Source organism: Notamacropus eugenii, chromosome 4 (assembly GCF_028372415.1).
Source record: "Notamacropus eugenii isolate mMacEug1 chromosome 4, mMacEug1.pri_v2, whole genome shotgun sequence".
NCBI lineage: Eukaryota > Metazoa > Chordata > Mammalia > Diprotodontia > Macropodidae > Notamacropus > Notamacropus eugenii.
Genome location: NC_092875.1, coordinates 963,056 through 1,105,639, shown reverse-complemented (window position 1 = coordinate 1,105,639; position 142,584 = coordinate 963,056). Strand labels below are relative to the sequence as shown.

At 44.4% G+C, this 142,584-nt stretch overlaps 6 protein-coding genes across 13 annotated transcripts in view; 4 read left to right on the top strand and 2 right to left on the bottom strand.

Moving 5' to 3' along the window:
• LOC140502742 (uncharacterized) overlaps positions 1 to 7,100 on the top strand; it is a 12,039-nt gene extending 4,939 nt beyond the window's left edge. For both annotated transcript variants that reach the window (XM_072606709.1, XM_072606710.1), the window contains one exon: positions 1,254 to 7,100. In XM_072606709.1, coding sequence (XP_072462810.1) covers positions 1,254 to 2,776 — 1,523 coding nt within the window. In that variant the 3' untranslated portion in view covers positions 2,777 to 7,100. The remainder of the gene's footprint in view (positions 1 to 1,253) is intronic.
• The window catches only part of LOC140498792 (uncharacterized), a 63,205-nt gene extending 31,028 nt beyond the window's left edge, over positions 1 to 32,177 (bottom strand). Inside the window, exons 1-6 of the mRNA XM_072599579.1 lie at positions 31,991 to 32,177; positions 31,100 to 31,246; positions 25,715 to 25,841; positions 25,039 to 25,134; positions 21,584 to 21,764; positions 19,036 to 21,228 (exon numbers count right to left, since the gene is read on the bottom strand). Of these exons, the coding sequence (XP_072455680.1) occupies positions 19,036 to 21,228; positions 21,584 to 21,764; positions 25,039 to 25,134; positions 25,715 to 25,841; positions 31,100 to 31,132 (2,630 nt within the window). The 5' untranslated portion in view covers positions 31,133 to 31,246; positions 31,991 to 32,177. The remainder of the gene's footprint in view (positions 1 to 19,035; positions 21,229 to 21,583; positions 21,765 to 25,038; positions 25,135 to 25,714; positions 25,842 to 31,099; positions 31,247 to 31,990) is intronic.
• Positions 32,178 to 33,808: 1,631 nt separating this feature from the next.
• On the top strand, positions 33,809 to 47,868 carry LOC140502743 (uncharacterized). Its single transcript, XM_072606711.1, is given in 10 exon segments — positions 33,809 to 33,946; positions 34,087 to 34,385; positions 40,937 to 41,063; positions 41,551 to 41,646; positions 41,876 to 41,932; positions 45,955 to 46,069; positions 46,372 to 47,227; positions 47,229 to 47,309; positions 47,311 to 47,355; positions 47,357 to 47,868. Coding segments are annotated over 9 exon segments (1,782 nt in total). The 5' UTR covers positions 33,809 to 33,946; positions 34,087 to 34,133; the 3' UTR covers positions 47,510 to 47,868.
• A 4,171-nt stretch (positions 47,869 to 52,039) lies between these two features.
• Positions 52,040 to 100,858, top strand: LOC140502730 (uncharacterized). Of its 2 annotated transcripts, XM_072606670.1 has the most exons (5): positions 52,040 to 52,238; positions 63,135 to 63,261; positions 63,686 to 63,781; positions 70,176 to 71,450; positions 97,277 to 100,858. In XM_072606670.1, the coding sequence occupies exons 1-5, from the start codon at positions 52,158 to 52,160 to the stop codon at positions 99,400 to 99,402; spliced, it is 3,705 nt and encodes a 1,234-aa protein (XP_072462771.1). In that variant the 5' UTR covers positions 52,040 to 52,157; the 3' UTR covers positions 99,403 to 100,858. The 2 variants fall into 2 exon arrangements, with proteins under 2 accessions (XP_072462771.1, XP_072462770.1); XM_072606669.1 differs by lacking the exons at positions 52,040 to 52,238; positions 63,135 to 63,261; positions 63,686 to 63,781; positions 70,176 to 71,450 and adding exons at positions 86,122 to 86,931; positions 88,996 to 89,122; positions 89,308 to 89,403 and having other exon boundaries at positions 96,686 to 100,858.
• Positions 100,859 to 106,623: 5,765 nt separating this feature from the next.
• Positions 106,624 to 136,453, top strand: LOC140502758 (zinc finger protein 570-like). Of its 6 annotated transcripts, none has more exons than XM_072606747.1 (4): positions 106,624 to 106,747; positions 107,152 to 107,379; positions 107,510 to 107,717; positions 129,279 to 136,453. In XM_072606747.1, exons 2-4 carry the CDS (start codon positions 107,155 to 107,157, stop codon positions 129,584 to 129,586), a joined length of 741 nt encoding a protein of 246 aa, XP_072462848.1. In that variant the 5' UTR covers positions 106,624 to 106,747; positions 107,152 to 107,154; the 3' UTR covers positions 129,587 to 136,453. The 6 variants fall into 6 exon arrangements, 4 of the variants coding, with proteins under 4 accessions (XP_072462848.1, XP_072462847.1, XP_072462850.1 ...); XR_011966558.1 differs by lacking the exon at positions 106,624 to 106,747 and having other exon boundaries at positions 106,754 to 107,379; positions 129,279 to 131,902; positions 133,507 to 136,453; XR_011966559.1 differs by lacking the exon at positions 106,624 to 106,747 and having other exon boundaries at positions 106,754 to 107,379; positions 129,279 to 133,616; positions 135,779 to 136,453.
• Positions 136,454 to 141,590: 5,137 nt separating this feature from the next.
• Positions 141,591 to 142,584, bottom strand: part of LOC140502775 (uncharacterized) — a 61,069-nt gene continuing 60,075 nt past the window's right edge. Inside the window, exon 8 of the mRNA XM_072606772.1 lies at positions 141,591 to 142,584. This exon is cut by the window's right edge and continues 2,815 nt beyond it. The gene's annotated coding sequence lies outside the window, so the exon portion shown is untranslated.

Below are 142,584 nucleotides of genomic sequence, written 5' to 3'. Positions count from 1 at the left end.
TGACTGAAAGAATCAGGTGCAGGCCAGAGATGTGATGGTGGAGCTCCAGCCTTGCCCCTACGAGGGAACTCAGGTGGGGAGGAATTTTGGTCCCTTTCTCCCTCTCCTCCTCTCTCTCCTCCTTACCTGTCACTTCCCTCAGCAACCAGGTGAATTCAGGGGATCTGAAGGCCTACCAAGGTCTGTAGCAGAGGGCTAGCAGTGGCTAATGAGACAATAAGCATTTGCAAACAGATGTGCAAAGACAGTCACCAGAGGATGGTGGCAGCTTCCAGGATCTGACTTCTTGTGATGGACCCTCCCAAGTCTCAGATTCTCCAGGTCCAGCAAAGAGCAACACTTAAGAGAAACTGATGGATATTTGAAAGAAGGAGAAAGTGACTGCAGTGACCAGGAGCTGTGAGGTGGCAGTCACAGGGCACCACCATGCACAGGGTACCAGGCCTGGAGTCAGAAAGACCTGAGTTCAAACCTGGCCTCAGATACTAACTAGCTGTGTAACCTTGGGCAAGTCACCTCTATTTACCTCAGTTATCTGCAAAATAAGGATAACAGCACTCACCTCCCAAGGTCGCTAAGGACCCAGTGAGATCATATTAAAGCTCTGTAGAAATTCAAATGCTGGTGCTGATGCTGTGTTCTCTACACGCGCATTTTACTTTAGGTCTGCACCTGCTGTCCCCAGGGACCTTTATGTGCAAAAGGAAAGTGGGTCACCAGTTTGTGGGGAACATCTTGTCCCAACTTTTCTACTCCAGCTGTTTAATAAGTGGCCTTTGTTAAAAAGCTAATTGAGCCCACTGGCTACTTATTAGAGGGAAACACTCTGGGGGTGGGGTGAAGGCTTGTGAAAGACAGTGCTACAAATAGCTCAGGGTAACCCTTAGAACCTGGAGGGGTGGCATGGTCAGCTGCCTTCTGGGCCTGCTCTGCCAATGTGAGTGGGAGGTGGAATGGTTCCAGATGCCATGTTATACTGTGATTAGAAAGGAAGGAAGGGAGGGAGGGAGGAAGGAAGGGAGAATGATTGGTCAAAGAATCTTGATAAACATTTAGAGGAAGTACCTGGAGAAAAAAGTTCTAAAATTTATGTATTGAAACTCATTAACTTCAAGTTACTGAGCAAATTTTAGTTGTTTATATTGATGTTCAACATTAAGTTTCTCGTGGTAATTTAATTTTTAAAGAATGTGGACTGACTTGTGGCAAAGGGAATAAGGAGAAGGTATTTACATTTTTCCCCTTCTTTTCAGCTGCAGAGATAAGGCCTGAAGCCAGGGTATCACCTCCCCAGAGGAGCCTCTCTGTGGCAGCATCCAATCAGAGATTACCCAAGCATAGACCTCATATCTCCAATTCAGGACCAGTCTGGGAATATGATCCTAGGGCAGAAAGACAGAACAGTAAGCAGAATAATCTGCTTATTGATAAATGTGATAAACAGAGGAAGAGCTTTAGACTGAATACAAACAGAAAAAAAAGTCACCAAATCCGCACAAAGGTCATTTACAAGTATCTTGAGCAGAGAAAGTACTCCGATTACAATTCAGACCTCCTTCGGTGTCAGAGACTTGCAAAGTCTTATGAATGTGATGAATGTGGAAAAGCCTTCCGGGGAAACACAGGGCTTACTGGACACCAGAGAATTCATAGAGGAGAGAAACCTTATGAGTGCATTGAATGTGGGAAGGCCTTCCGATGGAGCACCCAACTTACTGTGCACCAGAGAATTCACACTGGAGAAAAACCCTATGAATGTAATGAATGTGGGAAGTCCTTCTGTCGAAGTTCACAGCTTGCTGAACATCGTCGAATTCATACTGGAGAAAAACCTTATGGATGTAATGAATGTGGGAAGGCCTTCCGCCGGAGCACACAGCTTACTGTACATAAGAGAATTCATAGCGGAAAGAAACCTTATGAATGTAATGGATGTGGGAAGTCCTTCCATCAGAGAAAGGGACTTACTCAGCATGCGATAATTCATACTCGAGATAAAGCTCATAAATGTAATGAATGTGGGAAGGGTTTTCGAAGGAGTTCACAGCTTTCTGAACATCAGAAAGTTCACACTGGAGAGAAACCTTATGGATGTGATGAATGTGGGAAAGCTTTTAGTCGAAGCACACAACTTGCTATACATCAGAGAATTCATACTGGAGAGAAGCCTTATGAATGTAATGAATGTGGAAAGACCTTCTGCTGGAGCACACAGCTTACTGTGCATCAGAGAATTCATACTAGAGAGAAGCTTTTTGAATGTAATGAATGTGGGAAGACTTTCCACCAGAGTGCATTGCTTATGCGACATCAGATCATTCATACTGAAGAGAAATCTTATGAATGTTCTGCATGTGGGAAGTGCTTCCGCCGAAACATAGAACTGACCAGACATCAGTCAGTTCATACTGGGGAGAAGCCTTATGAATGCAATGAATGTGGGAAGGCTTTCCGTCTGAGCACAGGACTACATCTACACCAAAGAATTCATACTGGAGAAAAACCTTATGAATGTAGTGAATGTGGGAAAGCCTTCCGTCGGAACACAGAACTTACTCGTCACCAGAGAGTACATACTGGAGAGAAACATTACGAATGCAATGAATGTGGAAAGGCCTTCAGCCGAAGCACAGGACTTACTGAACACCTGACAATTCACACAGGAGAGAAACCTTATGAATGTAAGGAATGTGGGAGGGCTTTCCGTCTGAGCAAGCACCTCACTCAGCATTACAGAATTCACAATGGAGGAAAACCTTATGAAGTGAAAATCTAATAACTATAATAACAAGAAGACATTCAGCTAAAGGGCACTTTCCTGGACATTAGAGAGTCCATGCCACCTGTGAATTCTTTGGAAATGACTGGCGTGTGCAGTGGAGAACTGTTGTGAACTAAGAAATGATGTATGTGAGGAATTCAGAGAAACTTGAGAAGACTGGTATGAACTGATTTAGAGTGAAGCAGGCAGAACTGGAAGACCAGTGTGGCCCGTGAATGCCATGATGTAAAGGGAAACACTCCAAGGAAGTTGAATTTTGAGTAATTACAGTGGCCAAGCCTGGTCTCTGAGAACAGATAGTGAAACGACCCTTCCTCCTCTTGGCAGAAAGGTGAAGGATTATAGGGGCAGAATGTGGCATTTGTTGTATTTGATGACTGTATCTGTTGCTTTTGTACAAAAGAGAGTTCCATTCTTAGGTAGGGGTAGGGGTATATATCTAGACATGACTGATGTAAAAACACAATTCATATTTTTTTTTCAAAAAAATCAGAAAATTCAAACATAAGGGAAATCCCAAAATAGATGGAGCAAATCCCTGTTAAATTTCTCACAGTGGAAGTTCCAACTCTTTTAAGTCCCCTGCTTCCTTCATCCAACTCTCACACAGCTCATGATTTAAACTCTTGATTTACTAAGGATGGCCATAGATGGGCATTTTCTTTTTCCACTGATTACAACTTTGAATCCTCACTTTGTATCTCTGGTCCTTTTTCTGTGTCCCTAATTTTACCTCTTCTACTCATTCCAAGATCTTTCTCTTGTGATCATCCTTTGCCTCTCCAGAATCTTAAGTATCCTTTGCTGGATCTTTTCTAGCTGCCTGCTCAGATCTCCTCAATTAATAAACTCACACATAGGCACACAAAACAACAACCTCCCAAACCTATCCTCAACTCACTACCTCATCTAACTATTCACCCATCTCTCTTTCCCTTCACTGTCAAACTTTCAAAAAAAGTTGCCTACAGCCAATAATAATAAGAGCTTAAAATTACATACTTCTAAAAGTTTTCAGAAGACTTTCCTTATCTGATTTCATCCTCACAAAGACTTTGGCATAACTTCTACAAGCATTATTGGGAATCCCCAATTTATAGATGAGGAACCAAACTTAGAGAGGTTGAGAGTTGCCCATCATCACATGAGTGTCCTGCTTCTGATGTATTACCACTGACCAGATCTTCCACAACTCATGACTTGTGTCACAACTCCTTTACTGAAATTGTTCTCTCAGAACTCAGCACTAGTCTTCTAAAAGCCAAGCACAATGGCCTCCTCACAAAGTCTTCCTTCTCTATGAAGAATATAACACCACTGACCACACCTTCCTTTCTCATTGTCTTTACTACACCCTGTGCTTTCTTCCCACCAGCCCCAGAGATAGAACAAGGATCATGATCACCATTTTATAGGCAAGGGAACAAGGACCTGAGACACTTGAGTAACATGCCCATGGTCTCATAGCTAGTTATCATGCGATGTAGAATTCGAGCTTGTTCTCTTGCCTACAAGTTCAGCCCTCTTTCCACTCTACTCTGTTGCTCCCCTTCATCTTTGCTGCCCCTTGTCCTTTTCTCAAGGTCATAAGTTGTGCCTTTGATCCTATTATCTTCTCTCCACAATCTTAGGAATCTCATTTATCTCCATGGTTACAAGTGCCACCTCTAGTGAAGTGGACTAGCCTTTATTGCCAGACATCATTTTACTAGAGTGCACCAGATGAGTGCCACCATTTCTCTCAGTGGTATTACCTATTTACCCAATCTCTCATCTATTCATGATAACTGCCTTCAAAGTTTATAAGGGGAGAGGGGCTAAGACTTGTTCTGCTTGGCCTCAAAGACCTGAAACAGGACTGCACTGGGTTGTAGAAGTGGATCTAGGATTTATGTCCAGAAAACATGTCCCAGGAATTACATAGAGCTACGCAAAAATGGAATGGGTTGATTCCAGGGCTTCCCTCTATTGAAGATCTTCATGCCAAGGCTAGTTGACTACCTCAGGGACATTAAAGGGGGGTTATTATTCTGGTACAGGTTGGACAAAATGTTCCCAAGGTCCCTTCCAATTCACTATCAGTGAGAGAGAAATAATTTTTCACTTTGTTCTGTTAAAACCTCTAGCAGCCTGGACCACAGGGTCAGACGGACAATTTGTTGGATGTCTGGACCCCAAATCATTCCATTTGACCTTTTTGGTTTAAGCTTGTCATCTTTGAGAGGGGAAAGGAAAAAGGAAACTTCATAGATGCTTGGGCATCTGCTTGAAATATTACTCTGGATTTGAGGCTTCAGGAGTAGAGCAGGGCCTGGAGTGGATAGAGGAAGATTGATGAAGTTAGGGAATTTAGGAAAAATTGAGGGAATTTAGGAAAAGTCTGGGTTATATGGGATCTCAGGAGGAATATCACCCTTCCTCATGGGTAGAGGACTTTTTCAGAGATCCCTCACTTCCTGCCTGAACCTGAGAGTCAAGCTACCTCATTCTATGACCCCAGTGCCTTCAACCCCTCCCTTCACCATGTAGATCAGCTGGGGAACCATGTCAGAGAAGTAGTTGCTCAGCCACTGCTTGAGTTATGGATGGGGAGGGGCAGATCCTTCAGAACATCTTCATTTCAGTTCTGTTGAAAATGTACCGTATAACAAAGAGAGGGAATTAGCACAGATTTCTGACAGTTCCCTCCTCTATGGATATGTAGGCAAAAGATAGAAGCAGCTAAGTACAAATTAGCAAGAAATCACCTGAAAAATTGTTCAATCCTCTCACAATTGGAGAAATAGAGATCAACACAATGGTTGTCCCATTTCCTCCAGTAACTTACCCCCATTCTTTATCTGCTTTTCATCTGTTGACTTCTTTCTCACTCTATACAGAGGTAAGCAGGTCTCATGTAGCTTTCACTCATCCTCTCTACACCCATGAGCATCCATCCTGCACATCCACTCCCCTGAGCCAAACTTACACCATCCACACTTGGTGCCTCCCATCTTCCTCTTATTTAAGAGGCTTCATGGCCCCCTCACTTAACTTGCACCTGCTGTCCCCAAGGTTACCAATGCTTTATTCATTGTTATAATGTAATGATCTCATCCCTGGGGCCTCCTCTTTCTAGTCCTTTCTGCAGCTTTTGATACCTCCTTCTCCTGGATGTTTCTGTCCTGTATCACTACACTTGCCTGATGTTCCTTCTCCCTGTCTTTCTCGATCTCCTTTGCTCTATCATCTTTGTCTCATCTCTTAACTGAATGTTCCTGACCCTCTTCGCTCTACCCACTCTCATTTTATGTCACCATCGATGGTTTAAATTCTGTCCTTATTCTTTTGTGTGCCTAGCCCAATTCTCTTTCCTGCATCACACATTCTATAGGAATCTCAAACTTACCATCTTCCCCCGCAAAAAAACCGCCTCTTTCTCTTGCCCTTTAAACCCACCCCTCTTCCAAATTTCCCTATTACTGTCATCCTTGTAGTTCCCCTTGAGTTATATTCATGGCCTCAACTTGCTCCCTTGGGCCTCTCCCACCATATCCATTTAGTAACCATGTTTCCTATTCTGCCTCCTGTTGCATCCCCTTCTCAGCTACAGCAGATGCTCATCAGATCTTGCTTGTATCAGTGCTGCAGTTTTCTACTTGGCGGCTGCTTCCAGAGTTCTCTCTAATCCCTGTAGCTTTCATAGCAGCCTTTGGAAGCTGAGGTCTGGCTATGTGCCTCTCCTGTTTAGAAAGCTTCATGCACTCCCTATTGCTGCTAGGAATAACATACATACTGCTCAGCCTAGGGTTCAAAGTGCTTCTGTCTGTCTTCTGCCTAATTTTCCAGGTTGATTTTACCTTAATCCTCTTCACATACTGGGTTGTTTCAGCCAAACTGGCCTTCTTGCTGTTGCCTGAGCTCCCACCTTTGTGCCTTTGATTAGATTGTCCCCCCTGCCTGGAATGCAGTCCATGCTCACCTCTGCCTCTAAAAACACCTGTCTCCCTTTGAGGCTAAGTGTAAGTGTTGACTTCTATGCAAGGCTTCCTCAGTGTCACTGATTCCAAGGACTCTTTCCTCAAATTATTAGGTATTTATTGATCTGCGCACATGTAGCTATTGAGTGAAATGTAAGCTCTCTGAGAGTATTTGGCCTTTGTCTCCTCCATGCTCAGTACAGTGCCTGGCATGCAGTAGATGTTTAATTTTGTTGAGTTGAAAACTGTTCATGTACTTTGGCCCAGAGAGTCGCATTCTAAGACCTGACAACTCTGAAAATGTTCTTGTTTGGGGTTGAAAATTTTATTATTTGTGAATAAAAATATTCCTGTTGAGACTTCTGGGTAATATGGGCCACAAAATGGTGGACTAGACATTTTTTTTCCTGATCACCATGACCTCTCTATTCCACCCTACCTCCAACAATTTATATACGAAAGATAAAGGAACTTCAGTTGTTTCCAGGGTCTAGGACACCAACAATATAAAATAATTAAAAAAAATACGCAAGCCCAGGAACTGATGCTCACTGCCCTGATCTCACTCAGGACCCCTCCCCCTCTTTCTGTTCGAATGTCAGCAAGGCGGCAGTAGTCGACCCAAGGGACATGACAAAAGCTTACATCAAAACTCATCCCTCACCCTGGTCTTCTCTTCCTCTTTCTGGTACCATAGAGACCCTGGCTTGGGCTGTGGAAGTTTTCCCAGGCATTCACAACTGGATTGACAGCCACCCTTCAGGACCAAAATCCTGTGGGGGTGCTGCAGCCCAGAAATACCAATGCTTTAAAGCTCTGAACTGCTTGTGCCCACAGACACAGAGTGAAGACATTGGTAGAGCTGTGAAATTGTATGAACATGTTGGAATCACTATGTAAAATGTCTGTATTCTTTGAACTAGAGACTATTATTGGACTTTGACTCTAAGGAAATTACTGATAAGAAAAAAGTCCTCATATACTCCAAAATATTTATAGCAGTATTTTGAAAACCTCAAAGTGCTATATCAATGTTCTAGCTATCATAAAGAGCTTTTGTAGTGATAGAATGCCCAAGACACAAGCTCAGAAGAGACAAATGATCCCAAAATATTTCCAAGTAAAATCTCAAAGAAAAATAGTTTGGGTACAAGTCCAATGAGAATTTCTAGAAAAAACAAAGCAAGAGGTTTTTTAAAAAATGACTTTGTAAATCAAATAGGCCTGCTAGAGTAAGTAATTGGAAAATAAAGTTATGTAGAAAAAATTTGGAAAGAGAATTACCAGCTTAGCATAAGAGATATAAAGCATTACCCAAATACCAGGCCCCTTAAAAATGAGAATGGAGAAAAGAAGTGCTAGGGAAGGTGGCCTAGCTCTACAAGATCTCAAATTGTATTATGAAGCAGCAATTATCAAAACCACTTGGTACTGGCTAAGAAACAGAAGGGTAGACAAGTGAAATAGGCTAGGTACTCAAGACACAGTAGACAATGAATATAGCAATCTACTGTTTGATAAACCCAAGGACTCCAGCTTCTGGGATAAGAACTCACTGTTCTACAAAAATTGCTGGGAAAACTGGATAACAGTGGGGCAGAAAGTAGGCATAGACCAATACCTCACACCATACACAAGAATAAAGTCCAAATGGGTACATGATCTAGGTATAAAGATGGACAAATTGGTGGAGCAAGGAATAGTGCATTTATCATATTTATGGAGAAGGGAAGAATTTTTGACTAAAGAAGAGATAGAAAGCATTATGAAGTGCAAGATGGATAATTTTGATTACATTAAATTGTAAAGTTTTTGCACAAACAAACCCAAAGCAACCAAGATTTGGAGGGATGCAGAAAACTGGGAAAGAATTTTTGCAGCTAGTGTCTGTGATAAAGGCCTCATTTCTAAAATATATAGAGAAGTGAGTCAAACATACAAGAATACAAGTCATTCCCCAATTGATAAGTGGTCAAAGGATATGAATAGGGAGTTTTCAGAGGAAGAAATTAAAGATATCTGTAGTCACATGAAAAAATGTCCTAAATCACTATTGATTAGAGAGATGCAAATCAAAACAACTCTGAGGTACCACATCACACCTATCATATTGGCTAACATGACAGAACAGGAAGATCATAAATGTTGGAGAGAATGTGGGAGGATTGGAACACTAATTCATTGTTGGTGGAACTGTGAGCTGATCCAATCATTCTGGAGAGCAATTTGGAACTATGCCCAAAGGGCTACAAAAATATACATACCCTTTGACCCAGTAATATCTCTTCTAGGACTGTATACCAAAGAGATCATAAAAATGGGAAAGGGTTGCTCTGGTCTGGAAAGTTACGTGGTGATGAGGGGGGGGGACAGAGAGGAGCAGATGAACACACCTTGCCCAAGAGTGAGGGCAGAGTTGAGTTCCTAGTGGTTCATGGTTCCAGGATTGGAGAGCAGTTTGGGATGGAAAGGGTTAGGGTTAGGGTTAGAGCAGGCTTTTAGGGTTAGGGTCTTAGATGTGAGTGGCAAAGACATGCTGGTGAGGGGGTTGGGGAAGAGGGGGTGGCTAGAATGCAATGAATTAAACAAGTACCCACTGTGTCAGGCACCATGCCAGGCACTAGGAATACAGATAAAAATAAGGGAATGATCCCCACTTAGGAGAAACCGGGTGGCACAGTGGATAGAGTGCTGGACCTGGAATCGGGAAGACCTGAATTCAAATCCTGACACAGATGGCTACTAGCTTTGAGACCCAGGGTAAGTCACTTAACCTCTGTTGTCTCAGTTTTTCATCTGTAAACAGGATAGTAATAGTACTTCCCTCTCAGGAGTGTCACAAGGATAAAATAATCTATGTGTAAAGTGCTTAGCGCCATGCCTGGCACAGTGTAAGTACCGAAAATGCACTTGTTTTCTGCCTCTCTTCTCCTCTTCTTGCTGTAGCATTAAGTAAAGATTTCTTAGTAAATGCTAATCCAACGTTGAGGTTAAATGGAAGGGAACACAGCAGTGGGGTTTGAGCAGAGGGCAGAGAAAAGGGGCTCCCCAAGGCCTTGCAGGTACCTGCCAACCCAAGAAAGGAAAACAGAACAGGCCTGGCATGCTGAGTGGTACCAATCCTAGTCTCTACCACTTAATCCACATGGTCTTTTCTTAGCCATCATCCTTCCTGGATGAACAGTGTTCACGTTCACAGTGTTGATCACCCCCTTCCTCCACCCACATTGATTAGCTCTCTGCCTGGCTCTTGGGTGAGTCCTTCCCAGTGTCCTTTGCAGGCTGACCATCAATGACCTGCCACTTCTCTGTGACTAGAGCTTAGGCCCTGTCTTGGGCCCTCTCATCTTCTGCCTCTACACTCTCTTCTGGCCATCTCCTTGGCTTCCATGGATTCGGCCGCTAATCCAATTAGATACTTGATAGAAAAGGCTTTGCAAACCTTAAATACTAATAGAAATGACTGCTATTTTTTTAATGGTTATTTTAGTCATTATTTTTGTAACATCCCTCCAGCAAGACTTGGACTGGCCACAAAGACACTGGGAATTGTATTTCTTCCAGTTCTGGAAGAGAGGAGGCTAATTGGACATCAGGACTGAAGGGAGCACATACGACTGGATGGTGGCTGACCATGCAGAGGGCCAGTCCCACCATCATGAGCCTGGACAATGGTAGATCTCCATGCCACACCCAGGCCAGGCCAGATATTGTAGAGAAACAGAACCAAGAAGGTGCAATGCCAGTGACAGCCCATGGTCACAGCCAGGCACGTTACATTTTCCATCTTTTCTGTCTCTTGTTGCCACTTCACCACAGTTACTTGCCAACAAATGAAAGAAACAGAAGACTAAAGAAATAGAGGGGGCTACACCTGTGATTTCATTGATTAGGAATGTCCCACATCCCAATGCAGGTGGAGCCTTCTCTGTAGCCTGGAGGGCTGCCCTTGAGAGCAGAGCACTGAGGCAAGATAACTTATCCAGGGTCACCCAGCTAGCTCAAGTGTGTAAGATTTGGGCCCTAGCTCCATTTCTGTCAAGTGCTGAGGACTGCCTCTTCCAAAAATCTGCACAAGCCAAATGAAAGGGCCAGGCCCTAGATAACCACAGTCAGGAATACTGTGCCATATAATCTAGCAGAGACCAGAAGACTCACAATCAAATTTCAGAAACCTTCCTAGGATGAAGATCCCTTATGATATAAAAACATTTTTCATAAACAGAAGGTGGCCACTGGTCTGATTCTCCTTGTGAGAAAGAGAATGTTTGAGGCCCTTTTCTTTTTGAGGATAGTGGAGACATGGACATGTTTGTAGGCAGTAGCAGCCAGTAAACCAGGAGACTGAAGATAAGTGAGAGAGCAGGATGACAGAGGGGATCATCTGCTAGAGGAGGGAAAATGGGGTCATTTGTGCATTATAGGAGTTTGCCTTGGTAAGGAGAAGAGCTACTTCTTCATGTGAGACAAAGGTAATGGAGGAGAAGGTGGTGGAAGGAATCTTAATGATGTGAGATGAAGAAGAGGGGGAAAGTGGGAGCTTTCTTCAAATGGCCATGTTTTTGTCAGTGAAATATGAACCAAAGTTTTCAGCCGAGAGTTGGGAGATGAGGTTGACATGGGGAACTTGAGGCTGGATTAGAAAAACTACTGAGGTGAGAATAGTGAATCAACTGGGCAAGTATAAAGGGATTGCCTTGTTGAAATGAGGGCTCACTTGAGATGACACACCACAGATATGTAGAGAACCCAGTCATTCGGATTTCTTCCATCTTCATTCAGCAGCAGGAGAGTAGGAGTAAAGGGAGTAGATGGTGGGAGTAATCTAAGAATGAGACAGGGCAAGATCTTTGAAAGGATAATGGGGCAAAGGAAGCAAGAGGACAGTGCAAAGTTGACTTGGTTCACCAAAGGGTCAAGATATGGAAGGGAGGAAAGTGTAGCCAGTGAAGGACTCAGAAAGTGGAAGTCATAGTGAGGATGAAGAACAGATTTTGTGGCTGCAGTCAAAAGGAGAGATGAAATGACAACCCATTGTGATCAGATAAAGGAATCTCAGAGTTTATAAATGAAGAAGCAGTGTATTTATGGGTGATGGTGGCATTAAGGGTAGGACCATCTCTGTGTAGAGCTGCAGTAGGAAGTAATAATAAGTCATGGAAATTCATAACTGGTAGATTAGAGTGTTTGAAAGAGTGTTAATTTATTTGATGAATTCCTCTAGTATTAGGGCAGAAGTTGGGAAAGACTGTGAGAAAGGCATTGAACTCATTGAGAAAGGAAGTAGAGTTTCCTGAAACTTGATAGTCAAGTCACCAGAATCTTGGCTGGATGGTTAAAATGGACTGAATGGATCTCAACGTAAGAAAGGTTACTGGTTGATAGTAGCAGAGGTAGAGAATTGGAGTGGAAGAGGGAAAGAAGGTGTATTTTAACTCCTCTGCCTTGATCAATGAGTTGAGGATTATGAAAATGCAACCAACCTTAGTACAGGTTCTAGTCAGGGAAGCCGTGTTACCAGAAGGAAACCAGGTCTCAGTGAATCTAAGGTCATGGAAGGAAAAAAGAAAAGGTTTAAAATGAATGCCAGTTTGTTGCCTATAGAGCAGTCATTGCAGAGAGCACATTAGAAAGGGTAAGTACTACTAGGACTGTACCCCAAAGAGATCCTAAAAAAATGGAAAAGGACTGCAAGTACAAAAATACATATAGCAGCTCTTTATGTGGTGGCAAAGAATTGGAAATTGAGGGGATGCCCATTAATTGGGAAATGGCTGAACAAGTTGTTGTGAATGAGTGGAATGAAATACTATTGTGCTATAAGAAATGACTAGCACGTTACTTTCAGAAAAACCTGGAAAGATACATAAACTGATGCTAAGTGAAGTGAGCAGAACCAGAACATTGTACGCAGTGACAGCAACATTGTGATGATCAACTATTATAGACTTAGATCTTCTCAGCAATATAATGATTTAAGATAGTTCCAAAAGACTCATAATGGAAAATGCTATCTATATTTGGAGAAAGAATTATGGAGTCTGAATGCACACTGAAGCATACATATTCACTGTTTTTCTTGTGGTTTATTCCTTTTGTTCCATTTCTTCTTTGACAATATAACTAATATGGAAATATGTTTTACATAATCGCATATGCGTAATCTATATTAGATTGCTTGCCATCTTTGGGAAGGGGAAAGGGGGGAAGGAGGGAGAAAAATTTGGAACTTGAAATCTTTCAAAAAATGAACGTTGAAGGAAAATGATAAATGTTAGAGAAAATGTGGAAAAATTGGAACACTAATATATTGTTGGTGGACTTGTGAACTTCTCCAACCATTCTGGAAAACAATTTGGAACCATGTCCAAAGGGCTATAAAAATGTGCATGCCCTTTGGCCCAGCAGCACCACTTCTAGGTTTGTATCCCAAGGAGATCATAAAAATGGGAAAAGGACCCACATGTACAAAAATATTTATAGCAGCTCTTTTTGTGGTGGTCAAGAATTGAAAATTGAGGAAATGCCCACCAGTTGAGGAATGGCTGAACAAGTTATGGTGTATGAATGTAATGGAATACTATTGTTCCATGTGAAATGATGAGCAAGTAGATTTCAGAAAAACCTGGAAAGACTTATATGAATTGATGCTGAGTGAAGTGAGCAGAACCAGGAGAACATTGTACACAGTAACAGCAACTTTCTGTGATGACCAGCTGTGAGTGCAAGCAAGGTGGGATTCTTGTTGCTTTTCTTTTGGAGTTCAGTTTCCCAGGCTCATGCTAAATTGTAAACATCTGAAGGATTAATCTCCTTTGAACCCTGTTAATTCATGACTGTAGCTCATTAGGTGTTGAGTCATGAGGGTTTTTGCACCTTCTGACTCTGAGTCAATCAGGTGCCAAGTTTTAGCACTATGGTTTCTCATGCCTTTCCGTGCTGAGCCAATCAGGTGCCAAACTATATACAGAGAGAACATTGAGGGGGGGAAATGAGCATGAGGAAAAAAATGAGCATGAAGAAGAAAATGAGCATTGAGAAAGCTAGAAGAAGCAACAGTAACAGGAATTTGCTAAGCAATGGGAACTAGAACTAGATGAAGAGAAACTTGCTGGAGGGGGACCCACCCATGGGAAGAATACTTAGAGTCTTTTAAGGAACTGTTATCATGGAGTCTTCTGGAGATTAAAGTAAACTTAGATGGCCTGCTCCCTAAATGCTCTCGGGGCTGGTAATGGGTGCAAATATTTTTGTTGCCCTGTTAAGCTTTGTTTTCTCAGAGACAGAAGCTGGGGATAAGAGTGCCTGCAGCCTGCTGTGCCTGGACCCAGGCAGGCGCAGGGAGAGCTTGCAGTAGAGCAGTCCCCTTCCCCATGAGCTGAGACATGGAGTAGGAGTGGAGAACTGCCTACATGTGAGCCCAGGCAGGAGCTTCTGCAGGAGGAGGCGGAGCCACAGAGCTCAGAACTCAGACCCAAGTGGAGATGCAGGCTTTGCAGTAAGGCAGGAGCAGTGAGAGTGCTTTCCTGCCATGCCTCCCTTGGGATGGTTTGGGATCCAGGGATTGGGGGGAAGTGTTACAATCCATGGGGACCCACCCTGTTGGCTTTGTCACCTGGCTGCCCCTCAGGATTTGGAAGCAGGGGCTGGAGCAGTGTTAAGACTTGAACTCTTTGGCTCATCGGAGCATGTGTGCACCTGAGACTGGCAGGTAGGAGCCTGCAACAGCAGCGTGGAAAGGACACACACCCTAGGAGACTTTTAGGATTTGGATATTCTATTTTGATGGAGGGGATTGTAATGTACTGTGACCCAGGAGTGGAGTGTGTTGTGTTCTCTGCTACTCCTGGGGATGTGTTGTGCTAGGGAAGATCTTGGCCTGGGGTCCCTGATTGTATAAACAAGTATTTTGGTATGTTATATACTTTGCGTTTGTTTAAGGTCATGTGGCCACCTTGGTAATAAGTTGTTCTATTATGGATTGTGAATGGCATGCTTTAGTTTCTTGACCAAGGTTTAGTTCTGAATAGAGTGCTCATTATAACTTGTGATTAGAACCTTAAAATTATTCACAGCAGCAGCCCTCAAGTGTGCTAAGTTGATAAACTTAGCTCTTGATCTAAGACAATTCCAAAAGACCAAGGATGGAAAATGCTGTCTACAGTCAGAGAAATAGCTATGGAGTCGGAATGCAGGTCGAAGTATACTATTCTTTTTTTTTCTTTCTTGTTGGTTCTGATTCTTCTTTACAACACGACTAATGTGGAAATATGTTTGATGTGACTGTACATGTACAGCGTATATCAGTTTACATGCTGTCTTGGGGAGGAGGGAAGGAAGGAAGGGGGAAAATTTACAACTCAAAATTCTATAAAAGTGAATGTCAACTAAAATACATTTTTTAAATGAACACTGAAAATCTTTACATGTAATTGGAAAAAATAAACTACTATCAACTTCCAAAAAGGTGAGCAACTTTAAAGTAGTACTTTGTTGGGGTTGGGTTCAAAGCGATTGACCAGTAGAGTACAGAGAATGGAATTTGAATCACAGCAGCGGGGGCATGGTAATCATTGAGGAATAAGTTCTGGTAGGTCATCATAATCCATAAGCATTCAGCTTGGGGTATGGGGTATTTGGGAGGACTAGCACCTCTGGAACGAGAGCTTGCTGAGACCTTTCACTTGTGGCTCCAAGGAGTTGTAGCATGCACAGCAGCCACATGCCAGTAAAACCATCTCAGCAGATGGGCTAAACCAGGGCGAGGGTAAGGAACAGGCCACAAACTTGTCAGTGAACTGGGGATGACTCTCCCAAGCATGTGGAGACTTCCCTCAGCAGAATGGATGGATAAGAACACTTTGTTCCACAGCCACGAAGGCAGCTGAAGGAGGTGCAGTGGAGCACTTAGAGACTGGTCAGAGATGGAAGATGCCAAGGTCATCCAGTGCATCCTGGGCCATCACCAGTCAGCTTGACTTTTGTCTGGCCACTGGACTTCAATGACTGGAGGAGTGAGGTGACTGTGTTCATCTCTGCCTCACTTCAATCCAATTCATGCCCAAGTTAGGACAGCAGCTTCATGATGTGAATCGTCCTCTTCAAAAACAAAGGACAAATACCAGTAGTCTCACAGTTTTAGGCAGCAGTGTATTGCTGGAAAGTGTGTGGGGAGGGAGATCTGAAGGATGCCCTAGCTCTTTCTACGTTCATTTTTGTTTTATTTCTCCAGTGCTGCCTAGGACAAGCTTCTTAAGTCTCTGAGGTTAGGGTTAACCAGTCATGGACCATAGAGATATAAGTGGTAAAATTTAGACCTTCAGGACCTTGCCAAGGTGGGGCCACATGGTAGGAACAATATCTATTGGGGGTAGGGTTCTCTTCACATGTTGGTCAGGCTCCATCTTTCCCTAAAAGGAAAAGAATGTCCCTTGATGGCTAAGGTTCAAACCATGTTAGCACTGATGTGGCTCCCTGGTCACATGAGAGTACAAAAGAGAATAGGCCATGTGGGATGTGCCCTTCAGAACTGCTGGGTGGGTTCAACTATCATCTCTATAAAGAGGGTTATCAGAATAATCTGAGCCTAACCTATGAAATTCCAGTTTGCAACACCAGCTACCATTTTGCTCCAAAACAAAAACTGCTTTCTTTTCCCTCCAAACTTGCCGTGATTATTGAGGGCACCACCAACCTCTGGGTCACTCAGGCTCCCACCCTCAGCATTACCTTTGACATCTCCCTTGCACTCACTTCCTCCAATCCATCTGTTGCTGTCTTGCCATTTTCATCTCCATGAAATATCTTGTACATGCAACCTCCTCCCACTTCAGTCATCACCGTGGTGTGGAACCTCATCACCTTGCAGTGGACTATCACAGTGCCCTTGCCTAACTTTACCCCACTCATCCTCCACACAGCTGCCACGACTGTGCCTAAAGCACAGATCTGATCATACCACTCTCTTACTCAGCACACCCTAATGGCTCCCTATTATGGGTTGGAACAAATATAATATACTCTAAAACCCTTCACAATCTGGTCCTCTCCTCTCTCCAGTCTCACGAAGGTTCACTCCCCTCCATGCTCTGTGATCCAGCAACACTTGGAAGCTTGGTGCTTCTTGAACATGATGCACTACCTCCAACTCTGCCTTTCCCTGGCTTCTCCTCTGTGCCAGGGATGCCCTCGCCTCATCTCCACCTCCAGGATTCCCTGGCTTTTTGCAAGACAGGTCAAAGTGCACCTTCTTTTGCTCTTGGGTCTCTCCCAACCCTTCCTCTCCAACTCAGCCTTCAGTGCCTTCTCTGAGATAACCTTTTATGTGTGTATATCTATTTGTACGTGTGCAGGCAAGATGTTGAAAGAGAAGGTACATGGCTGATTGTATTTTGTCTCCCTCACTAAAATACTAGCTTTGGAAGACAGGGGCAGTGTTTTTGCCTTTCTTTGTACTCCCAGGACTCAGCATTGTGCCTGGCACATAGTACTTTAGAAATGTTTCACAGACTGAATGCCCAGAGGGATGAGTCACCACACTCTGCCCCAGTGACAACATGCTTCTACACAGAGATGAGGCAGCCAACATCCCTGAACTACCATCACATGTGTCAGGAACCTTTCCCGTGTTATTGCTGAGTAACTTTCCATTTGTTAATTGTCAAATGATGTACAAAGATTTTCTTTCCTCCCAATTTTGATCAGCCCAATCTGAATCACACTTGGCCAATACATTGCTGATGCCTCAAATGTCAGGGCCCTTCATTGCTCAACCACCTTTTGTTCTGAGCTAAGTCTGAGCATTCCCACGTAGTTGAGGAAGCTCCTAGTCACTTTCTCAATTAGTGCTCTTCCATGATCACCTACACATTTGGGGACTTGGGGAGAGAGACCTAAGGATGACGAGGGAAAGGAAAAGATATAAAACCACTACCGTGGGAACCTGGACAGGGATGTGCTTCATCAGTGCCATGGAGGGGCAGTGCCATCTACTTGGAAAAGTTCTGAACGTGGAGTTGAGACATGGACTGAAGATTCTAGCACCAACAGATCCGTGACTGTAGGTAAGTCACTTACTACTCTGCACCCCAGTGTCCTCATCTCTCAAATGAAGATAACAGCATCTGTACACTTTGGCAAGGCTAAAATGCATATATATAAGAGTGGGGGCTCACCCTGATTTACCACAGAACGCCTAAACATCCCAACTGAATCAAAAGTAAACCAGGTATGAATAAATCCTTAATTAATCTGAAAAAAATCATAGGGGCTTTAGGTCATGAGATAAAGACATGACACCTCATAGGAAATATCTTGGTTGAAAATCAAGTTTTTGTGTTAAGCAACACATAAAATCAGCAAGCTATTTCAGAGCCAATTATTAAGTGCCAGATTCAAGAGCTAATGATGCCAGACCCCTGAAACACTCTCTTGGGGAGAGGGGAAATTCCTTCCTCTCCATTAATAATGTTACTGGAGAGAATTTACTAGTAGGAAACAACACATCCACTTTGGAGCAAAAAGCAACATGCTGAGGGCAAACGGGTCTCCCAAGGAAAAGTATCCAGAGATGGAATCGGTTAGGTTATAACCTTGTGAATTATGAAGTTCAGAAGGGCAGTGTAGACCAGAGGCAGAATAGTGGCTGACACACTGAGGACAAGCAGATACACACCAAGGAAAGGCAGAGAAGCCACCAACCCTCAGGGCCCAGCAAAGCTGCACCTAAAGGGACATTCATAAGGGCTGCACAAAGGGAGAGAAGAACTTCTAGGAACCAGGAGCTATGAGCTTACCATTGGTATATGGGATCCCTACATAGACATCTCACTTTCATTTTACTCCATGTGGGAGCTCATTTTCCTTGGGGAATTTGAGACCAAGGGCAGAGAATGTCCTTAGTTTGGAGGGCTTACTTCTGCAACAACTGCTTTTGCCATGCCTGCTTACTAAACACCCCTTCTTAAAGGTCTGATAATCCCATCAAGGATCAACAGTACCAGAAACTGCAGCCCTCTGAGATTGCCCCTACAATCCTGAATGGAGTTGGCCAACTTCTGGGGGACCCAGCTGGACAATACTCATGGGAGATGGGGAAATAGCCTCAGAGAGACTGTTATATATGGAAAAGCCTTTGCAAAATTTAAAACTTTACATAAATGTCAAATATTCTTATAACTACCATGATCTGTAAGGTTCTGCTTTAGCTTAATTTTTTAAATATTAGGCTGAATTGCTGAAATTGGCAGAAATTCTTCCCACATTCTGAAGGATTTACCATCCAAAAGATTTCAGATATGAATTTTCTGATGTCGAGTAAGTTGTGTGCTCTGGCAGAATGCCTTCCCACATTCATTGCACTTATAAGGTTTCTCTCCAGTATGAATTCTCTGATGTACAGTAAGATATGAGCTACAGCGGAAGGCCTTCCCACATTCCTTACATTCATAAGGCTTCTCTCCAGTATGAATCTTCTGATGCAGAGTAAGATGTGAGCTACTTCGAAAAGACTTCCCACATTCAGGACAACCATAAGGTTTCTCTCCGCTATGAATTCTCTGATGTAGAGTAAGGTGTGCACTATGACGGAAGGCTTTCCCACATTCATTACATTTATAAGGTTTTTCTCCACTATGAATTCTCTGATGTACAGATAGTTGTGAGCTTTGACAGAAGGACTTTCCACATTCATTACATTCATAGGGTTTCTCTCCAGTATGAATTCTCAAATGCTGAGTAAGTTGAATACTATTTCGAAAGGCCTTCTTGCACTCATTACACTCAAAAGGTTTTTCTCCAGTGTGAATCTTCTTATGTTCAGTAAGTCCAGTTCTTTGGCAGAAGGTCTTCCCACATTCATTGCATTCATAAGGTTTCTCTCCAGTATGAATTTTTTGATGTCGAGTAAGTTGTATACTCTGGCAGAAGGCCTTCCCACACTCATTACATTCATAAGGTTTCTCCCCGGTATGCGTTCTTTGATGTACAGTAAGTTCTATGCTCTGTCTAAAGGCCTTCCCACAGTCCTTACATTCATAAGGCTTTTCTCCAGTATGAATTTTCTGATGGACAGTAAACTGTGTATGTGTGCGGAAGGCTTTTCCGCATTCATTACATTCATAAGGTTTCTCACCAGTATGAATCTTCTGATGTACAGTAAGGTCTGTGCTACAATGGAAGGCCTTCCCACACTCCTTGCATTCATATGGTTTCTCTCCAGTATGAATTCTCTGATGTACTGTAAGGTAGGAGCTGTAACGGAAGGCCTTGCCACATTCAATACACTCATATGGTTTCTCACCACTATGAATTCTGTGATGTAGAGTAAGTTGTTCCCTTTGACGAAAGGCCTTTCCACATTCATTACATTTATAAGGTTTCTCCCCAGTGTGAATTCTCTGATGTACCGTAAGGTATGAGCTGCAGCGGAAGGCCTTCCGACATTCCTTACATTCATAAGGCTTCTCTCCTGTATGAACCTTCTGATGTACAGTAAGTTGTGAACTACTTCGGAAGGTCTTTCCACATTCATTACATTCATAAGGTTTCTCTCCACTATGAATTCTGCGATGTAGTGTAAGCTGTTCACTTTGACGAAAGGCCTTCCCACATTCACTGCATTTGTAAGGTTTCTCTCCAGTATGAATTCTCTGATGTACAGAAAGTTGTGAGCTCTGGCAGAAAGCCTTCCCACATTCACTACATTCATAAGGCTTCTCTCCACTATGAATTCTGTGATGTAGATTGAGTTGTGAGCTCTGGCTAAAAGCTTTTCCACATTCATTACATTTATAAGGTTTCTCTCCAGTGTGAATTCTCTGATGTACAGTATATTGTGTTCGCTTATGGAAGGTCTTCCCACATTGACTACATTCATAAAATTTCTTTCCATTGTGAATTTCCTGATGAAGAGTAAGGTCTGTGCTATGCTGGAAGACCTTTCCACATTTCCTACTTTTATAAGATTTCACTCCAGTATGAATGCTCTGACGTTCTGTATGGCAGGAGCTATAACGGAAGGCTTTGCCACATTCAGTACACTCATATGGTTTCTTGCCACTATGGATTCTGTGACGTAGATTGAGTTGTGAGCTCTGGCCAAAAGTTTCTCCACATTCATTGCATTTATAGGATTTCTCTGTGGTATGAATTCTCTGGTATACAGTGAATTGTGTTTGCTTGTGGAAGGCCTTCCCAAGGTCATTATATTCATAAAATTGCTCTCTAGTGTGAAGTTTCTGATGTTGGGGAAGTCTTGTATTCTGGGGGAAGGCTTGGCCACATTTATTACATTCACAAAGCTTCTCTCCAGGATGAATCGTGTGATGTTCACTAAATCCTGCTATCTGACTGAAGACCTTTCCACTTTCCTTATATTCACAAGATTTTGTTCCAGTAGGAAGTGTTTGAGGCTGAGTAAATTGTTTCCTCTCAAAGATGACCTTCCCACATTTATTACAATTTGGAGGTGTCTCTTTGGCTTGAATTCTGTGACAGAAAGAAATAGATAAGCCATGGTTAAAGACTTTCCCATATTCACTACATTCATTAGGTTTCTTGTCAGTATTTAATCTATGACATTCAATAAGGTCTAAACTATAATTTAAGAATTTCCCACATTCATTCTACTTAGAAAAACACACACTTAAAGCAGATGATAATGGCCTTTCTATAGGTCTGAACAGACTTTAAAGCTTTATCAGGATATGCCATCTATGGACCGTTTCTGACAGTTACTCTCTACTATGGAAAAAGGATGTGTCCTAGCTGGAAGCTTCTGCTGTATTTATTACTTTCACTGCTCACTGCACTGGAAGTTTTGATTGGGTGCTTTTTCACTTGCCTAGAATGTCTTTCTTTACTGCTCTCTATCTGCTGCCTCTCCAACCTGCCTCCACCTTCTGAGGCCTTTTCCAACCTGGAAATCCAGGGCCAATCCCTGGAGAGATTTTCCTTAGATGACCCTTCTATAGGAATGTCAAGCTGCAGAGTTGATTCTTTAGTTTCAGGCAGTATCTCAAATTCTGAAATTAAAACAAAACAAAACAAGTAAGAACTCTCTTCTCCCTGCCAAGAGAAAGGCAAATACAGTTAGATTGCTCAGTTCAAGAAAGAGCGAGGAGGCTGGATCACAGACTGCAAGGAAAGGAGCAAGGCGTAAAAAGAGGGGAAAGGGCAAGGGACAGGTTAGGAAAGGCTTTAAAAGTCAGACAATCTCATGTTCAGCACTGACATAACAGGAGTGCTTTCTCCTCAAGTGATTTTCTTAAAGCATAAGTCTGATAATGACTCTCTCTGCTCAATCAATTTCAGTTGGCTCCTGCATTAGCACCAGGATTAAATAAATTCCTTTGTTTGACATCTGAAGTCTTTCCTACCTTTCCAGGCTTATGACGCATGATTCCCCTTTATGGAGAACAGTCCAGCCAAATGGATCTTGTCCAACTTCCTCATTCATGACAATTCATTTCCCACCTCTGTGCTTTTGCACTGGCTGTCCCCCACAAGCCTGGGATGCATTCACCTCCACCTACCCATATGAAGCTTTTCTTAATTCCACCTCCCCCCACTTCTGGTTATTTCTGGCCTTTCTCCAAAAATGACCTTGCATCTACTTACATGTCACTTCTAACTAGAGTGTAAGAGCTCTCTGAAGGGAGGGGTTGTTCACTGTTGTCTTCCCAGGACCAAACATGGGCTGGCACCTAACAAATGCTTTCTGATGGAATGGAATAAAGCAGAAAAGGTGTGTTGGAGACACATTCTGAAGGGCTTTAAATAGCACAGTTGTGATCACAAGGGAATTTGAAGAGAAGAGTGACATAATGTGACCTGGGCTTTGACAAGGATGACTGTGCAGCTATGTGGATGACAGTCTGCAGAAAGGAGAGAGATGTGGCAGAAAGACCACTGGGAGATTTCAAATACAGGGGAGCTAAGCAGGTAGGTGACTACGAACAAGTGTAAAGAGAAGAGGACGCGGGTAACAATCAGACAGGCAGGAGAACCAAATGGGAGCACAGTTGTGAACATGGAGAGAGGATGCTGTACCCAGGTGGAAAGGGCGGCCAGTGTATCCTGCTGAGAGGTCAAAAAGGGCTGGGCCCATGCAATTGTGCCTCTGCCTGGAAAACTCTCCCCTTACCCCTCACCTCTTGTCTAAGAATCCTCCAGTCTTTGCAAGGATCAGCTCAGGGCTTTTTCTAAATCTCCCAGCTGTTAATGCCCTCTCCCCCACAATCGGGCTGTAATTACTTATCTGTTCATGTTTCTCTCCCAGTAGGGTGAAAGCATCTTGAGAGTGGGGAATTTTTCATTGTTGTCTCTGTATCCCCAGTACCTCGTATAGTACCTGGCCCATAGAAAGAGGAATGAAGAAGTCTCTTAAGAAGGGTAGAAGAGGAGAATGTAACAGCTGGCTTGAAATTTAACATTAAAACCAAACCCTAAGATGCTGGCAACTGGCCCCATCACTTCCTGGCAAGCAGAGGGAGAAGAAATGGAAGCAGCATCCAATTTTTGTTTCTTGGGCTCAAAGATCACTGCAGATGGTGACTGCAGCCATGAAATTAAAAGACATTTGCTCCCTGGAAGGAAAACTATGGCAAATGTGAATGCTTAAAGGCAGAGATCTCACTACCTTGCTGACAAAAGTCCACAGAGTCAAAACTATGGTTTTTCCCATAGCAATGTACGGCTGTGAGAGCTGAACTATAAGGAAAGCTGAGCGCCACAGAATTGACAATTTTGAATTATGGTGCTGGAAAAGTCCCTTGGACAGTAAGGAGATCAAATCAGTCAGTACTTAAAGAAATTGATTCAGGGTGTTCACTAGAAAGTCAAATACCAAAGCTGAAGTTTAAATACTTTAGCCGCATAATGAGAAAATGGGACTTATTAGAAAAGACCCTGATGTTGGGAAAGATTGAAGGTAAAAGAAAAATGGGATGGGCAAGGATGAGATGGATGGATAGTGTCATGGAAGTCATGGATATGAGCTTGGACAGACTTTGGGAGATAGTGGAGGACAGAAAGGCCTGGTATGCTGTGGTCCATGGGGGGTCACAAAAAGTCAGACACCACTGAAGGACTGAACTTGTTTCATAAATTCTTTCTGAATGTAATTGGACATCAGTCTGATGGAGAAGACAGGTGGCACAGCAGAGAGTGTTGGAATTGGAATCAGACAGACCCAAGCTCCAATCTGACCTTGGATACTCATTAACTCTGTGACCCTCACTGAGCCATGCAGCCTCTCTCTGTTTCAGTTTCCTCATCTGTAAAATGGGATGATGACAGCACCAGCTCAGAGGGTTGTGGCTCAAGCAAGGCACCATGCATAAAGGGACCTTTGGAATTGGTGTAAGGCTCTTGCTTTATCCTGATTTAATTTCAACATAGGATTCAGCCCAATGTTCTAGCATGTCAAGACTTTTAGGTCCTTGCTCTGTAATTCTATGTCTTAGCTCCCTTTCTCTACTTTCTGTCACCTGGAAATCTGATCACTCTTGTTTCACCATCCCAGCCCAAGGCTGCCAAGCACAGATCCCAGATGTCCACACTGACATCAGGCCTTCAGTGGCTCTCAGTGGAGTCTGGCACTTCCACCAGTCCCACATCCATCCAGCTCAACTGACATGTCTATGGTTCATCTCTATCTCTGCCACAAGGGCATTCAGTGCATTGCTAAGTGTTTTGTTAGGAAGGAGGAAAACCGTATCTAGAACCTTCTCCTGACTGACCCATGGAAGGACCATGTCCAAAGAGCAAACAAGACTTGCTTGGCATGACGCATCCTTCACGAAGCCTTCTGGCTCTGGCGTTGCCATTTCCTTTTTGTGACTCTTTCTGGCCTTTCTGTTTGGAGCTCTGCCCAAGAGACTATGAAACTGTGCATTCTGTGGTTGGAAATGCTAGTGAACAATCTTTGGGTCCATGGCAGCTAACGAGATCACCCATGAAATCACAGGTCCAGACTCCCTCCCCTCCCCAACATATGTACGTACAGGTTTCTAGAGAGATATAACAAACTTATTGATAGTTATTTGGTAAATGAATAAAGCAGTCCTCATCAATGGACCTCTCTCTCGGTGATTCTGACAGCTCCTATGGGTCCAAGGATCATTTGCTTGACATCCCTTTGGATAATCTGTCAGCACGTCTCAAACAGAATTCATTGTATTTCCTCCCAAATCCATAACTGTTCCAGTCTTCCCTAGCTTTGCACTACTCATCTAGGTTTGGAACATCAGATATCCTTTACCCTGTATATCCTTCAGCTGCCTGATGCTCACTCACCTGCATGGCCACGCCTTGAGATATCTCCTCCGGCCATCCAAGGCGCATCTCCTTGCTCTAGCTGGCCAATCACATCTGGTTTGGAAACTGCAAGTCCTGTTCAGAGGAAGTGGGAAAAGCTGAAACAAAGAGCCTAGAGCTCAGTATTAGCCTCTTCTCTCTTTGGAACAAAGACAACATGAGAAGCAGGCCCAGCAGACAGTACCTAGGCCCACCCAATGTTGTTCCATGTTGTGTTCTCAGGCAGAATGGGGAGGGGGTCACTGAGAGAACAGAAGGTCCTGATCCACCCACTCCCTAAGAGGATGGGAAGCGTCTACGGACATAGTTAAATGCACTGGGATGTTAAGAGAGAGCCTTGGGCCACAGGGAATAGAGGCTGGGGCAGATATGATCCATGGGGCATCACCACACTGCCTGTCCACAATCACACAGAGCAAAAACCAAGGTAACCGAACCTGAGAGTGAGGAACAGCCACATAAGCACCTTGTTTCCTGGCCTCAACAAGACTCTCAATCCCTGGTTAATTCACTAAACACTCGAGACACTGACAGCACTCACAGCTCAGTCCAGTGCCCAACACAGAGGAAATATTTTTAAAACGTTTGTTGACTGACCAACTGACTGCCAAAGCCCCTCCCCTGGGCAGTCTGGGTCCCAGGGGAGTCTCCTCACCCAGGCAGACCAGGTTGCTGTAGTTCTCCAGCATCACCTCCCGGTACAGCTCCTTCTGAGAAGGGACGAGCTGCCCCCACTCCTCCAGGGTGAAGTCCACGGCCACATCCTGGAAGGTCATGGAGCCCTGAAACACCAAAGATACCCATGCTTGCCCAAGGCCCTCCTTCCTACAGCCCTGGGACAAGTGAAATGTGCAGGAACTGTAGGAAGTGGATCTCACACAGCTGTAAGGCAGCTCAGAGGTGCAGAGTCAAGAAGACCTGAGTTTTAATCCTGTTTCAGATAAATACTTGTGATCCTGGGTAAATTACTAATCTATTTCAGCCTTAGCTCCTCATCTGTAAACTGGGCACAATAATAGCACCTACCTTCCCCGCTTGTTGTGAGGATCAAGTGAGATCATGTTTGTAAAGCACTTACTTAGCACGATGCTTGGCACAGAGTAGGTGCTTTTCTTTCTCTCCTCCTTCCCAGTAATGGTACAGATAAAGAAGCTGAAACTAAGAAAAGAGCACAGACTCCCCTAGTGTGAAGGCCCCTCAGAGGCCTCTTTGAGCACTCCCTTTTGAGGGGGCCCACCTGGGCAGGAGGCTTTTTCCTGACAAGACTAGATGAGTTCCTCGATGCCTTTGGCCCCTTGGTGTGCCCAGGTTGACCAACATTGTCTCAAATCCAACACTTCTCAAACAGAAGGGAGCCCCGCTGTCACCCCTTCCTGCCAGCCACTTCACAGTGTGAGGCATCCTTCGCTCTGGTCACTTGTCAAGTTCATGGCATCTGTCACGGCCATTCCCTCCTCTCTCCTCACACAGTTCCTTGGCCCCTCTCACCTGCATTGCCGGATCTCACTTATCCTTCCAAAGGTCTCGTCTGGTCCTGCTTCCACTCAGCTCTCATCCTCAATCCTGCTTTCTGAAACCAAACTCAAAGACAAAGCAATCTCTCAGCCTCTCCGCCTCCCTTGCTCACCCCTTCTTGGCCTCTGTGGTCAGCCTTACCACCATCCTTCCTGATCTTGGGAATCTCTCTGCTGACCACCCTCCTCTCCTGCTTCCTCTCAGTCTCTTTTGCTGGTCCCTTCTCCAGTGAGTCTCACCTACTCACTGTGGGCTGCCCCTTGCCTTCTTCTCCCCACTGTACTGTCCTCCTAGTGACGTCCTGGTTCCCATGGGCTCACCTTTCCCTCTGCAGATGACTCACCATTCATCTCCTGTCTCTCCTAAGCTGCAGGCCTCTTCTCCACTAACTGCCCACTGGCCCCTTCCCCTGGGTGTCAGAGGTGGGATGAAGGGCTGGGTCACAGACACTGAGGGGGTCTGGGGGTCTGTAAGGACCTCGCTGTGTGCAAGGACATGAGGTAGGGAGGAGAGGCTGTGAGTCAGGTACCAAATTCCCGGAGAATAATCTGGGAGTTGGTAGATGACTGAAACCAGGGTCTGGAGAGGACAGAGATGGACAGAGCCTGCAGCATGATGGGGGCTCAGGGAGGCATGGAAGTGACTGTGCCCATCCAGAATAATGTCCCCTGCTCCCTTTGCTCTGCTGTACACAAGGAGGAGAGAAGGCAACCAGCCCTGGAACGGCCTTTGGGGGCAAGTCCATGCCAGGGGGAAGGTGGGTTTCTGCAGATCAGTCTCAGAGCTGGGAGAGGGTCCAGGTGATCCTGCCACCTGCAGAAGGCACAATCCACTTTGGAACAGCTCTAAGCACGGGGGCATTTTCCAGCCAAAGGTGGCTTTTCTGTCACATACTCCCATTCTCTGCTTTAGGGGAAACATAGAGGCCACTCACTGAGAACTGCCCTTTCTCACTGCATCACTCAAACGCTTTCTGCCCCATCTCCTCCTCCACTTCCATCCCCTAGACCCTCGCTGATGCGATCACTAGAGGTCACCCTCCATATATCAGGTCTAGATACCAAGAGAAAGCCGTCTCCAACAGGCCCCAATGATCCTCACCCTGCTGCAATCAGGGTCACCTGCTTTGCACAGAGTACCCTCAGCCCTTTGCAGTGGTTTCTAGCCCTTGCCCTGGAGACTGTCCATGCTCTGCCCTTCACTTTTCCTCATGGCTATGGCTTACGTGAGCTCCTCTCCTCCAGTTCTGCTTCCAATGAATGACAAAAGTCTTTGTTTTCCTAATCTAGGCACTGTGCTAAGCTCTAGAACAGCTCTAGAACATGAGACTGTTGGCGGAGTTGGAGGAGATAGGCTAGCTCTTTCCCATAATTACCCCAACTTCCCAATCTAGGAAGAGAGCCAGTCTGAGGAATGATTAGGAAGTCTCAGGAAAAACTCCAGTGGGTTACTTCTCCAGCCCAATATTGGGAATCTGACTGCCAGGCAAAAGCTGAGGGAAATGGGTGGCCCAAAACTGAGGTCAAGGCTTAGGCCCCTGTCCCTCTGGATCTGCACAGCCTTCCAGTCAGCTGACGGAGGCTTGGGTCAACACCAGAGTATCAGAGATCTAACCAGGGGCAAGCCTGCAGTTGTATGGCCCAGAATCAAACTGGTGGCAGGAGCTCGCAAAGCTTAGACCAGGAAGGCAGTGATCAGTCTTTGCCTTGGATCGGACAAATCTGGGTGCACCAACAGTCTGTCAGTCCCCCTGATCCAGTCCTGTGATCCTTGCAGGATACAGCCCTCAGTGCCTGGAGAAGAGGAAAGGACCCCAGAGAAAACAGAGCAGGGCAACCAAGGCTCCAACATTTCTTCTGGATGTACCAGAGTCTGGCACCAACACCAAATATTGAGGCAGGAAGGGAGGCTACCATGATACACAGTTATGGTCCAAAGGATCCCCATGTTGAAGAGCCAGAAGTCCACAATGCCCACAAGCAGGAGGTGAGCTGCTTGAGAACTTTTGCCTCCCTGGTGCCCAGCATAGTATGGCTGTCTGCCCTGCCTTAGGTCAGACAAACAGAAGTTAGATCTGATGAGAGGGTGACAGTGACTTGTGTAGAGGGAGAAGGATGCTGTGCTGGGACTAGCCACAGCCATGCCATCCTCTATAGCCAAGGCCAGCTAGCCTTGGTGGAGACCAAGGACAATCGTGAGGGCTGAACAGCCATGCACGACCTCATACTTCTGAAAAGGAAATCCTACTGTGCTCATAGAATCAGCCACCTGGAGTACGATGAATGTCTGCCCTAATGGAAAATGTCAGGAAACTTGGCAATGGTCACTAAGCAGAAGCAGAAGGTAGAAACAGAAGGGAGCAGTGCCCCTCCAGGTCATCGCTAGGGCAAGGGGAAGCAGGGCTGATCTGAGCCTACTATGTGCCAGGCTTTGGACAAGGGATACCTCTCTTAAGAGCTGAGTGCCAGAGCAGCCAGTGCCAGCATCAAGCAGGTTTTCTTCCTGTTGGGATGAAAGGACACTCTGCTGTTCCCCAAAATGTTTGCTTGTAAAGCACTCACATCTTTCCAAAGGTTGAGAATTAAAGTCTGGAGCCATCCAGTATTTCTACACTTTGTCGTCAGGATAACTAAAGCAGGCACATTTGGGGCAATGGTTCTTCCTCTAATGGTCAATCTAGGATTGTGCCTGTGTCTGAAATGAAGCACGTGGAAAGTAAACATTTACTAATGCACGCTAGATATGAAGGATCTCTAGCAGTTACTGGACAGGAAAAGCAAAGAGCATGTATGTTTCTTGGCATGGTAAGGAAAATGGACAAAAAGGCACCAACATTTAAGACATGAAAACCTCAAAACACTTCCTGGCTTCTTTCAAACCCGGCCTAAATCTCACCTTTCCCCATTCCTTACTCCTAACGCCTTCCTCTGTTAACAGCTTCCTGTTCATTCTGTCAGCTCCTGGAGAGCAGGGTTTGTCTGTGCCTGGCACATAGTAGGTGCTTAATACTTAATACGTTTAAAGACTATTGACTGGGAGAAAAGATAACAAACACTTCTCCAATGGACCACGAGGTCATCACAATGACACTCAAATGAAGAAAGGCCTACAATAAAGCGTATGGTAAATAACTAATCTGAAAAAGTTGGTGGGTCCAAGAACAAATCATACAAATAATAGATAGCGACCCACCAAAATGACAACAATGAGACAACAGCTGGACTGTACTTGGAGGAAAACTGAGATCTCGAACCACTTACATCAACAAAAGAGAGAAAGAAGAAATGATCTGGTCAGGAAATTCTGAAAACCTAGAAAACAAGTCAACCTACAAGTTCCAAATAAAAACCAAAATAAGAGTTCTGAAAATCAAAGCAGAGGTTGACAAAACTGGAAGCAGTTTAATAAATGAAACTGCAGAAAAATCTTTGCAACAAGTGTCCTTGATTAAAATCTCATTTCCAAAATACAAGGAACTGATTCCAAATGATTAGACGAAGAGTAATTCCCCAATTGATAAATGGGCAGGGAGTTTGCAAGGAAGAAAATCAAGGAATCAACTGTCACAGAAAAACCCACTCGAAATCACTAAGAATTAGAGAAACGGAAATGAAAGAACTCAGAGGTTTCACCTCTCACCTATCAGGTTGACAAAAATGACAAGAAAGAAAAATGACCATTGTTGGAGACTGTAGAAAAATAGGCCCATTGATGTGGGATTGGGGAAGTGGTGAACTGATAGGGCCATCCCAGAAATCAATCTGGAAAACTATCCCCAGACTCAGCTTCCCTCACCCAGTGACGCCCCTAGACCTAGACTCCAAAGGGACCAAAGAAAGAAGGAAATGTCCAAAAATGTTTAGAACAGCTCTGTTTGTGATGGCAGAGAACAGGAAATGAGGGGGTGGCCCTCAATGTGGCCTGAACAAATCAGTGTTTGAAGGGGATGGAATACTATGGCACTGTAAGAAATGATGAAGGGGATGGTTTCAGAGAAACCTGGGAAGACTTGTATGAACAGATGCAGAAGTGGAGGAGAAACAGGAAAACAAAGAGAAGCAACGCGGGAGGCCTCCGTTCACTGTGTGGACCGACCCCAGGTCAGGAAGAGCGGCGATGCTGCACGCTGCCCCTGGCCGGGCATGAGGCAATGGCCTGAGACTGAGAGGCAGATTTCCTGGTAAAGGCCACTGAGGGGAACTGGTTTGCTTAACTGTACATTTGTTGGGATGTTTTACAAAGGAGGCGTGAAACTCCAAGCCAGCCAGGCACAAGAGTCCTCAGTGCTGTCAAGCCTGATTACAACACATCTGAGAAATGTTCATTAAAATCAGTAAAAAAATGTTCATTTGTGGTTTTCAAAGTCAACAGGATTCTCTCCCATTTGAACCGGACACCCCCAGATTCCAGGAAAAGCCTGTTTGTTGGAAAAATCATGAAATCGATGATTCTCTGATGGGGAGAAGAAAGAAGTGTCTATGCCTGAGGCCACAGAGCTCATCTAGGAAGGGGAGATTCTGCTCACCTGGCGGGGCCCTGTTGGGAGCAGCACAGCCATTCCTCCCCCTCCTCCAGGGTCGGGGGAGGGCAGAGTTCTCTGGAGACGAACGGATGGAGGTCAGGGACGGGAGGCGGTTCTGGCCTGGCCTGACCACGGGCCCTGCCCAGCATCCTGGAGAGAGCAGGCCCCAAAGGTCAGCACAAGGAAGCAGGCTGTAGGGAGGCGCCCTCCCCTGGCTGCAGACAGAGAGGTCTCCAGGGTCCAGGGTCTCCAAGTCCGGGCACCTCCCAGCTCAGTGACCTGGACAGGGCACTTCTCCTCTGCCTCTGTACAAGGAGGATAAACTCACCCGGCTCTCAGGCTGCTGTGCCAGACGTATAAAGTTAAATACTATTTCTACCAAACTCAGCTGATCTCTTATCTTTCCTCCTTTCCGGCTCCCCTTCCCTGGCACCGCGGTGGGCACCCCCAGATCGGCCCCCATCAGCGCTGCTATGGAGGGGCTGCCAGGGCCTCAGTCTCCCCACTCCATGCACCCTCCATCCCAAGAGGGATGCCCAGTGCCAACCCGTCATGCCCGCTGGCTAAGCCCCAGGGGCCCCTTCGCCCCGCCCCCCACGCTTGTGTCTGTGCTTCGTTCTCGGAGGGGTACCCCGACATCGGGCACCGCCCGGGCAGTGGCTGAGGCCCCTTCTCTGTGCTAACTGTCCCCTCCCCCCACCAGAGCTCCCTGGGACCCGGGGCTGTGCCCCCGCAAGGCTAGCTCCACGCCCTGGGCACACAGCAGGCGCTCAATCAATGCTCGTGCCTGGGAAGAGGCCAGCACCTCCCGGGCCCAGGAAGCGCTAACTGCTCCCGGTCCACTTACACCCCCAGATCTTTGTCTGACAACGTAGGGCCCCGCCCCCAACCCACCGTTCCAAAGAAAGGGCGGGTAGAAATCGAGTCTCAGGGGGCAGAAGGGGCAGAGGCTCCGCTGTCCGTCTCCAGGCCTCGCCACAGGACGCGGCCTCACTCACCAGCACCAAGAGCGCGGGCCCTGCGCCGGCAGCCACCGGGCGGAGGCGGCGGGCGAGGGCCTGGCAGGAGCGGAAGTGACGTCGAGGTAATCCTGAGCAGGAGCCCCCGCGCCCCGCCCGGGAAGGCGTCGCAAAGCCGCCTGGGAAATGTAGTCCGGGGATGGGGAGGATCGCGCACGTGCTGGAAGTCCAGGCCCCAGAACGGAGCTCCTGATGAGGCCCCGCCCGCTCCGAAGAGCCACCTCCCCTCCCTTCTTCTGGCCCCGCCCCCTCCGAAGAGCTGCCTCCCTTTCCTTCTCCTGGCCCCGCCCCCTCCGAAGAGCCACCTCCCTTCCCTTCTCCTGGCCCCGCCCCCTCCGAAGAGCCGCCTCCCTTCCCTTCTCCTGGCCCCCCATCCCAGGGAGGGCTGGCCACCTCGGGACTTTCTAATCCCCCAGCTTCTTTGGACCCCCTCCCCTGGAGGAGGGGAAGCCCTGGCCTTCGCTACCCCGGGGTTGGGGTCGGAGGTGCTTGTGACCCCCCCGTCCTGCTGAATGAATTCAATTCAAGCCTTCTTCCAGCCAAAGTAAAACTAAGATTATTAAAGTTTTGCCGGATAACCCTTTAATATAAACTTTAGATTTTAGTAAAGGCCAGAGCTTGACGAGTCCGGACCTGGTAGTCTCTTCTGTCACTTTGAGTAGACTTAAGAGAATGCCTTTTTGGTGTGTCAGCAAAATAGAGGGGGCTGACTTAATCATTCCATGAGGAGACCCTCTCTCCTGGCATTTTAGTGATAAGAGAAAAGAAAACACACAAACGTCCCGGGTTGTAATTTCAGCTGAAACTTTGTTTCCCCTTTCCCATGTCAGCTACTTCTAACGCCTGTTTAGGACAGGGGGGATTTCCTTTCTTGTCATATGTCATGGAGACATATGTTTACCCAGCCTGGAATCGCAAGGCTCAGCTGACACTGACTTTGCTCTAGTAACTGTCTTGTCTTACTGAATTTATGATTTGTTCAACTAAGAGAGTTTCTTTCTCATGGCAAAATGTACTTAAGACAGAAGATTTCTGTACTACGTAGTCAGAGTCACCTCTGATTCCATACTCTATGACGGTTATTTTAATTAATTAATAAATAACGCATGCTTTTAGCCTCATGTCTTTTCTTTAACCAAGTTTCTAGGTTAACAGCCATATTGGGTTGACTCTTAAGGAGACTAAGCGTTTAGAGGACCAGATAGAATCTCAGCTAGACAGAGTCAGAGCTGGATTGAATTCGAGTGCTTTCCTGGAGCAATGTGGAACTTACAGGGTCTAAGGAGGATCTTGATAAGACTGGGGTAACTGGTGATGTCATCCAGGGTGGGAAACAGCTGGAGGGGATTGGGAGGTATCAGACAATGGAGGGCTGGGGTGGGAAGCGGGGGAGGGGGGGGCATCCAGAGGTAACAGACAACAGAGGACCAAAAGGAGGTTCCCACAGTTTGTAACCCATCACAGTGGCTGGAGGAGGAAGCCTGACATCAAGAGGATTCATTTTCCTGAGTTCAAATCCGATCTCTGATACTTACTAGCCGAGTTACCTTGCGCAAGTCACCTAACCCCGTGTGCCTCAGTTTCCTTATTTTTCAAATGAGCTGGAGAAGAAAATGGCAAACCACTACAGTATTTTCGCCAAGGAAACGCTCAATGGGGTAGCTTCTCGGTACTACATTTCCCAGAAGACTTTTCGAGAGCGCCAGGGGGTTCCGGGCAGGGTCCAAGGTGACGTCACGTCCTCCCGCCAGTCGCTTCCTTTTCCTGGATGCTTTGGCTCCTGTCACTCTCAGAGCGGTGGGAGCCACGCGGCCCTGGGCCCTGGGCCGGGGTGAGTGAGGCTCGGAGGTGGGAGAGGCACGGAAACGCCTAGTTTGGGAATCTGGGGAGGGGAAAAGGCGGAGGAGGAGAGTGGCGTCCGAGTACCCCTCCATCCTGCCACGCCCCCAACTGCGTCGTTTCCGCCCACAGACTCCTCGGCCTGGCAGGGAAGGGGGCGTGGCGAAGGATGGCAGCCAATGGGCGGTAACACTGGCCTGGGAGGCGCGGGGCGCGTGCGCAGCATTCCTTTGGCTCCTGACTCCGCCCCCTGCGGGCCGTCTGCCTTCGTGGTCTCCACACGTGCTTTCAGCAGTTGCGATTGGCCGTTGCTGACGGGGGCGTGGCCCCCACGACCCGTTCTTTTCTGTTGGAGCCTGCTAGCGCTCCCTTTTTTCTGGGAGGAGATGGCCTCGACGCCCCCCGCTGGGGCTCCTGCCGCCCCCGACTGGGTGAGTGGGGGACGGGAGGGGGTAAGCACCCCAAAGCACTCGCTGTGTACCTGGGGGCAGCTGCCCCTGCCCTCGATGGGCTCACGGTCCGGGGTTCCAGGGGGCTCTTGGCCAGGGAGGGCTAGGGAGGGATCGGAGCCCCGAACTGGGCAGGCGAGGCCCGTGGGGGCCCCCCAGGATTGGAGAGACCTTCGTCTGGCCTCAGACACCTCCTAGCTGGGTGACCCAGGACACGTCACTTACCCCCGTTTGCCTCAGTTTCCTCATCTGTAAAATGAACTGGAGAAGGAAATGACAAACTATTGAGGTTGGGGTGCTTGGGACCCCAAAATACCGACACCCCAAGTCTTGCTGGAATGAATTGGACTCAATCCTTCCAACCAAAGAAAAGCAGGTTATTAGGGATCCGCCGTATTGGGTTGGCTTTTTAGAAGCCTCCCACGTTGTGACCCTTGACCCTGGCCAGAGGCCAGATGGAGCTCACAGAAAGAAAGACTAGTGGAGATCTGGGGGGTGGGAGGGGGTCTAAGGCCCTTGGCGAGACTTCATGGTGATGTAATCAAGGGTGGGAAACAGCCCGAGGCAACTGGGATGTATCAGACAGTGGAGGGCTGGGGCCAGGCTAGGTCAAAGGTAACAGATTTGGGTGGGAGGATTCAAGGGGGTTCCCAAAGTCTGTGCCCCATCATTCCCCCCAAACAAAAGGGACCCAGATTCTTTTGGGGTAAAGGGCTTCCTGCTGGCAAGGGGAGTAGAGCTGTCCCTGTCTCCATGGGTCTTGTTCAAGGAGTCCTCTGGGAGTTGATGGCTTCCACTGTGGAGGAGACAGACCTGGCCAGGAGCTTAGGCAAACCCAGACCAAACTAGCAGAAAAAGAGTATACAGAGGTGACCATGACAAGGCCAAACCCTAGAAGGGCATGTTTGAGAGGGGATTCATTGCTGTCAAATGTCCCCTTTCTTTCCAAATTGCTTCATGGGCGTGTAGAACATGAAAAGCATGTCTGCTGGCCACCGTCAGTTCCTGGGGTGCCCTCTGGGGGGTTGTCCTGGAGGGGCACTCCTCCGACCAATGACCCTCCTCATGGCATCCAAAGCAGGTTTTTCCACTGCCCAAGTCTCCAGCTTCCTCCAAGGGGGCGCGCCAGAGGGACATGCCCTGAGTCTTTTCCTGGCCATGGCAGCAGCCAAGGCCCTGGCCCTGCATTCTCTTTTCCTTTGCTGCAATGAGGTCTCTGTTGTTCAAGACTCCAAAGGCTATCTCCAGTAATTGGGCCTGAGAGGTTTGGGTTGCCAATTTCTGCAGTTTCCTCCTAATATCTGGGGCAGACAGATGAATAAAATACATGCTAAGGATTGCTGCCTCTTCTATGGAGCCAGGATTCAAATTCATGTATTTTTTAATAGACTCTATCAGCTTGTCTTGGAAAAGGGCAGGGTTTTCCTTTTCTCCCTGAGTAATTTCTTTAATCTTTTGAAAATTTATCGGTTTTTAAACACAGTTTTTAGGCCTTCCAACAGGCAAATTCTCTTGTGGTCTTCCTTTCCTCTCTCCTCACTCTTTTGATAATCACATCCTGGGTCACCAGTGGGAACAGCAGGTGTTCCTGGGGAATATTTTGTGGGGTCATCGCTAGGCAAAAGATCCCTAAACTTCTAGACCTGTTCCCATATTCTCTTCTTCTCCCAAGTGGTACTTGTGGAGAAGAGAAAATGCAAATCACCCTAAGAAAGCTCGATTTGTAGGGATAAGGCCCTAAAATCCTCAGTAAACCTAGTGAGGTCTTCCCAGTATCTCTCCAGTTTCTCTTTAACCTGAATGAGGTCTGAGAAGAATGTTACATACGCTCTAATGGTCTCATTAGGGGAGGCAAGCACTTCCCTCAGGAAAAAAAGCCCTGAAGGCCTTGTGGGGACAGGGGCTTAGTTAGAGAGATAGGAAGTCCCACTTCTTGTGAGGGAGGGACAGAGGAATGCTGGCTGAACTGAATTAGACCACAAGGCCCAGGGATCTGGCTGGCAAGGGAAAAGATCAGCTGGTACTTGAGGAGAGGAAGAGGTCAGAGGGGGAGATACCCCAGAGACTGCCTGAGGGTCATTGAATTGGCCCCCATTCTCCCTTTGTGATCTAGTGGGATTTTGGAGGAGGGTCTTGATGGAACTGGGGTAACTAGAAGTCAGAACCAAGAGAGTGGGATTTTGATGTGATCAAGGATGGGAAACAGTCAGATGCGATCTGGAGGTCACAAGACAGCGGAGGGCTAGGCTAGGTCAAGGGTAATAGGTTTGGACATGAAAGGCAGATTATGTGGAAAGATTCAAGGAGAGTTCATGGGGCTTCCCATCAGAACCAGTCTGGCATCTTTGCCAAGAAAACCCTTAAACGGGGTCGCGAAAAATCAGACAAGATTACAACAACAAATCACTGAAGACCCTTACCCCCAAAGAGGTTTCCTTTGTGTGGGGGGGAGTTGTTACCATATCAAATGTGTGTCCCACTTTGCATATTTTCCCAGCTTCTGACCCTCCCCATCTGCTTTGTTTTTTTTTGGTAGTGGGGTCACATAGCCAATAAGTCTGAGTTCAGATTTGAACTCAGGTCCAGCTGCCCCTTCCTCTCCCTCCGATCTGTTTTGAGCATCATCTGTAATCCTAAATAGAAGGAAGCCATTAAGTTTATATAGGTGGGAGGGGAGGGGAGGGGAGGAAGAATGTTGTTGATTAGTTAGCCTCAAAGTAAGCCAGCCCCTCTGGGAGGGAACCTGGGAGAGACCACAGGACCCTCTGATGGAGTTGGTGGCCAGGACTCTGGAAATGTTCCTGGGGAAAATGTCTCTCCTGTCCCCAGGTGAAGCCAAGCCTCTTGGAGTGCCTGTACCGGAAGTCAGGAACCTCTTTTGGGGTCCCAGGAGCCAAGTATGTTAGGCCTTCAAGATTGTATGCCTTCCCTCTAAGTCCAGAGTTGTGGGGACCCACAGAGGCACAATCTGAGAGCTAGGAGCCATGTCCTAAAAGCCCAGGGAGAAGAGGCTAGTTCACAATGCCCAAGACTATGGAGGGCATGGACAAAAGGCCATTGGATTTGACCACAGAGAGCCCATGAGTGACTTGGGAGGAGCTAAGAAATCGAGGCTGGATTGTAAGGGGTGAACTGGTGAGAAGAGGAAGCAGAGGCCATTTGATGTGATGCCTGGAGCCAGGTAGTACTCAGCTCTGGGAATACAGATCCAAGCAGAAAGGCAACATCTGGCTTGTGGCTGGAGCAGATGGAGGAGGTAGAGCTGGCTCACCTGAGAGCATATTTTCAGGATGGGGAGGGTCGAGGAGAGCCAACAGTTGGGGGAGGCTGGAGTTTAGAGGGAAGAGGGGATGATAGTGGGAGAAATCTGGGGTATAAACGGGGTGAAAGACCATCATCTCCTTGTCCGTGACCTGAGCTGGAGGAGAGAATGAGGCATAACGTCAGCAGATTTTGAGATACAAAAGTAGCTGGGGCGGCAAGGTCCTCTGCCAAGGCAGATGGAGGGGTAGGGTTTGAGCTGCCCTGATGATGGGGTACAGAATGTGTGGGGAAAGAGCTGCCAGGCTGAGAGCCCAAGTGAGATTAGGCCAAACAGTGAACAGCTCTTACAAAGATAATCCAAGGGTGGCTCTCATGGGCTAAAACTATTTTTTTTTTGTCTAAATCTAACGAGATGGTGTTTGTTATGGATGAGTACAACTATAGTCTGACCCTTTATGGGGGGGGGGGGGGATTGATGATGATCTGGAAAAGATGGAGGCCCTAGGGAGCCCTGGGCCTGGAGTCAGGAAGATCCCTCAAATCTGGCCTCAGACACTTAACTAGCTCTGTGACCTTAGGCAAATTACTGCCATCTGCCTCTGTTTGCTAAATAAAATGGGAATAGAATAAATACTCTGAGTAAATAAAGTGGGAATAACCAATCAATAAACATTTATTGAGCTTTTATTATTGGCCAGGCGCTGTGCTAATCACTGAGGATAGGAAAAGAGGCAGAACCCACAGTCTGATGCAAACAACTATATCCCAAGGGAGCTCTGGACCAGATGAATAGGAAATAAATAACCGAGAAAGGCTGGAATGAAGAGGGGTGTGACAGGCTTCCAGTAGAAGGTGGGGTTGCCACCCAGGGTTGTTGTGAGTCTAAAATAAGCCAGGGAATACTTGTAAAGTGTTTGTAAGCCTTTAAACAATCATGCCCCTTGTTACCTAGATTGGTAGATTAGCAGATTACTGAGTTAAGAGTGTGAGTTAAGAGTGGCACTTAACTGTGAGTTGAGTGGCACTAGGCAGGCAGCCAACACCACCCATGCAACTACTCCAGGACCCAGGTACCACCCCCTGAGCACTGGGGAATTCCCCTGAGTAGTGTGTCTGTGAGAGGACATTGATAAAGGTGAAGAAGGGAGGGGAATCCTCACAGTGGAGGGAGGACTTGGGAAGGAGCTAAAATGGAGAAGAGATAACTAGGAAGGCTTTATGACACATCTCCTCTGGGTCTGGCACTACATTCTAATGGGAAACTAGAAAGGGGGTGGGTGCTAACGTTTGATAGTGTTCATTCACTTCTAGAGAGCCAAGCCAGAGGTGAGGCTGGGGCTGAGGTGGGCTGGCCACATCTGGAAGCCACGATGGATGTTTCTGGGGAGGCCCAAACTGGCCAAGGGCCCCACAGAACAGCTGCGTGAAGCTGCTTTTAAGTTTGTAAAAAATAAGAGAAAAATAAGCGGGCTTTGCTTAACCCTGACAGCATGCCAGGCACTGTATTAAGTGTGGAGCAGACAAAGAAAAGCTGACACCAGATGTCTTAGTGTGCAGACAGGTAAGCTGTAGACTAGATAAATGGACAGTGATCCCCCGAGGTTCCAGGAAGCTAGGAAGTGGGTCTAGGGAAGGGGAGTTTCCAGTGTCACCAGATCCAAGAGCATATGGGGCAGTGGGGGAGGAGTAGGAGAGCAGGAAGGTGGAATAAACTTGGAAGGGTCATGCCTAGACTGGGAAATCAAATGCTGTTTAATCGGGAGTCACTGGAGCTGATTGAAGGAGGGGCAGGGGCTGGCGTGGATCTGTCTTTTAGGAAGGTGAACCTGACAGGTGAGCAGAGGGTGGATTGGGTGGAGCTCTTGGGAAGGAGACTGCCTAGGAGGTCGTTGCAGCTGTCCAGACCTCTCCTGATGAGGACAGGGGAAGCGTCAGAGGAAAAAAGGAAGGATAAAATGAGGATGAACAGGCTGTGGTAACAGGTTGGATGTGGGGGTTGGGGGAATGACATTGACGTTTCCAACCTGGGTAACTGGGAAGGTGGCAGTGCCCTCTGTCATAATAGAAAGTTCACAAGGGAAGAGAGGTTGAGGGGGGAGTGAGTTTGGTTTTGTATATATTGAGTTTAAGGTGACTATGAGACCTCCAGACTGAGATATCTAGCAGAAAGAGGAATTTGGGAGAGAGGTTTGAAGATCATGGCAACCAATGAGATGCCCAAGTAAAATTGTTTAGAGGGAGAACATGCTTACTTAGTGGGTATGACCTGGGTCCAGGATGAACCTGAGAGGTAAACCAGGTAGGAGGAAAACCAGGATAAATGAATGCCACGGAAACCTAGAAAGCAGAGGGTGATTGACACAGATCAAGAAGAATGAGGACCAAGGAGTCATTGGTGCCTTTAGAGACAGCAGTGGAATAATGGGGCCAAGAGCCAAACTGTGGCTTAAGAATGGGAGGAAAGACAGGGAAGCCCCTGCTGGATATGAGCTTCTCAAGGGCTTTAGCCCCCAAAGAGAGAAGAGATGAGGTAAGACTTGGGATGGATGGATCAATGGGAGGATTTTGGAGGATAGGGGAGAAGATGTGCCATGTTTGTGGCAGAGAAGGAGGCAGGAGATGGGGAGATTGGAAATGACAGAGGGGACAATGTGTTGGAAGAGATGGGATGGCTTGGGAAGGGAGAGTAGGCCACCTTCAAAAGAAGGGCCACATCTTCCTGTGCAGTGGGGAGAGGAGGAGGACTTTGGGAGCTTGGAGCAGGGATGAGAAGGCTAGAGAGTCTTTGAGGGAGGTATGAAAGGACTGCTTGCTCACGGAGTGGAGTTCCTCACCACACAGTGAGAGCCCTACCTGCATTGAAGGCTTTACAGGGAGTCTGGGCATATCCTCCAAGGATGGTGTACCTTGATTAATGCTCAGGTTCAGGCCAGGTGTCCTCTTATGCTACTCCCAGATGATTTCAGCAGCTTCCTCATCTGTCAGGTGGGGATGACAACTTCCATTTCTGGCCTAACAGCTGTTGACAGTGAAGTATTTTGTCATCCAAAAAGCATAGCATAAATGAGGCCTAGACCTGTTCTCCGTTTTGTTGCATGGATCTAGTACAAAGGAGGACAACTGGTGGGCACTCGATACCTGTTTGTCTTGGTCGACTGCTGATCCCAGGCAACGTAAGGACTAGTCTGAGTAATTTCTTGGTGATTTATCCTGCCAGGTGCAAGTGAGGAATGGCCCCTTGATAACCACAAATGTGTTTGGTGTTTCAGGGATCCGTGACATTCAAGGACATAGCTGTGACTTTTACCCTAGAGGAGTGGCAGCACCTGAACCCTTCCCAGAAGGACTTGTACAGGGATGTAATGTTGGAGAACTATAGGAACCTGGTCTATTTGGGTAAGGATGGCTTTTCCTGATCCTATTTTGATCTAGAGAGGTGTTGTTTGGGCTGCCTGCTAATACTACCAGTCTCCGCATCCAGAGAAGTGTCTTTGTTCTGTACACCTGGAACTAGGTACCTAGATGGTATTCTCCCAGAGGCCCACTCCATTCCCTCAGGACCAGAATTCGTGGGTAGTGTTCTAGGTATCTGGAGAAATAGTCAGCAAACCTTTACTAACACCTGATGTGTACCAGGCATGTGCTAAGTCCTGAAGATACCAAGAAAGGCACAGAACTCCTGCCCGCTTTTGAGGTGCTTACATTCTCTGCAGGGAATGACATAGTTTTCCTTTTGAGCCCAAATCCCCTGTGGGGCCCTGTGCCTCCATGGGTCCTTGGAGACATTCTTAATGACCTTTTTTTTTCCACAAGAGAGAAGGAATTAAAATTGAGTTCCAAAAGGGCTCTTTGGCCATAAAACCTTTCCATGTTCAATGCACAGACCTAGCCGTTTCCAGACCAGATGTGATCTGCCAGATGGAGCAAGGGGAAGCCCCTTGGATGCCAGAGGGAGACATCCCCCAGAGCCCCTGTGCAGGTGAGTGAGGAGGCATGGCCACCACCAACTTGCCTTGTTGGTCAGTTGATTCCTCATAGGGAAAACATTTCTAAAATAATGGCCCAGCAGCCCCCTGAAATGACAGAGCACCGTGCTGAGGCCCCTTCAGCCTATTCCTGCCCCAGCCACCTGCTAACATACCCACTGAAGGACCATCCCTTCCTCTCAGAGAAGAAGTGGCGGGGTCTTGAGCAATACCTCTTTCCAGGTTTCCAAAGACGTGAAGTGTTCCTTAGAAAATTGGAGGAAGGCCTTCTGTGGAGAGGTGAGTGAAAAAAGACCTGAAAGTCCCAGAGGAGTCCCAGATAGTGTCAGGAGGCTGGATGTTGGCTCCTGAATGCGTGGAGCTAAAGAATCTGAGGAGGGACGGCTCATTCCCTAAGGGATGCTGACATGCATCCATGTGGGCCGATGTCCCCCAGGCAGGTCAGAGGAGGTGACAGGTCGCATAGACATACTGAGGCAGCAGTTTGTTGACTATTCTCTTGTCTTTCTGGGCAAAGGCCCAACATATAACAGAACCAGCCAAGATGAACTACCACAGCCTTTTACTTGCCATTCACATGGGCACAAAAGATGCTGCCATGATGAACCCAGAAAGTCCTGCCAAGTCACATCTTGGGTAAAAACTTCAGGTGTTTTCATGCACAAAACTTGATGTGTGGAGGGAGGGATTAGTTATTAATCACTCAGCCCAGTTATGTGCTATGCACTGGGAATACAATTCCAAGCAAAAATGGCCAGGAGAAAGGTGAGGAAAAGTGAGTTCTGGGCAGGAACTCACCAGTCAGAGGAGGATTGAGGCATCTCTGGGGAGAAGGCTAAAAGTCCTGGAGAATAAGAAAAGTCATTGTGTTGGGCCTGGGCCCTTTCTGACCTGGAGATAGTATCTGAGAATAGAAAGGAGCTTCTGGGTTGACGTGTGCCTTCTTAGGAATAGATAATCCCCAAAAGCCTTTAAAGACCTTACTTGCCTGGTGGCGCTGACCAGAGTGACATGCCATTGAAAAAGGAGGGGGATGGTGAGAATCGCCAAGCAGATACCATTGAAAGACTCGATGGTCAGTGTAGCAAGATAAATGACTATGGTCATACACAAACTCCCAGGAAACATCTTCCTGCTGAGAAAGGAGCCAATAGTGAGAAGGCCCATGGCCTCACATGTCAGTATCTAAATACATCGAGCCTAAAACAGCCAGCAAGACGAACTGAAGTTTGGAGCAGAGAGATGTGAAGTCCATCTCATTGGATTTGGGGATTAAGACGCAGAACTAGACTTTGGATCTGATTGGGTCGATTTTATTGCAAAGGTAAGAAAAGAGGGGTGCGACGTTGTTTGTTAAGGAGGGCTACTTGTGAGGGAATTCAAGGACCAGAAAAGAGTATTTGGGTGAAGATGAAACGAAGGAAAATCCAATGGCTTTGGCATTATAGGGGTCACTCTTTGAGGCAAGGGATGTGAAGAAAGAAAAGCTGATGTGGGAAGGGACAGAAACAAGTAAATGAGCATTCTGTGAATGCTTACTGTGTGCCACTCACCTAGTAGTAGAGGGGCCATGATTTTGAAGTCCAGAAACCCATCTCTCTTCTTCCAGAAGTTCACCACAGAGCATTCCCCCAGGAAGAGGTCCAGGTTAATGGGGAAAGGTTCAGTAGAAAGGGTTACAGACAGAGCAGAGCACAGTTAATGACGGAGAGAGGAGGGGATGGGATCATGAATGGATGGAGGCATTGGCCTCAGGAAGAAGAGGGGCCTCTTTTCCAACAGAGATGGGAATGAAGGAGAGAGTAACAGACTGTGTCATTGGGATGTGAGTGGAGAGTGCCCAGTGGGCAGCTTTCATCATTTCTGTGAAATAAGAGGATAGGTCTCCATCTAAGAGGATGGGAGAGGGATTACTAAGAGATCTTGGTGAAACAGCCATTCATTGTGGTGAGTAGGGGTGAGAATGGATTAGGGAAGAGGAGAAGAGATCACCTTGTCCCATTGAGGGCCCATGTAAGTTAGAGAACAAAAATTGACCTGGTTTTGTGACTTCTCTTCCCCCTTTCTTTTTTGGCTAACCAGAACACTTGCTCTTTTTCAAGAAAGACAAGATGGGCTGATCCCTTTTCCAGAGCAAGAGATGACATATGGGCCCCAGAGTTCTTCACTAGTACTCTTGGATAAGGAAGGCCCACTTGAGGGAATCCACTGCAGTGAACTTTGGGGAGAAAATGGATGGGCTTTAGAAGCCTTTAGGTGAAGGACCTGGGGATATTTAAGGACAATGTGACCATAATTCAAGTTTTTGAGGGGCATCTTAAAAAAACTAGAAAAAAATTTTTTTAGAGTAAGAAAAGGTTAAGGATCTCAGGAATGAGCAGTGAAAAACCTTAGGAAGGCAAGAACAAGCATTTATTAAGCACTTGTTATGATAGAGAAGACAACACCAGCCCCAAGCCCTGCTAGGCTTCCCACAAACCAACTCCATTAAATGAATCACAAGCAGTTTTTCACACTTAGCCAGCTGCCTGCTTGCCTGCATTCTTCCTACCTCTGATTGCTATCTGACCAAATTTCCTCTTAGCTCTGCTCTGGGTCTGCCTCTTCCTGTTCCACCCATTCAGTAAGCTTCTGTCACCACAGGCTGCACATGACTCAGACTTCCATGTGACCCTGGCAGGTCACGGGGGCCTATTAATGAGTGGGAAAGATCTCTCCATTTAAGTTACCATTATACCATGCCTTCCCTCCTTTAGGCCTCCCCACAAAAAAGCTCTTGTATGCAAAATTTCTCCCTCTGTCACTCACACTAGCTGCTCTGCTTCATTGTCACTTCCAGTTCCACCCATTCAACAAGCTTCTCCCACTATGACTTCCTGTCACTAGGGCTCTATCACAGTGGTCAGCTGGGACAGAGCTCAGAGCAGGTCACATAGGCCTAGTAATGGGTGGGGAACATCTTCCTATTTCATTAACATTATTGATCCTCACAACAGCCCCATAAGGTATGTGCCTTTATTATCTCTGTTTTACAGGGGTTATGCAATAAGTGTCTGAGAATTTGAATTCAGGTCTTCCTGACTCCAGGCACTGCATCCTTTTAAAGCATTGTGCTGTGTGCTGGGGATACAAATAGAAGCAAGGCAGACTTTAACAGGAGAGACAGTACATAAAGGAAGGTCCAACACTGAGGTGGAGATATGGGCCAGGGTGTCCTTGGGTAGACCAGTAAGATGAAAGGTAATATAGCTCTTGTCTCTCTTTCGTAGACATTGTCTTATTTGCTGATGGTGCCAAGGACTTTGGTAGTAAAAGCTTTTTTTTCCCTGAGTCTTCAGTCACTGGCTCCTATGGAAGTCAGGGTTGCAGCACCTACAGATACAGCTGCCACATCCACACAAAGATTGCTCCCCTGGGCAGTAATTTCAGATTGAGCTGGTGATTTGGCAGCAATGCTGTTTCTGGGACTTGGGGTACAGGGTTCTGGAGAGGAAACTGTCTGGCACATAGCAGTGCCAGGTCTCTCCCTCCTAGGTTGCTTTGCTGATTTTTACACATACAGAAACAGTGTTTGGAAACTATGGACTCATAATGTTAGCTTGGATTCTTGAGAAAATTCTAGAATGGATGCTAGTAAGATGGTTAGTGAACATATAGCAAGGGAAGTGGCTAGCCTGCTGCCTCCTATGCAAAATGATTTGGTTGTACTTGGACTTCTGGGTGTCATCTCTGACAGTGCTCATTACTGGAACAAAAATTCTTTCCATATAGCTCACGTGGTTCCCACATGACTTTCCTTTTTCTCTAGGTTTACTCTGATAACATGTGCTGCTTTTGCTAAAGAGAAGCCTAGTGAGGTTGGAGAGCCTTTGGGCCTAAGAGTCAAAAGATCTTGGTCCTCCCCCCAGTGTTGATACTTGGCAGTGTAACCTTGACAGTAACTCTAAATCCCCTCATTTCCTTTTTGGCTAGCACATCAAAGCATATTACTTTAACAAAAAAAGTTAATGTGATTTTACCTCCTCTTCTAGAAACAATGTACATACTATCATACAGCAGGTACTAACCCGTATTACTGCAGCTCAAAAGCAACCTTGAACTTGGGGACCAGAAAATTTGAGAGGAAGGGGTGAGGAGCAGGGCCGCTGTCAAGAACCAAATCTCCAGTTGTCGTGGAAGGTCATGAGATTGACAGAAAACTAGGAAGTAGCTAGTATTTATGACATGTGCATTTCTTTTGTATTGGGAAATGATAGTTGAAGCCAAGGAGTCCACTCTAAAGCTTGGCATTATTTTGAAAGGGTTCTATAAGGAAGGATTATCAGGGCATCATCAAGTCCATGTTACCAAGCTGGGAGAACCTCTGGAATGTGATGGCACGTTGGAGAAACAGCAGAACAAGAATAAGTCTTCTAGGTAAGTCAGGCCCTACACAAGTCATCAGCGAGGGGTGGGGCAGAGCGTGATTCTTGGGCTGCTCCTTATTCTACCATAGGGATTATGCATCAGAAAGTCTCCCAAACTGTGATACTCAGAGAAAATACTTCCAAGTCTATTTAGACTGTGTAAAGATGACATCTTTGGCAAAAACTGGATATTTTCTAATTGCAATTGCAGTTGGGTTGACTTTATTTAGTGTCATCATGGAGAAAGTGTATGAATGTAGTAAGTACTAGGAAAAGCTTTAACTACAACTTGTTCATTACTTCCCATCACAGATTTCATACTGGAATGAAACCTCATAAATGTAATGAATGTGGGAAGGCCTTCTGCTGGCTTAAGAGACTTAGTGCACATCAGAAAAGTCATAGTGGAGAGAAACCCTATACGTGCAATGAGTGTGGGAAAACCTTCCGGCTTAATAGGTACCTGACTTTACATCAGACAATTCATACTGGAGAGAAACCTTACGGATGTAATAAATGCGAGAAGGCCTTTCGTAGGAATGAACAACTTATTCAGCACCAGAGGATTCATAGTGGAGAGAGACCTTTTATATGTCATGAATGTGGGAAGGCCTTCCGACTTAATGCGCACCTGACTTTACATCAGAGAATTCATAGTGGAGAGAAACCCTACGAATGTCGTGAATGTGGAAAGGCTTTCTCTTGGAGTTCCCTACTTAACCGACATCAAAGCATTCACACTGGAGAGAAAGCGTATAAATGTAATGAATGTGGAAAGGCATTTAGCCGGAACACGGGACTTACGAAACATAAGAGAATTCATACTGGAGAGAAACCTTACAAATGTAATGGATGTGAGAAGGCTTTTCGTAGGAATGAACAGCTTATTTCACACCAGAGGATTCATACCGGAGAGAAACCTTATAAATGTAAAGAATGCGGGAAAGCCTTTCGTCAGTTCTCACAATTTAGTCGTCATAAAAAAATTCATACTGGAGAGAAGCCTTATGGATGCAATGAATGTGGGAAGCTCTTTTTAGAGAAGAAACAACTTACCCAACATCAGAGAATTCATACTGGAGAAAAACCTTACAAGTGTAATGAATGTGGGAAGGCCTTCCTAAACAGGAAACCACTTCTTCACCACCAGAGGATTCATCATGCAGGAGGAATTACCACCTTATTGTAGCAAGTATGGGAAGATCTTCCTAGAATGGAAACCGCTTATGCAACATCAGAGACTTCATAAGTGTAGAGAAACCTTATGAATGTTATGAATATGACAAGGCCTTCCTAGAGAGGAAAGAACTTAAGTCAGCACTGGAGAATTCATAAGTGGAAGAAAACCTTTATGCGTATAAGAAGGTCTTTAATAAGAGTTCCCAATTTAGTGAATATAAAAATAATTCATGCTTACAGAAACCCTATGACAATGGCAAGGCCTTCCTAGAGCAAACAACATCAGAAAATTCATTGTGGTGGGAAACTTTGTGAATATAATAATGTGGAAAGACTGTATGAGAGCACACATTTTAGTCAGTATCAGATAAGTAATACCAAAGAGAAGCTATGGATATAGTGAATGTAGAGTGGCTTTGTGACAGTGCAGGTCTCGCATGACATTAGATACATTGTCCTCGAGTTTATTTTTACTGGGTCTTTTAGGTTCATAAATTTTAATGTGTGATTAAATTGTTTAATTTCCCATTTTCTTCCTTTAATCTTGCTTTGTTGGAAAAACATTTCTTTGTTAAATATTATGCTAGCTCTTGGTATTAAATAGGTACTGTTTATCATATTAAGGAAAAATCCATTTCAGTGCTCTTTCATGTTTTTATTTTTTTAAATTATTTTATTTGTTTTCAGTCACTTCCATCTATCTTAAATTTTTTTACCTTCTCTCCCTCTCCCTTCCCCCTCCCTACCTGAGACAACGTACATTATATAGGTTTTACACATACATTCCTATTAAATACATTTTCACCTTAGTCATATTGCATAGAAGAATTAAAATGAATGGGAGAAACCATAAAACAAAACAAAACATAATACAAAAGAAAATGGTCTGCTTCATTCTGCGATCCAATTCCATAGTTCTTTCTCTAGATATGGAAGGCATTTTGCCTCAAGAGTCCATTGGGTATTTTTAAAGTCCTTGCATTACAATGAAGTACTAAGGCTACCAGAAAAATTCCTTGCACACTGTGGTCGTTACTGTGTACAAAGTTCTCCTGGTTCTACTCCTTTTCATTCAGCATCAGTTCATATAAGTCTTTCCAGGCCTCTCTGAAGTCTTCCTGTTCATCATTTCTCGTAGCACAATAATATTCCATTACATTCATATACCACAACTTCTTCAGCCATTCCCCAATTGATGGGCATCCCCTTGATTTCCAGTTTTTGACTACCACAAAGAGAGCTGCTATAAATATTTTTGTACATGTGGAACCCTTTCCCATTGCTATGATCTCTTTGGGATAGAGTCCCAGAAGCGATATTGTTGGGTCAAAGGGTATGCACATTTTTGTAGCCCTTTGGGCATAGTTCTCTCCAGAATAATCAGCTCACAACAGATCAGCTCACAGCTCCACCAGCAATGAATGTGTTCCAACTTTTCACACATCTTCTCTAATATTCATCATCTTCCTGTTTTGTCATGTTAGCCAATATGATAGGTGTGATGTGGTATCTCAGAGTTGTTTTGATTTGCATCTCTCTAATCACTAGTGGATTTAGAGCATTTATTCATATGACTATAGATAGCTTTAATTTCTTCCTCTGAAAACTGCCTGTTCATATCCATTGACCATTTCTATTTACCTCCTGTCTCTTCATCAAAAATGCTTGAAAGCTTTCTCTTTCATTAGTCACTTCCTGCCCTGTAAGATTATACCTAGTTTTACTGGGTATGTTATTATTGGTTGTAATTCTAGTTCTTTTGCCTCCTGTAATATCACATTCAAAGTCCTCTGATCCTTTAGCGTAGTAGCTGTTCTTGTGTGTTCTGTGTGGTGAGTGTGGTTCTGGCTACTTTCAGTATTTTCTCCTTGACCTGGAAGCTCTGGATTTTGACTATGTTCCTGGGAGTTTTCATTTTGGGATCACTTTCAGGGAGTGATTGGTGGATTCTTTTAATTTCTATTTTCCCCTCCAGTTCTAAGTATTAGGGTAGTTTTCCTCTATAATTTCTTCGAATGTGATATCCAGACCCTTTTTGTGATGATGGCTTTCAAGTAGTCTGATAATTCTTAAATTATCTCTCTATTTTCCAGGTCAGTTTGAACTGTGAGATGTTTCACTTTTTTTCAGTCTTTTGACATTGTTTTTATTGTTTCTCAATGTCTTATGGGTTCATTAGCTTCCACTTGACTAGTTCTAATTTTTAAGGAGATGTTTTCTACAGTGAGATTTTGTACCTCTTTTCCTGTTTAGCCAGTTCTGATTTTTAAGGAATTATTTTTTTGTGTTTTTTGTGCATCTTTTAGCATTACCTGTTACTTCTCTTTTCGTAATTCTCTTCCATTTCTTTTCCCAATTTTTCCTTTGCTATTCTTATTTGATTTTTAAAATCTATTTTTAACTTTTCTCCCCCCACCTCCCCTTTCTGTAGATCTTCTAGAAATTCTTGTTGGACTTGTATCCAATCTGCATTTTTCTTTGAGGCTTTACTTAAAAAATTGTATTCAAGTAATTTTTCTTCTAAGTTTATGTCTTCAGCTTTTTGATAACCTTAGAAGCAAGTTATGATTGGTTATTTTTTTTTCTCATTTTTTTCTTGCCTATTTCTTGACTTAGGATTTTGTTAGAAACACATTTAAGGTTAGAGTTGGAATTTTATCTGCTCACTGCTTGGGGGTGAGGGTGAGACCTGGCCCGAGTTTCTGTCTTTTATATCCTTCTGCTACTTTTCAGTGGAGGCCTGTAAGCATTTAGTTCTTCCCAGTAGTACCTGCTTTCCTTTTCGGCAGAATTAGGATTAAAGTTGGGAATCCTAACCTTAGGGCCCCCACCATGTCTGTTCCTCTCTCTACCCTGGTATTATGATCTGAAACTGGGTAACAGGCAACCAAGCTGCCAAATGGTACCTGTTCTTGCTCCCAGAGCTACTCCCTTGAGGTGCCTTGGGATCTCTATGATCAGGCATTCAGTCTCCTCCCCCTTGACATAGGGTTACTCCCATTGTTCCTGCCACCATGACCCACTATTGGTGCTGCTTCCTCCCACCCCAGTATCCGCAGGCCTTTCTTTCTGCCTTCCTAAGCTCTTCTGGGCAGGAAAAAACATGATTCACTGTAACTTTCTCTTAGCTTCCTTGTTGAGAATTGGGTTTGATGTGTTTTTAAGTTGTTGCAGAGGGATGTGTTGGGAGAACTGAGCAAAAATGCTGGTTTCATTTTGCCATCTTGGTTTTGCCTCCTCAGCATATTATAGTCTTCACCTCCCACTATGTGCTTCTTAATTTCCTACCTGAGTGGTCCTTTGTGGTTTTTAAATGGCTGAAATGTTTTATGATCCACAGGCATGTAACTGTTATGAAATACTGTTGCTAAAAAAAGTTGGGCCTTTGTTATAGGGAGAAGTTTGAAGTTATTAGAACACCTTGGCAATTTCCCAAAGGCGTTTGTTTGTTCATTTGCAGTGTCTGTCAAAAGTGTATGGACAATCCCTCCATTATCCATAGTGGTTTAGAAGTATTACTGTAAAGTTGGATAAAACCCAGAGGAATTTCTCACTATGAAGCCAGAGGAGGAGAGATTCCTCAGAACAGCGGCAGAAGGAACAAACTAACAAGTTCTTCAGCAAAATGATATACTTTGTATTAACTAGGTAAGATTGACCATGGGTATATTAAAGGTGAAGGCGTGTAGTCCTTGATGGCTATACTGGGAGCCATCAGATTAGAATTTAGATTATAATTAATCTATTAGGAATGACCACAAAGGTTAAAAAAACGAAGCACTAAAATACCAGCCATACTAGCTGATACAAAGATGAGAAGCCTCTTCACGGGCGTCCTGGTGACCGAGCGCACTGCGAGCACGTCAGTGGCCACCGGTGGTGGAGGGCTGGGCCTGAGGCACTTGAAACTGTTGCCAGTGTTGATGAGCGAAGCCGTAATAACTTGTAACTTTCCACTTAAGGAACGTCGAATGTAAGCATGTTCTGTCCCGTGGCGGCGCATCCGCCTGTTAAAGGGAACCTCGAGACGGTCTCATACAGAAGTGGGACGGGAATTCTCCCAGGCTCCACGGCAGATCCGTTGTGGGTGTCCTAGGCCTGCCCCCACCAATGGTCTTTGGGGGCCCTTGTCTATGCAGACGGAGGCCGACGCTGGCTCTGTCCCAGAGGTGACCAGTCCAGTCTTGTTTGTCTGTCCTAGAAAACAAGAGCCGGCATAAGGAGTGCCAGGTTGGAAGCGGTTGGGGCATCATGATACCATGGAAGGTTTGAAGGGAGGAGTAGAACGAACAGCTCCTAAGGCCCGCTCCTGGGCTCCACGTGCGCTGCAGCGGTCCCAAAGGTCGGGGGCGGCTCTGTTATCGGCACCGCGCTGCTGACGTCATTAAACGGCTTGAAGTGTCGTGAGTGACAGGTCACCCCGAGGCAGCTTCCCTCCCGCTGGTAGCTTCGGTCACGAGGTGACAGCGGCGCACCCCGCTCACACCCTAAACACCGAACCGGGCCAGCACCATCCTTTATGGAGGAGACTCGTGTGCTGCAGCCCGTCTGTCAACGTGTCTAGGGGACATGGGATGTTCTGGACTTGCCCTCTGCGTGTAGGAGAGCTGTTTAGTGGAGCGGTGGGGGCGGCCCTGACAGAGCCCCGAGGCCTTTAACGACGGCTCATCGGGCAGCCACGAAGGTGCTGTGGAATTGCACTACAATTCCCAGAAGGCGTTCCCCTCGATTCGGTCCCGTGACTTCCGCTTCCGTCTATTTTTCCGGAAGTCGGGCAGCCGAGACCGAGGGTGGGGGCCGCTGCGCCTGGCCACGCCCCTCGCGGGGACCAGTGCGCACGCGCAAGGCCCCCAGTCACGTTCAAGGGCCCCGCGGCCGCCGCCCCCGCTGCCGCCGCCGCCTCCAGGCTGCCCTCCAGGATGCCCACTCCCTTCTTGGCCCCAGCCCCAGCCGGAGCCCCAGAAGACGCTTCCCAGGGTCCAAGCGCGGCAGCCCCTCAGGTGGGCCCGGGACCGAGGACGTAGAAGGGTGGAGGGAGGAAGGGGGAAACTGAGGCAGCGCCGGAAGGAAAGCTTGCTGGGCAGAGAGCTCTGCCCCAGTTTTGGGAAGAGTTCTGCCCAGAGGCTCCTCCCCGTGTGACAGGTGGGGAAACTGAGGCAGCCCAGACCAGTCTGAGATCCGGGGAAGGCAAGTGGGCTGGGGGGGTCAAGGGTGGGGGCGGGGAAGAGCCTCAAGTCTGGCTGCCTGGGGAGGAGGGGCTGCAGGGTCCAGGGTTGGTGCCAAAGGGCAGGGCCCGGGAGGGGGCGGGGACCCTGCCCTGTGGCCTCCCCCACCCCCACCTGCCCGTGTCCGTGGGTCCTGCCCGTGTCCGTGGGTGCTGCCCGGGAGGGGGCAGGCCGTGCGATCCCCGGGCGAGCTCCGGCCCTGGGTGTGGGGTGCAGGGAGCCCCCGAGCTGGCCGCCTGCCGCAGGCTCTCGCAGGAGGGCCTTTTCTGGCCAGGAGGTGGCTGCCCTGTGCTCATGCCCTCCAGCGCCGCCGTGACCCCATCACCAGCCCAGAACTCGCCTCCTTCTGTAGCGTCTTCGGAGCTCTGCACTGAGAGCTCAGCAAGTTTGTTACTGACCGAGAAGATACTGTTTCCTTTGGTCGGGTGAGAATGGGCATGCCAAGGAGGCTCCGCTGCACTCTGCTTTTACAGAAAATGTGCCCTTCTGCCCCCAGCCCCGCCTTGCCCCAAACTGCTTTGTCCAGAACATCTGGGCAGTTCAGGAGGAGAGACGGTGGCATTCACTGAGGCGCAGGTGTCCATTCCTGACTGATCTGGGTGGATAAACTGCCACGCACCTGCCTGCCCCCTCCTCTGCAGTGACCAGCGCAAACTCTGGCAGTGGTGCGCAAGAACTGCGAGTGTTCAGAATTCAGAGCAAGTAGACTCAAGTCCAGAAGCCCTTATCCAGCACTGACTGACAGTCTGTGACAAGCACTAGATACTCAGAGGAAGGCAAGAGAGAGCCCTTGTTCTCAAGGGACTGACAGTGGAATGGGGGAGAAAACAAGCCGACAACTATGTACAACGAATAGATAATCATCAGAGGGAAGGCACTGGAATTGAGAAGTGTTGGGCAATGCTGCTTGTAGGAGGTGGGAGACTTAGAGGAAGCCAGGAAGGTCAGTAGGCAGAGCAGAGGAGGGAAAGCCTTTCAGACATGGGGGACAGCCAGAGGGAATTTCCAGAGCCAAGAGATGGACACAGGCAGGCCAGTGTAATTCACTGTATAGAAGAAGAGGACACAGCAGGAATAAAGTGTAGGAAGGTTGGAAAGGTAGAAGGGGGCAAAGTTATGAATGCCAAGCAGAGCATTTTGTATTTGCTCCTGGAGGCAATAGGGAGCCACTGGAGTTTATTGAGTAGGGGCAGAGCTATGGTGAGGCCTGCACTTTAGGAAAAATACTTTGAAGGTTGAATGGAGGTTAGATTGGAGGGGGGAAACCCTTTGTGTGGGATGGCTCAGGTCCCTACATAAATCAATTACTCAGAGGCCTCTCAAAGTGATGACAGAAAAGAGATTTATTCAATTCTCGAGAATCTGGACAATCCTACAGCAGTTCACCTGGAGTAGGAAAGCCGAAGACAAAGAACAGGACAGTGATTTATATAGACCCTAACGCAAGTCCCTCCTCCCCCCACTGACCATTATCCTCATTAGCTGAGAATATGGTCTTACATTCTAGACACGAAATCTAACCAATCCCTTTTGAAATGAAGACATCGAGGAATTATGTAAGTTTTGTCCAATCATTGAGACCCTAATACACTACACAGTTTTATATCCTTATATGGAACTATTCTATTCTAAAAATATTGTAACCTTGAGCCTTTAGGCCTTATCTCACCCCTCGGAGAAAAATTACAATCTGAGGAGTCTTCACTAAGTCTATCCCACTCAATCCCTCCTCTTATTTTATCAGCCTGAAGACTTCTCACGGATGTTTCAACCAAAGTTCTGTAACATAATCTCACACTGTCTATTAATCTCCTCATCCCAATCAGGATCATTCATGTTTCTTGTCTCCACAGGTGCCCAACCTTCCTTCTTTAATATCATCAGTCGAATGGCTCCTTCAGTCCTTTCTCCTACTCTAGCAAGTTTTAGTAAAGAAATTTCTAACTATTTTAGTAATTAGTGAAATCAAACAAGGTAAACAAATAGGAAGTAATACAATACCACTAATTGCTATAAGGCCAAACCACAGTAATCTCTTCCACCAGCTCCCTTCAAACCAGGACCACCAGGATGTATTGAAAGGGGAGCCCCAAGTTTGTATGGGAACATGAGCAACTTTCCTGATATTCTTGGTGATCTCTTTCACTATTCTTCCATTATCATCAATTTTTAAGCAACATGTAGATAAATTGAGTTTTCCACAAACTCCCCCTTCTTCTGCAAATAAATAATCTAAGATTAATCTATGTTGCAGTACTGCTTCCCTAGTTTGTGTGGCTTGATCAGCCAATAAGTCCAAAGCCTTTGCTGTTTGATTGGTTATAATTTCAACTACTGCTTGGAGTCTGATTAGTCTGTTTAATAGATATATAGGGGTTCTATAACCCCAGCTCCCATCTTGAGCCCAAGTTGCAGGCCCATACTCTCTGATTATCCTCTCAGGAGGCCAAGTATCGCCCCACCCATTTGCATTTCCAGTCTGAGTGAGGGAGGTGTCGATGTTCCTCTTTCTTTTTGCTAGATCATCATATAGAGGGACCCCTAGATGCTGTTTCCCTGATTCAGGCAAGAAAAAGAATTTAGGTCTCACCAATCCAATGTAACAAACACCTCTCCAGTTTAGCGGAAGGTGAGTATAGGCTGTCTGTCTACATATCCAATAATGCCCTCTCAAAGCAGGATTTTCCTCTAGAAACAGTCTTACTCTATAATCCACAGCCGGAAAGTACTTCACATCATCCGGGCCTAATGGTCCCCCCCTTTCATGATCTCTGACTTACCCTTCCATAGTTGTTGTTTCCTCTTCCATATACAATGTTGGTAATTCTCCCCAGTTCTATTGATTACACTCTGGAAAGTATCAAACATCATCCTATGTGTTCCATTCTCCCACTTCCATACCCATTCTTTATATTCTGTGTTATTCTTTGTACTGTTCATATATATACAACTCCACAAATAGTCATGGTCGTGACCCCCTTCACATGGCTTTTTGGGATCAGAGGGGTTGTAAAACTTATACCTACAACTTTTGTGATATTCCCCTTTTGTTCTCTCTTTGTATGAAGAGGGTGGGAAAAATGAATGGGTACAGGGAATCACCCTACCATCTGAACAGGTAATACCGTTCTGATCCCATCTGTTTGCATACTGGGCACAATCAATACGAGCCAGGGTTTCTGGCCTTTGTGTGAATGTCCATTTACAATTACTTTTTCCCAATCATGTCTTCTGCAATTCAGGTCCTGTTTGGTTTAAACAACGTTCACCTGGAACTGATTCGGACAAAGACCATTGGTGTTTCTCTTGGCTTGTCCAGAATCTTGTTCTGTCATGTACTACAGATCTATTACTTAAGATCCAGGCTGGACTCAGCGGTACTGCTACCCATGGCCATTGGCTTAACCGCTGAGGTCCCCCCACAAATCCAACAGTCGGATACCTCAAAGGTGTCCGCAATGGTCTGAATTAGGGCCAGGAAACTATTTTCAAGGGGGGGGGGGGTTTGATAACTGGGGCCTGGTGTCCCAGCAGTGGGAACAGGATCATGCCTAAAAGGGACATTCCCAGGGTATTACATTTTGGTCGCATTGTTCCCACGGTTTGTCAAGTCCACACAGCCTTAATAGAAGAGTCCTGTTTAGATATTGTGGTAGTTGCCTCAGGACAATTGCTGAACAGAGAATCCTGTTAAGAACAAACAATAATAATCCTAGTATAGTTCCCCAAATAACAAAACTTATAATGAATATATATATATATATATACACCTCATTGGCTATCCCTTTCCAAATTGTGTGTTCTCACACACGCTTCAAATGGAGCTTTTAAATACTGACAAAGTGTGTCTCCAAGCATGAAGCTTGAGAGTTTAATAACTAATAGCAATAATTATAAATGAAAGTAAACAACTTTAAAATTTTTAAATGCAATAACTTTCCATAACTTTGTCTACTGGCCTTCCAATCATGCTAAACATTTTCTGAATTGGGATGGGGAAATAGATAGTTCAAAGTTCAATCTTACCCATATTCCTCCCCTCCTCTTATTTTATTCCTTTTTCCATACCTAAATCCAATCAATAAATACCTCTTCACATTCTTTCCCTTATGAATCCTTCCCTTCATCTATCTTCCTTTTATATGAATATGGGAAGAAAGCAAAGTTGACTGACACATTAGCAAATTACAGGGGGCAGTCCCCTTGTCATAAGTACAGATACAGAGATTTAAATTAATGAACTGTCCATTTAGAGGTTCCATCTCATACAGCAGTCTGGGGAAAAATATCATCTTATGCAATTTTCTGATCTGGATGCTCCTTCAAACAGTCTTCAGCACAGCATCTCAGCATCTTCTTTTCTTTATCTTCTTGTAAAAATCCAGATGTCCACTCTCCTACAGAATTGAACTTAATACCATCTTAGATTATCAATCCTATCATTCTTACAAAAATCAAAATTGAAACTTAGACAAATTGTCATTTTTTTTTAAGAAAAATAAAAAATTCACATTAAAATGCAGCTTCTACATTTCACAGCAAGTCATTATTCATTCCCTCATTAGGAAGATGAGATTTCACTAAGGAGTCAACACCAGGCTCCAGTACTTACATAAATACAATAAATAATCATTTTTAACACAGTGCACATCACATCATAAAACAATTCCAACTTCTGATCATGTGATGCTTCTTTTAAAGCATTTACAATATAGTCTACAAACCATTTTTCATTTAGCATTAACCAACTAGGACAAAATAATAACTATGCATGCTAGCCTCACAAGCCCTTAACCTAATCATCTCCACACCATTACTAAGAATTAGAGGACCCTAACATTGTTGTTGGTCTAAAGTCCTAAACCTGTTAGCTCAATTTTAGACTTAACCTCAGATGTTCCCCTACCAACAATCTATTATTCAACAGATCTGGTATTATTACTTACAAAACTTCTGATTTTAGGAATTTGCCACTAAGAGTAGGGACATTGCAGGGAAACAACATCTCCCTTACTTCATGTCAATTCCAGGCAGGAGTAGATTGTCAATTGGCGTTCAGCCAGGCTTCAAGTCTGCCAGATGTCAGTGGGGAAATTGAGTCAGGAAAATCCTACCTCAGCCCAGACTGAACAGTCGTTCTCCCGACCTTCCCATGAGATCACCTTTTTGCAGTTCATACCAACATCTCACAGGCTTACTGGCATCATGGATCAGTGGCTCAGACCACCTCTCTTGCTATCCACACCTGGAGTTAGACTCAGAAGAACAGTCAGTTAATAGTCCCACAAAAATCTTAAAATAGCAAGCTCCAATAATCAGTTTCAGACATGACTAATTTCACATTGGCCAAGGAACATCTTTGAAGCAGGTCTAAGTAGCCTACATGCCTTTCTATACATGTTCTAGTTCCTGATTGAATAACGATCATAAGTCATTGCTCTAATAGATTTATATCTGTTTCCCAAACTACTTTATCCCTTTCTAACCCTGCTCAATCTAAAAGAATGAGCTACACATGTGATAAGTTCAAACACTAACTTGAATTTTTATGTTCATGTAATGAATTCAAATCAAAACAATCATTTAACTTTCAATGCCAAATATTACCAGAGGCTACCTACCTCTAAGAAAATTAGACTGAAATTCTTTTTCCCAAACTGAAGATGTCTCTGATTTGGTCTCAGTAATTAATTCAGTTAATTGTTTTAATACTAATTGCTTTTACATCATTTTGTAACATGTAAAGTTCTCATTCCAAGTTGGGACCTTTGTCCATTACCCCAAAAGAGTTTTAGTCTCATTTGTCTAAAGGCCCTGGAAAACTTCACCTTAAAAACTCCTTGTTTTTGTTTTTTTTTTCACATGAACCAGCTCTCCTAAGATCCACTCTATCACTATGCCCAAGTCTATTCTACTTCCCACTCTTAATTCTATCAGTCCAAATCTCCAGTTTACTGGCCACTCCCATCAAGACCATTCCTGGAGCTCCCAGACCACCTGCCCCCCCCCCCTTTTTGTTTTGTAAGGGATTCCTTTCCTTGAATCCCCCTGTAAATAAAATACAATTACAGTTAACTTTAAATCCCAGTCTTGTTCTATGTAACAATGATACAATATCTACTTATTCCCATTAGATTTAGAAAGAATGTTCCCAGAGATTTTATTTACCTCTTAGATCTTAAATTTGCCCTAAAGAGCCAATCACTGAAGATCATTTCTTGTACATTCTCAAATTCTCACCAAAGCAAGTTCTATACACAATCTCCTCAGCTGCTGGGGCTGCACTTGTTACTAGCCTGAGGACTGCTTCTTTCCCCCACATATTCACACAGTGTACCAGCTTTAGGTTTTAGCATTAGAATTACAAATGGCAAACATAATTTTCATAAGTGATAACAAATTGTTTTAGCTATGAACCCGAACAATAAATTTCAGATGACATCAATTACATTTTCATATCCTATTAGAGAAACTCAATTCTTCCCACTTTTGTAACTTGCAAATACAAATTGGATAGGTAGGCCTTCCAAAAACCCATATGAAAGATTTTACAAAGTATTTCTTAATACAGCAAATATTTCCTCTCTTATGAACAGTTTACAATTTATCACAATCCCCTTGAAACTAATTGACAGAAATCACAAGAAAAGACCTAAACCCAAAGCCTTTTCACATTTGCCCATAAACTTTCTTTTACAAAAATAACTTTAGAGTAAATGCTTGATTCATGGCCAAAACAATTTTAGCTAAAATTTCCTTTTCAACAACAGAAATAAACTTTTAACATAATACATGCTCAGATGAAACAGGCTTGAAAATCACACCTATATATATATATATATATATATATATATATATATATATATATATATATATATATATATATATATATATATATATATATATATACATGTACATTTTTAAAGTGTTCTCATTTTCTTAATAAGAATGCTACAACAAGGAAACTCTTATAAAAAAATTCATAACAGCTCTTTTTAACCGATTCATTAATTAACTTAACAATGCAATTTCTAATACAATATTTAGATGGATTACCTAAAAATTTAGACTTATTTAAGTTTACTTAAAACTTAAAAGAAGCCATTAACCTATTCAGCTCTTTTTTATAACCAAATGTAAGTTTCAAATTATCAAATTTCTATCACATCTTTTTAAAACCCCAATCTATATGTAATAAATTACAAAATTTAAAATCGTGTAACAGCTACATTAGATCAATGTTGCATCTAACAAATACCTATCCTTTTGTTAATGGATCTAACATTTTTGGCAGAAATGCTGCTGGGTGTCTCTGCCCTCCTCTTATTTGTGCCAGGATTCCCAAGGCCACCCCTTTCTGGCCCTCCCACTCTGCAAAGAAAAAGAAAAACCTAAACTTATTATCTTTTTACTTTAAATACATTGTCTGGCATCAAATATATTGATCTAATTAAACCTAAATCCAAAATTCTCAGCTCTAAGTTGCTTACTTGAGATTTTTACTTTCTAATCTTCTGCTTACTTCCACCAAACTTTAATAAATTCTAACCTATCTGAAACATTAAATTAAGAATGACACATTTCACCTATTCACAATTCCAAATACAACCAGAGTGAATTCACTTAACTTTCTGTTATTTCCCATTACACTAAAATTTCTTCTTTTGGGTGAAGCAGGAAATGGTTAAGTGGTTGCCAGCATGCCTCTTAGGTCTGAGGGAAAAAGATTTTTTTTTTTCCTTTCTCTCCCTCCTTGTCCCTCCGCCCCTCTGAAACTAGTCTGGAGGGGTTGAAGAAAGGGAGTAACAGGAATTTCAAGGACAGTTCAGCTCAGCCTTTCTGCTCCTGCTGGCTGGCTGGCTAAATTTACAACCTTATCAGATAAAAACAGAGACACACAGACTTTCATTCACACAGAAATACCAACACAACATATACAGACAAAACATTTAACAGAATAGAATAGGACATATAGGTTTAAATTTTTGTCAAACCCAGTCCTCGGAGGAACCATATTTGGGCCAGATTGTGCCTCCTCCTCCGATGTCTTTTCACCCCATATGAAACAACAATACTTAATCATCTTCTTCTACATTCTTTTCTCTATAATTTGGTAATTCATGCCAATTTTGTAATCGGTTTCCCAAGGGACTATTTACCAGTATTTCTTCCTGATTCCACTCCGAAGCTCTATTCCTGGACTGCTTTTGTCCCATTTTGGTCGAGGGTTGTTGCCAACACCTCCGAGTCTGAAACTCAACGAATTGTGCTAGCTCCCTTGCTAGCTCTCCCGCTGGCTCTCCTGCTAGCTTCTTAGGAATTATGCTAGCTCCCTTGCTAGCTCTCCTGCTAGCTCTCCTGCTAGCTTCTTTGGTCGAGGGTTGTCGCCAACACCTCCGAGTCTGAGACTCAACGAATTATGCTGGCTCCCCTGCTAGCTCTCCTGCTAGCTTCTCCTGCTAGCTCTCTTGCTAGCTTCTTGCCAGCTCTCAGGTGAGAGTCGCCCGTCACCAGCAGTCACCCAGCAAACGTTTTTGGGGGGGCCCTTCACCCTGGGGTCCCGCAGTCCACTAATTTGATTGGGAGTCGTCTCCTTCTCCCCGAGTCTATCTAAGACTCAACGAATTGACCCCCAGGCCCCACCCCGTGCTTACCGGTGGGTCGTATACCCGTACAAGTTGCCTGACTGCAAACCTCAACACCAACCGGTTGGCATTTTCACACACTTCACAGCTTCGGAGTCTTTGGAGTCCCTATCTCTATTCTTTTCTGTCTTCACTGAGTTCCTCTGCTTCGGGTCGTTACCTTGCAGAGAGGGAGGCCCGGCAGCTCTTTTCAAGGACGATGGGGAAATCTCCCCACGGGCGCCCAGTCTTTGAACTGAGCTGTCAGCCGTCTCTCAGAAAGGTCACAGATCCCGGACGAGCCCCCAAACTGTGTGGGATGGCTCAGGTCCCTATATAAATCAATTACTCAGAGGCCTCTCAAAGTGATGACAGAAAAGAGATTTATTCGATTCTCGAGAATCTGGACAATCCTACAGCAGTTCACCTGGACTAGGAAAGCCGAAGACAAAGAACAGGACAGTGATTTATATAGACCCTAACGCAAGTCCCTCCTCCCCCCTCTGACCATTATCCTCATTAGCTGAGAATATGGTCTTACATTCTAGACACGAAATCTAACCAATCCCTTTTGAAATGAAGACATCGAGGAATTATGTAAGTTTTGTCCAATCATTGAGACCCTAATGCACTACACAGTTTAATATCCTTATATGGAACTATTCTATTCTAAAAATATTGTAACCTTGAGCCTTTAGGCCTTACCTCACCCCTCGGAGAAAAATTACAATCTGAGGAGTCTTCACTAAGTCTATCCCACTCACCTTGCAGCAGGCAGACCCTGTCAACAGTTATTGCCATAGTCCAGGCATGCGATAATGAGAGTCTTCATCAGGGTAGGGGCAGCATCAGAAGAGACAAGGGGGTGGGTTGAGGGGGTGCAACAGAGGTGCAGTGATGTAGATGTAGCAGAAGTGAAATGGTACAGAGGTGAAGTGGATCACAGATGGGGCAGAGGTGAAGTGGACCAGAGGAGGGGCAGAGGTGAAGTGGATCACAGATGGGGCAGAAGTGAAGTGGACCAGAGGTGAGGCAGAAGTGAAGTAGACCAGAGGAGGGGCAGAGGTGAAGTGGACCAGAGATGGGGCAGAGGTGAAGTGGACCAGAGGAGCGGCAGAGGTGAAGTGGACCAGAGGAGGGGCAGAGGTGAAGTGGACCAGAGGAGGGGCAGAAGTGAAGTGGACCAGACATGGGGCAGAGGTGAAGTGGACCAGACATGGGGCGGAGGTCTATTTGAAAGGCTTTGATGCAATGTTGGATATTGGGGGAGGGGGGGTGCAAGGTGAGAGAGTGAGGAGTCTAGTAGGACTTTGAGGTTGAAAGCCTGAAGGATTAGGAGGACGGTGGTACCTTTTATAGTAATGAGTAAGGTAGGAGGGGGGAAGAGTTCAGCTGGTCCGTAAACATTTGTTGAGCACCTACTATGTGTTAGGCATTGTGCCTAGCCTTTTATAACCCTTATAAAGAAAGGCAAAGGATAGTCCTTGCTATCAGGAGCTCACAATATGTTAGGGGAAAGGGTGAATTCAGTTGTGGATATGTCAAGTTCAAGTTGTCTAGGACATTCACTTTGAGATGACTAACGGTCAATTGGAGCCATGAGTCTAGCGATTAAGAGAAAGGTAAGGGCTGGATAAGCAGATGCAATATGATGATAAATTGTGATTTGCTGTGATGATAAATAAATCCATGGGAGCTGATGAGGTCATTAAGCACAGTAGTTTAGAGAGGAGAAAAGGGTCCAGGACAGAGGCTTTCAGTAGTACTCTCAGTTAATGGACATGACCCACATGGAGATCCAGAGAAAGAAGGAGGAGAACCAGGAGACAGGGGTGTCAGGAAACCTAGAGATAAAAGAGAATCTAGGAGATAAAGTTGATGGACATAAAATTCAAAGAGACAAGGCTATTCTCTGATACCTGATTTGTACCCCTCCAAAGCCTGAGCACTGAGCACCATCCTTTAGCTGTCTTGCAGGCTTCCTCCTCTTCCCAGAGCAGTAGAAATTGTGGTCCCTCGGTGAGTAGAAGTGTTTTTGGTCTTTCAGCAGTCGGTGACGTTCCAAGATGTGGCTGTGGACTTCACCTGGGAGGAGTGGGGGTGTCTGGCCCCTACTCAGAAGGAGCTATACCGGGATGTGATGCTAGAGAACTACCAGAATCTGGTGTGCTTGGGTGAGAAGAGCTGCCCCTGGATCCCAGCATGTACCCTAGGGAGGGTCTCAAGTGTTAAGCAAGTCTTGGGAGGCCTCAAAGGTTAGAGATCCTCGAGACCCAGAGACAGGACCCTTGTGCCTCCTGACCCTGGGTGTACCTAGAGCTTGGCAGCCTGGTTATGTCAACCTGCAGATTGTGTCTCTCCCATTCTCTGTCCCCTCAGGACCAAGAATCCCCTCTCAGCAGGAAGCAGGTCCCCTGAAGCCATTTTTTCTCTTACCCCTTATCTATTTTGGAAAAGTGGTCACTCAATGGTTTTTTCTTCCACCCTTGGGGTTTTCTTGGTGTGTCCACCTGCTCCCCCACAGACAAGAGCTAGGATCACCCCTCCTCCAGATGGGAGGCTTTCTGTCCTGAGCCTTTCTTTGTGTCCAATGGGCAGGACTGGCTGCTTCCACACCAGAGGTGATTGTCCAGCTGGAGCGAGGTGAGGCACCATGGAGGCCTGGGGGAGGCGGCCCTGGAATCCATCCTGTAGGTGAGTGACTCGGGCCAGGCAGGAGCATCTCCCCAGGCTTTAGGGGAGGTCAGGTGTTCTGTTTCCCCCATCTTCGAATATGGGCACCTGGTCCTGCCTCCCCTTCCTCATCCTCAGATTAACCACACACATAACCACACTCATCCTCAGATTAACCACATGCTCATCCTGGATGTTTGCTTCCATGCAGCACTGTCATACTTTTCCTGTGGTGTATTTTTTGGAATGGTGCAGCTGTTCTAAATTCCCAACCAGCATGTGGTCAATGTGGCCCTTTATGGCCTTTTTCTGTGTTCTGGGCTGTTCTCCTTGGTGTTCTCCAGATGTGACCAGAGCGCCTGCAGCCCCGCTCCACCCCCACAGCAGGGGGCAAGGCAAGGGAGCTGGTGGGGATAGCTGCCCCTTGGGAGCAGTGGACGGCCTTGCCTCACCTGTGAATTTCCAAGTCATCCCTCCTGTATTTGCTCTCACTCTTCCTTTCTTAGCTTCCCTCGTCTTCATTTCCCAGTCACATCCCACACCATCTGCCGGGACTAGTTTCTTTAGACTGTTGAAATCCATTTCAATCATTTTATTCTTTCTATGGTGGCAATGGAAACTTCTCAGGCATGCAGATGGGCATTTTCTCATGTGGTGTCTAAGTGCTTGCAAAGGCATCATCTGCCCCTCCTCCTTTACCTGACTTGGCTGCTGATTGGCCTAGACCCGTCAGTCTGAATCCTCGGTCCAGAAACAGCAGGAGGGGAGTCATTCTCTGGGACTCAGGCCCCTTGCTTGGGTGGGAACAGGCTTCCAGACTGCAGACTGGAGAGCCTCCTGCCCTGTTTGGAAGATAACATTTGTCTTTTCTTCTCTTTCACTCTCTAGAGATGAGAGAAAGTGATAGGAGTACTCTCTTTGTGTGAACATGTCACCAAGTGAAACCCTAGCGAGCTGTGACCTCTCAAACCCACCTGAATCTTTTTTCATTTAGAAAACCAATCAAACTTCAACCTCCCCTTGCTCTCTCTCTAGCTCTCCTCTCTCTTTCTCTCTGCATTCTCTACTTGGCCAGGGTTGGGAATACAGAGGTAGTCAATAAAGGTTTATTAAGCACCTACTGTATGCTTAAGCACTGGTGTACAGGAAGAGGCAAAATCCAGTCCCTGCCCTCAGGGAGTGTTCAATAGAAAAATCCCCTTTATTCCCTGATCTTAAAACTCATCTCCCACCTAAGGTTGGATGAAGTCCCTATTCATTGCATCAGAACTGGCTGTTTTACTCTTTGGAATTCATAAAAGGTACCATTTAGTGGCCTGGATTGCTGACCATTTAGATCAACAGAGCTCAGCAAGGACAGTCTTAATAGATCAACCTTTCCCAGGACTTATTTCCAGTTTGCTAATGGAAACCTGAGAGGGCTTTTGCTTTAGATCCCATTGATTAGGACCACTGACCATTCCATGGTAGGATTGTGTCAGTGGGCCAGGAAGGACAGAGGGTCTCTTGGAAAGATTGCTTACTCAGGTCGGAATTGAGACTTATGTCCACTCTATCATCAGTGATGGAAAGCCTGCTTACTACTTGAGTTTACTTTAGCTTAGAAACAAGCAGAGAATTTAGACAGAAGGGGCTTCCAGACAGTGCAGTAATCCCAGGCCAATCTCCTGGGAAGCAGCTCAAACCAAGAGCAGAAACTTCCCCTCCCTCAGGGAGGCCATCGTCCTCAGGTGGCCCAGCTCTCGTGCCAGTGGCAGCACTCACCTGGTGCCCACCGCTCCATCTCACCGTCTTCTCTTCCCATTCTGCTGTTTCTTGGTGAACTTTGTACCTTGTTCTTCTCAAATGTGGTGGCGTGTACCCGTTGGGCATGTTTTGGCAGACATTGGGTTCTTTGTTTTACTTACACATGGTCAGCCAGTGGCTTCCTGTCCCTGGCGGAATCAAGTATAAAGTCCTTTGTTTGGCATCTAATGGCCCTTCCTACCCTTCCAGCATTTGCCGCCATCCCCTCACACTGACTCCAGCTCTGACCTGCCATCTGCTGTGCCTGTCCCATTGTCCTGGCTGTGCCTCCTTCCTGGAATGTTCCCCCATCACAACCTGGGTCAGAAAATCCTGCCTCAGACACTTGCCATCTGTGACGCTGGGCTAGGTACTTCACCTCTGCCCTAGTCTTCTTAGCTGTCAAGTGGGCATCATAATAACACTTCCCTGCCAGAGTTGTAGGGATGAGATGATATCTGTAGAGCACTTAGCACTGGTCCTGGCACACAGTTGGCCCTGCACAAATGCTTGCTCCTTCCCCCATCACTCTGTATCAGTCTTTTGTCATCAGTGAGCATTTGTGAAAGGCCTACTATGTGCCCAGCACCAAGCTGAGTGCTGGGGATCCAAAGGACAATGCCGGTCATGTCAGAGGGAAGCATAAAGAGCCCCTGGAAGGCATCTGCAGAGCCTGGGCCAAGAAGCAGCCAAGGCAGAGGCCTAGAAATGGGGAGCCCCATGTTCTAGGAAGAGCAGGTGTCACAGACGGGAGTGTGGAGTAAGAATGCCGGAGGGCTGGGAGGGTCCAGGTGCTGAAGAGCATTTTATATTTGGTCCTGGAGGCAAGAAGGAGCTGCTACAGTTTATAGAGTTAGGGGTGACACAGTCAGTCCTGCATTTTAGGAGAATCACTGATGGCTGAATGGAGGATGGACCAGAGCAGGGAGAGCCTTGGAGCAGGCAGACCCTGAACCCCAGCAGCTACTGCAGTGGTCCCAGTGTGAGGGGATGAGGCCTGCAGCAGAATGGGGCTGTCAGGAGAGATGTCATGAGGCTGGAGATGACACGATTTGGCCGCAGGTTGGACAAGGGGGAGGTATTGAGGATGACACCAGAGTTGTGGAGCTCAGCTGAGGGAAGGTGCTTGTCTCTTTGACATTAATATGGGAGGTGGCAAGAGGAGAGGGGTCACTGCTGATTAACTCTTGTAAACAGCTCCTTGGTACTCCTCTTGTAAAACTTGTACCTTAGTTTTTTAATTAACAAGCATTTTTTTCTCTCCCCTGTTGGGAAAGAAATGAAAAGACCAAACCCTAGTAACAAATAAGTATTGTCAAGCCAACCCATTCCCTGATTGGCCGTGGGAGAAAATGGTCATGTGCCTTTGTGCTGCCCTTCTGGGGGACACCCTTGGTCCATGGAGCTGTGACCTTCTTGAAGATCTTGGCTGATTCACTGACTGGTTCACTATCGCGCAGGTCCCTCCTCCTTCATTCTGGGTTGGAACATGGAGGTGTTCTCTCTTTCAACTGGATAAAAGCCTGCTGCTTCTCCCATCTGGGTTCCCTCAAGTGCCAATTCTGTCTCCCCGAAGGGTCACAGGGAAGCCATTTGGGACTAGATGTAGGAGATGGCTCCTTGGGCTGGCCCATAGAGGTCTTTTCCATCACTCTGGTTTGAAGTTCCACTTCCATTTTGTCCGTTGGTGTTCTGGGGAAGATTTTGCTTGGCTTCCTTTGTCTTCCCCACTCTGCTTTTCTCTGCTTTTTGAGGTGACATGGCTCTCAGTTGCCCACCGTCCTTTGCAATGTTGCCAATGAGTTTCTCTTCTAATCTCTGTTTCCTCTGGCAGCCCCTTCTATCCATCTGGTGAGCGCATCAGACGCCGGCTGACCAAACCATTCTCTGGTTGTTGTGGGCCCCTTCGTGTGGCCCTCCCTTTCTGCTGGTTAAGCTTCTGACATGAATGACTGAGGAATGTCACATTCCTTTATTTGTCGGCAGCCTCCTAATCTCCATCTGGGCAGACACTTCCTCTCCAGAACCTTTGCTGTCCTTCCACTGCTCAACGTTCAGTTCCCTTTCTGTGATCGTTTGTTTGAATTCTATTAACATAGCTACTGTTTGTCACCCTTAGTCTTTTTTTTCTGAAAAGCTGAAAGTGGCCTCCCTGTAGCTTCCGTCAGAGTCATTCTTAAAGAAAACATGCAGAATAAGCATCCCACCTTTAATTGGGATTCATGGTGCCATAGCAAAGAGCAAACTGGACTTGGTCTGGTTTTGACCCTAGCTTCGACTGGCACTGTCCCTTGGTGCCAGTCACAGAATCTGCAGGAGGCTCATTTTCCTCATCAATTAATAATTGACCTATTTACCACAAAAATTTTTGAGGATCATTGTGAAAGGTTTTATAAATAATCTGTGATGAATAAAATAACTATAAAAGTCTTCAAATGGAGCCTAGAGTTTGAAGAGACTTGAGAGGCAATCTGGTCCAAGGCCCTCAACTTAGAGATAAAGAAACAGGACCAGAGAGTTTAAGGTCATTCAGGTTGTAAGTTTAAGTGGTGGGATTTGAATTCACGTCCTCTGCCCCAAGACAGTATTCTTTTCATTGTACTTCACTGCCTCCTTTCTGCATCAATTTTGAAGTCCCCTCTAGAAATGTAGATCAAAACCCACCTATGCCTCTGTCCACTATGATTATTAGCCATGTTGTCCCATAAAATCACCATGGAGGGGTTCATGCTGCATACTGAAGGCCTTCCCTACTTTCTCCAGACTTCTAAAGAATACCACTGGAGCATTCAGGCCATCTGTCTCTCATTCTTTCTTGATGTGTCACCTATTAATCCTTTCATCCTGACCTTAACGAGGCTCTCCGAATTATTCATGCCTTCCCCTCTGAGACTGTTTTTCATCTGATGTGCATAGATCTTGTGTCTACCAGTTACGTGTTTTCTTCTTCATTAGAATGTGAACTTCTTGAAGGTGGGGATGGTTTGTGAGCTATCTTTTTATCTCCATTGCATAGTGCAGGGTCTTAATAATTTCTTAATAAATTCTTGATGACTGGTTATTGGGTAATAGCTTTTATTCCATAAAAGGTTTCCAAAACCCTTTCCTCACCACAACCCTACATAATGGGTTTTTAGTATTTGTTCTCAGTTTTATTCAGTAAGTGGTTTTTCTTTCAAATACTGTTCTATTTTTTCCAATTATATGAAAAGAAAATTTTTACCATTTTTAAAATAAAATTTTGAGTTGCAAATTTTCTCCTTCTCTCCCTCCTCCCGAAGATGGTAAGCAATTTGATATAGGTTATATATGTGCATTCATGAAAAACATATCTCCATTTTAGTCATGTTAAGAAAGAAGAAACAGAACAAAAGAGAAAACCACAAAAACAAAGAAAGTGAAAATAGTCTGCTTCCATCTGTATTCAGACTCCATCAGTTCTCTCTCTGGAGGTGGTTAGCATTTTCCATCAAGAGTCTTTTGGAATTATCTTGGATCCTTGATTGCTGAGAAGAGCTGAGTCCACCATAGTCAGCCGTCACACAATGTGGCTGTTACTGTTACAATGTTGCTGTTACTGTTACAATGTTGCTATTACTGTTACAGTGTTTCTGTTACTGTGTACAGTGTTCTCCTGGTTCTGCTCACTTCACTCAGCATCAGTTCATGTAAGTCTTTCCAGGTTTTCCCAAAGTCTGCCTGTTCATTTCTCATACCACGGTAGCATTCCATGACATTCATATATCACAACTTGTTCAACTGTTCCCCAATTATTGGGCAGTCCCTCAGTTTCCAGGTCTTTGCCCCCACAAAAGATCTGTCAGCAGGCATTTCTTAAGCATCTACTGCCAGGCCTAGAGGCCTGTGGGCTACCCGAATCTTACCTTACCTCTATCGGAGGTCTTCGGCTGGCCAAACCGGATGCTCGTATGAGAGAAAGGACGTTCCAGAGTCGAACAAGGGTTGAGCTTTATTCAGGGTTCTGGTTACAAGTGCAGGGGAATTCTTCCTTAGGAGGGAGCGAAGAATCTCCCAAGGAGGCAAAGATCTTACAATAAGAGATTGGAAGTAGAAGTGTAAGTGGGGAGAGAGGGGGAGGGGAGAGCGGAGAGAGGAAATGCGGAGCCTTGTGTCCTCACACGTGGCCCCTCCGCCCAAGAGAGCTTTCAGGCTTTCCTGACCCTACTTAAGCTCTCCCATCGCGTAGTTTACACGTCAATACCGAGCCTGTTAGGTAACAACAGGTGTGCCCCAATCCGGGACAGCCTCCAGAGCGGGGATGCTCCTCCCATCACGTATCTCACGGGAAGAGGCGGAAATACACGAGATAGCTCGGTCTCCTCCTCGATTCCTGGTGACATTATAGGGGGCCTCGTGAGAACTCTAAGATTTAGAAGTTCCCACCTTTACCTGCCCGAGACTGTCCACATGGAATTGAGCTTCCAATCCCAGCAATCTACTATGCTGTGCTAAAAATACAAAGGCAAAAAACATGGTTTCTGTCCTCAAGTAACTCGTTTTATGTGTCAGAATAAATTTTCTTGATTGGTGAGAGAGAAGACAGGATTTGTCTTCTATGTGTGCAGCAATAGGAAGAGGGGATATTTGACCTGTTTCTTATTTCTTTCAGATTGGGAGATTGGGTCTGAAAACAAGGAACCAGTTACCAAGGTGGACCTTTCTGTGGAAGAATCATTCTCAGAAAGACTCAAAAATAGTAGTGTCTGTGTTTCCAAGTTGGGAGAAACCTGGGTCTGTGCTGCCAGGTCAGAAAGGCAGCAGAGCAATGAAGATGCACCTGGAATGGTGAAAAATGCCCAGAGGAGACCTCTTAATGAAGTGAGAGGCTGTGACTACAGTCATTGCGCCAGAAGTGCTCCTCTGGGACCAGTTCATTTTCCACAACAAAGAATATCATTAGGAAATAGTCTCCCTAAATGTGATACATATGGAAAGAGCTTCAGGCTACACTCAGCCCTCAGAAACTGTAATAAAATCTGCTCAAAAATTTTCCCTAAGTATAATGAGGGTAGGAAGTCCTTCAGTTATTCCAACATCATTAAAAACCACAAACTGCACACTGAAGAAAAGCCTTATGAATGTCATGACTGTGGGAAGGCCTTTCGGTGGAGCTCACACCTTGCTCAGCACCAGATAACACATACTGGGGAGAAACCCTATGAATGTAAGGAATGTGGAAAGGCCTTTGGCTTGAGTACAGGGCTCACCCGACACCAGAGGATTCACACTGGAGAAAAACCTTATGAATGTAATGAGTGTGGGAAAGCTTTCCTTCTGAACACAAACTTTATTGTACATCAGAGAATTCATAGTGGAGAAAAACCTTATGAATGTAACGAATGTGGAAAGGCCTTCAATAGGAGCACCCAACTTACTGTACATCAGAGAATTCACACTGGAGAGAAGCCATATGAATGTAATGAATGTGGGAAGGCCTTTCGACAGAACACAGTTCTTACTGAACATCAAAGGATTCATAGTGGAGAAAAACCCTATGAATGCAATGAATGTGGAAAAACCTTCCGCCAGAGCTCACAGCTTACTCAACATCAGAGAATTCACACTGGAGAGAAACCTTACGAATGTCACGATTGTGGGAAGGCCTTCCTTCTGAGTACAACCTTTGCCGTACACCAGAGAATTCACACTGGAGAGAAACCTTATGAATGTAATGAATGTGGGAAGGCCTTTAGCTGGAGCACAGAACTTGCTGAACACCAGAGGATTCACACTGGTGAGAAACCTTATGAATGTAATGAATGTGGGAAGGCTTTTTGCCAGAGCTCACAATTGGCTCGTCATCAGGTAATCCACACTGGAGAGAAACCTTATGAATGTCATGATTGTGGAAAGGCCTTCCTTCTGAGTACAACCTTTGCTATCCATCAAAAAATTCATAGTGGAGAGTAACCTTATGAATATAATAAATATGAAAGAGCCTTAAATTTGAGCAGTGACTTTACTTAACATAAGATTACAGAGTATGTAATTAGCTGTATGAATGTATTTAATCTTGGAAAGTCATCAACCAGAGCATACAACTGTACATAAGATACTCAACAGTAGAAAGTTTATTATAAATGAGGAATTACAAATTCCTTAGCCAATGCCTTCTCAACATCGGTTTTTACTGGAGAAAGAACATCTCCAGTTAGTGAACAGAGCTTACTCAGCATCTTCAAATCACAATTTGCACAGCAGAAAGGGAGGAAAGCTTTATAATGTAGTGAACTTGAGAAAGATGTCACCAAGAGCTAGCCTTTCACTGAAAGTTAATGAATGCAGACTATAGGGTAACCCTATGTTTGAAGGAAATCTCTACCTTTTACCATTCTCCCAACCTTAACCCTAGCCATCTCCTCTTATTTGTGATATTTGCTGCAGCTAATTTTTGCCGGTGTCATCTCAGTAAATTAGGAGTTTCTGTCAGATTAACTACATTTCTCTCAAGTTCTCAGAATCATGGGCCATTTTCCCCATCTTTCTTCCGTTCCCAAAAGAAAAGATACACTTGGTGTTTGCTAAAGCAAATTCTTTTTCTTGATCCCATCCTCATCTGCCTATTCCAGTACTTTATTTCAGCAAATAGTTGTGCTTTTTTCTGACTCAAGGCTCCTCAGAATTATGGGGAGAAAGACCATTCCTGACCCTTTTACTCCATAGAGACTGTTCCATCTCCCTTTCATTACAAACTCCTGTCTCTCACATTCATTTCTTTTCATCTATCACCTGAACACTTAGCAATTGAGTTTCTATCCCAAACATTTTGCAGAATCAGCTCCCAAGAATTGTAAGACTTGAGATTGTCTAAGATTGTCTAAGCTCATCTCTCCATCACATGCCAGAATTCAAGAATAAGCAGATACACACCACCTAGGAACAATCATTGGGATAAATAGCAGAAACGCCAATAACAAGATTGATTTAGCCATCCCAGAGGGCCTACAGTACAAAGAGTAACAACTGCAGTAACAAGTCATCTTTTGAAGACTGAAAATGAGAGAAAAAGCACTCCAGCCAAGTACTCTGAGGTCTCAAAATTAGGGAACAAAGGGAAACTTCTGGAATGGTTTTACAAAGGCAATTTTAAAAGAAGATGGAAATTAGAGTAGAAATTAGAATTCTGTAATTGTCAGATTCTCTGACAAGGAAGTTAACTTAGAGTGAATGGAGACTTTTTTCAGAACTATTGATTTTCTGAAAAAGAGAACCACAGATCTAGAACCCAAAAGTGAAACAGTGGAAGGATTTCAGAACAAAATAAGACTTCTTGTAAACATGCTTGGCTTCTCTAGAAGCCATAGGAGCTGACCTTTAAGAAAGGATGCCTCCAAATAATCTGAGAATTACGGGTTTTCCATGAAATCATAATGAAATAAACTTCCTGAAAACCATCCTTTAACTGCCTCCCCCATACTAAAAATGGAGGGTAAAGTATGCATCAGTAGAATCCATAGATTGCTAAAAGAGAAATTGTATTTTTACTTCCCCCATAAATGTGTGGGTCTACCTTCAGAACTTCGACATTACACAAAAAATCTTGCATGCACCCAAGAGGAAACCTGTTAGATTTCCAAGAAAAAGCAGACTAAATTGCCCAAGCCCATTCCTTGTTCACAAGAAACAACGAAAGGAATATAATACCCTGAAAAGCAAAGCAGATTAGTTTGCACACCAAAGTGGCCATGCAAAATTGAGTTTGACCATCAATGAAAAAAGGTTGACATTAAGCAAAAGAGGGGAATTGGAATTTCTTTCTGAAGAAGCCATGGGGGAGCATGCACCTATCAAGGAAATTTAAACCAGATAAATGAGTCTATGATAGATGGCTTGACATAATGCGTTGCAGGTTACCCTTGGACTTAGGAGAGCTGAGTTGGTCTTCTGGCATGTTTTCTGTATGATCTCAGGAACGTCTCTTGACCTCTGAGTGCCCCAGGCAACTGTAATATTAAGGTTTTCTTTAATTGCTGATCTTCATCTTTGTAGGGCCTTCTATACTATCTGTGCCCAGTCTGTGGGAGAGCATTCCGAGCCCATATTTGTCTGATCAGCCACAGTCGGGCACACTGAAACTTGAGTTTACAATGGTGATGTTATTTTGGTCCTCTTTAAGAACATAAGACAATAACCAAAAAAACACAATAATAAAATAACAGGTTCAGGTAAAAAATCTGTATAACAAAAAAAAAACCACTTAGGTAAAAATTTGTGTGTTTATAGAGCTAGATAAGCCTAATTTTTTTAAGAAAAAATTATACTATTGGTGGCCTTTTTCTTGGCCAGTGCCTTGTGGGACTACTACAGCCCACCTCCCCATTTGTTGTGACACTGATGTCTGAATTTCTGCCTGTAGAAGTAAGTCTAAGTGATGGACAGGTCCCTGTATAGGAACAGAGTTATTACTGTATCTGAAATTGATCCAGGCCATGCCTCCTTTTGAGAGATTCACTTCCTAAAAAGGAAAAAAAAAACACTTGGATTTTGTGTAATGTATTATAAATCTTTGCATGTCCAGAGTTTTCTTTGAAAAAGTTCCTACCACTTGTGAGCTCCTTGATAGCCTACTAACAGTTCGATAGGTGTTTTTCTTCTCTTGTGACTTGCTAGAAGTTTTATTGGCTTTGAGCAGTTTCCCTTCCTACTTCCCCATGCACACATGAAAGTGACAGCAGCATTTTCTATAATCAGGCTCAGGATAATTATTAGCATCTCCTTTCTGGGGGCCTGCTGCCCAGCCTGAGATAACAGCTACCTCTCAAGGTGTGTCTCGTCTTTAAGGTAATTATGAACAATTGCCCAAGATACACTTTCTGTCCAGATGATGGTCAGCTGTCTGATTGGTGAGGATGTCGATTGCCTGCAAGGGCTGAGTTTCCTTGAGGACCAATCATTTCAGAAAAGACTGACTAGAGGCTCAGGTACATGTTTGCTGGTCAGTGAGTGGTCTTCCAATCTCTGAGGTCAAACCAGAAGGTGAGAAATGAAGCCTTTTCTCCATGAGAAAGAGTAAATCAGGCTCCTATAGCACTGCTGGAGGTGCAGTGTTGCCAAAGCTCACTTTGAATGACATGCATGTCATTAAACTAGGAACCGTCATTGGCTCCTGGAGATTATTGGAGGGAGTTGCATTTCAGCAATCATTATTTTGGGACCTAGCAGCCTATGTTACATCCTTCAATAAATTCCACTACTTGAGTCCCTAAATTATGTGTGATATTGGGCTTTGCTTTTGTAGGTTTAATGGTGTGATTGTAGTAACACAACTCATCTGTTTAGAAAGCTTTTGCTGTTAAATGTTGGGGAATGAGCAAAAGAGATTGATGGGAAGAAGAAAAACTGAATAGTCCTCAAACTAGAATTCATACTCTGGCATTTGCAATTTTTTAAAAAATTAAATTTATTGACTTAATTTAAATTAAATGTATTGACACAATAAGCCTTACAACCTTGTACATCAATTTGCAGTATGTCCTTTTTACTGCAATCACTCATTTTACATGTAGAGTTCATAAGATTTTGACATATTCCCTAACTTTTCAGGAAATCACATTTGTATCACATTGGCTCTTAACTGTTCTTTTGCAAAAGTCCTTTTTTCCCAGGCTTAATCTTGATTTTAGCCCACAGGATTTTAAAGAAATTTATTTTTATTTTGAATTTAAACAAGAAATAAAATGGGTATTTTCATATGCAAAACTGAGCAGATAAAGGGGCTTGTCCTCAAGCTGCAGATCACTATGGTGTACTGTTTGCCTTTGGAGAATAAACTCAGTGTTAGCTTTCAAAGCTGTCCTGCTTGTCTGTGCTTCTTGCATTTAAAAAGGATGCTTCAACAACCTTTTACATCCCTGCTCCTCTCTTCTCCCCTTCACCTTCCCACATCCCCAAGCCCCTTTCCAGGCTTATTATGCTGCCTATGGCAGGAGGGTTAGAGAGAGTCTCTAACAGATTCCTTTAATATCTGGGCTGGGCTGGGTCATGTACCTGAAAAGTATTGGAACTGTCTTCAAGACTTACTTGGGGTTATGTGACTAACAAGATGGAGGATGCAATATTGTTTTCCAATAATCAGGACATCAAGTGACTCCAACCAAAGGAACCGTGCTCAAGAGATAGGCTTTGTCAATACTCCAGCTGTCTAAACTGGGTATCGGAAATATCAAGAATATGATGAATTAACAGCAACCAGTGTTAAGACTGTCAGGCCAGTGGCACAAATGCCACTTGGCCCACTTCTTCAGCAGAGGTCAAGGTCATCTGTACAGAGGAGTCCTGCAAGCAGGCTGGCCCGATGCCACTACTGACACAAGTTTTAGGAGTGCTAGGGACCCCGAAACACCGACATTCCAGGTCCTACTCAAATGAATTCGACTCAAGCCTTCTTAAAGCCAAAGAAAACAAAGTTTATTAAAGATTTGCTGTACTGGGTTGACTCTTAAAGAGCAAGAGCCTAAGCATTTATAACGCTTATATTCACAAGTGGGCCAAATAGTATCCCAGCTAGATAGAGTCTGAGCTGGATTGAATCTGAGCGCCTTCATGGAGGCAACATGGAACTTAAATACAGAGAAGACTATGGAAGGGATCTGGGGTGGCCTGGTAATCTAGGATGATGAGAGGAGGGGTTTAGGGAGGATCTTGAGGAAATTTGGGTAACTCGTGATGTCCTTGGGTGGTATGTAGGTGGGGCAGTCCAGAGGTAACAGACAATGGAAGTCCAGGCTAGGCCAAGGGAAACAGATTTCAATGTGAAAGATTCAGGAGGACTTGGCTTCAAATTTGAGTATGAAAGGCTAGGTTAAGTGGCAAGATTCAGGGGGAACCTGTCTGCAAATTTCAGTATGAAAGGCCAGGTGGGGAGATTCCAAGGGAGTTCAGGGAGGTTTCCAGAGTCTGAACTCCATCACATTCTTGTCTTATATTATTTCCCTTCTCATATTTTGTTGTCCAATCCAGGAAAGGTCCTTTGCCAAAACCAGGGTCTAAAGGAAGTCAGATTTTGAGAGGTCAGGGTAAGGGTAAAGGGCATTCCAGGCATTGGGCACAGCCAGTGAAAAGGTCTAGAGACATGAGACTGAGTAGAAATTGGCCAGTAGATATGGACCATAAGCATTGTAGAGGGAAACAGACTGTAAGAAAATTGGAACGGGCCAAGAGAACTAGGTTGTCACACATTAATCTAGTCACACTGGCCTCCTGGCTGTTCTTTGAAGAAAATTCTCCATTTCTTAGCTCTAGACATTTTCTCTGGCTGTTCCCAAGCCTCATCTCTGCCTATCGACTAGCCAGGCTTCCTTCAAGTCACTGCTGAAATCCTGCCTTCTACAAGGTGCCTTTCTCAACTCCTCTTCATTCCAGTGCCTTCCCTCCCCTATTTATCCTAAATATAATGTGTTCCTTGTTTGCTTGTTGTCTCCTCCATTAGGCGGGAGCTCTCTGAGGGCAGGACTCCATTTTCTGTTGGTTTTGCTTTTATCTCCAGCACTTATCATACCTGATACAAGGCAGCCCTTAGTCAATGGTTTTTGACTGACCTTGAAGGCAAACCAACCAGAAGACCCAGTGACCTTGTCTGAGGGGAGGAAGGCTTCTCAGTCCTCAGTAGTCTTCACTGCTTTTTGGCTCATGTTATTGTCACTCTGTGTTTTTCTGCTTCTGTGCATTCTGCTCCAAAGCATGCAGATTCTACCAGTCTTTCCATATTTCTTTGAACCCCTCACATGCATCCATTGGTTGGTTCTCACAGGGAGGCACGTATTCTATCCCATTCTCAGACACTCCATGGGTTCTGGAATCTCATTGATTTGTGTGTTCCCTAAAGAGAAGTGTGCCCATCCCAAGCCAGCCCTGCCCACTCTGGATGAGCCCTCATACAGGGTCATTCTACTTTGTTCAGACCTTGAAAGGCCAGAGGAACGTACGGGTGGTATGTTTTCCTCTGGGCTTGCTGTAGGCATAATTAGCCAGCTCATCTTTTTAGCTCATCCATTTCCTAGCAAATCAGTACAGTCCTATGGAGGGTGGGAGGATGTACCATTAATGAAAAGGAAGACTTCCAAGCATTCCTGATGAAAAGAATGAAGCTGTGTAGAACTTTGAAGTTCAAACACAGGAATTAAACACAAAAAGAGAAGGTGTTTAACACCAAACAAGGACTAGAACAGGATGAACTAAGAGACTGAAAGGATTTTGGAAGGTGAAATGGATAATTTTGATTATATAAAATATTGAAAGTTTTTGCATAAACAAAATGAATGCAGCTAAAATTAGAAGGAAAGTAGGTCAATGGGGGAAAACATTGCACCAAGTTTCTCTGATAAAGGTCTCCTTTCTAAAAATATCTATATACACATATATACATATATACACACATACATATACATATGTGCACATGTAGGTGTATATACACACATATAGATATACATGCATACATATTAGAAATATGTATGTGTATGAGAAAGAGAGAGAGGTGGTACAATGGTTAGAGCACTAGACTTAGAATCAGGAAGACTCATCTTCGTGATTTCATATTAGGCCTCAGACACTAGCTATGTCACTTTACCCAGTTTGCCTCAGTTTCTCATCTCTAAAATGAGCTAGAGAAGGAAATGGCAAAAATCAGTCCAATATGTTTTCTAAGAAAATCTCAAATGGGGTCACAACACATTAGACACAGTTGAAATTGTTGATATGTATATAATATTAAAATGTATAAGAATAAGAACTAAATCCCCCAGTTAATAAATGGTCAAGGGATATGGAAGGTAGTTTTCAGAGGAGGAATTCCAAGCTATCAATTGGTATACGAAAAAAATTCTCTAAAGCACTCTTAAATAGAAAAAATTGCAAGGTTCCACCATCAGATTGGCAAAGTTAATAAAATATAACCAATACTAGGGGAATTTGGGAAAGCAGGTACATTATTGCACTCAGTGGAGGTGTAAACTGGTTAATATGAATGCAGTGAATGTGGGAATATAATGGATGCTCATCAGACGATATATATCATCTGATGAGAGAAATCTTATAAATGTTTGAAATGTGGCAAGTTCTTCCACTTGAGCCGAGGACTTAGTGAAAATTGAAGAATTCTCACTGAAGAAAAACCTTATCATTGTACTGAACGTGGAAAGACTTTCCACCATAGTTCACACCTTGCTCATCACTTTTGACAGGATGAAAACAGTATGAAGGTCTACATTGACCTTAAATTGTTTAACTTGAAAAGGTTACAAGCCAAGATCAAAGTAGAGGGAGTGTTGGTGCATGACTTTTGGTTTGCAGATGACTGTGCATTCAATACAGTCTCTGAGGCTGAGATGCAACAAAGAATGGATCAATTCTCTGCTGCTTGTGCTAATTTTGGTCTAACAATTAACATCAAGAAAACAGAGGTGTTACACCAGCCAGTGCCACATCATCCTTATGTGGAACCATTGGTTATAGCAAATGGAGAAATTTTGAATGCTATGGATTAGTTCACTTACCTTGGCAGTATATTTTCCAGGGATGTCCACATACAAGATGAGGTTGAGGCATGCATTGCCAGAGGGAGTTCAGTGTTTTGGAGGCTCTGAAGAAACATGTGTGAGTGAAGACTACCTACCAAACTGAGGGTCTACAGAGCCATTGTACTGATCTCACTGTTGCATTCCTGTGAAAGCTAGACAGTGTACCAGCACCATGCCAGGAAATGGAATCCCTTCCATTTGAATTGTCTTGGGAAGATTCTGGGGATCACTTGGCAGAATAAGGTATCCAATGGAGGTCCTTTCTTGAGCTAAACTGCTGAGCATTCAAACTCTGCTTCAGAGCATGCAACTTTTGATGAGGTTTAGGGGTGCTGGGGACTCTAAAATACTGACACCCTGGATCCTGCTTGAATGAATTCAGCTCAAGCCTCCTTAAAGCCAAAGAAAAACAAAGTTTATTAAAGATTCGCCAAATTGGGTTGACTCTTAAGGAGCCTAAGCATTTGTAGCTCTTGTATTGCAAAGCAGGCCAGACAGAATCTCAGCTAGACAGAGTCCATGCTGGATCCCACCTGAGTGCCTTCATGGAGGTGAGATGGAATTTCAATACAGGAAAGATTATAGGAGGGATTTGGGGGTAGTCTGGTAGTCTAGGGTGATGGGAGAAGGGGTTTAGGGAGGGTCTTGAGAAGTCCAAGGAGGGGGTGACTGGTCAAGGATTGGAAACAGCTGGAGGCAATCAGGAGATATCAGACAATGGAGGGCCTGGGCCAGAAGATGTGTCACCAGGTCCCAGGGATGGTCTCCAAAGATCAAAACCAGGGAGGATCCTGATGGAGTGGTCAGCAGCCTGGGGAATGGGGTTTTGATAGGATCAAGGATGGGGAGTGCAACTGAGACCAGGGCACAGTGATAATGACAAGCCCATAGGCTTCTGGAGATTTCCTGAACAAATGAGAAGATTAGATTTGAGTAAGAAAGGCCAGATTAAGTGGGAAGATTAAAGGAAAATTCAATTTGAGTATGAAAAGCCAGGTTAGGTGGGGAGATTCAAGGAGAATTCAAGGAAGTTCCCAGAGTCTGAACCCTATCACTCTGATGGACTGGCCACATTGTTTGAATGCAAAACATACACTTGTCAAAAAGGCAGTTTTGTGGAGAATACACACAGGGTAGAGGTTCCCAGGGTGGTCAGAAGAAGTGATAGAAGGATATTCTCCAGGTCTGTACGAAGAATTTTAGAATTAATTGTGTGACACGAGAGACCCTGGCACAGGACTGCTCAGCATGGCATGCCCACATCAGAGAAGGTGCTATGCTTCATAAGCAAAGCAGAATTGCAACCATTCAGTTTGTGAGATGCATCCATTTAGACATCTCCACTCCAAATGTTCACATGGACTCTTTGTGCCCAACCTGTGGTAGAGCCTCCAAGCCTGTGTTGATCTGATCAGATACCACAGTGTACCTTGACCCCAAAAGTGATGTCATTTTGGTCCTCTTCATAACAACAACCATGGTGCTTCTATGGGCATTTGATGCATTTAGCACAAGTGACTCCTTACTGGAGTCTTATCATCATAACATGACATCAAACAATATAAATGAGTGAGATGAGGAGATTGTGAAGACTTTTCATAATAAAAATATGGGGAATATTGGATTTTCTAAATAAAATTTCTCTTCCAGGCCTCTCTCCTTGGATACCTGAATTTCAGGTATCCAGGGCTTATGGATGGTCAGTTGGTTCTGCCTGCCCCCCCCCCCCCCCCCCACTTACCAGCTACCAGCTTTCTTTGTGAAAATTCTGTGGGTTGTAGCTGAAACTTGGAAGTTACTCCAATCTCCCCTTTGTTTGTTGTACTGTTGCCACATCAACACTACCAGCTCCTGCTTCTCCCCCTCCCCTCTTTTCTAAAGCCACATCAGCAGTTAAGTTAGATATTAGATGAGGTAATTGTGTTGGGATAGGTGAAGATTTCCCAGGTTTTGTCTAGTTTTTTGCACTTTGATTGTGAGCCCGCCTCCCAGCCAATAGAGAAGTGGGATAGTGGGAAGGTGGGATTCTCTGCGTTACGGTATAAAAATTGTTCTTTAATTTCTGTAAGTGGCCTCCTACCATCAGTTTCTCCGACCTGGTGGAAGGACGTCCCTTTCTTGAGAATTGTAATAAATCTTTTTCTTTCTGTTCTTATTGAGAAGCTTCTTCATTTATTTAAAATTTTGAGTAAGTGTCTTTTTATCCCACACATAAAGTTTCGAATTATCACAGTGAGACATAGTGAGGAGTCCGGGATTGACTGGCCTAACTGTCGTGGGCTGCCCGGGTCCTCTTACCTATCTCAGGTCTTTGGTGGCCAGCCAGATAAACAAATGAGAGAAGAGACCTCCAGAGTCAAACAGAGGTGTAGGCTTTATTCCAGCTACAAGCTACATGTCAGTATGCAGGGCAAGTTCTAACCCTAACCCTCTCCTTCCTTCCTGAGGAGCAAGGAAAAAGACCAACAACCTCCCAGGTTTTCCTATCCCCATTTAAGCTCTCCCAACTGCATAGTTCACTCATGGACACCATGCATGCTCTCAGCCCCTTAGCTAATTTAACAAAAGGTGTGCTCAGACCATGGACCAATCTCAAGGGTGGGATGCTCTCCCCAGCAAGTTTCCACTGAGAAGAGGTGGAAAACGAGATAACTCATGTCTCACTCCTCAATTCCCAGCTGTTCTCTGAGGGGCCTCGTACCTGACCCGAGATCGTTCACATGAGAACCGAGCTTACCTTAACACGGGATGATTCTGGGGTTGGGAGCCTGAGTGACTGGGAGGGTGGTGCTGCACTCTACAGTAATAGGTAAGGTTGGGGCAGAGTTTAGGTGAAAATAGGAGTTCTGTTTTGGACATGTTGGAGATTATGATGTCTACTGGATTTTCAGATGTTTGAGAAGGTAATTGGACATGCAAGCTGGGAGGTCAGCAGGAACGCTAGGGAAGGAAAGATAGATTTGAGAATCACCAGCAAAGAGATGTTCCTTAACTCCATGGGAGCTGATGACATTTCTGGGTGAAATAGTGTATGATCACTACCTCCTCTCAGACCTTGATAAGGACAGCTCACGTTGACCTGAAAACTTTGTTAGAGAAAAGGCAACAGGCTAAATGGATACATTTTATGATTTAATTAATTAAACAAAACCCCATAAAGATAACGGTTACATAGCTCTATGGAGCCAAGATCAAATCTGGCTGGCTGGTACAGAAATCTTCTGGCTTATATACATTCTACCATGAGAAAGGAACTCTCTTAGTTGGACAAATTGTAAATTTAGTAAGACAAGACAATTAACAAAGCAATGTCAATTGAGTTTTATGATCCCAAGTTGTGTAAATCTCCTTTCTGTAGCATATGTCTCTGTGACATGAGGTAAGGAGAAAATCCCATTACTCTGGTGACAGACATCCTGTCCTAAACAGGCCCTTGCAGTTGTGGACACAAGAAAGGGTATCTTAACAGTTGACAAAGTTGAAATTACCACCCAGGACATCTGTGTTTTTCCTTATCACTAAAATGCCAGGGGAAAGGTCTGGTAAGGAAGTCCCATTTGCTTGCTGACACACCAAAAAGACGTTTACTTATGATAACAAGGGAGACTATGGTCCAGACTCTTTTTAATTCAAGCTTTGGCCCTTATTAAAGTCCAAAATTTATATGAAATATTATCACTCGGGACCCTGAACCCAAGAGCTTTGGAATACCAGTGTCCTCCCAAACCACCAGACCAACCATCATCAAGAGGAGAAATCACTATGGAGAAGGGGCACACCTTCCTCATCACTGCCTACAACAACTGCTGACTTACCTACCACCAACAGGCACATAGACACAAGAGCCCTGGGAAAGGGAGCCCAGCCCCCAGCCACTAGTGCTGCCTGCAGTTCAGACCTCACAGCCATCAACCAGAGAAGCAGCTCCTCAGGAGAAAGACCACTCAGGGATCAGGCAAACTGGCCACAAAGCACCCCAAAGGAGAAACAGGAGGCACCATGACAAGTCAACCTATCATCATTCCCTTGACCATCTCCCCTCCTCTCATGATGGGACAGCCCAGGCCCCTTAACCCAAGAGCCTTGGAAGAGCAATGATTTCAACCCAAGGCCTAAAGCCATTTGTCCTGGGAAGCAGAACCCGAAAGACATATAGCCTGGTTACAGCCACAGCTACAGACACCCAGAAAAGAGAGTTCTTGTTCCCAAAGTCCATGACACTGTCAAATTTTCAACATCAGAAGCATTTTGTCATTGAAAATGACATTAAGGAAGAGGCATTGCTATCTGCTTTGTGGCTGCCCCTGATGGACCACGGGACCTTTCCATCCAACCTTCCCTATCCTTTGTCTCCTCCATTAGAATGGGAGCTCCCTGAGACAGGGACTGCCTTACTTTTCTGTTTGGATCACCTCTATTTAGTGCAATGCTTTGACCATAAATGCTTTATTCATTCATTCAAAACAAAAACATGTATTTAAAAATTTTCAGAGCAGCAGAAAATCACTGGAAGAATGCTAAATACTAAACAGTAGGGAATAGCTGAATAAATTGCAGTAAATTTATTATTAATATAATTAATATAATCAAGACATATATACATAGAGAGATGGAATATAAAGAAATCTTCATTTATGTATAGGCTATATAAATTTTAGGGCATTAGCAGTGGCATATCATAATGCAATTAAGAGCTAGATATATATATATAGAATCTAAAACATTTTTGAAATAATACACAGCCAAAAAGAAAAAAGGCTGCAAAGAAAACGTCTAAATTAGGCATTATGTAACCAGGTGTTATATTTCATGACATTATGATGCTATGTAAGAAGCAAAGTGAATGGGAACTAATGGACATAGTAACCTGATAGACACAAAGGGAGTGACTGAGAAGACAGCTTGGGACATTGGAAAGACCACTAGAGTTAGAGCCGAGGATGTGAGTTCAGGTCTTGCATCTGTCACTAGCTGTATGACCTTGGGTGAGTCACTTAAGCTCTTTAGACCTTAGTTCCTTCAGCTGTTAAATAAGGGGACTGGACTAGATAACCTCCAGTGTTCCTTCTAACTCTTAAATCCTTGATCTGATGATCCAGAACATTGATAAAGTTAGTCATAAATGATAAAATCCAACACTGGTAGAGCTTCTTCTACATCGGCATGCTTCTGTTGCTGGTGAGGCTCTGCCTTTCCCAGTCTTTTTGGAAGGCATGACAACACAATGAAAAACCAGATTAGCTTAGGTCAGGCAATTTTATGCCTGGTTTGGTCCAATGTTTGGTCTTTTGAAAAAACAAAGCTAAGGAGGATTTTGATACTGGAAAATGCTAGAAACAATCTATATGTCTGCTCGTTGAGGAGTAGCTGGGCAAATTATGGTAGAGAAATGTAAAAGAAATATTACACTTTTAGGAATGGCAAAGATTCAGAGAAATATGGTAATATGGATATGGAAAGATGCCGAATCAGAAGATGGTGCAAAGTGATGATGGAGGATGGAATGAGATGATGATAGCAGCAACACATCCTCTTTCTATAGATATGTCCTTTTCTAGCAAATTTCTATAATCAAAAAGTCTTGTAAGCGTGCTATTACATCTATGAAATAATAGATCAATACTGGAACATCTGAGGTTACTATAGTAAGATGCAAGTAGAAGATCGAGCCATTTGACCTAGAATTTTAGTCCAAACAACTAATTAAGTATTGAGCCTTGACATCTGCTACTAGTATATATTCTTGTAGGAGTTAGGGTCCTGAAATTCCTCATAATGGCATGGGCTTAATTGGGTCAAGGACTTGTGAAACTAGGATATAATTGTTACTTAGCTAACATACCTGTCTCAGTTCTGTTACAATCAGTTTTATTTTGTGGTCTGTCTTGTGAATGCTTTAAAAGAAGCATCTGCTTAATTAGGGGATATCTATTGAACACCATTAAAAGCTGGAATTGTTTTATTGTACGTAACTGATTTGATATATACCATTTAAAAACTGATCACTCAGTGTTTTATGTATGTATTGGAGTCCCATCTTCTTATAAAAAGTATTCTGTTTTTAATTCCTTAGTGAATCTCATCCTCCTAATGGGGGAATGAAACAATGCAAAGTATAAAAACTGGGTTCTAATTTTTCTGTTTCCTTTTCTAATTTGAGTTTTTTTAGATAAACCAACATGACAATTGCCAAGGTTCCAGATTTTGATTTTATAATAATAGCGACATAAAGGTTGGAGTTAACTTTCATTATCTGACCTGGTTATTGGCAAAGTGATTTAGAATTGTGTTAAGATCCGTCTTGTAGAAGATTTTAACAGAAAGAGGATCTTTACCCTCTGGCTCTGGAGGAGAGGTGAGGCTGGTGACCCTCACTGCAGTCAAAGTCAGCCGCAAGTCACGGCATCCTCTTGATGTCACGGTCCCCCGGGAGAACAAGGACACGCCGCCTGGATCTCTACAAGGGGTCTTGGGAAGACGGTCCGCGTCGGGCGGGGAGCTGAGATTCCGGAGCCCTAAGCGGACGGCGGCACGCGTTTCCCCTTGGGTCTTTTTATCCGCACGGACTGCCCCTTGGTTTTGTCTCCGAGTTGTCTGGTCAGGTCTGCCCTTCTCCTCCCCCCGCCCCCCCTACTGTTAGTCTAGGGGACGACGCCTCTCCCCAGAATCAGGGAAGGGATTCTTCTCAGGGGTCTTCGCCTTGGAGCCTCCCCTAGGGCCCCCAAGCCAAGCCAAAGCTCCTGCCCCTGGGCTCAGGCTTGGGGGGACGGACAGCCCCAGGCCGGGGGTGCTCGGACAACGATGGGGCGCCACTGGCTCCAGGGGTGAGGACTGGGGGGGCCGTCCCCGACCCACTGCTTTTCGTACGAACTGGTCTGTGGTGTGATGGGGTCCGCGCGCGCACACGCACCCACGTACACGCACACACAGACACAGACACGCACACAGACACGCACCCACGTACACGTACACAGAAAGACACAGACACGCACACGTACACAGGCACACACGCACACAGACCCGCACATACATAGACACACGCACACACGCACACACGCACACACAAAGACACACACACGCAAGCTCTCGCAGAACAAGGCGTTGGGCGCCTCGGTTGAGACGAGCGATGGGGCGGGGGGGTCGTCAGTGCCCCCCGCAGAGCCCCGGTCCCTCACGATTCTTGGCCAGGGGCCCCGCAGGACCAGCGCAGGCTGACAGCTGTCACTGGACCACGTGCACCTGGGGGCGGGACATCCGGGAGGTAACTCCTCCTCCTGGCTCCGCGGGGACTTCCGGTGTCGTGGAGCGGGGCAGTCGGGGCGGACCCTTCCTCTCCAGGTCCTTCCAGGCCCAGCGCCGCTGTTCGCTCCTCTCCATATCTTTCCGTGGTGGGCACGGGAGGGAGACCGGGCCTTGACGGCCCCCGGGGTCCTGGCCTCAGGCCAGTGAAAACCCGAGGGCCCGGCGGCTTTGCCCGGGCCTTGGGCGGAAATCACGTCCCTGTCTCCGGACTACGTTTCCCAGAAGGCCTTCCTTGCCCGCCAGCCCACGTGACTCTTACCTACAGAGGCTGTTCCGGAAGTCGAGCCTCTCAGTTCCCCTCCCCCAGCTCCTAGAGGAGCCCGCCCTCTCCCCCGTCCCCGCGGGCCAGGTCTGAGCCAGCGGAGGCGCACGCGCATTGGCTCTTTGGGTCCTCTGTGTCTCTTGCCCGTCTCGCCCCCCCCCCCCCCAGCCTCCTCCTCCTGGCTGCCCGCCGGGATGCCCTCTTCTTTCCTGGCTCCGGGCCAGGCCGAAGCCCCAGAGGAGGGCACGGAGGGTCCGAGTCCGAGCGTGTCCACCGCAGGCCTCCAGGTGAGCCCCGGGACCAGGGCGGGTGTGAGAGGGGGTCGGCCGGGGAAACTGAGGCAGGGCCGAGCCGGGAGCCAGAGTAGGGGAGCTCAGTCCTGAGGCCCACGGGTTGGGGGCAGGAGGGGAAACTGAGGCAGCGTCCCTATTTTAGCGCTCCCTATTTTAGAGGTGGGGAAACTGAGGTGCTTCGCAGAGGTACCTCCCGAACCCAGGACACGGGGCGCCCCCCAGCGGCCTCTGAGGCATCCCAGGCCTCTCTTCCCCAAGGGATGGGGACACTGAGGCAGGGGCTGTCTGGGTGGGGGATGCTGGCAGGTCAGTGAGGGCGGACTGAGAGGTTCAAAGGGGAGCCGCGCCACGTGGTGCCACGTGAGCCCCAGCCGGGAGGGCTGCACGTGGTGCCACGTGAGCCCCAGCCTGGAGGGCTGCACGTGGTGAAACTGACGTAGTGAAACTGACGTGGTGAAACTGACTAGGAAATTAGCCGGGGAGCCGCTCTGCCCGAGGCCTGCTTCTCACGTCTGTGTCTGTCGAGGACTGAGGCCAGCATCTGCCGGCACAGTAGAAAATCCCTAAATCACTGCTGATTAGAGAAAGGGGAGTTAAAACAGTCCCGAGGTACCACCCCATCTTTCAGAGTGGCTAACCAGAAAAAATAGGGGGTGCTGGAGGGTATGTGGGAAGAGTAGAACACTGATGCATTGTTGGTGGAGTTGTGAACTGATCCAACCATCCTGGAGACCGATTTGCCACTATGCCCAAAGGGCTATAAAATTATGCGTATCCTTTCTATGATGGCTGGAAAGGGGGCATGAGACCTGCACAAAGACTGGGTACCAGGGGCAGGTTGTCTGGAGGAGAATTCACGAACTGAAGCTTTGTTGAAGTCAAGGTAAAGATTTATTACGGTTTTCAGCGGGGAAGAGTTCTTAGGGAACCTGCAACCTTAAAGGGGTACAAGGAAAGTTTATATAGGATGTTCTGTAGTATTGCTTGTGTAAAATATGCTAACTAGGTGTTTTGGGGTGGGATTAGGGAGTGGTTAAGGAGTGGTCAGTTCTTAAAGGAACATGTACTTTTGGTATCTACTGTGCACATATTTTACCCAAAATTCATCGGGAAATAGCCCAAAATGGGGCTACCTGGAGGTGTGGTTTTAGGCCTGAAACATCACTCAGTCAACTAGCGATCAGGGCTGGCTCAGAAGAATCAGGTTGTTCTCAGTGTCTTGTTAGACAAGATAAATGCAAGGCAGTTTAGGTATGTCCAAGTCTAGGATACATAGGATTGGTCAGTGAGTGGTAAATGTCATTATGACCCAGTGCACAGCCTGTTAAGCCTAATGAGTCTTATGGGTGCAGCTGGCTACCATAGCAGGAAGGGAGATAACGGTTGTTGCTGGGCAGGCTGTGTCCTTGGGCTGGGGAGAAACTGCCTGAGATAGTATTTTGAGGCTAGGGAGAAACGTGATTTTAGAATTGGGGCCCAAGCACCCCATTACTTTGACCCAGCAATGCCACTGCCAGGTTTTTATGCCAAAGAGATAAAAAGCAGGAACAGAAAGGACCTACATATGCAACAATCTCTAAATTCAGTGGTGACAAAGGAGATTGAGGGGAGGGTGGGCAGGCTGTGGGGGTGACAGTGCTGTGAGGAATGACAAGCGGGTGGCCCAGAGTGAAGGGGGCAGCGCCAGGAACGGCCACGTGAGTGGGTGGGGGGACGCTCTGTGAATGATGAGACTCTTCTCCGCCAATGCCAAAAGACCATGATGAGGACACCACCGGCCCTGACTGGATATTTTTCCCTTCCCTTCATCTTATACAGAGTGACTCGTACAGAAATGTTTGATGTGATGGTGCTTGTAGGGTCCATGTCTGACCCTTACCATCTTGGGGAGGAGGGAGGGTTAGCATTTGGAACTCAGAACTTTGAATAAAAATCTTACAAGATTGGAAGGTGGGGAAGCATGGACTCAGGGAGTCCCTGAGTTTGTGGGCAGACATGGGAGTGGATGCCACCCTCTGCCCCTCCTCCTGGACCAGAGCACATGCTTTTGTCTTCCAGGAGTCTGTGACTTTCTGGGATGTGGCTGTGACCTTCACAGAGGAAGAGTGGGGCCGCCTAGCTCCTCCTCAGAGGGAGCTGTACCAGGAGGTGATGCTGGAGAACTATTGGAACCTGGTGTGCCTAGGTGAGGACCCTTGGCAGCCTGCAGGCCCTGGCCTCAGCACCCTCCACTGGTGACCACACCTCAGGTCTCCCCTTGAGCCTCCCTGGCCGGGCCTCAGGAGGTGCTGATGTCTGTCCTGGCTCCTCAGCACTGGGCTACCCCCTAGGTGACTCTGACCTGAGCCATTCTTTGTCTCCCATGGGCAGGTCTGGCTGCTTTTACCCCAGAGGTGATCGTCCAGCTCCAGCAAGGGGACTTGCTGTGGAGGCCTGAGGGAAGTGGTCCTAGAGTCTGCCCTCCAGGTGAGTGACTCTGCCCAGGACAAGGTCCTCCCCCAGATCCCCCAGCCCTCGCTTTGGCCTTCTGGTGTGGCCTGGCTCCCGCCTCCCTCGAGTGGGCAGTAACAAAAGACCAAGCGAAGGAGCAAGAAGCCTTTGTGGAGTGCTCGGCCAGCAGGGCGGGGGGCGGTGGCACCACTGCTGTCTGCTCCCTTGCCCAGTCCTGATATTTTCCTCCGTGCTTTCTGGGGGCATGATGGGGGCGAGGTGGTCCATGTCTCTTCACACTTTGGTCTGTTTTTCATGATATTTGTGAAGACTGGGCTCAGTGGGGTTGAGAAGTGTATCCACACCTCAGGGCTTCTTTGGTTTTACTGGTCCAGGCTTTTCCAACAAACCTTCAGTAGAGAGGTGGTTCAGTGGATGGAGCGCCTGCCCAGGCCTCAGGAGAACCTGGGTTCAAATCAGGCCTCAGGCATTTGACACTCGCTAGTCACTTCACCCTGACTGCTTCCCTGGGTCTCCTCCCCTACTAGCTAAACTCTCCCCTCTCCTAAGGGCTTTCACCATCCTGCCCTCTCTGAGCTGCCAGGGACCCCGGACCCCTCGGGGCTCTGCCAGATCCGGTGACCTTTCATTAACCCTGCTTCATCCTGACTCCGGCACCCTCACCGGCTGCCCCTGTCCTGGGGTGTGTCTGACTGCCGCTCCTCCCCCTTCTCCTTTCCCTCTGGTCTGTCTCGCTCTCATGGCCTCTGTGCTTAGATCCCTGGACTCTGCAGCCCCACATCTCCTGTGGCCTGGAGGGGAAATCTCTCAAATTTCCCTGTTCCCTCACCCCCCCCAGCCTCCCCACCAAGGAGAAGCTTGGAATTCATTCCTGCCTGAGGGACTCTGCCCCCATGCCCACAGCATCCCCCTCCTCATGTTGGGTTCCTCTCAAGTCTCCCTGAATTCCAGCTCACCTCCCACTCACCCGCCACACACCCAGCCATATCCCTCTGGCTCCTGTTACTCCAGCCCAAATCCCTAATCCTCTGTGTGGCACTAAAGCTGCCATCCTAGTCTTCTCACGCCTCCCATTTCCTGTTGGACTCTGGTACCTTCATGCCTCACCTCACACATCTCTGTGTCTTTGCCCTGGGGGCTCCCCAATGGTGGGGATGCCCTTCTTGTCTCTGGCTTCCGTCCAGACATGCTGTTACCATTGGCTTGTACCTGAAAGCTAAGCGGGCACCCAGGCATAGGGGCTTTATGTGCTGGGCTGAGGAGCTTGTATTTGGGGCAGTTAGGAGACACAGTCAGATCTGAGTCCTGGGGACATCCCTTTGATGGCCATGTAGAGGGTCGATCCAAGAGCCTGGCAGAGGCCCAGACATGATCTGTGGGAGGTTGGAGGGTTGTGGATGGGCAGGAGAGTCTGGACTGGGCTGTCCTCTCAAGGGATGGCATTGACAACATGGTGCATGGTGAGTAGAGCTGTCTTCCCTGCTGGAACTCTGGGGCAATTCACTTCTCAGGGTTCTGGGCCTGAGGGGCCAAACAGCCGGTTCACAGTGACCCCTGGGAAATTCTTAGCAACAGGCAGGAAAACCCAGGCCATGTGAATGTCTGACATTCTGTCAGTGCGCAGCCCATGGGGACCCCTTTGTACATTTGGTGACACTTCTCTGTCTCCTAGTGAACGGTGCACAGTTTGGTCCGTGATGGATGGGCTGAGGGGAAGATGCCCATGGGACATTTGGGGCAGGTGACCCTGTGTGTTTGCTGGTCTGGGCTGGAGTTTAGGAGAGAATGTAAGGCTGTGTAGGGGGAATAACTGAGACCCCAGGGGGAAGAGGTAACAAGGGGGTAGAAGAAGGGTGTGAACAGAGGCCAGGTAGAGAAGAAAATAGGTGGTGGCGGAGAGGCAGGAGAACTAGACTGAGAAGAGACCATCAGGTGGGAAATCTGAGGCCTTGGAGTGAACAGTTCCACTGAATTAGAATTCAGATGGTACTTTTGTAGAAGTGGGGACATGGAGGCAGCAGCAGGTGTAGATGAGTCTCTAAGAGAGGCCAGCAGGTTGGAAGAGAACCAGTGGCGTCCTGGAACCCAGAGCTGAGAGAATGTCTAGGCGCAGGGGGTCACCAGTGTCAGAGGCTGCAGAGAGGACAGGATGACTGAGGAAACATGGTCAGATCCCTGAGTGACTGAGGCCAGTGGGACGGAAGGCAGCAAGGATGGATGCCTTTCCTAGGAGGTCGGTTAAGGAAATGTCATGGTCAAGTCAAAGGAAGGATCTTGAAAGATGCCAGAAACCTGGAGGTGTCTAGAGCCAGGGGAGGAGGGTTTGCAAGGAAAGGGGGGGGTGAGGGGAGAAGAGGGGAGAGGAATGAGTTCAAAGGGCAGCCCTGGGAGGAGCCAGCAGAGTTTGGGATGCTGGGCACAGTGGGGGGTCTGGGGTTAAGCTTGCTATCCAGAGAGGCAGTGGGGGAAGCAAGGGGGAAGGTTGTTCCAGGAGCCGGGTGATGCCAGGGCCAGCTAGTGGACAAGAGCTTGGGGGCTGGTCACCCGTCACCACCAGCCTCTGTGAACGTTTGTGCTGGGCTTTACAGTGTTAGGGATGCAGAGAGAGGCAAAGGCCCCATGGCTGCCCTCCAGGAGCTCCTCATCTAATGGAAAAGACAAGAGGACCAGTCTTGGCACCTACCAGGGTCACCTGGCCAGGCTTGGCTCTGTGAGTCTCCTGGACCCCTTTGGCAATCAGGCTGTGAAGCCTGGTTCTATGAAAGAAGCATGTTTTTAAATACCTGGGATGGAATTGCAGAGGAAATGAGCTCTGCTGTAGTTGAGTTGTCCCCCAAGCCCCTCCTTACAGATCACAGGCTCCTTTCCCAGTAACAGTGGCATTGAATTGAATCTTGAAGGAAGCCAGGGATTCTCAGAGGTGGAAGTGATGACCTTCTATACATGGGGGTCCGCTGGTGCCAAGACCTGGGGCTGGTGTGGGTGGGGCTCCCCCCAGCCTGAACGCATGCCACATGTGGCCTTGAGGCTGCAGATAGTGCACACATGGGGAGAACAGTGTGAAGAGACTGGAGAGGGAGGATGGGGGCTGGAGTATAAAGGGTTGTGAGCCCAGGACATTCTGTTTGATATTGGAGGCAGCAGGAAGTCCTTGGAGATCATGGAGGCAGGGAGTGATCACTTTGGAGGCTGAATGGAGGAGAATGAGTGGGATGAGATTGCCCCAGGTAGTCTGCCCAGCAGCCACTGCAGCAGGCCAGGGGTGGGGTAATGAGGGCCAGGGCGGGGACAGGGTCAGAAGAGAGAAGAGGGTGTATGGAGAGATACTGCAGAGGGGAAATCTAGGGTGAGACCAGACTTCTGAACCTTGGTATAAATCGTGGTGTCCTTGATGGTGATGTCAGAGTTGTGCCAAGGGGTGGGTTTAGGGGAGAAAGATAAAGTTCTCTGGGACATTTCGAGATGCTTACAGGGAACTCAGTTCAGACACCCACGAGGTAGTTGCTGATGGAGAACTGGAGCTCAGGAGAGAGGTTAGGGCTTGATTTATAGATCTCAGAAGCATCGGGAGATGATTGGTGAAGCCATGGGAGTGAATGGGATAGCTCTGAGGGTGTACCCGTGGCCAGTGACTGTGGCATGATGAGAGGAGATTTGAGAAGGAGCAGGCAGGTGGGTAGGGCAATGTCAGGAAAGTTGTGAGAAGAGAGAGCAGCTAAGAGAAAGTTGTTGTTGGTGTGTTTGTCCTTCGTTGTCGAAGAGGACCGTGACATCAAGAGGATGACATGACTTGCACTTGACTTTGATTGGAGTGAGGGAGGCTGTGCCAGGTCACCAACCTCACTTTCTTCTTCTGAGCCTTCTGGGTCCAGTGGCCTGATACTCATCAAGATGACTGGAGATGGCCCAGGATGCAATGGGAGCTAAAAGAAAGTAGTCAGTAGTTGAGAGAAAGATTTTCTTTCAAAGAATGCGGGATACCTGGACATAATTGTAGGTAGCCATCAGGCAATCAAGGAGTGTTTATGAAGCCCCTACTGTGTGCCAGGCCCTGAGCTAGGTGCTGAGGGTACAGGTCCAAAGAATAAAATCATCCCTACTCGTAAGGATTTTGTAAGGAGTATAGAAGTAAGTAAATACAGATAGTCACAAGGGAATTAAATACAAGGGCACTTGGGAGGATGGCCTTCTCTTCTCAGGAAGCTGAGCTGAGATCCTGAGCTCCAAGGGCGGAGTGGAGGGCACGTTGGATTAGAGGGGTGTGGGATGGTGTGAGCACCAGGAAAATTGTCCTCCCTGTTCTGTCCCTTGGTTGTTTCTCAAGTTGCTTCAAAGTCTTCCTATTTGTCACTCCTCCTGGCTTCATATTTGTCTGCATTCTTAGCCCAGTTTATTAAGTTATCCTTCAATCAATGGCATTGATTTTCCTTGCAGGAACTAGATGTAACAAATGTATTTCTGGACATTTTTTGTATGTACGAGGTTTTTAGCATTGAAATGTAATTCTCTTAGTATTGTATGGCCTTTGGTGTCATGTGGGGTACATCCATCTTCAGAGAATGGGAGCTCAGGATTCCCCAAGAACAAAGCAGAGGCCCCCAAGGGGAAGCTGCAGCCTAACAGAGCAGATATGGAAGAGTCAGGAAAAGAAATGACAGGTGACAGCCAAGGGTTCCACTGGTATCCTCAGAAGAAAAGGAGGAGACCCTAGCTTTTGGGGAGGATGCAGTCTCCCAGGGCGGGGCAGGCATGGAAGGTTTGTGGTTTGCATTAGTCCGGGTCCTTCCAAGTCCAAGGGTACCAACAGCTTAATGACGTTTTCATATAAAACGTCATTAAAAAAAATGATTTTCCAGAATAACTGAACCACTTGGCAGCTCCACCAAGGGGGCGTCAGTGTGCCCAAGGTCACCCATCCTCTGTCTTTCACAAGCACCACTGACGGTGCCTCAGTGGTCAGTTATCCATTTTTCAAGTCCATTAAAGTAGAGTGCATCAGCAGAATCATATTTAGCACAGTGGGAGTGAACATAGGCACTGAGAGCTCACTCCCGCTCTCCTTCTTTATCATCTCTTTGGGGTTTTGAGTGATGTCTTAGCTTTTCTCTGTGCTAGCTCTGGGCTTGCTCTCTGTTTGTTCAGAGAGTTCTAGGCATGGCTCAGCATCTTTTCCACCTCAACCTGTGATCTTAGATAAGGACCTGGAACCCACCTTTTCATATCCCCTCCAAAACCTCAGCCTCTTCAGCTCACCCCCTCAACTGCAGGACCCACCTCTGATGGCCCCACTCTGATGGCCTCACCCCTGATGGACCTTCCCACCCCTCCTGTGATCTCACAAGCTTCTCATTTCAGAGATTAAGAAGTGAAATCTATCTGTAGCACCAAGCCTGTCTTGATGATCATCCTCATGATGGCTTCTAACCCTGCCCTGGTTTCACTGTCCTCCTTTCTCAGTCTCTTCATGTCTATACTGTCCTCCTCTCCCAAATCAGTGGCCTCCTCGCCCCATTGCCATTTAGCCCTTTCCAGAACCCAGCCCATCTTTGGCTGCCTACTGTACTCTTAGTTACTGCCCACTGCTGAAGAGCTCTGGAGGATGCTCAGCAGATGCAGGTCATCCAGCGCCTACTGACCCCGTGGTGCATCTGGCATCTTCTCTAAGGACTCTGTTGCATCTTTGAAGTTTTCCATTCCTCTCAGTGGAGGACCTTGCTTCATCTTTCACAGAGAACCTAAAAGCTGTCTCTGTGAACTCCCCTTCTCCTACGCGCCCAGTCTTGGTGGTCACATCTGTCCCCTTCTCTCCACTCACAGGGCCGACGCCTGAGTTCAGACCCCAAACCCCTCTTGACTGGACTATTACTGTAGTTTCCAAGCTGACCTCTGCAGCGGTCAACTCCCAAAGCCCGGGGCTGGCCTCCTCTCTTTCTTGCTCATAAAACTCCCCTGGCTGCCTATTGCCTCCGGGATCAGCTCCCAGCTCCTCTCTGGGGCTTTCAAAGCCCTGTACAATGTGGTTTCAACCAACCTTTCTTAGTTTATTTACCCATTACCCTGCTTTGTGAAGGCTCCATTCCAGCCAGCTGGGCCTCCTTGTTCCTCAGGTATGACAGGCTGTCCCTGCCCGGGATATGCTCTCTCTTCACCTCTGGCCGCTTTTTCCATGAGTCATTTCCTAATCCCCCACAACAAAGGCTCACATTTCTCCTCTCAGCTTGCCTTGAACTTATATAGATTTGATATCCATTTTTGTGTGCATATTGTTTCCTCAGTCAGTGAGAATTTATTGAGCACTTGCTGTGTGCCAGGCACTGTGGAGAAAAAAAAATCAAAGACAGTGCCTTCTCTTGAGTTGGAGGAGGCAGCATGCAAACCACTTCCTGACTTCAGGTCTGGCACTCTGTCCCCTGCACCATGCAGCTGCTCCAAACAGCAGTGTACAAGCAGAGCTTTGTCCTGCCTTGTATCACTACACATAGGTAGTATGCTATTGCCCTCTCTGAGGAGGCAGAATGATGCAGTGGAAAGTGGAGTCCAAAGCCAAAGGATTGAAGGCCAGCTTTGATCTCCTAATTAATTGCTCTGTTATCTGGGACAAGTCACTGACTTAGCCAGAGTCACACTATAATATGTATTATATAATTATATATTATAATAATATCAATGTATTATATCATAATATATAACATGTAATAACTGAAATAAGTTTGTGATGATAATCAGCAGGAAAAACTGTGTAAACTGTAGTTGGCAGCACTAATAATAATATAATTCCTTAATCTTTGTAGAACACTTGGCTTATAACCTAATAAAACAGAAAATGGAGTTTTTGTGGTGTTCTGTCTTTTAAATCACTTGTGCAGCCCAGATGTTCGCACACACTATTTGTGCCTGCCGTGTGGTGGAGCATTCCGAACTTACGTTGGTCTCATTGGCCATACTCAGACACACTGAAACTTGACTCTAGCTCAGTGATGTCATTTTGCTCCTCTTCGAGAAAGAAGGACAATAACCAACCAATCTTTAAAATCATTTTTATTCATTTTTAAAATCTAAATGGCATATTATTTTTTCCAAGTACATGTAAAGATAGTTTTCAACATTCATTTTTTTATAAGATTTTCAGTTCCAAATTTTTCTTCTTCTCTCCCTCCCTTCTGCCTCCCTAAGATGGTAAGCAATCTGATATAGGGTATACATAAATCAGTTTTTATTAATGAAGGAGTTAGAAGATAATATTATGTCTACAGTGTCGAGGGGAAAGGAGACATTTACTTTTTTATATTTTTTTCAGATGGGGGTACGAAGGGTTCAGTGCAAAAACTTTGTCTGTCTATGGAAGAATCATTCAAAGAAAGACTCACAGATACTGACAGAATGTATCCCTCCAAGTTGGGAAAAGCCTGGGAATATGATGCCAAGCTAGAAAGACAGGCAGGCAACGAAGAGCAATATTCTGTACCAGTAAAGGTCACCCAAAGGAGACTTCTAAATGAAGTGAAAATCCATAAATCTGGCCAGTTTGTCCAAAGCTTTAGTTTAGGGCCAATCCTTTTACCACAACAGAAGTTACCAGGAGGAAGGAGTCTCCTTAAACATGATAAACATTTAAATGACTTCAGGTTATACTCAATCCTAAGAACATCTACTGAAATATGCTCAAAGAAGACAGTTTGTAAAGATGGTGAGTGTAGAAAATCCTTCACTCACAATTCAGACCTTACTGAACACCAAAGAGAGAAAAGTTATGTATGCAACGAATGTGGGAAGGTTTTCCAAAAGAGAAAGAACCTTACTGAACATCAGAGAACTCACAGTAGAGAAAGACCTTACAAATGTAATCAATGTGGGAAGGCCTTCAGCCAGAATGGATACCTTACTAAACATCAGAGAATTCACAGTGGAGAAAAACCTTATGAATGTAATCAGTGTGGGAAGGCCTTTTGCCGAAACTCACAACTTACTCAGCATCAGATAATTCATACTGGAGTGAAACCTCATGAATGTCATGAATGTGGGAAGGCTTTTGGCCGGAATACAGAACTCACTCGACACCGGAAGATTCACAGTGGAGAGAAACCTTATGAATGTAATCAGTGTGGGAAGGCCTTCCTTCTGAAAACAAACTTTGTAGTACATCAGAGAATTCATAGTGGAGAAAAACCTTATGAATGTAATGAATGTGGGAAGGCCTTTGGCCGGAATACAGACCTTACGCGACATCAGAGAATTCACAGTGGAGAGAAACCGTATGAATGTACTAAATGTGGGAAGACCTTCAGATGGCAAAAACAACTTACTCAGCACCAGAGAATTCACACTGGAGGAAAACGTTATGAATGTAATGAATGTGGGAAAGCCTTTGGCCGGAATACAGACCTTACTCGACATCAGAGAATTCACAGTGGAGAGAAACCTTATGAATGTACTAAATGTGGGAAGACCTTCAGATGGCAAAAACAACTTACTCAACATCAGAGAATTCACACTGGAGGAAAACATTATGAATGTAATGAATGTGGAAAGACTTTCAGTCAGAGTAGAAGCCTTATGCAACATCAGAGAACTCATGGTGGAGAGAAGCCATTTGAATGCAGTGAGTGTGGGAAAACCTTCAGCCAGAGTAGAAATCTTATTCAACATCAACGATCTCATAGTAGAGCAAAACCTCATGAATGTAACGAATGTGGAAAGACCTTTTGCCACAGTAGAGAGTTTACTCAGCATCAGAGGATTCATAGTGGAGAGAAGCCATTTGAATGCAATGAGTGTGGGAAAGCCTTCAGCCAGAGTAGAAATCTTATTAAACATCAGAGAACTCACAGTGGAGAAAAACCTTACAAATGTAATCAATGTGGGAAGACCTTCAGCCAGAATGGATACCTTACTAAACATCAGAGAGTTCACAGTGGAGAGAAACCTTATGAATGTAATCAGTGTGGGAAGGCCTTTTGCCGAAACTCACAACTTACTCAGCATCAGATAATTCATACTGGAGTGAAACCTCATGAATGTCATGAATGTGGGAAGGCTTTTGGCCGGAATACAGAACTCACTCGACACCGGAAGATTCACAGTGGAGAGAAACCTTATGAATGTAATCAGTGTGGGAAGGCCTTCCTTCTGAAAACAAACTTTGTAGTACATCAGAGAATTCATAGTGGAGAAAAACCTTATGAATGTAACGAATGTGGGAAAGCCTTTGGCCGGAATACAGAACTTACACGACATCAGAGAATTCACAGTGGAGAGAAACCTTATGAATGTACTAAATGTGGGAAGACCTTCAGATGGCGAAAACAACTTACTCAGCACCAGAGAATTCACACTGGAGAAAAACATTATGAATGTAATGAATGTGGGAAAGCCTTTGCCCATAGTAGGGAGTTTACTCGACATCAGAGGATTCATAGTGGAGACAAGCCTTTTGAATGTAATGAATGTGGAAAGGCCTTCAACAAAAGCACACAGCTTACTCGGCATCAGAGAATTCACAGTGGAGAAAAATCTTATGAATGTAGTAAGCGTGAGAAGGCTTTTAGATGGAGAAAACAACTTACTCATCAACAGAGAATACATACAGAAGAGAATCCTCATAAATGTGATGAATGTGGGAAGGTCTATTGTCAGAATTCTCAGCTTTCACGTCATCATAGAGAGCAAACTGCAGAGAAAGCTTATGAATGTCGTGAATGTGGGAAGGCCTTTCTTCTGAGCACAACCTTTGCTATACATCAGAGAATTCACACTGGTGAGAAGCCTTATGAATGTAATGAATGTGGGAAGCTTTTCAGCTGGAGCACAGAACTTACTGAACATCAGAGGATTCATACTGGGGAGAAACGTTATGAATGTCATGAATGTGGGAAGGCCTTTTGCCAGAACTCACAACTTACTCGTCATCAGATAATTCACACTGGAAAGAAACCTTATGAATGTAATGAATGTGGAAAGGCCTTCCTTTTGAGCACAACCTTTGCTTTACATAAGAGAATTCATAGTGGAGAGTAAGTGACCTTATAAATGAAAGATGCCTTTGAAAATATGAAATCTTCTGAAGTCTTCATACAGAGAGAGTTTTTAAACATAATGACTGAGAATATGATTTCCTCCAAAGCCAACACCTTATTCCATGTCAATTCATACTGGAGAATTAAAAATTTTCAGCTACCTCATAGCAGTTTCTGAACATTAAAGAAAACCATTTGAGAGGGTAGCTGTATGGATGTGATGAACATGAAAAGGTTTTTGCCCAGAACTACAATACTTAGTGAAAATTAATGAAAACAAACTAAATGGAAACCATATAGATGAAGTCCCTGTGGGACTTCTTACTGCAAGAACCACTAGAATGTCTCAGAAGAATAATAGACACATTAAAGGAAGAAGGAAGAAATTTGGGACCTAGATGTCATAACTTTCAATGAAAAACCAGAAAGATGACAGGTAATGTAGAAAATATGGGGACTCTTTCTAGAGAACTCTGAAAGTCATCAAGGCAGAGGTAAAAGAATTATTTTCAGAACAAAATCAAAGGATGATAAAATTGAAAGAATACTGACTTCTGTACAAAAAAATGTATAATCTTGACCAAAGAATGCATAAAGATCATCTGAGTTATAGGTCTTCTAGAAAAAAATGAAAGGGAAATCATAGTGAAAATTGCCCAGGCATCCTAGAAATAGAAGACAAGGTACAAATAGAAATCATAGATTTCAAAGTAAGTTAAACTAAGTATGACTCCCTGAGAAATGTCTCAGTGAAACTTCAGAATTTCACCATTAAAATCCTTTTTTTAAAATAGGAAACCGAGGAAAAACAGTCTAACACAAACAGTTGTATCTTGTTCATAGGAAATAAAGAGAAAATTCAATTATTCCTGAAAAGTGAAGAAAATTGGTTTGTACCTCAATGTAACATCTCACAAAGTTGAGTTTAACCAAAAATTTTTAAAAAATGGACTTTGATCCAGAGGAGAGTTTTGACTTGCTTCTTAAGGCAGAGGTGAGCATGGCATTAAACATGCAAATTCATCAAATGGAAGAAAGTTAAGATAATAAATCTGAGAAGCAGCACAGCATACATAATATAATGAGAAGTTTGGCCTTGTCAGGAAGAGCCAGGCTCAGGCATTGCTCTGACCCATACTAATGTCTGCCCTTTTGGAACAGTGATCCACTTTCCAGCACCCTAAACAGCAGAAGAGTTGCAGGTTTGTGTCTTTGGTGTTAGTTCCCCAAACACTTATCAAATCATAAATTCAGACTAAAAACAAACAAGTCCATTTAGAAAGGAAAGAATAAGCAGTTAAACCAGTATTTTAATGCTCCTTTTTCTATAGAGGGCTATTTAAAAAAACAATACCTTGTGTTCTGTGTTGTCTTTTTTTGACCAGTGCCTTGTGTTACTGTTGCAGTCCACTCCATATTTCAAGGACGAATAAAGCTGTGGTGTGTCAGCTTCTTCTGTGGTATTAGCACCATTTTTTTTCTTAATCCTGAAATTACTAGTGCAGTCCAGTTTGAAAAACACCTTTTCTAAATTGAAGAAATGCTTGTACTGAATGTTAAATATTAATATCTTTTTTCAAGTAGATGAACTGTTTTTAACCTATTTCAATAGGCTTTCCCCCCTTTGTAATGTTTGCAAGAAACTTTACTGGGAAGCTTTGTACCCCATCCCATCCCAGCTATTTAAGTCCCAGCCCAGTCCAAGATAATGGTGGCTTTGGGCAAGGCCATTCTCAGCATGGTTGTTGGTATCAACAGGTGATTCACCACAAGACAGCAGCTACCTACAATGATGATTCAGCGTTTCATTCTTTAGGAGAAACTGTTTTGTATAATCTGTCCATCCAGATAGCAGTCACCTGTGTTTAAGGCTACTGAAGGTTCTTGCTGTGTGCCAAGGCCTCATCCGCAAACCAACCAACTATAAACTTAGAAGAGGATGCACATGACCTCAGCAGTGTGTCCATTTTCCTGGCACTACCCCTCAAATTTGGAAGATCATATTAATAGGCAAAAACTTCCTGATTTTAAAAAATATATTTCAAACATAAACAGCAAAGAACATTCTATGCAGCAGAACATAAACAGAATTCCCCTTGAAAACATGAATTTTCATGCGAATTACCTTTACCCATGTTACCCAAGAGGAGTGTTCATGTACAGCTTCCTGAATCCCAACTTCATGGGTAGAAGGGAATCTTCACTTCCTCAGCACCATGATCTCAGAATCTAGTTTTCTACCCAGAGAAGGGTAATTTCTTGGGAATCACTAACCTCAGCTGATACTTTATAAGTAATTCCACAATTAAAAATTTAGTGATCTAGCTTTCTAGGGAAAGGAGAGTCTTTAACTGTCTTTCCCATGTTCCACTCCCACCCCCCAACCCTAGCTGGAGAAGCAGCAAGGAACTAAAGCCACATCTTAAAGGAAATAGGAGACTTGTATTTCCCTTCTGCTGTTCCTGAAGGTGGTTCAGATAATACAGATCTGATAGCAAGTTAGCTCAGTAGCCCCAAAGTGTTTTTATCTGTGAGAAGGACTCCAAAGATAGGCACTATGAGCCCTAGGGGTGGTGGTGAAAAGGATCCCAAGGAGAAAGGGATTTCACTAGAATGTCAATGTGTTGCCTTGTTGGTGACCTGCACTTCAGTTCCTTTCTGAGGGGAGGCCACATAGTAGAGTGAAAAGATTGATGAACTTAGAGCACTGAATTTTTAATTTTAGGATCTAAGTTCAAATTCAAACTCTATATAAAGGCATCATTTTACCTCTCTGGGCCTGAGTCTCCTCATCTGTGAAATAAGGGTTTTGGACTAGATGACCTCTAAAGTCTCCACTTAGGAGATCCTACGATGAAAGAAGGAAACAAACATATAGCGCCTGCTATGTGCTAGGCACTAGCTTAAACGTGAGCTTTACAGATACCATCTCATTCGATAGAGTAACCCTGGGAGGTGGGCACTATTATCCTCAGTTTACAGTTGAAGAAACTAAGGCCAGTGTGTGGTTTGTCCTTTGTTCTCCAAGAGGACCATCCATCAGGGAGATGATGACCTGACTTGCAACTGCAAGTTGACTTTGACTTGAGAGAGGGAGGGCTATGCAAGGGCACCAGCCTTACTTTCTCCTCTAGAGCCAGATATGGATCTGGACAAGTGGAGATGGCCCAGAGTGCAGTGGGAGACTCTGGCCCTTTTAAGCTAAGGTCTTTTCAAGTTCTCACTTTGAGTGAGGTAACTGCCCATTCAGGGAATAGATCTCTTTAAGGAGTGAGTCAAGGGATGGCCCCTTTAATAAAAAAAAAAATCAAACTGGGAGGGGAAGACCCTCAGGGCTGCTGGCCAAAAGAGAAAGTTTAGACTGTTGACATTCATTCTGAGCCCCTCATTTTGGCCCTTTCTGCTTTTTAAGGAGTTATTTTCTTTAGTGATGTTTTGTGCCTCTTTTGCCACTAGGCTTGTCCTTTTGTTATTTTCTTCAGTGGTGTGTTGCCAGGCCTAGAGGCCTGAGGGCTACCCGAGTCTTACCTTACCTATCGCAGGTCTTCGGCTGGCCAAACCGGATAAACGTATGAGAGAAGAGACTTTCCGGAGTTGAACAAGGGTTAGGCTTTATTCAGGGTCTTGGTTACATGTGCAGGGGGAACTCTTCCTTAGGAGAGAGGGAAATCTCCCAAGGAGGCAAAGATCTTACAGTAAGAGAATGAAAGCAGAAGTAGAAGTGGGGAGAGAGGGGAGAGGGAAGAGCGAAGAGAGGAAAGAAGGAAGAGGGGCCTTCTGTCCTCTAAGGGCCCCTCAGCGCTAAGAGCCTTCAGGCTTTCCTGACCCTACTTAAGCTCTCCTGCCGCATAGTTTGCACCTGAATACCGTGCCTGTTAGATAACAATAGGTGTGCTCAGATCTGGGCCAATCTCGAGGGCGGGGATGCTCTCTCCCATCACTTTTCTCACGGGAAGAGGCGGAAATGCACGAGATATCCCGGTCTCACACCTCAATTCACACACGAGATAGCTCGGTCTCACACCTCAATTCCCTGCTGTTCCCTGGGGGGCCTCATGAGAACTCTAAGGTTTAGAAGTTCTCACCTTTACCCGCCCGAGACTGTCCACATGGAACTGAGCTTACACCCCCAACAGTATGTGTGCGTGTGTGTGTTTGTGTGTGTACATGTACATGCTCCTCTTTTCCCAAATTATTTTTTAAATAATTTTCTGGCATCATTCTGATTTCTTTCCCCAATTTTTTTCTTCACCACTCTTTATTATTCCTCTGTTCTGGTTGGGGTGGGTTCAATTAGCATTTTGCTTTGAGGCTTTGTAACCATGTCCATAGTGTTTCACATTATCTCCCGAGTTTTTGTTTTGGTCTTCCCTGCCAGGGTAGCTTTTTATGGGCAAGGTCTGAAAGTTTTTGGTGCTTCCCAGGTGGTGGGGGAGGTGTGCTCACTGCTCTCCTGTTCTCTGCATATCCAGGAAAGACTCCTGCTCTCCTGAAACTATGACCAGGGCCTCTGCTCTCTTCTCTCACAGTCACCTGCAGTTGGAGAGACAGTCCTTTTTTCTGTTCTATTATGCATATGGAAATATTCATTTCATTTGGTGTTTCAGTTTAGAAGTAAAAGTTTTTCAAAATCCTGTGGGCTAAAATCAAGACTAATCTTGGGAAAATTGACTTTTTCAAACGTACACTTAATATTCCGTGTGATACCAGTGTGGTTTCCTGATGAATTAACAAATCTGTCCCAATTTTATAGACTTAGTGCCAATATGTAAAACAAGTGATGGTTGCAAGCATTTTAAAGCTTTACAATTACGTCAGGGTTGTCATACGAGTCAATGCATCTATTTAGTTTTTAAGACTGGTAAATGAGGGAGTATGAATTCTAATTTGAGGAATATTTAGTCTGTGAAGGATGAAGAATATTCCAAGCATAGGAGACCCGTCACCTTGAGATGGAAGGTCATTGGTGGGACAGCCAGGAGGCTGGTGTCACTGGCCCAAAGGGGATGCATTGGGGTGTAAAGTTTGGGAAGGCTGGAAAGGGAGTAGGGGGCTGGCTTCTGAATGTCCAACAGAACCTTCTGTATTTGCTGGTGGTGGCAGTGGGGAGGCAGGGGAGTTTACCAAGCAGGGAGTTAGACAGTCAGGCCTTCACTATCGGAGTCACTTTGGTGGCTGAGCGGAGAAGGGGATTGGAGACCTGAGGTAGGCATGTGAGAGATGGCAAAAAGTTAAGTTTCCACAGAAAGTATTATTAGCGGATGAAGTCATTGAGAATAAATCAGATAATAAGAAGGCTGGCAGACTACAGCTGGACTCAACAATGAGAAGACAGACAGTAGCCATCTGAAAACTGCCGAATCAGGATAGGGCAGATCTGGCCTGAACTGGCTCAGAAATATGACCACGAATAACCATGAGAAAGCTTTTGTTCTTTGTGCTTGCTTAATAAGCTGCTTGCATAGTAACTTCTCTGCCTGGAGAGGAAGGGGGGAATAAAGCACGAAATTAGGCACATTTCATACGTTAGAGATGGGAGGTATGTAATGGGGGTGTAAAGAAGATGGGGACCTAAAGGGGAATGGACCAATCCGTCCCCTGGTGGGAGGGTTTGTTTTGAATTAACTGTATATAGCTCACCTTGCTTCTGTACTCAGTGCTCTTCCTCCCCAAAAGCGGGGCTTGAGCCCGCTTTGGCCAAGGTGTTCAATTCCTCTGAACTCTGCTACAATAAATTTTCCTTGATACCTCATTAGTGTCAAGCGTGTCTCTAACCGGCAGAGCCCCCCATCCCTAGGGTGACTGCAGCAGTCCAGCAGAGGGTCTAAGGGTCTTCACCAGGATTGGGAAGGGGGCGTTGGACAGATGCTGCAGAGGTGACGTTGGTAGGTCTTGGCATATTGGATTTGAGGGATGGGAAGGAGGACCCTAAGATGACTCCTGGGTGGGGAGCCTGAGCCCCTGAGAGGGTGGGGTGGGCTGGACAGTGACAGGGACAGCGGAGGCTGGAGGTGGGGAAAGGTCAAGTTCTGTGTTGAACCCCTGGAGTTCCCGATGTGTACTGGGGGTCAGCAGAGAGGCTAGGACAGAGTCACCAGCGCAGAGCAGGTCATTTCGCTGGGGTTCTTGTGCTTGGACCCCAGTTCAAGGTCACATGCCTTCCTAGCGTCAAAATCCTCACCCTGACAGTTTTCTCCGCAGCCCAAGGACACTACGCCTGCAGTGACTCCAGAGCGCCCAGGAGGGTAGGGTCCAGAAGTCGGGCTGCAGACCGGGCAGACCAAACCCCGCCCCCAGGAGCCCCGCCCCTCGCGGTGTAAGTTACCACCTAATTAGCATGCAAAACCCCGCCCCTAGGAGCCCCGCCCCCCTCGGTGTGTAAGTTACCACCTAATTAGCATATCCGGCCGAAGCTCCCGCGCTCCTCCTACAGAAAGGCCCTCCGCCCCAATCCGGGGCACCCTGAGCCTTGGCCACCTTCCAGAAGCCTATGCCCCTCGCTCCGGTCCTTGGGGAGGGGGGTCCCTGAAACCCCCCTCAAATCGCAACAATTCGATCCATGGGGGCTGAGGAGGGGGTTAGGGGAAGGGGCGGACCTATGGGGCATGCCGGCGGTGAGAGGGCGTGGTCTGGGGGAGGATGGAGGCAGAGGACGATCCTGCGGTCAGAGGGAGGTGGGGCCCAGCCGCTGCTCTCGGGGGGCCGCAGGCTGGAGATGAGGGTCCGTCAGATGTGCCCTAGGAACGCTTGGAAGGGACGGGACTTGGGGAGCAGCCGCCGCTTCCCGGGAGGCGCTCTGGCATTTGTCTGCACTGCGCGGGGCCCTCGTTCTTTGCCCCCTCCTCTCCCCTTACGGTGTGAGCCGCTCGCCTCACTGACCGAACTACATTTCCCATAAGGGCTTGCGCACCCACGACCTCATCTTCAGAGAAAGCGAGAGCCGGTCACGCATCACTTCCGCTTCCGGCGGTCAGTCTTCGGTGGCCGTCCCCGCCGCAGTCGCCGTCCCCGCGACCGAGTCCCGCGTTCCGGATCCGGGTGAAAACGGATGAGGGCCGCGGGCCGTGGCGCGCGCGGTCGCTGACCCGCGGCAGCTCTGGCTCAGCAGTCTCCGGGGAGGGAAGGAAGTGCGGATGTAGGTAGAGCCGCGCGTGCGCAGGTAGAGCCAGGCGTGCTCCCCGGGCCACATCCCCCTCCGCAGCGGGCACTCCCATTGGTCAGTTCCCAGGGGCGTGGCCTGGCAGCCAATCAGTGGCGTTCCCGCCTGGGGATAGTCGGTCTGGGCAGGTCCCGAGTCCCGCGCCCCCACCTGCCTGTGGCCCCTGGCCGCTGCTCCCACGTGCCCTGTGAGTCCCCAGGGCTTTAATCTCTGGGCCCCTGACTGGGCACCCAAGGCTTCGCACGCGGGACGCAGCACCTCCCCCCTACCAAAGCCCCTCTTACTTCTGGGCTCAGCTCAGGGAGGTCCAGCCTCTGCCCGCCAGCCTATCAGCATTGATTGAGCGCCTGCCGTGTACCAGGCGCAGGGGATCTTCCCCCTCTGAAGGCCGCGCTGGGAGGGCAGGGGCCCCGGGCGGCCTCTGCGAGTGTCCCAGTGATTGAGGGTGGGCCCCCAGGCCCCTGCAGAATGAGCCCGTGAACGCACAGCCTGTGGTCCCCGTCCTGGCAGCCTGGAGAGAGAGGAGGGGGGAATGGCCCCTGGGGCCGCCCAGGCTCAGGTGCGGGGATCCTCCCCCCTCCCCTTCTGCAGGTCATGCCCCTGGGGAGGGGCTGGAGCTCAGCAGCAGGTGACCCCCGTTCAGATCCGGTGACAGCCCCCCAGGGTCCAAGCTGCAGGCTGAGGCAGCTCCCAGGTGTGGTGACCTTCGAGGAGGTGGCCGTGGACTTTACGGCGGAGGAGTGGGAGCGGCTGACCCCCGCCCAGAAGGACCTACACCGCAGCGTGATGCTGGAGAGCTACCTGACCTGGTTTGCCTGGGTAAGGGCCGCCCTGTGGCCACGACCCCCTAGGGAGGCTGACTGACAGCCAAAGGCCGGGCAGCTGGAAGGGACTGCCCTGAGGTCGGATCCCCACCCTGGTCCCTTCGGCGTTCATTTATTGTCCCCAGAGTCCTTCCAGGTGCCTGTACCCCCATCGGAGGAGGGGACCAGCTTCTGCACCCCCACCGTGGGGGAGTCCTGAGGCCCTGGGGCCCCTAGCACATGCCCCTGTATACCTAGCAGGACTGGCAGCCTCCAGCCCATGTGTGCTCAGCTGGCTGGAGCTAGGAGGCCCGTGGATGGGGCATGGGACAGTCCAGACTGGCCTTTGTGCAGGTGAGTCACAGCAGTGGGGAGAGGGAGGGGCAGCCTCCTGGGGGGGGTGCTCCTCTTCCCCCTCTTTTCTCCTTCCCCCTTGCCCAGCCCTCCCCCCTTCCTCCTTTCCTCCTATGCTAGGTGCTCTCCTTGCTTTTAAGTTCATGCTGTGGAGCATGTTTTGTTAGAGATGGGGTCCTTCTCTTTGATCTCCTTGGGGTGTGTGCCTCCTGAGGGGGTGGGTCAAAGATGGGGACCGTTCCTAACTTTTCTCATGTAATTGCCCTGAGTTTTTTCAGAATTGTTGGATCATTTCACTCATTGGCATGGGCCTGTCTTCTCTGGGGCCTCCAGCATTGATCCTGTAATGCCCCAGCTTTGGTTGTAGTGGGAAACCTTGGAGTTTTCACTGCTGCTGTCAGCGATGTGGAACAGTCTTTGTTGGAACACTTATTTGCCGAATGGATCATGCTCTTGTCCATTTCTGCCACTTTCTTACATATCTTGAATAATAGATGCTTATTAGAGATATAGGAAGGGAATTTTTCCACTTTGGCTTTATTTCTAGCAGCATTGACTTTGTACAGAAGCCTTTTCAAAAAAAATTGTTATGGTCCTGGTTTTATTTATTTTAGGTTCTGGGTGTCAAAATCAGAACTTATTTATTTGAAGAATTTTTGTCCAAGGATTTTTTTTTTTAAGTTTTCAGCATTCGCTTTTGTAGGATTTTGAGTTCCAAATTTTTTCTCCCTCCCTTCCCACTCCCCTCCCTAAGATGGTGTGCGATCTGATACAGGCTAAACAAGTACAGTCATATTAAACGTATTTCCACATTAGTCATGATATAAAAGAAGAATCAGAACAAAAAGAAAAAGCACAAGAAAGAAAAAACAAACAAGAGAGCAAACAGTATACTTTTCAGAATAGAATGCAGTTCAGACTCTGGGTGTGGGTAATGTTTTGGAGTTGTCAGATCATCGTCTTGCTGAGAAGAGCTAAGTGTATCAAAGATGGTCATTGCACAGGGTAGCTATTTCTGTGTACAGAGTTCTCCTGGTTCTGCTCTCTTCACTTGGCATCAGTCCATGTAACTTTTGCCAGGCTATTCTGAAATCTGCCCGTGCATAATTTCTTATAGAAGAATAATATTCCATTGCATTCATTCATGTGCTACAACTTGTTCAGCCGTTCCTCGATGGATGGACGTCCCCTCAGTGTCCAATTCTTTGCCACTACAGAAAGAGCTGCTATATGTATTGTTGTACATATGGGTCCTTTCCCCATTTGTACGATCTCTTTGGGATCCTGACCTAGCAGGGGTGCAGGGTCAAAGGGTATGCACAGTTTGATTGCCTTTTGGATGCAGCTCCAAGTTGCTTTCCAGAATGCTTGAATCAGTTCACAATTCCACCAACAATGCGTTGTATTCCAATTTCCCCACATCTCCAACATTTATTGTTTCTGAAGGACTTTGTTTTGTCTGTTATGATCCACCTCTGTCCCTTGCTTGCTAGCAACTAACTAGTTGTGAAACTTACTTCCTCTTGTTCATCTTTAGTATTTTAATGATGTTGTTTTCTAAATTTAGATTGACCATCTCATGACCGTGGTTTATTATGTTGTAATAATAATAATAGCTCCCATTTAAATGGAGCTTCCAGGTTTTCAAAGTGTTTTAACAAATATGTCATTTGATCCTCACAACAAACCTGTTGTGTTAGTGTCTTCATTTCACAGATGAGGAAACTGAGACAGACAGTGGTTAAGTGACTCGTCTTACGTCACACAGTTAGGAAGCATGTGAGGCCAGATTTCAGCCCAGGTCTTCCTGATTCTACGCCCACTAAAGGAATCTTTAGGTTAGACAGTATCACAAGCTGGTATATACCTATTTTCTACCAAACTGTCTCTCAGTTTTCCTAGAAGTTCTTTTGCTTTAAAGAGTTCTTTCAACACTTACTAAGAACTTGTGTACCAAGCGCTGTGCTGAGGGGACACAAAGAAAAGCCAAGTCAGTCCCTGTCCCAGTCCACCAAGAAAGACCACACCCATGTAGCCATGTCCATTCACAATACATAGAGAAGAAGCAACCTGTGATTGTCATTCAGGGCTACTCATAAAGTGCTCATGAGCAAGGTGGGATTTGAGCTGAGTCCTGTAGGAAGTTCAGGGGCCGAGCATTCCAGCCATGGCAGAGCACCAGTATGAAGTTGGGAAGATGGCAGAGGGAGCACATGTGTCAGTATGATTACACATGGAGAGATTGCAATGACCTGGGGCAAAGAGCTTTCAGTGCCAAGTGGAGAATTTTCTATTGGATCCTAGTTTGTCATGTAGGGATAACATGACTAGACCTTCACTTTAGGAAAATCACTGGGATCCATCTGATTGGTTGGTTGTTGTCCTTTGTTCTCACAGATGGCCAAAATGACATCTCTACGTAGGCCAAAATTAGCACAGACAGCAGGGAATTGATCTAAACTTCATTGCATCTCAGCTTCAGAGGCTGCACTGAGTGCACAATCATCTGCAAACAGAAAATCATGCACCAACACTCCTTCCACTTTGGTCTTGGCTTGTAGACTTTTCAAATTGAAGAACTTACCATCAGTACGGTAGTTGGCCTTGATGCCTCATTCATTCTCATTGAAAGCATTTGACAACATGGCTGAAAACATCCTGCTAAAAAGCATGGGAGCAAGCACACAGCCCTGTTTCACTCTATTGGTGATTGGGAAGGCACGAGAAACTGATGAACTCCAGGCAACCTGATTTTGCCATGATCTTCCACAAGCCCTCATAGATCAATGAATTTTATATCTAGACCTCTGTTTCTGGCATTTCTCCTGGAGCTGCTGGATAGCAAACCCCATATTGACTGTACTTTGGCCCTTTTTGAAGTCACAGTGGTGAAGGAGCGGGCTATTAAGGAGGACTGGCAAAAATCTTGCCAGCAAAGAGAGACCTCTTCCCCTTCCCAACCTCCTCCGTGATTGTCACCTCTTTCCCTTTCCTTTATAGAGATGAATAATGGAGGCATCCTTGAACTCCTGGGGGATAAATTCCTCTCGTTATATAGCTGAGGAAATTTCAGTCTTGTAACGCTCAGCTGGAATAGAATCAGCACCAGACATTTTGCCACAGGAGAGAAGCCTAATGGCATTCCGACTGTTTCTGTTGGAACATCAGCTAGGGAGGGATTGACTTCCATCTGAGGTACGCAATCAAAGACTTCAGCAATGATTAACGACAGTCTCTCATGAACACTATGGAAGTGTTCAGCCCATCTCTCCAGGATCATGTCCTTATCACTAATCAATATGACTCTATCAGCGCTGAGTAATTAAGAAGCCCTATAGGTCCATAAATAGCCTTCAGGAAATCATACAAGTGCTTTGGATTGTTACTGTCAGGTTAAAACTGAATTTCACCTTCTTTCTTACTGAGCCAAGAATGCTGGATCTCTCTAAGCTTCACTTGAATTTTGGTAGAATTAAATGCTGCTTCCATGGAGACAAATGAACTAGCCTGCTGGTAAACCCTGTGGAGTTCTCGTTTTTCATTTAGCAGCTTCTGAATTTCCCCATCATTTTCATCACATCAATGTTGGTGTTTGTGAGTGTTCAGATGCAGATGAGCAAATGCAGTGTTGTACACCTAATCTCTGAAAGCTGCCCACCCCTTTTCTGCTCCACTGTTGCCAACTGTGTGTTGGCTCAGCTTTCCCTCCAAGTTAGCAACAAACTGTTCCTGCTCAGAGGAGAGCTCTAATCTGTTGGCGTTAAGTTGTTTGGTAGTTGTCTTGCCTTGGGGACAGTGCTTTTGTTGAATGTGAATGTGTAGTTTGGAGAGGAGATATCTGAATCAGTCCAGCACTCTGCTCTACACACCGCCCTTTGTTGCTCTCACATCCTGTCTCCTCCTTACAATCACATAGTCTATTAAATGGCAATGTTTGCTGCAAAGATGCATCCACCGAGTTTTATTGCACTTAGGTAGATACAAGACAGTGTTGGGGATGAGAAGGTCATGCGATGCACAAGTTTGCAGCAGTGACCATTGTGTTGCTGTTTCTGACTCCACTCTCCCCAAGGACCCCCTGTCATGTCTGATAGCCTGGTCTCAAAGTTGTCCAAAACAAGGAGGAGAAAAAACATGCTTCAGTCTGTACTTAGAGACATCAGTTTTCTCTCCCTTCTCTCCCTTCTCCCTTCCGCTGTTTCTTGGGTCATTTTGTTTTCTAGTAAAATAATTCTCCTGTTCATAGAATCAATCATCATCGTGTTTATAGTCTCTATTACTTTATCCCAAGTTTCCTTGTCTTCTCTATTTCTCCTTTATTGCCTCTCCCCAACTTAGCCACCCAACTGCCAAATCATGGGGTTTTTGTTTCACATTCACTACTCCTTTTGGATGCGTTCCATTTTCTTCACTAACATGGTCATCGCTAAGATGCAGGCCCTGCTTATCTCCTACCTGGACTATTGCAGTGGCTACTGGTGTGTCTTCCTTCCTCAAATCTCTCCCCATGCCCTCACATCTGCCAAAGTAATTTTTCAAATGCACAGCTCTTAATGTCTTAGTACCTTTTTGAAAATCAACTTTAATGGCTTCTTATCTCCAAGATCAAAAATAAGCTCTAGATGACTGTTAAAGTCCTTTGCTGGCCCCAGCCTGTGTTTTTTTTTCAACTTCATTTTGTTATTCCCTTTCCTACACTTTTTGGTTCAACCAAACTGGCCCCTTGCTGGGTTTTTAAAAAATATTATTTTATTTTTTTCCCAATTACATGTAAAAAGTGTTAACTTTTTTGTAAAAAGTGTTAATTTTTTTCTTTCAAAACTTGAATTTCAAATTCATTCCCCCCTCCCTCATTGAGAAGGCAAGCAATTTGACATAGGTTATCTATGTATATTCATGCAAAACACATTTCCATATAAGTCATTCCGTGAAAGAAAACATAGACCCAAAAAACCCCAAGAAAAATGAAGAAAAAGTATCTTCAATCTTCATTCAGGCTCTATCAGTTCATTCTTTGGAGATGGATAGCACTTTTTATCATAAGTCCTTCAGAATTGTCTTGGATCGTTATTACTGAGAATAGCTGTTATTCATCCTCCTGGTTCTGCTCATTTCACTTAGCATCAGTTCATGAAAGTCTTTACATGTTTTTTTAGAGTATCCTGCTCATCCTTTCTTAAAGCATACTAGTATTCCATAACAGTCATATACAACAACTTGTTCTGCTATTCCCCAGTTGATGGACATCCCCTCAATTTCCAATTCTTTGCCTCCACTAAAAAAAAAACAAAACTGCTAAGAATATTTTTGTACACATAGGTCCTTTTCCTTTCTGTTTTTTATCTCTTTGTGATACAGACCTAGTGGTGGTATTATTTTGTCAAAGTATGCATTGTTTTATTACCTTTTGGGCCTGGTTCCAATCTCCAGAATGTTTGAATAAGTATACAGCTTCACCAATGGTACATTAGTATTTTAATTTTCCCACTAATTTTTGTCATTTTTCCTTTTCTGTCATATTAGCCAGTTGGGGTGTAGGGTGTGTTCAGGGAGGATCAGAACTTTAGTGTGATGATGCCCTTTTTGGGGCTCTTTCCACCTTTGATGTTCACCTGTTCCACCCAACTCTCACCTATAGCTCCAAGAAGCTGCAGCATGCTCAGCAGTCACACACCCATCAGTAGATGGGCCAAACCAGATTGAGGATAACCAAGGGGTCTCAAACCCATTGGTGAGTTAGGGGAGTGTCTACCCCCAGCATGTGAAGACTTCCTCTGGTGGAATGGGCAGATGAGAACAGTTTGTTCCAATGGCCACGAAGGCAGCTGAAGCAGGTGATGTGGAGTGCTTAGAGCTTGGTGAGACACTGAAGATGCCAATGTCATCCGCTGTATCCTGAGCCATCACCAGTCATCTTGACTCCATCCTGCCACTGGACTATGATGGCTCTGGAGAAGAGAGTAAAGCTGACGACTTCGTGCAACTCTGCCTCACTTAAATCCAATTTACACATGAACCAGAAGACATCACTTGTGGTAGAGCATCCCAAGCTCATATTGGTCTGATCAGCCACAGTTGGACACACTGAAACTTCACTTTGTCATGATGGTGTCATTTTGGTCCTCTGCAGAAACGAAGGACAACAACCAACCAACCACTGGCCAGTCTGACAGGTGTGAGGTAGTAGCTCAGAGTTGTTTAAATTTGCATTTCTCTCATCAATAGTGATTTAAAGCATTTTTTTCATATAACCATAGCATTGATTGCTTTGTGTGAAAACTGCCTGTTTGTATCCTTTGGCCATTTATCAACTGAAGAATGGCTCTTATTTCTATGAATTTGACTCAGTTTTCTAAATGTTTGAGAAATAAAGTCTTTATCAGGGAAACTCACTGTAAAAATTGTTTTTTGCAGTCATTATTACCAACTATGTATTTCCCTCCATCCTATTTTCCCTGTTTATCCTATCCTCTCTCCTTTTACCTAGTCCATTCACAGAAGTATTTTACTTCTGATTTATACCTTTCCTAAACTGCCCTCCCTTCTATTGACTCTCTCCCTCCCTTTCCCTTCCTACTTTCCTGTATGATAAGATAGATTTCTACACCCAACTGAGTATGTATGGTATTCTCTCTTTGAGTCAGTCCTGATGAGAGTAAGGTTCATATGCTGTCCTCCCCACTTCCTGCATTTTCCTTTCCACTGTACAATTTCTTATAGACCTCTTTAATATCAGATAATTTATTCCTATTCTACCTCTCCCTTTCCCCTTCTCCCAGTGCATTCATTTTTCTTATCCTTTTATTTTTTTTAAAATAATCATACTATCACATTCAACTCACCCCTCTGCTTTCTATCTATGCATACTCCTTCTAACTTCCCTAATAACGACAAAGTTGTTAGGTGTTATAATTATCAATTTCCTATGTAGTAATATAAACAGCTTAACCTTATATTCCTTACAATTTCTCTTTCCTGTTTACCTTTTGCATCTTGTATTTGAGAGTCAAATTTTCTATTCAGCTCTGGTCTTTTCATCAAGAATGCCTGAAAGTTCCCTGTCTCACTGAACATCCATTTCCCCTCTGAAGAATTAGGCTTAGTTTTGCTGGGTAGGTGCCTCTTGGTTGTAAGCCTACCTCCCTTGCCCTCCAGGATATCATATGTCCTGACTGTGCCTCCACCATATTTGAATTATTTCTTTTTGACTGCTTGCCATTTTTTCTCCTTGATCTGGGAGGCCTGAAATGTGACTACAATATTCCTGGCAGTTTTCATTTTGGGATCTGTTTAAGGAGCCTGATCAGTGGATTTTTTCAATATCTGTGCTAGTCTCTGGTTCTAGAATATCAGGGCAGTTCTCTTTGATAACTTGTTGAAAGATGATATCTAGGCTAATTTTTTTATCTTGACTTGGCAGTGCAATAACTCTTAAATTATCTCTCCTGGATCTATTTTCCTGTCAGTTGTTTTTCCAATGAGATATTTCACATTTTCATCTATTTCTTTCATTCTTTTGATTTTGTTTGATTATTTCTTGATATCTCATAGTCATTAGCTTCTGCCTTTCCAATTCTAACTTTTAAGGAATTATTTTCTTCAGTGAGCATTTGTACCTCCTTTTTCATTTGACCAGTTCTGCTTTTTTAAGAAGTTCTTCTCTTCAGTTAATTTTTGTATATCTTTTTTTCCATTTGGCCAGTTTTGCTTCTCAAGACATTCTTCTCTTTACTGGATTTTTGTATCTTTTACCATTTGGTCTATTCTATTTTTTAAGGTGTTATTATTATTTTTTTAAATTTTTTATGCCAACTTTACCAGGCTGTTGGCTCTTTTTTCATGATTTTCTTGCATCACTTTCATTTCTCTTCCCAATTTTCCCTCTACTTCTCTTATTTGATTTTTAAAATCCTTTTTGAGCTCTTTCATGGCCTGAGTCTGATCCACATTTTTCTTCAAGGTTTTTGATTCAGGAATTTTGATTTTGTTGTATTCTGAGTGTGTGTTTTGATCTTCCTAATGCTTTCTATGGTCAGAATGTTTTTTCTGTTTGTTCATTTTCCACCTATTTCTTTTAACTTTATGCTGCTTCCCAGCATAAAGGGACTCTGATTGGCACTCTGCTTCCCAAGTGGAGGGGCCCCTGTCCTATGCTTCAGGTTTTTTTTACAGCTGTTTTCAGAGGTAATTCTGGGAACCTGTAAGTTTTTGCCTTGTCCAAGGTATGATCTAGGGAGGGGTGTGTTTATTATTCTCCTGTACTATACAGTGGTTTGTGAGTAACCAAAAGCATTCTTTGCAACCCCAGAACTGTGACCAGGGCCCATGCTTACCTGCAGCCCCAAGCTCTGCTGTGCTAGTGTTCCTTCTTGCCCTGGGAAAAAGACCCAGAAGTGAACCCAGGTCTAAGTATAGGCAATGCAGCAAAGTTCTACCCCTGGTATCAGCGAAGTGATCCCTGTAAATCTCCTTCTGACATGATGTTTGATCCCCTTAACTTCTGTGGGCTGAGAGGTCTGGAAACCTCCACTGCTGCCACTGATTCAGTCACCCCAGTGCCTGCTCCTGATTTTCTGGGGCCCAGTGTGCTGGCACACCTGTGCTGGACCGTGCTTCTCGTTCACCCTGGTGCAACAGACCTTTGCTGTTGACCTTGGGCTGGACAGTTGTTTCACTCTGTCTTTTTGTTCTGCTGCTCTAGAATTTGTTTAGCATCATTACTGAAAGGTATTTGGAGAGGTTTGGGGGAGAGCTCAGGCCGGTCCTGCTTCACTCCACCATCTTGGCTCCACCTTGCCCCCTTGCTGTTTTTAACACATGACACTCCATCTCCTATGTCCATGCATTTGTAGTCTGTCCCCTCTACCTGGAATACTCCTTCTTCTCTCTGCCTCTTAGAATCTCTTGTTTTCTTCAAAACTCTGGCCAAAGACATCTCCTACAAGAAGGCTTCCCTGATCTCTCCCCTCCACACCCCAATTTTGGTGCCTCTTCCCCTCAGTTTCCCTTGTGTCTGTTTTGTCTCTTCCTCTGTCCCTGGTGTCTCCCTCAGTAGAATGTCAGCTCCTTGAGGCAGGCCATTGTGGGAGGTATGTGCTTGCCAGTCCCAAAATGCTGATGGGCCTCTCCTCATTCTTCCGGAGAATGATGTTTGCCTGGAAATCACAAGAGAAGTACTCCAAGGAGGAAACAAGAAGAAGAGTGGAGATCACCATTCTCACTTCTGTGAGGACAGACGGGAGGCCTAGTCATCACCTTGAAACCTTCCTAATTGCAGCGATGCACTGGATAGCTCAGGGAAAGTTAGCACCTTGTGTTCTGAGTCCTACTGGGGTGTACACACAGCTTCCTTGAGTGAAGAGAGTAGCAGTGGTGGGTGGCCCGCTGCTGAGAGGGACCCCAGCATCCCTTGTTGACCTGGCACCCAATAGCCCTCATGTCTTTCCAAGTCCTACGTCTGGGACATGGTCTAGACTAAGGCCAAAAGTCCTCAGAGTCATCCAGTCTACCAACCTTTACCTGCTTCTGGTGACTTTCACGTGGAATCCATGATACTACCAGCAGTAAAACCGATGGCCTCAGAGGTCAGTTGACAGAAGAGTTGTTTTTTTGACAAAAGCAAAGAGGCAGATTTGACATCAGTAGAGAGAGCTGAAATCCATGGCTGGCATGGGGTCTTAACCTGGAGAAGAAAAGACTTAGGAAAGATGAGAACAGTTTTCAGCAATCTTAAAGCTGTTCCATAGAGAAGACATTCATTTGTTCTGCTTGAACTCAGGTGTCATCAGGAGCAGTTGGGGCTTAGGAGGACAAAGAGGCAAATTGAGGCTTGATTAAAGTGGGATAGACTGCCTGTGGAAGTTATGCAATGAGTTCCACTTCATTGGATGTTGTAGGGCAATAATTCTATAACCAATGGCCAAGAGAGCTTTAATGGGATTTTTTTTTCAGGTTTGGGTTGGATGAGATAGCTACTAAAATTCCTTCCATTTCTGAAAAGCCCAATTCATTCTCTGATCCTTTTCTTTTACCTAATAAAGCAAAAAACCCTCCTTTTTGTAATTTTTAGCTTTCTTCACCAGTTTCAGCTCATTCTAGGCTTTAGTAATCCTAACATCACTCTTTCAGGACATTATGTTTTTGTATTTTATTTACACCTGGGTTGCATGGTGGATGTGGGCAGCTAGGGGTGCTATAGTGCACAGAGTGCTGGGGCCTGGAGTCAGCAAGACTCATCTTCTTGAGTTCAAATCCAGCCTCAGACACCTACTAGCTCTGTGATCCTGGGCAAGTCATTTATTTGCTTCAGTTTTCTCCACCATAAATAGGGATAACAATAGCACCTCTCTTGGAAGGTTGTTGAGAAAATCAAATGAGACACCATTCGTAAAGCATTTAGCACAATGCCTGGCACATAGTAGGTGATATGTTAATACTTATTCTCTTCCTTTTTTCTTCCCTTTCCCTTGTCCTTGCTTCTGTCTTCTATACTTGTGTTTTACTATTGTAAGAGGGTCCACAAGTTCTTTGTGCATGGATGTTGGTCTGTTTGGACAAATTCATGAAGCTTTATTCTCTCATTCTACAGAGAAGGAAACAAAGGCACATAGAGATGAAATGACTTCCCTGAAGGCACTCTTAGACCCTTGAGTGCTCACTGTCTCTACTATTATGTCAGAATTTTATCTTTTTGTTTTTTGAGAATTAAATTCTTGAGCACTTCCTATCTCTCCTGGGCTTGAATTCCCTTGTAGAATTGCATCACTGAGATCCCACTTGTCTTCACTCTAAATCCTTTGAAATATGCTCTCCCCGAATTCTGTCTTTCTTCTCATTCTCTATTTAACATATATAGATGATCATCATTTGGTCATTTCAGAAAAGCAAAGACCACACATTCAGTGCAAGTTGCTGCAACCTTCTCCTAAGTTTCTGTAATTCTTAAAAGAGTTTCTTATCTATTTTTCATAGGAACCAAACCTCAGAAGAATTAATTATTTATATTATTATGCTCCATATTATATTATTATTATATTGAACCAATATTGGCCTTATGTGGAGTTTCCTTCCATTTTCTCTGGTCTGGCTGTTTAGAACTATTCAAACTAAGTCTGCTTCACTTGGTAGAGAAGTACTGTGAGGTAACAGAAAGAGCAGGTGTCTGCCTCACAAGGTTATAGTGCACTGCCATGTGAAATAAGAACGCTGGTATAAGTCAATAGTTATAAAACTGCATGACGATATTAATTCATATATGTAAACCTGAAAGCTTGGGGATTACTTTCCTCACAATATTACAGTTATCAGATTGAATTATTATTTATTCTACACTTTGGAGTTTGACCGGTTTATAATGATGATCAGATGCTTGCTATCGTTCATATGGCACCTTAAGGTTGATAAAGTCCTTTGCAAAGATCTCACTTTATCCTCACGGCAATCCTAGGAGATAGGTGCTGTCAAGATCACCACTGTACAGATGAGAAAACTGAGACAAATACGGGCTCAGTGACTTATTCAGAGTCACATAGCTAGTAAGCGGTTGAGAGTGGATTTGAACTCAGGTCTCCCTGACTATCCACAAAACTGCCTACCTGCTTCAGTTTTTTTTTAATACTTATAATTTATTTTATTTATTTTTATTATTTTTACTAATTTATTTGTTTTCAGTTTTCTACAATCATTTCTGTAAGTCTCAGATTTTTCTCCCCCTCCCTTCCCCCTCCCTCCCTGAAACAGTGTGCACACTTATATGGGTTCTAAACATACATTCTTATTAAACACATGTTTACATTGGTCTTGTTGCATAGAAGAATTAAAATGAATGGAAGAAACCATGAGAAAAAAACAAAACATAACACAAGAGAAAATAGTCTGCTTCATTGTGCATTCTGATTCCATAGTTTTCTCTGGATGTGGATGGCATTTTGCCTCAAGAATCCTTTGAATCTTTTAGGTCCTTGCATTCCTATGAAGGGCCAAGTTTACCAGAAAAATTCCTCTCACACTGTGGTTGTTACTATGTACAATGTTCTGGTTCTGCTCCTTTCACTCAGCATCAGTACATATAAATCCTTCCAGGTCTCTCTGAAGTCTTCCTGTTCATCATTTCTTATAGCACAATAGTATTCCATTACATTCATATACCACAACTTGTTCAGCCATTCCCAAATTGATGAGCATCCCCTCGATTTCCAGTTCTTGGACACCACAAAGAGAGTTGCTATAAATATTTTTGTATATATGGGATCCTTTCCCATTTTTATGATCTCTTAGGGATATGATCCTAGAAGCTGTATCACTGGGTCAAATGGTATGCATCTTTTTGTATCCCTTTGGACATAGTTCCATATTGCTCTCCAGAATGGTTGGAAAAGCTCACAACTCCACCAACAATGAATTAGCGTTCCAACTTTCATGCATCTTCTCCAGTATTCATCATCTTCCTGTTTTGTCATGTTAGCCAATCTGATAGATGTGATGTGGTACCTCAGAGTTGTTTTGATTTGCATCTCTCTAATCACTAGTGATTTAGAGCATTTTTTTTCATATGACTATAGATAACTTTAATTTCTTCCTCTGAAAACTGCCTGTTCATATCCATTGACCATTTATCAATTGAGGAATGACTTGTATTCTTGTAAATTTGACTCAGTTCTCTCTATATTTTAGAAATGAGGCTTTTATCACAAACACTAGTTGTAAAAATTCTTACCCAGTTTTCTACTTCCCTCCTAATCTTGGTTGCACTGGGTTTGTTTGTGAAAAAACTTTTCAATTTAATGTAATCAAAATTATCCATTTTGCATTTCATAATGTTTTCTATCTCTTGTTTGGTCATAAATTTCCTCATTTTATCAATCTTTTTACCTAGATCATGCATCCATTTGGACTTTATTCTTGTGTATAGTGTCAGGCATTGGTCTATGTCCAGTTTCTACCACACTGTTATCCAGCTTTCCCAGCAGTTTCTGTCAAGAAATGAGTACTTATCCCAGAAGCTGGGGTCCTTGGGTTTATGAAACAGTAGGTTGCTATATTCATTGACTCCTGTATCTTGAGTACCTAATCTATTCTACTGGTCTACCCCTCTATTTCTTAGCCAGTACCAAATAGTTTTGATGATTGCTGCTTTATAATTAAATTTGAGATCTGGTAGGGCTAGGCCACCTTCCTTAGCATTTTTTTATCATTAGGTCCCTTGATTTTCTTGACCTTTTGCTCTTCCAGATGAATTTTGATATTATTTTTTCTAGCTCTAGAAAATAATTATGTGGTAGTTTGATTGGTATGACACTGAATAAGTAAATTAATTTAGGTAGAATTTTCATTTTTATTATATTAGCTCTGCCTACCCATGAGCAGCTGATGATTTTGTACTCAGATCTGACTATTTGTTTGAAAAGTGTTTTGTAATTGTGTTCATATAATCCCTGGGTTTGTTTTGGCAGGTAGACCCCCAGATATTTTATAGTGTCTACCATAGCTTTAAATGGGATTTCTCTTTCTATCTCTTGTTGTTGGGTTTTGTTAGTAATATTTAAAAATGCAGATGACTTATATGGGTTTATTTTGTAAACTGCAGCTTTGCCAGTGTTGCTTATTATTTCAAGTAGGTTTTTACTTGATACTCTGTGATTCTCTAAGTATATCATCATATCGTCCACAAAGAGTGATAACTTAGTTTCTTCTTTGCCTGTTCTAATTGCTTCAATATGTTTTTCTTCCCTTATTGCAAAAGCTAACATTTCTAGTACCATATTGAATAACGGTGGTGATAATGGACATCCTTGTTTCACCCCTGATTTTATTGAAAATGCATTTAGCTTATCCCCATTACATATAATTCTTGCGGATGGTTTTAGGTAGATACTACTTATTATTTTATGGAAAGTTCCATTTATTCCTATGGCCTCCAGTGTTTTCAATAGGAATAGGTGTTGTATTTTGTCAAAAGTTTTCTCTGCGTCAATTGAGATAATCATATGGTTTCTGTTATCAATAACGATCAATAACGATGATAGTTTTTCTACTGTTGAACCAGCCCTGCATTTCGGTTTAAATCCTATGTGGTTGTAATGTATTATTCTCTTGATAAGTTCCTGTATTCTTTTTTTAAAAATTTATTTAAATTTATTTATTTAAGTTTTCAACATTCCTTTCCACAAAATTTTGGGTTCCAGATTTTCTCCCCATTTCTCCCCTTCCCCCACCCCTAAACGCCGATCATTCTAATTACCCCTATCACCAATCTGTTCTCCCTTCTAACATCCCTCCCTTCCCTTATCCCCATCTTCTCTTTTGTCTTGTAGGGCAAGATAAATTTTTGCCAGGCCTAGAGGCCTGTGGGCTACCCGAGTCTTCTTACCTCACCTCTCGAGGTCTTCAGCTGGCCAAGCCGGATGCTCGTATGAGAGAAAGGACGTTCCAGAGTCGAACAAGGGTTGAGCTTTATTCAGGGTTCTGGTTACAAGTGCAGGGGAATTCTTCCTTAGGAGGGAGCGAAGAATCTCCCAAGGAGGCAAAGATCTTACAATAAGAGATTGGAAGTAGAAGTATAAGTGGGGAGAGAGGGGGAGGGGAGAGAGGAGAGAGGAAAAGCGGAGCCTTGTGTCCTCACACGTGGCCCCTCCGCCCAAGAGAGCTTTCAGGCTTTCCTGATCCTACTTAAGCTCTCCAGCCGCATAGTTTGCATCTGAATACCGTGCTGTTAGATAACAATAGTGTGCCCAGATCCGGGACAATCTCGAGGGCGGGGAGAGCTCTCTCCCATCACGTTTCTCACGGGAAGAGGCGGAAATACACGAGATAGCTCGGTTCACCTCGATTCCCAGTCGTTTCCTGGGGGGGCCTCGTGAGAACTCTAAGATTTAGAAGTTCCCACCTTTACCCGCCCGAGACTGTCCACATGGAATTGAGCTTCCATCCCCAGCAAATTTCTATACCACATTACCCGTATTTCTTATTTCCTAGTTGCAAGAACAATACTCAACAGTTATTCCTAAAACTTTTGAGTTCCAACTTCTCTTCATCCCTTCCTCTTCACCCATTCCCTTTAGGAAGGCAGGCAATTCAATATAGGCCATATCTGTGTAGTTTTGCAAATGACTTCCATAATAGTCATGTTGTGTAAGACTAACTATATTTCCCTTCATCCTGTCCTGCCTCCTGTTTCTTCTATTCTCTCTTTTGATCCTATCCCTCCCCAAGAGTGCTCCCTCCTCCCACTGCCCTCCCTTCCATTATCCCCCCAACCCTGCTTATCCCTTTCTCTTCCACTATCCTGTATTGTAAGATAGGTTTTCATACCAAAATGAGTGTGCATTTTATTCCTTCCTTTAGTCTAATGTGATGAGAGTAAGCTTCATGTTTTTTCTCTCTCACCTTCCCCCCTTTTTCCCTCCATTGAAAAATCTTTTACTTGCCTCTTTTATGAGAGATAATTTGCCCCATTCCATTTCTTCCTTTCTCCTCCCAATATATTTCTCTCTCACTGCTTGATTTCATTATATAAAGATATGATCCCATCCTATTCAATTCACCCTGTGCTCTCTGTCTCCCTGTCTCTCTGTGTGTGTATGTGTGTAATGCCACCAACTACCCAGATACTGAAAAAAGTTTCAAGAGTTAACAAATATTGTCTTTCCCTATAGGACTGTAAATAGTTCAACTTTAGTAAGTCCCTTATGACTTCTCTTTGCTGTTTACCTTTTCATGCTTCTTTTGATTCTTGTGTTTGAAAGTCAAATTTTCTTTTCAGCTCTGGTCTTTTCATCAAGAATGTTTGAAAGTCCTCTATTTCATTGAAAGACCAGTTTTTCCCCTGAAGTATTATACTCAGTTTTTCTGGGTAGGTGATTCTTGGTTTTAGTTCTAGTTCCTTTGACTTCTGGAATATGCTATTCCATGCCCTTCGATCCCTTAATGTAGAAGCTGCTAGATCTTGTGTTATCCTGATTGGATTTCCACAATACTTGAATTGTTTCTTTCTAGCTGCTCGCAATATTTTCTCCTTGACCAGGGAACTCTGGAATTTGGCCACAATGTTCCTAGGAGTTTCTCTTTTTGGATCTCTTTCAGGTGGTGTTCTGTGGATTCCTTGACTACTTATTTTGCCCTCTGGTTCTAGAATCTCAGGGCAGTTTTCCTTGATAATTTCATGAAGGATGATATCTAGGCTCTTTTTTTGATCATGGCTTTCAGGCAGTCCCATAATTTTTAAATTGCCTCTCCTGGATCTATTTTCCAGGTCAGTTGTTTTTCCAGTGAGATATTTCACATTATCTTCCATTTTGTCATTCTTTTGGTTTTGTTTTGTGATTTCTTGCTTTCTCACAAAGTCATTAGCGTCCATCTGTTCCATTCTAATTTTGAAAGAACTATTTTCTTCAGTAAGCTTTTGAACCTCCTTTTCCATCTGGCTAATTCTGCTTTTTAAAGCATTCTTCCCCTCATTGGCTTTTTGAACCTCTTTTGTCAATTGAGTTAGCCTATTTTTCAAGGTGTTATTTTCTTCAGCATTTTTTGGGTCTCCTTTAGCAAGGTGTTGACCTGCTTTTCATGCTTTTCTTGCATCTCTCTGATTTCTCTTCCCAGTTTTTCCTCCACCTCTCTTACTTGATTTTCAAAATCCTTTTTGAGCTCTTCCATGGTCTGATCCCATTGAATATTTATTTTGGATGTTTGGGATACAGAAGCCTTGACTTTTGTGTCTTTCCCTGATGGCAAGCATTGTTCTTCCTCATCTGAAAGGATGGGAGAAGGTATATGTTCACCAAGAAAGTAACCTTCTATAGTCTTATTTTTTTCCCTTTTTTGGGCATTTTCCCCAACCAGTTACTTGACTTTTTGGTCCTTTGTCAAGAGTAGGGTAATACTCTGGGAATCTGTAAGATCTCAGTTCCTCCAAGGTGGCACAATCAAGGGTGTACTGGTCTGGGTGCAGAGAGGAATTTTTGTGCCCAGAATCTTAGCAGAATTTCCTCTCCACAGGCACCTGGCCTCCAGTTCCGCCAAGTCAGCACTGGGGGCTGATTTTCAAATAAGCTGGATAGGCAGGGCCGCCACTCAGTGTGAGACAAAGACTAGCTGCCTCAGGGCCTCTACTCAGGGCTGAGGTAAGACTCAGCTCTTCAGTGCCCCCAGGGGTTTTTACTCTCCAACAATGGAGCCGTCTGGATGGGCTGCTGTGCAGCCTCTGTGGCCCCTGCCTGTTGCCTGAGCTATGGGAAGGCCCTTCTACCTTCTGGCTAGCTGAAAAAACCCTGTCACTGACCTTTGGAGCCTGTGGGTTGAGGGATCTGGGAACCGCTGCTACTGGGACTGGGGATTCCACGACTGGAGATTCTGCCCCCAAGGGCTGTTTGTGCGCTGCATGGCCAAGGCTGGGCTGAGCTCCGCTCTGCATCCCATGCAACAGATGTTTCCCGTGGGCCTTTTGGGTCACCCTGGGCTGGAAATTTCCTCCACTCTGTTGTTCTTCACTTCTGTTGCTCCACAAGAGTTGCTCTCTACAGGTTTTTTATGGGCTGTATGAGGAGAACCTCTGTATCTATGTCTTTCTACTCCACCGTCTTGGCTCCGCCTTCCCAAGTTCCTGTATTCTTTTTGATAATATCTTATTCAAAATTTTTCATCTGTATTCATTAGAGAAATTGGTCTATAATTTTCTCTCTCTGTTTTGACTCTTCCTGGTTTAGGTCTCAGAAGCATTATTTGTATTACAAAAAGAATTTGGTAGGACTCCACCAGTTTTCCCAAATAATCTATATAGTATTGGAATTAATTGTTCCTTAAATGTTTGATAGAATTCACTTGTAAATCCATCTGACTCTGGAGATTTTTTCCTAGGGATTTCATTGATGGCTTGTTCAATTTCTTTTTCTGAGATGGGGTTATTTAAGTATTCAATTTCCTCTTCCGTTAATCTGGGCAATTTATATTTTTTTAAATATTCATTCATCTCACTTAGATTGCCAAATTTGTGGGCACACAGTTGGGTAAAGTCCTTCCTAATTATTTCTTTAATTTCCTCCTCATTGGAGGTGATTTCACCCTTTTCATTTTTGATATTGGTAATTTGGTTTTCTTCTTTCTTTTTTTAAAAATCAAATTGACCAAAAGTTTATCAATTTTATTGTTTTTTTCATAAAACCAACTCTTAGCTTTATTTATTAGTTCAATAGTTTTCTTAATTTCAATTTTATTCATCTCTCCTTTGGTTTTCAGAATTTCTAATCTGGTATTTTCTTGGGAATTTTGAATGTGTTCTTTTTCTAGCTTTTTCAACTGTTTGCCCAATTCATTGATCTCCTCTTTCTCTATTTTATTCATGTAGGCATTCAATGATATAAAACTTCCCCTAAGAACTGCTTTGGCAGTATCCCATAAGATTTGGTAGGTTGTCTCATTATTGTCATTCTCTTGAATGAAGTTGTTGATTGTTTCTATGATTTGTTGTTTAATCCACTCATTCTGTAGGATTAGATGATTTAGTTTCCAACTGATTTTTGATCTATATTTCCATGGCCTTTTATTACACATAATTTTTATTGCATTATGATCTGAGAAGGATGCATTGACTATCTCTGCTTTTTTCCACTGGATTTTGATGTTTTTATGTCCTAGTACGTGGTCAATTTTTGTATATGTGCCATGTACCACTTAGAAAATGGTGTATTCCTTCCTATCCCCATTCAATTTTCTCCAGAGATCTATCATATCTACCTTATCCAGTGTTCTATTCATTTCCTTATCTTCTTTCTTGTTTATTTTGAGGTAAGATTTATCAAGTTCAGAGAGGGGTGGCTGAGGTCCCCCACTAGTATAGTTTTGCTATGTATTTCTTCCTATAACTCCCTTACCTTCTTCTCTAACAATGTGGATGCTATGCCACTTGGTGCATATATGTTTAGTAATGATATTGTTTCATTGTCTATGGTACCTTTTAGCAGGACATTATTTCCTTCTTTATATCTTTTGATTAGATCTATTTGTGCTCTTGCTTTGTCTGAGATTAGGATTGCTACCCCTGCTTTTTTTTTTTTTACATCAGCTGAAGCATAATATATCCTAATCCAACCTTTTGGCATGTATCCCCATGTTTCAAATGTGTTTCATGTAAACAACATATTGTTCAACTATGGTTTTTAATCCATTCTGCTATCTGCCTCTTTTGTATGGAAGAGTTCATCCCATTCACATTCACAATTTTGATTACTATCTTTGTCTTTTCCTCCATCCTATTTCCCTCCATTTATGATTTTATTTCTTCCTTCTCACTTCTCCTCCACAATAGAGTTTCAGTTTTTGACCACTGTCTCCCTCAGTCTTCCCTCCCTTCTATCAGCCCCGCTCCCTTTACTTTTCCTTTCCCCGTCCTAATACCTATAGAGCTAGTTAGATCCCTCCTTGCACCAAATCAGATGAGAGTAAATGTCAATCAGTGCTCATCCCCCTCCCCTGCTGTAATATGGTTTTGAACCTCTTCCTGTGATATAATTTACCTTTTACTGCCTTCTCCTTTTCACATCTCCTGTTACAATCCATTTGCACCCTTATATCACATTCTTTAATCATCACATCATTTAATTTATGCCTACTGTATCTATGTATATACCTTTTAAAATCATAATAAATATACATTTCTCAAGATTAACAAGTATCATCTTTCCTTAGAGGGATATAAAAGTTTGCCCATGTTGAATAACAAGTTTTTTCTCCCTTTTACCTTATTATGCCTCTCTTGAGACTTGTATTTGACGATCAAATTTTCTATTGAGCTCTGACCTTTTCATCATGAATGTCTGGAAATCCCTTATTTCATTGAATGTTCATCTCCTTGCCTGAAATATTATGCTCAGTTTTGCTGGGTAACTGATCCTTGGTTGTAGTCCAAGCTCCTTTGCCTTACAGCATATCATATTCCATTGTCTCTGATCTTTTAACGTAGAAGTTGCAAGGTCCCATGTGATGCTGACTGTTGTTCCTTGATATTTGAATTGTTTCTTTCTGGGGCTCCTTGCAGTATTTTCTCCTTAACTTGATAGTTCTGGAATTTGGCAACAATATTCCTTGGTGTTTTCAGTTGAGGATCTCTTTCATGAGATCATTGGTGGATTCTTTTGATGACTATTTTGCCCTCTGGATCTAGGACCTCTGGGCAGTTTTCCTTTATGATTTCTTGGAAGATATTGTCCACACTCTTTCATCATGGCTTTCTGGTAGACCAATAATTCTTAGATTTTCTCTCCTGAATCTATTTTCCAGGTCAATTGTTTTTCCAATGAGATATTTTACATTTTCTTCTATTTTTTCATTCTTTAAATTCTGTTTGACTGATTCTTGATATCTTGTAGAGTCATTAGCTCCTACTTTCCCAATTCTAATTTTTAATAGATTGTTTTCTTCGGTTAACTTTTGCATCTCCTTTTCCATTTGCTTAATTGTTCCTTTTAAAGAATTAGTTTCTCCAGTTAGGTTTTGTACCTCCTTTTCCATTTATCCAATTTTCCTTTTTAAGGAGGTGTTCTCTTCAGTGAATTCTTTTTTCATATTTTAAAAATCATTGGCTAATTTTTTTCTACCTCTCTGATTTGAGCTCTTCCAAGAATGCTGTTTGGGCTTGAGACCAGTTCATATTCTCTTCTGAAGTTTCAGATGGGAGTACATTCTCAATGCTGACCTCTTTGGCATTCGTGTTTTGGTCCTTATCCCCATAGTAAGATTCTATGGTCTTTTCTGATTTGCTTCCTGTTCATGATGATTGTCTTTTCCTGGCTTTTAAAGTGGATCTCTGCTTCTGGGGCACAGGGGGCTCAGTCCCACAATTCTTGTGCTTGGAACTTGAGGCTTTATGTATTGTGGTCTCTGGTTCTTTCATCTAGAAGCTAAAATGCTGCAGCTTACTTGGTGCTGAGCTGACTGGTGTGCAAGAGAAGAGGCCAGGTGAACTCTTTCTGAGTTTCCCTGGAGTTACCCTGGAACTTGCTGAATGAGGTGTGGTGAAGGGGTGGCCTGGCCACAAGAGTTCTTCTCTCTGGAGCTAGAGCACAGGCAGGATCAGCAGATGGTGAACCCTATCTGAGCTAGTGTCTCAGTGATAGTCTCAGGAGCAGCTACTGCTGTTACCTGGGGTTCTCCCTCACTCACTTCCACTCAACTCCCATCCTGGACTTATATGTTTGAGAATCCACACTGTTGCTGTTCCTTCCGACTGTCTGGTGTTTCCTGCTCAGCTTTGCCATGGCAGGGACACACTTGTGCAACGTGTGCGCTCTGTCTCCTCCAGCCCCAAGCAACAGATTCTTCCTGTAGACCTTCCAGGCTGTCTTGGGCTGGAAATCTGCCACATTCTATCTCCTCGTGGATTTTGCCACTCCAAAATTTGTTCAGATTCTCTTTTTCGAGGTATCTGAAGGATTTTTTCCTAGAGATTAGGTGAGTACTTGCTCTCACTCTGCCATCTTGGCTCTAACTCCTCCCTCAGTTTTTCTTGGTTTAGGATAAAACTACATATACGACTTTGAGAGTATGGAAATTTATAGTTTTTATTTCTTTCAGATCAGGAGACAAGCAGTGAAACCCAGGAGGCAACTATAAAACAAGGACTCTCTATAGAAGAGTCATCGCAAGAAAGACTCAAAAATAATAATTCCTATGTATCCAAGTTGAGAGAAACTTGGAAATGCGATGTCACATCAAAGGGACAACAGGACAATCAGAAGAAATATTCTGGTCAATTAAAAATCACTCAGAGAAAATCTCACAGTAAAGTGAGATGCCAAGAATATAATAAATGTGGAAGAAACCAGTTTGGATCCAGTCCTTTTTCTGCAACAGAGAGTATCCATAGCAAAGAGTCTCCATAGACATGATATGCACAGAAAGAGCTTTAGAATGTATTCAGACTTAAGAAAATGTAATGGACTTTACTCAAAGAAGATTTTTTCTAAGTATAATGACTATGAGAGACCCTTCTGTTATAGTTCAGATTTGATTGAATATCAAAAAATCCATGCTGCAGAAAAACCCTGTGAATGTAATGAATGTGGGAAGGCATTCCGCCGTAGTACAGGACTGGCTGAACATCAGAGAATTCATACTGGAGAGAAACCATATGAATGCATTGACTGTGGGAAGGCCTTCACCCTGAGCACACAACTTAATCAACACCAGAGAATTCACACTGGAGAAAAACCTTATCAATGTAGTGACTGTGGGAAGACCTTCCAATTAAGCACGGGACTGACTGAACATCAGAGAATACACAGTGGAGAAAAACCATACGCATGTGATGAATGTGGGAAGGCCTTTGGCCTAAGCAAGCACCTTACCCAACATAGTAGGATTCACATTGAAGAGAAGCCTTACAAAGGCAAAGCTTTAGGGATATGACAAAGTATGAAGGATTTCAGTTAGATTAGACACTTTATGGAAAATTAGAGAATTCAAAGTAAAGGGAAACCTTATAGATTAACTAGATCCTCATTTAATTTTCCCAAGTGGCTGCATCAGATCCTTCCCCTCCCAGTCTCCAGCTCCCTCCCTCTTCCAACCCCCCATACTTAATTTACTCAGAATATTATGGCAGTTCTATTAGAATTTGCTTCTTTAATTCCATTTATCAATATGTCTTAGACTTGCCAACTGTTTTTTCTTTCTTCTTAGTGTCACAGAAGAGATCTCCTTACTCTTTATTAAAGCCAACTCCTTTGCTTGTGCCTTTGACTCATCACCTCCTGCTTACTCCAGGGTCATCTTCCAGCAATCTTCTTTTCTCTGACATGTGTTTCAAACTTGTACACTGGTTCTTTCCTCAATGACTACAAAACCAGAATCAGGCATTCCCAATTTACTGTGTCCCTAATCATGCTATCATCTCACCGCTTTTCTCCCTTTTATTGCCAAACTCATTAAAAAAGTTGTCAACACTCAATAATAACAATAACTGACTTTGTAGAGTGTCTGGTGTATTGCAATGCAATTCTCATGTCAGCATTGTGAAATGAGTGCCCTGTTACCTATATTTTACAGATATGGCCATGGAGGCTTGTCACGGTTCAGTGAACTGCCCACTATCACATGGCTATTATGCCTCCAACTCTTCATTACTGATTATCTTAGCACAATGCAATCCAGTTTCTGGCCCAACCCCTTTACTGAAATAGCTTTGACATGTCCCTTATTATCTGCTAAGCAAATACAGTGGCCTTTTTGTTCAATCCAAATCCTCCTTTGCCTTTTGGGGACTATCTGACAGTTACTTGGCCTTTCCTTCTCTGTACTTCCTGCATGATTTTCTTTGCAATATCGTTCTCTTCATCAATAGTAATAATACCACATCTAAATGGTGCTTTTAGATTTGCCAAGCACTCATCCTCCAAGTCTGTAATGCAAGTGTTATTGCTCCCATCTTATAGTTGGGAAAACTGTTGCACTGAGGAATGAAGCCTTTCCCCCATGATCAAACAATTTGTGAGTGCCCTGATGCCAAGTGAAGGAATTTTAGAGGACTTGCAAGCTCAATATAAGTCAACTATAAAATAGCAGCTAAAACAAAACAAAAGCTAATGTAACCTCAGGCTGTACTAAGAGAGGCAAAAGATTCAGAAATTCAGTCCCTCTTTCCTCTGCCATGGTCCATCCAGATCTGAAGTATTGTGTTTAATTCTGGGCACCACAGTTTAGGAAGGACATTGATTAAATGGAGTGTCCAGAAAAAAGTAACCAAGGTGATGAATGACCTTGAGTCTATGTCTTATGAGAACTAGTTGAAGGAACTGGGGATGTTCAGTTTGAAGAAGATTGAAGAGGACATGATAGCTGTCTTCAAGCATTTGGAAGGCTATCATGTGGAAGAAGGATTCTATTTATTTTGCTCAGTTCCAGAGGTTGCACCTAAGATGTAAAGGGTCAAATATAGGGCAGAGATAAGGAAGAACTTCGAATTAGAGCAATCCATAGGTAGAATGGATTGCTTTGGGAATTAGTGGCCTCCCCTTTGTTGAAGGTCTCCAAGCAGAGACTGGATGACCACCTTTCAAGTATATGATGGAAGGGATTATCGTGGGGTATGAGTTGGACAGATATCTCTGAGATTCCAGTTCGGAAGATCTATGATTATGCAAAGATATGCCCCTCTCTGGAGACTTCTGGCAAAGGTTGGATTCCTCCTGTAGAGTAAGGTAATAATAGATAGTATTTCTAAAGTGCCTACTATGGGCCAAGCACTGTCCTGAGCATTTTACAAATATTATTTGGTGAGGGAGATGCTGGGCACTAGGTGAAGAAATGTCTTTTGAAAGAAGAGACCGTTTTTCATTCTAAAAGACCACCTGAAAAATGGTTCAATCTCAAATAGATCCTCAGACTAACACAATTATGGATGGAAAGTACCATCTATCAGCCATCAGACTAACATGGTCATTTAAAGTGATAAATCCCAATAATGGTATAGCCAGAGTAATAAGCACACAGTTATATTTCTTGGGAAGTTGGGAGTTGGTGTTTTCTGGAAAGCTGTTTGGTATACATCCGTACCTCTTTGGCCTATTCACTTGCCTTTGAAGACTCATCAACCTTGAGGACATTTGTGTTTGGGGGAGGGTGGTGGAGAGGTGGAGAGATACCTACTGCTATACAATTATTGTTTGAAATGCAGTTTTCAAGAATAAAAATCCTGAAAATAACCCATGTGTCAAAGGATTAGGGAGTCAGCTGGGCAAACTAGTACATTACTATGTGACAGCGATGATGGGAAGAACACAGAGTTGTGTAGGAAGCCTTTCATGAACGGAAATTAGTGAAAAGGAAACAGTCTGGAAAGCAATGTGCATACTGCTAACAACTACGTCAGTAATAGCTGCGCAATCCAGACAAATATGCCCAAGCAAAGAGCACATTTGTGGGACTACTTGACCAGCATCAAGACTTTTAAAAAATAAGTTTCATGTATGAACAATCATTCTTATATTGAGTGTTTTGTTGATGTAGAATAAAAATGGTTTTCCATTAAAAGTGCAACATTTAATTTGAAGGTTCAGTATAATGCCAGGTTTTCAGAATAAGGTTAAAAGTTCTGAGGAAAACACCTCAGATTGTTTTCACAGTACTGCTGGCAGGCTCCTCTGTTGATATAAATTCAGTTTAAAGAATATTATTAATTACCTTCTGTCTGCAAGGCATTATTTTGATCTCAGGGCTTAGCCCAATTCTTGGTGACATTGAGGCTACCAGGGAATGTTAAATGCTGTGGGAGTTGCCTGGTTCCTGGGTTAGGTAATGATTCAACATCTGCTTTGTTCCTAGCACCCTCACAGGGAGATTCACTCAGGGCCTAAGGTATAAAGAGGAGCTGGGAACACTCAGTGGGTTGTGGGTGTGGAGAAGAAAAAGAAAAGTACTGGGAGGCCCGGCAAGAGATATGGGGTTTTCTTTAGGAAATGACCATCCTAGGGTTGTCTCCTTCCCGACTGCTTTTAGACCTGTTCATTTTTCCCCTATGTTCAAAAAAACCCTCACTTGATCCTTCCATCCCTTTTGAGTATTACTAACCATCTCCCCTATCTTCTCTGCCTTTATGGCAGAATTTCTCGATCTATTGTAAGTGCCTTCATTTTCTCTCTTATTCACTTCTTAACCTTTCGCAATTCATCTTCCACCCTCATCATTCCCCTGAAACTACTCTGCAAATCTATCAGTTATCTCCTGGTTGCCAACAGGCTTTTCTCAGTCTTCATTGCCCTTGACCTCTCTGCAGCCTTTGATGATATTATTCACTCCTCTCTAGATTTTCAAGACCCTGGCCCTGCTCTCTCTGTCCTGGATCTTTTACCTACCTGATTGCTTTTCAGTCTCCTTTGCTGGATGCTCCTGCAGATCATCATCGGTATCCCACAGGTTTGTGTCCTAGTCTCTCTTTTCTCGACCTATTTCACTTGGTGATCTCAAAACTTCCATGGATTTAATTAACCAGCTGTGTCCTGATGACTCTACGTATCATGCCCCAAACTCTCTGCCAGTCTCCAATCCAACATCTCCAACTGCCTTTCAGACATCTTGAATGGAATGTCCAGTAGACAACTTAAAAATCAACATGTCCAAGGAGGAGCTCATTCCATTCCTTCCTAATTCACTTTGAAAGTGAATGCAAACTATTAGGAAACCGTATATTTGAAGGAAATCCCTAACTTCTTACTATTCCTCTATCCTCAAATTCTAATTCTTATTTCCCATATTTGCAGCTGCTGATTTTTGTCAATGTATTCTCAGCAAATTAAAGATCTTTAACGGTGCCCTATCTCCTAAGTTTTCAGATTCACTAAATTCTCTTTCCTGCTCCCTTGATCCCATTCCAGTCTACACATTCTAGGACCTTACTCCAGTAACGCTTTCTCATGAATCCCTCATCTATGCCTCCCATTGGCTCTTTCTTACCTATATACATACTCAGGTTCCCCCAATATTAAGAGGAATGACCTTCTATCCAGTACTGTCCTTTCTCCCTTTCATTGAAAAGAACATTGAAAATTCTTGTCTTTCTACTTTTTTAATATCTTCATGCCCAACATCTGAACACTTCACAATTGAGTTTCTATCCCAACCTCTTTACAAAATTAGCTCTCTCAGAAGTCTAATTTTAAGACGTTGAGCAAATAGCTGAATGTCATATTGTCTCAGCTGTGTCTCCTCCACCATGTGCTAGAATTAAAGAGCAACCAGATGTAACACTGTGGAGAGGGCAATCATTAGCAGAAGTCGCAGAAGGACGAATAATAAAAATGATTTCATAATCCCAGAGACTCCAGTATAGGAAGGAACTACTGTGCATTAAAATAGAATAATTTGAGAAGTGTAGAGGAGAAAAGTCATACACCAACTAGTACACAGTCCCTCAAACTCTGGGAACAAGGGACCTCTGGACCATTTTCTAAAAATTGGAAGGTAGGCATAAGGATGGAAATTAATGCAGAAATCTCAGACATCCAAAAAGACACAAAGGAATAAGTAACTTGGAGCATTTGGAGAATTTCTCCAGAACTGTTGAGTGTCTGAAAAACAGAACCACAGATCTGGAACTGGAAAGTGCAACAATAGAAAGATTCTAGAACAAAATAAATCTTATAAAGGAACAGATTTCTCTGGAAGAAGACAAAATTCCCAAAGATAATCTGAGAATGAAAAGTCATATAGTCATGATAAAATAAAATTTCTAAAAATCATCCTTCAGTAAATCAAAGATGGAAACCGCCCCAAACTTCTAAAAATGGAGAGTAAGGCACAGATCAGTAGAATCCATAGGTAGCCAAAAGAGAAATGTACACGTGAAGCTTTAGAACTTCACCAATTCAACAAAAATTATAGAAACCATCCAGGAGAAGCATTTTACATTTCCAAATACAGGCAATCTAAGATGATCAAGACCATTCCCTGTTCCCAAAAATGAAAAAGAAAAATTGAAATTGATAATCTGAAAAGCAAAATAAATTAGTTTGAACCCCAAAATAACATAGTGCAAAGTTGAATTTGGCCATCAATTTGAAAAGGTCTACTTTAAGCAAAAGAAGGGAATTGGAATTTCTTTCTTTTTTAAAAATTTCATTAATTTATTTGTTTTCAGTTTTCAACAATCACTTCCATAAGTTTTAAATTTTCTCCCCCCCAGCTGAGATGGCATGCAATCTTATACGGGTTCTACACATACATCCTTATTAAACACATTTTCACATTAATCATGTTGCATAGAAGAATTAAAATGAATGGGATAAATCATGAGAAAACCCAAAACAAAACATAACACAAGAGAAAATAGTCTGCTTCATTCTGCATGCTGATTCCATAGTTCTTTCTCTGGACGTGGAAGGCATTTTGCCTCGAGTCCTTTGGGAATGTTTTAGGTCCTTACATTGCTATGAAGGGCTAGGTCTATCAGAAACAGTCCTTGCAGACTGTGGCTGTTACTGTGTGCACTGTTCTCTTGGTTCTATTCCCTTGACTCAGTATCAGTTCATATAAGTCTTTGCAGGTTTTTCTGAAGTCTGACTGTTCATCATTTCTTACAGCACAATAGTGTGGAATTTCTTTCTGAAGAAGCCAGGAGTGAGCAAGACATTTAACATAGGCAGTCATCAAAGACATCTAAAGAAGATAAATCCATGACAGGTGGTACAGCGTAACGAATAGAAGGCTGTCCTAGGAACCTGAAGCCTTCACTTCAAGTCTTGCATCTCATGATTGGTTTTCTCTATGATCATGGAAAAGTCACTTGATCTCTAAGTATCCCAGGCAACTCTAACACTAAGGTTTTTGTTTAACTACTGATCTTTGTCTTTGGAGGGAGTTCTGTACAGGGATGAAATCACAGGTTCAAGCTAAAACAATTGCATATAACAAGACATCAAAGAAATTTTTAAAAATTATATAAAGCTAGAGAAGAAAATATAAAAAAGCAATACAACTAGTGACCTTTTTTTCTTGACCAGCTAATTGTGGAACTACTATAGCCCACCTCACCATTTCTTTTGACACTGACATCTACATTTCTGCCTATAGAAGCAAGTCTAAGTGATGAATTGACCCTTTTATAGGAATGGATACATTTATTACTCTATCCTGGAATCGATTCAGGCCATGCCTCATTTTGAGAGATTCACTTCTTAAGTAGGAAAAACACCTGGATTTAGTGTAATAAAACAAATGTGAATAAAAATAAATGAAAACATCATAAACATTTGCATGTTGAATTTTCTTTGAAGAAGTCCCTAGCCACTTGTAACCTCTTAACTGCCTGATGAACAATTCAATAAGTATTTTTTTTCTGTTGTAACTTGCTGGAAGCCTTATTGGCTCTGAGATGTTCCCCTTCCCACTCCCCTGCTTCCTCCACACACACATAAAAATGACAGTTGCTTTCTTCCTCCCTCCCCCTTCCCCCATACACACAAAAATGACAGCTTTTTCCATACTCAGTCTCAGGGTAATTACTAACATCTGTTCTCTGGGGGCATTTTGCCCAACCTGAGATAGCAATTATGTCTCGATGTGTGTCTTGTCTTTAAGGAAATTAAGAAAAATCACCCAAGATGCACGTTCCATCCAGGTAATAGTCATATGGATCTTTGCCTTGAAGGCCAGTCATTTCAGAAAAAAACTGGCCATAGGCTCAGGTACATGTTTCCTGGTCAATGAGTGGTCTCTCAATCTTTGAGGCCAAACCAGAAGGTGAGAGCTTGCCTTCAGAAGATGGGAAATGAAGCTTTTTCTCCATAAGAAAGGGTAAAGCAGGCTCCTATAGCACTGCTAAAGATGAATTGTTCCAAAGCTCACTGTGGAAGGATTGGAAAGGCAGAGCTAGAATCTCATTGACTCCAGGAGATTATTGAAGGTGGGTGCAGTTCAGCAACCATCATCATTCTGGGACCCAGTGACCTGTGCTAAATTCTTCGATAAATCTCAGTTGAATATGTAAATTATTGTTTAATATTTGTCTATGCTTTCCTTTCTTTAGTGGCATGATAGTAATACCATGTAACTCCTTCATTTAGAGAACTTTTGCTGCTAAATGGTGGGAAATGAGCAGAAGGGACTGATCACTTCAATCCTTTGAAATTAAAGCCTGAGCCATCTCACACATCTTGTTTCAGGTTTACTGAGAATAAAGGAAGCATTTAGGTATGAATTTAGAAAAACAGGTCAAACAAAGGGAAGGGTGGAGGAGTCAATACTGAATAGTAGTCCAACTAGAATTCATACTCCATCATTTGTCGATTTTCAAAAGATCACTGGATGTGTTGACTCATAATAAGCCTTATAATGTTGTACATTTTTAGCATGCTTACAACATGTCCTCTTTTTGCTGTCATCACTTGTGGCACTGAGGCCACAAGATGGTACACATTCATTAATTCATCAGGAAACCACACTTTTATTACATTGGATATTAAGCTGGAAACTGGAATGCCAAGTGGAATGAGTATTTCCTTAGCCATGGGAAAACAGAAGAACAGACCTGTTTCTCATGCTGCAGGTCACTCTTTTGGGAATACAAGAAATCCCACCTTTGGCTTTCCAAGCTGCCCTGTGCCTCTGTGTCTCCCTCTTACCTCAGGGGAAGATGCTTCCAACACCTGTTTTCTAATTTTTGCTGCTCTATTCCCCACCCACTCATCTTTCAGTTCTGAGTGAGGAGAGCATTGTCCCCAGTGGCAGAAGACATCTCTAACAGAATCCCTTTGTAACCCTAAATGTGTAGGGGCCAGACTGGGTCCTCAAGATTTAATTGATCAAGATGGGATAGAGGCAACTCAGCTGAACTCCGTCAATATTCCCTTCCAAACTCCTTTAAAGTAATGCTTCAGATAGAATTTTGGAGTGGACAAGGCAGCAAAAGGTTAGGGAAAGACATTTTTCTGGCCTAAGAAATCATCAGGAGAAGTTTGTGACACTGAGGTGGAGGCCCATCTGGGGCCCACACACATGGCGGCATCCATAGCAGCAACAGCTTCAGGAGCTCTCAGCCCCGGGAAAGGAAGGGAGTGGGGTGCTGGACAACTGGGCAGAAAAATAGTCTTGAGCAAAACATACACAATAGATTCAGAAATATTTATGGCTTTTTTTTGAGGTGAGAGGGGGCCCAACAATTGGGGAGTGGCTGAACAAGTATATGCTTGTCCTATAAGAAATGATAGAGATGGTCTCGGAGAAACCTTGGAAGATTTGTACGAACTGACGAAAAGTAAAGTGAGCAGGACCAGGAGAATGATTTCTACAGTAACAGCAGGACTGTGACGTCAGATAACTTTAAAAGATGCATGGAATCTGCTCAGTGTAGATGACTGCAATTCTGGAGGGCTCCTAATTAAATATGCTACCCCCCCCCCCGAAAGATGAATTCAAAGTACAGAATGAGATATCCTTTTTGCAGACACACCAATAAAGAGAAATGTGTTTTGCTTGACTATACCTGTCTGTAACAGGGGTTTTATTTTCTTTCTTTCTCTACAGGGGGAGATGGGATTGTGGGAGGGAGAAAAGGTGGATTCTTGCTATTAAAAATATTTAAAAAATAAAACACAGCAAAAAAAAAAGCTATACAGAGGATGAGAAATGATTATGAGCAAGGTTATTTTTTAAAAAAGAACAGAGAGAAGCAGTAGAAAGTACAACCAGCTTAAAGAAAGTTTGAAATACTGGTAAGAATCGTCTATGTATGCATTCAAGGCATAGTTGACTTAGGTGGTGTGTGGGAACATGCTGTTCTTCACCAGGGATATTCAATAATGGGCCACATCTTTGCCATTTCATAATGAACTGAAAGATCTTATTAATATAATATCCCATTGTGATTGTAACTACCCAAAATAATGATTTCATAGAAGAAATGCTGCTTTACGTGACTGTCTTTGTAGCTGTTTGACAACAAGGTGTCTCCCTCCATACTTGAAGATCATTAAAGATACCTTGGAAGATATAAAAATAGAAATAACCCTATTCAAGGCATTTGCCACTGGATGCAGATGGGTGCAGAATTCAGGTTAAAGAGGAATTCCCTTTCACAATGATAACATCCTCCAGAGTCTCTGCAGATAACATTGTGATGATTCAACCAAACCCCAGAAAATGGTATAACTTTCTTGAAGAAATCTGTAGGAGCTTAAGGGTATTGGAAAGAAAAGAGGTAGATTTGGCCCAGAATTGGATTGACATTCTATTGTCTGTCCATTTCTGACACACAATGCAGATGGATGAGTGGATTCTGAAGCTGAACAGTAAGAGGCAAGAGGGCTATGTTGCCTTCAGGAAATCACGAAGCTCCATTAATGTCCTCGTTCCCCATGAAAACAAAGAGGGACATTTTGGACATTTACATTTGACTGGTGCTGCCATGTAGTAGTGAGATGTGGAACCACCCTTGCATGGGAAGAACTTACTATGAGCTATTCCATGAAGGAAAATGGACAGGAGTAGTTGAAAGAGAGGATGGTGGAATATATATGACTGAAAGGGGAAAAAAGAGAAAGAATTAAATAACCAGATAAGAGCAGAAAAGAAAAGGGAATGAATAAGAAAGCATCCAAAGGGAAAGGGGTAACAAACAGGAACTGGGGGAAGAGGTCATAAACAGGTGGTAAGAGAAGAAGAGTCAGAAAGAATGGGGCCACTGTATGATTAGAGATATCTATCTATATATGGGTGTATGTAAATGTATGTATGTATACATGCTTGTGTGTGTGTGTGCGCCTCCTTGTAGTATTTATTATATAGGCTTTCTTGAAATGGAAATGTAAATCTGCATAGTTTGAATCCTCTCTTATGATCCACTGTGCACATGACAATGTTTTTTTCTTATTATATATTTAAGTTTTAGCATTTGTTTCTCTTTCTTTTTTTATTTTGCATTTAAGTTTAAAATAAACAAATTTACTGTAAAAATAGGGCCACCTTCAAAAGATTAAGCTAAAGTAACTAAATAGACATAGTATTGTGTTTATAATGGAAAAGGGAAGAATCATAACTTGAAAAAATATTACAGCAAAATGGGGAAAAATAAAAACCCAATACTTGTAACGTTAAATGTGAATTGATTAAACCATCCAATAAAATGAAAAAGAGTGATCTATAATTTATAACTGAAGAGACTTCTTCTGTAGCAGTTACTTCTTAATCTCTCTGGGAAGGAACTCAGGGAGAATTGGGCAGAGCCCAGGGTAGCAGAAGCAGCGAGAAAGCAAAGTCACTTTCCAGAAGACAGGCATGAGTCATCCTTGCAGTGGGAGCCTTTGTCTTTCACTGGCTCATGACTTACTTCTTAAGGGAATCTAACAGACTAAATCACTATTGATTGCAGAAATGCAAATTAAAACATCTCTGAGATACCAATCTCACATTGGCTAACATGACAGAAAAGGAAAATGATGTGCTGGGGGACATATGGAAAAAGTAAGACACAAACGGGTTGTTGGTAGCATTATGAACTGATTTAATTATTCTGGAAAACAATTCAGAACAATGTCCAAAGGGCTATCAAATTGTGCACATCCTTTGACTAAGTCTATACTCCAAAGAGATCAAAGGAAAAGGAAAAGGATCTATTTGTACAAAAATATTTCTAGCAGCTCTTTTTGTGGTGGCAAAAAATTGGACACTGAAGAAATGTCCATTAACTGGGGGATGGTTGAAAAAGTACTGGTATATGACTGTGATGGAATACTGTTGTGCTCTAATAAATGATGAGCAGGAGGGTTTCAGAAAAACCTGGGAAAACTTACACGAAGTGATGCAAAATGAAGTGAACAACCAGGAGCACATGGTACACAGTTACAGCAATGTTAGCAAGATGACTGTGACTTAGCTACTTTAGCAAGAAAATGATCCAAGAGAATTCCACAGGCCCCATGAGGAAAATGCCATCCAACTCCTGAGAGAGAACTGATGAACTCTAAAAGCTTTTTAAACTTTATTTTTTTCTTTTTTCTGGTCTGTTTTCTTTTGCAATGTGCCGAATATTGATATACGTTTTGCATGCCTTTACATTCCTTTATCAAACTGTTCGACTTCTCAAGGATGGGGGGAGAGTTGCAAAGGTGGGAGGGAATTTGGAATTCAGTTTTTAAAAAATCAGTGTTAGAATGGTTACATGTAATTGAGAAAAGCTGAATAAAGTACAATGTATTTTAAAAAGAGAACTTAGCAGACAGTGACTAAATAATGATGACTCAGGAGAAACTTCGGGAGGAGCAGTGACCTTACTTCACTTTTTTGTTTTATTCCTACACATAATTGGGAGCATGGTTACAACTGCAAGCATTTACTAAGCACGTATGTGCCAGGCTGTATGCTTAAAAAGAAACAAAACCAAGGCAACAAGGTCCCTGCCCCGGGCACTCACAGTTTAATGGGGGAGACAGCATGCACACAACTATGGATAAACCAGATATACACAGGATACACTGGAGATCATCAAAAGGGGAGACTTGGCTGTTGTATTACACAGTATTGGGAAAGGTTTTTTTGCTGGGACTCAAAGGAAGCCAGGAGGGCATGGAGATGAAGAGGGAGAGATTTCCAAGCATGGACTCCAGACTCCAGAGATGGAATGTGTTGTGTAAGAAACAGCAAGGAGCCCAAAGTCATGGGGTGGAAGAGAGCAAGGTCATGAAGGGATCTAAATGTCAAAGAGGATTTTATATTTGATCCTATAAGGAATCAGGAGCCATTGGGACTGATTAAATGGGGTGGAGGTGGGAGCAGAGTCAGACTTGTTTTAGGAAGATCAATTTGTCCTGGTTCCTTTCCTGCCAGATTTTTGTCTCCTTTGCCAGATCACCATTCATGTCCCACTCCTGGGAATCGATGGTGCAATGGATAGAGTGCTGGATGTGGTGAACCTGAGTTCAAATCTTACCTCAGACACTTAATGGCAGTCACTTAAATTATGTGTCAGTTTCCTCAGCTGTAAAATTGGGATAATAATAGCATCTGCCTCCAGGTTGCTCTAAGGATAAAATGACATTTATAAAGTACTTTGAAATCTTTGACGCACTGTGTAAATGGGATGTACTGCTACTGGAGAATGCGGTGGTGCGCTGGAGAGTGCTGGACAGGTGGTTAGAATATCCTAAGTCTAAATCCTGCCTCAGATACTTCCTAGCTGTTACCAGGGACAAGTCACTTAAACTCCTGCCTCAGCTTCCTCAGCTTTAAAAAGGGGATAATACTAACACCGACCTGATAGGGTTGTTCTGAGAGTCTAAGGACTTTGCAAACCTTCAAAGAGCTACATAAACACTGGCGATTATTTCTGCTCTCTCTGGGTGATCCCAGCTTAGTTTTCACTACAAATTATGTTGCAAAGAACATTTTTGGATGG

Coding starts and splice junctions, on each gene's coding strand:
- LOC140502730 (XM_072606670.1), top strand. CDS start 52,158: ATGCCCACTCCCTTCTTGGCCCCAGCCCCAGCCGGAGCCCCAGAAGAC. Junction 63,782..70,175: donor CCCTGGAATCCATCCTGTAG/GTGAGTGACTCG, acceptor TATTTCTTTCAG/ATTGGGAGATTGGGTCTGAA. Junction 71,451..97,276: donor GAGTACAACCTTTGCTATCC/ATCAAAAAATTC, acceptor ACCTTACTAAAC/ATCAGAGAATTCACAGTGGA.
- LOC140502758 (XM_072606747.1), top strand. CDS start 107,155: ATGCCCCTGGGGAGGGGCTGGAGCTCAGCAGCAGGTGACCCCCGTTCA. Junction 107,380..107,509: donor ACCTGACCTGGTTTGCCTGG/GTAAGGGCCGCC, acceptor TATTGTCCCCAG/AGTCCTTCCAGGTGCCTGTA. Junction 107,718..129,278: donor CCAGACTGGCCTTTGTGCAG/GTGAGTCACAGC, acceptor TATTTCTTTCAG/ATCAGGAGACAAGCAGTGAA.